This window comes from Lygodium microphyllum, chromosome 14 (genome assembly GCF_053477565.2).
Source record: "Lygodium microphyllum isolate KBCC chromosome 14, Lygodium_microphyllum_v1.1.10, whole genome shotgun sequence".
Lineage (NCBI taxonomy): Eukaryota > Viridiplantae > Streptophyta > Polypodiopsida > Schizaeales > Lygodiaceae > Lygodium > Lygodium microphyllum.
Genome location: NC_141148.1, coordinates 26,063,782 through 26,207,960, shown reverse-complemented (window position 1 = coordinate 26,207,960; position 144,179 = coordinate 26,063,782).

Here is a 144,179-nt window from a genome sequence, read left to right as displayed (position 1 = left end):
CACCACTTTGTGACATAATCCGTACATACGAGGATGTATCGGTTCTGTTTCCTTCTGGTAGGAGGATCGATTGGACCTACGAAGTCAATGCCCCACTTCTCAAACGGCTTCAACGGAAGGATAGGTTGCAATGGCATGGCACTTGTCTTCGTGGGTTTCCCCATTCTTTGACAAGCATCACATCTTTTACAGTAATCATAGGAATCTTTGTGGATGGTAGGCCACCAATATCCCGCTAGCAGAGCCTTCCTGGCTGTAGCTTCTCCTGCAAAGTGACCTCCACATGGCTCATCATGGCAAGCCTTCAGAACAATCCCAACCTCAGCTCCTGCAACACATCGTCTGAGCACTTCATCTTTGCCTTTCTTGTACAGTGCACCGCCTAGCAGGGTGTATGGGGCTGATTCTAACATGAGCTTCTTCCTTTCCCGACTAGAGATACCAGGAGGGTACTGTTGGGTTGCCAACAGATTAGCAATGTCTACATACCAGGGAGTTACAGTTTCCACCAAGAATAGGGAAGCATCAGGGAGGTCTGGATCATCTTGCTCCTCGTCTGCAGTTTGTGGGATACGCGACAGATGATCAGCCAGAACATGGGAACGACCAGGCTTAGTAATCACCTCAAAGTCGAACTCCTGAAATAGAAGGAGCCATCTCATCATTCGTCCTTTCACATCTACTTTGTTCATTAAGAAGGACAGGGCCTCATGATCCACATAAAATTTAAAGTGGGTAGATAGGAGGTAATGGCGAAACTTCTCTAGGGCAAACACCATTGCCAAGCACTCCAGCTCTGTCACTGTATAGTTCCGTTCCCTATCAGTGACTTTTCGGCTTGCATAATAGATTGGTTGATCCAGCTTCGAGGGGCCCTTTTGGCAGAGGACAGCACCTAAGCCTTCAATTGATGCATCAGTGTGTACATGGAACTCTTTCGTCCAATCAGGAGGTTGCAGAATGGGTGCCTCAATCAGACACTGCTTCAGAGTGTGTAAGGCTTTATCACATTCTTTCGTCCAAGTAAACTCTGCATCTTTCCTCAAAAGCTTGTGCAAGGAAGTTGCCTTTGTCGCAAAATGGGCTATGAACCTTCTGTAGTAACCCACATGACCTAAGAATCCCCTCAACTGTTTGAGGTTGGTGGGTGCTGCCAGAGCTGCGATCTTTTCAATCTTTGCAGGGTCTGTTGATATCCCTTGTGCAGAGACAATATGGCCCAACAAGACTCCAGAAGAGACCCCAAAGATGCATTTGTCGGGGTTGAGGGAAATCCCATACTCCCGGCATCGGTCAAAGCATTGCTCCAGGTGCTCCCAATGTTCACGGATCAAACTATAGACACAGAAGTCATCCAAATATACCTCAATGAAGTCGTGCAGATGATTTTGAAAGGCAGCCATCATGACTCGTTGGAAAGTAGCAGGGGCATTGCAGAGCCCAAATGGCATCACTCGGTAAGCGTAAGTCCCCCATTCTGTGGTGAAGGTTGTTTTGGACTGGTCTTCTTCTGCGATTTGGACTTGGTTGTATCCACTGAATCCATCCAGAAGAGAATAAAGCTCATGTCCTGCCACTGTGTCCAACAGTTGGTCTGTGAAAGGGATTGGAAAGTGATCCTTCTTTGTCTTGGAATTAAGTTTTCGGAAATCCACACATATTCGCAATTTGCCATTCTTCTTGGGTACAACCACAATGGGTGAAACCCATTCACTGTTTGCCACTGGATAGATGAACTCAGCTTCTAGAAGCTTCAACAGCTCCGCTTTCACCAATGTGGAATAATTCGGGTTCATTCGCCTCTGTCGTTGCCATACTGGTTTGGCATCAGGCTCCAAGTCAATATGATGTTGACATATTGTGGGATCAATCCCCTTTAGGTCTTTGTAGGACCATGCAAACACGTCCAAATTTTCTTTCAACAAGTTGTACAAGGTTAACAACTCCTCTTCTGGGAGACTACTACCCACCTTCAAGTGGCGTTCAGTGCCTTCTGCATCCACAAAGGTTAACTGCCTTTCACCTTCTACTTCACGGATGAAGGTCCCGCGGACTGCTTCTGGATACAGATCCGACTCCTTCAAGGGAATGGTATCCTCTTCTGATGTCCCACTAGAACCAACTTCTTCTTTTGGTGGAGACTTAGGTTGCTCCTTAAGACGTTGGAATGGGATTAGAGCTGTTTCGGGTTTGGTTTCAAAATTAATTACCTCGTGGCTTGAAGACTCATCTTCTGATGATACATCTAGGAGCGTCACATAGCAGGGACCCTCTAATTTCTATTGGGTTTGTCGGACTGGTGCTTGTTGGCACGGTGCATCATCATCATCTTTCTTCGGCAAGGATAGGTTAGGACGGCATGAGCCACTGCTGAAAGACGGCTTATTCTTCTTAATCCATTTCTTATAAAGGTTTTGCATATGAGAAGATCCATTTACCAGACCAAATGGTATCATTGCCATTCTGTCCCATAGCATGAGCTCATCGGCTTCTGATACTTCTGGAACTTCGTCCCCAATTGTATCCTCTTTAGGTGGGATAGACCCCTCTGGCTTACTTTCATCACCTTCTTTGTCCATATCATATTCATCCTCTTCTGTCTCTGTCTCTGCCTCTGCGTCTACTTCTGCTTCTGTCTCTGTTTCTGTTCCTGCTTCTGCTTCTGCTTCTGTCTCTGTAGGAGCTCTGTAACAGAAGAACAGATTCTCTGGTTCCTCTCCTGCCTCTGTCTCTGCTTCTGCTTCTGCTGTGGCCATGTAACAGGGAGAGCAGTACATCCATGCTTCTATCTCACTGTCAGAAGTGATTTCCGAAGTCATTTCTGGTTCAGGCAAGAAGTATTCACCCATTGATAATGGCTTTGCATCTTTTGGAAGTCGGCTTACAGTATCCACTGTTAAGGAATGTGCCACTATTTTCTTGGGAAGGATCTGTTTGACAGCATCTTCATCTGCTGATGTTCCATCTGTAGCCTCATTAGGGGAGTCAGAAGATAATTCCAAGGAGGTGGATCCATGTCCTTTTTGAGAACCATACAATTTCAGCACCACTTTGTTGGGTCCTCGACCCAAGGTCAAGGTTCCTTTAAACCAATCCGTCCTTGCTCGGGCTTCAAAAAGCCATGGTCCGCCCAGTAACAGAGGATAGGATGTACCATAAGAGTTTGGCTTCACCACCAAATAGGTCAGCCAATAATCTTTTCCAACCACAGTAGTCTTCACATATGGGAGAATGCCCAAATGCTTGATTCTGCTCTGATCCGCCAGTCTGATGAGCCATTGGGTTGGTTGCACACCTTGTAAGCCTAGATCCTTCATCGTCACATCCGTCATAATGTTTATTGATGAACCTCCATCAATCAGTGCATTTGCAATGAAGCAGCCTTCTATCCACACGCTAGTCTCTGGGGTACCCGGATCTAGGAAAGCATTAGCCACATCCACTTCTTTTACAGGCTCTGGAGCCTTGTTGGACTTTGTCACTGTTGCGGGAGCAATCCTTAAACCACGTCTTTTCGTCAGTATACTTTTGAACCTTTTTCGGCAAATGGGAGACAACAACAATAATTGTCGGAATGTGAGGTTTGGTTTAAAGGTATCTAGATCTCTAACTAGATCGTATTCCTTAATAGGATCCACTGGCTTTTCTAATTGATTAGGGAATGGGGCAACACCCATTTTCATTTTCCCTCTTTCTTCCAACAGAGGAATTATAGGAACTTCTTCTGCCACTTCTGGCACTTCCTCCTCTTCTCTATCCTGGACCTCTAGTCCTGTCTCTGTAACTGTCTCTGTAACTCTCTGTGGCACTGTAGTGCTCTGTACGGCACTGTTAGGCTCTGTTCTGTTCTGTTCTTCTGGTGGAAGATTGAACTTCACTGTTCTGGCAGGAGGGTTATTTTCTTTCTGGATAGGTGGTTCCTTCTGCTTTGCACGCGTGATGGCAGCAACTTCCAATTCCACCAAATTGGAGGTAGGCTCTTGAGCCTTGGACGGACTATCAGTAGCACTGTTTTTCACTGGGGCTGGGCTTGGACAGTCTTTTGCAGTGTGGCCTTCTCCTTTGCATCGACTGCATAAGGGCTTGTAATTCACTGACCTTCGAGGATTTGGACAATTTGGTGAGATGTGGCCCTTTTCTCCGCATCTGTAACACTCCACTTCTGATCTCTGACCACCGCCAGACTGTCTTCCTCTGTAACTTTGGGAAGGAAATCTTCTGGGTCCGAAATTAGGACCAAACTCTCTAGGCTTGGGTCCAATATCTTGTGTTGTCATTTTGGATTCCAACAAGTTAAATCTTGCGTCTTCTTCCTTTCTTCTCCTATCATGCATCTCCTTCAGAGAGCAAATGTCCTCTGTATGGTTCTTCCGCAAACAGTAGGAACAGAAGGCTCCAGGGATAGTTGGTTTTCGTGTACATTCAGTGGCTAAATGGCCTGCTTGATGACACTTACCACACCAAGTATTTGACCGCATCACATCTCTTCCTGCTCCTACAACATTGGATATGCTTGCTGTGTTCACTTTCAACATCTGTAGTTGTTCCGTAATCACATCCATCAACTCCTTTTTGATATTTGCAACTGAGTTGGATAAATAATCCTTCAAGCTTTCTCCTCCGGACGTACTAGCAAGAGGGTTTTGAGGAGTTTCTGTAATCACTGCATAAACGGGTTGGGCTGGTACAGAGGGGTCTCTGTTCTGGTTCTGATTCAGAGCTCCTGTTTGAACTGTTGGCTGTTGACTCCAGTTGGTAGGGTTCCACTGTTGCTGCTGATTTGGCATTGAGGAAATTGGTTGGGACCATTGTTGTGGTGGTTGGGCCATCATTTGAGGCATGGATTGTGGCCACTGAGGATTTGGTGCACTATACTGTGATACTGAGGGCATCTGTTGGTAGGAATAGGGAACAGTCCCTGGGACTGCATTTGGTGGGTACATCATTCCTGGCACCAGAGGAGGTAGGACTCCTCTTCCTGTATTCATTGCTAATCGAGCTTCCACTTCATCGTACAGTCTGGCACCTTCTGTTGCAGCTTGCAGGGTGGCTGGTCTTTGCAGCTCCACAAACTTACGGACTTCTGGTTGTAATCCTCTGAGAAACACTCCCTTCTGAATGCCATCATCTAGATTATGGTTAGTCCATCTCTTCAGGATGGATTCCATTTGTGAGACATAGGCTTCCACTCTTTCTCCAGAGGACTGACTTAGGTTCATAAATTCCTCTCTCATCCGCTCTTCAAAACCTTCACGCCTGAATTTAGTGAGGAAGGCCAACTTCAGGTCGTCCCATGTGCCAAAAGTTCCTGCTGCTTGTCTCTCATACCACTGAAACGCCGCGCCCTTGAAAGTGGCGGGGAATATCACTAACCAATGCTCAGGGGTTCTGGCATTGTTAGCCACACACGCTACCATAAACTCTGCTACATGAAGATCGGGGTCTTCATTGTACTCTCCCTTAAAAACTGGCAATGGGACTACATTCGCTGGCCTGTCATCAATATTTCCAGGACGGATCTGGCTTGGAAGTGGACCTCCAGCAGGAGGAGGAAGGGCTTGATGTGCCATTGGGACTTCTGTAAAGAGTTCCGCAAGGGCGTCAAAGGCGGCTTCTGCTGCGAGCTCGTTCTCAACTCTGATTCTTGCTTTCTCTCTTCTCACGTACTTCTGGACTCGTTCTAACGCTTGCCTCTTTATTGCGTCATTCATCAGGGGGTTGACTCCACTATGTTGTTAGTGCTCCACAGAGGATTAACAGAAGGCTTCAGTCTCTGGAGGACTCTCTTGCCAACATTTCTTCTACTTCTTTCCTCTCAACGTCCCTAAATCCTGCTTTCATGCCACTGCACAAAGGAAGGTATTCGGTTCTGAAGGTGTCAAAATGCATACGTCTGAGCATTGTGGTGGTGCCATCATCATAGTAATGCCAGCTTCTAATGGTTTCAATAGTGTATGTTGTGAAAAACACTCTGTCTACCAACTTCCAGTGGGTTGCTAATTGAACAAACAGGAGATTATCCGTACACCAAGCATCCCATGTATCTTGCTATTGAGCATCCACGAACAAATTCCAACTCTTTTCCTTCTTGTCCGTGTGAACCTCTACAGACCAAGACTCCTGAAGCTTCTTCACAATCTCCCACTGGATGTTGTCTGGAAACTTCTCAATGAATGCCAAATCGTCCATGGATGTTCATTCTCTCTGTTTTTGCTCTTCAGTTTGTTCCCAAACAGTTTGCCACGAAGATGCAAGTTTCTGCTGCTTCAATAGGATGAGGAAACTGTCCACCACATAGAGCATGCATCATGATGGTGATGTGTTTCCGCCATTGTGGGATGAACTTCTTGTGAAAAGTGACTTTGATTATGAGAAATTCCAACTCTTCCGTAGAAGAAGGAACTTTACAATCATCCATTGAATTATTCTCTTCTTGGCAATGCCAATTCCTTCATTTTCAGCCTCTTTTGGTGCTTGTTGATGGCAAGTTTCCCCGGCTGCGCACCAAAAACATGGAGCCCCGAGAAGAACACCAAGGAAAAGGGAATTCTCTTGCAAGAAAATCTATCTTGTAACATCAACAAGCTTGTTTATCATGTTTCATATGATCACAATGAAGAAAAGAACACCAGGCACAACAAATCTTCATGCAGCATCATGTAGATCTCCCACGGTTTTTAATAGAATCAATCATATTCTTCAACATCTTCATAAAATCCATCAATAGAACAAAGAAAGCAAAGAAATACACCATCTTTGAATGGAAATACATCACATAGTATTCATCTTCAATATCTTCATAATCTTCTCTCTCAATCTCTCATATACAATCACTCTGTTTCAGTAGAATTGGCTATCTCTGACTCTCTCTCTCACACTCCATCAATAATACATCATATCCTCACTACAATCTCTCAAAATCACTCTCAATAATCACTCTTAGGTCTTGGATACCCCTCCCAAGAGGTATGTCTGATATGAAAGGTCACCAGAGCCACTACAGTGTCTCTTCACAGCTCACTACTGTCACTTCACTCTAGTCTTCTCTTGAGTCTTCAGCAGCTACTTCTTCCACTTCATTCAGCTCTTTTGCACTTGTATTCACCTCTTTCCAAGGCTAGAAAACTTTCCCCAAAGTCACACATACATTCCACAGAACACTTACAGAACAGTCTACAGAACAGTACCAGAACAGTTACAGTACAGTACCAGAACAGTTACAGTACAGTACCAGAACAGAAACAGAAGCTCTACAGAAGACCTACAGAAGGTTACAGAAGGTCATCAAAACCTCATAACTCATTCTCAACTCATTTCAAACTCTCACAAACCATTCACTAAACTTTCACAATATCTCATTCTTCATCAATCAATACTCCATCCCTCCTTACAGAAGACCATCAGAACAAAACAGACCAAAACAGAAGGTATACAGAACCATTCAGATCCTATCAGAACATCACAGAACCATCAACAAACATCATGATCTTCCAAAACACTCTCATTATCATCCAAAACACTCTCAAACCACTTCCAAATCAATCAATCATCCCATAAAATCAACCATTCAGCTCTCAAAAACAACAAAAATCAGCCAAAAAACAAGTCATTTCAACACTCAACAATATGTTTCTATGCAAGAACATTATGGTGACGTTTTGAGACACAACTTTGCATGATCTTTAGAGCTCAATCTCAGACATTCTAAGAGGTTATTTCAATTTTGAATTTTCAAGATAGATTTTTCATGAATGTAAGGACTGCTCCTGAATTGCAAGATAGCCACCTGTATTGTCAGAAATTTCAAGACTGCACTCAGTTTTTATTAGAAATTTGGTGTGTTTATTGTCATTGAATACTTTTGAGGCATTTTGGGCAATGAACTGATGTATATTCTTGCTACTACATACTTGGGGATATTCCTCACATACTACTGAGAGGATTTTGGAGGTTCCATTGCTTGGCATTAGCTGCCATTTACTATCATACAGTTATCTAGCTATGAATCATGGCTAGTAGCAATGAAAATCATCTTATGCATACCAACAAGCTTGAAAGAGCACACAACTTTGTAGTTTGGCAAAAGCAGTGCTATAATATCTTGTTGTAGAATAAGCAAGCAAAGCCGATTAAAGTAAAGGGAACAAAATAAGGTGATGCAGAGTAGGAGGACTGGGATGAGCTGAATGAGCTTGTACGCTCGACCATTGAGCTATTGATTTTTTATGCCTTGTTGTTTAACATTGAAGGGTTGGATTCTGCTTATGACATTTGGAAGCGATTGGAAGAATTGTATGCCTAGAAGAGTGCTGCAAGCAAAGTCTAATGGCTAAAGAAACTCATGGATTTGAATATGAAAGAGGGTACTGCAATGTCTATTCACCTTAGTGATTTTAACTCCATTTTTAGCCAGCTTGCCGCTCTGAAGTTCAATATTGATGATGAGTTCAAAGCTAGGTTCTTGCTTTGCACTTTGTTAGAGAGCTGGGATACCTTTAGAACTGCTATGATCAATTCTAATGCTATGTTTTTATATGTTGATGTAGAGAGTGCTCTACCCATGGAAGAAATGAATGGGAAAAACAATGCATCTAGGAAGTCTTCCAACACTTTGCATACTAGAAGGTTGATCACAACAGAAAGGCAAATCTGATAGAAGGGACACAGTAAATCACGTAACAAGGATGTTGAATGCCATCACTATGGCAAGCGTGGGTCACTTCAAAAGTGACTGCTATAAAAGGAAGAAAGAGAAAGGGAAGGGAAAGAAGATGGATGACACCAAGGAAGAGAAGAAAGAGAGTCTATCTGCTAAGAAGATCAGTGTAAAGATCGAAAAGGTGAATGTAGTTAGCCATGAGAACGACAGTGGGAATGATATACTCTTTGTCTCTTCATGTTTCAGTGCACATGCTTTGATAGCTAATATAGATGATGACATGCACACCTAGATTTTGGATTCACGTGTCTCTTTTCATGTCACCCCTCACCATGCATGGTTTCGAGAATATACGCGAGGTCGACATGGTGTTGTCCATCTTGGGGACAATTATGAATGTGACATTGCATGTATTGGCAGCATCGTACAATTGCAGTTTCAGCATGGATCTGTCTTCACTCTTTAGAATGTAAGGCATATACCTCAATTCAAGAAGAGCTTGGTTAGTACTGGATAGCTAGACGATGATGGATTTCATACCACCTTTGGCAATGGAAAATGGAAGATCTACAGAGGATCTAGGGTTTTTTCCAGAGACTCAAATAGTGATATTTTATATCCTCTCCATGTATCTAGTGTGTGTGACCATGTTTTTGCCATGAGATCGAGTAACCAAGTGTTTCCTTGTGGCATGCTCGATTGGGACACATGAATCAAACAGGAATGAAAGTACTTTCTCGTTTGGGTTACTTGCCTTATCTTTGTTATGCTAATTCTGAGCACTGTGATCATTGTGTTTATGGTAAGCATGCGTAGACATTTTATAAAAATCATTTTTCACTAAGATCCGAGCCTCTGAAGTTAGTACATTCTGATGTATATCATATGCCAAGGTTATCTTTAGGAGAAAAGAAATACTTTGTTACATATGTCGATGATACTACATGGAAGGTATGGGTTTACCCTATTCGTACCGAGGATGAAGTACTTAATAGGTTTAAAAAATTCTTGGCATTGGTAGAGAATTAGAGACTGATAAGACACTTAAGTGTCTTTGCTCCGACAATGATGAGGAGTACGTGTCTAAGGTCTTTCAAGCATTTTGTGATAGTAAGGGGATAAAGAGGGAGCTCACTGCCCCTCATAATCCACCCCAGAATGAAGTTGCAGACTGTATGTATCGGACCATACAGGACAAGGTCTATACGATGAGGTCTCATGCTACATTACCCCATGGCTTTTGGCCAAAGGCTATTATGACATATGTTCATTAGATTAACCGAATAGGTCTTTGGGAGAAGGGGGAGAGTTCTTCAGGAAGAGTGGTCACAAGTCACCTTCTTATGCTCTTATGTCTGGCTACGAGGCTTTTGTGCACATGCGGATAAAAGAACGCAGCAAGCTAGAACCAAAGTCCTATAAATGCATATTCCTAGGATACGGTGACGAGGGTGAGATGGGGTGTAGACTTTGGGATCTGGAGAAAAGAAAGATAATTACTACAACAGAAACGAGGCATAGACGTGCATGCTAGACGCGCAAAGTCGGGCGCATCTATCACAGCGTCTATACGTGCGTCTAACCGTGCGTGTAAATAGACGCAATTTTTGCGTCTATATATCTGTGCAAATAGACGCGCTTATACACACAAAAATAGATGCACACGTCAAAATTCAAATCATACTTAAATCATTTCTTTTCAAACTACGCCTTTCCTTTCCTACTTTTTTGCGGTTTTGAAGCTTGAGTTTAGCCGACATGCAATCTCTTCATGCTTCACCGAGTCTTTTCATGCCTCACCTCCTCATGACTCACCTCTTCTTTCATTTCAAACACACAAGAAGGGAAAAAGGAAAGCCAAGGAGAGGAAGAAAGAGAGAACAAGAGAGAGGAGAACAAGAAGAAGCAGCAAGCAAGGAAGCAAGCATCAAGGGAGGGTAACTTACCAAGAAGAGGAAGAAGGAGAAGGAAGAAGCGCTACCACCTGCCACACCAAACACCCAAGGTGAGTCTCTCTCTCTCTCTCTCTCTCTCTCTCTCTCTCTTTCTTTCTATCTTCCTCTCTCTGCTCTGTCTGTGTATTTAGGATTTGTGATTTCATTATGTATTGCATTTTGTAAATCAATAATGGCGGTCATCTGCTAATATCATCCCACCAAGCACGTCTGATAGCGCGTCTACATCTCAGTGTAGACGCAGATATAGACGCGAAAAACGTTTCTCTGGGGGCGCATCTTTGAGCGTGTGTGCTCTGCAGTGTACACGCGATGATACACGTGCTGACAGACGCTCACAGAGACGCAGGTATAGACGCGCACAGAGACGTAGGTATAGATGCTCTATGTAATATGTTTCATCTACACAGGGTAATATGATTTTTTTTGTGTAGATGTGGAATCCTAGATCCTCCAGCACCCCATTCAACAAGGAGCAATTCATGGGGGAGATGAGCAATTATCTTGGTCGCCCTCCCACTGCAGATGAGGTTTTCAGTGTGATGTCTGGGACACCTATCACATCTTTGCCTACATAGGGATCAGTTGAGGTACATGGATCGGCCAAAGCATGTACATCTAGAGGGGCACGTGTATCGAGTGGGGTAGAGGGTAGTGCACGCCGAGGGAGAGTGGTGCGGGAGGATAAGGAGGTCGAGGGCTTTGTGGGGGTTGCCTAGGTGGTGGCTCTTGATCACCCTCACCAGAAAATGAGAGAGGTGAGCCTCCACAAATGTACTACTCTATCACTGATGTTGGTGGTATCTTGCATGACTTCGAGGGGAGGGAAGTGATAGCCTACTTGAGGAGTGTCGTGCATGCCACATACAAAGATTGCATGATTCCGTTCAAGCACCAAAAAAATGGTTTGTGGCAAGAGGTGCTGCGGGCAGTACATAAAAGGTACCCTAATCCCGAGAATTCACGATTCTCAGATGATTAGGGACGGTCAAAGGTGAGAGATGTGCTTCATAACAAGAGGTCTCACCTTATGACGCGCGCCAAAGAGTCATTGCGGAGACAAGAGTAGGGGCGCCCTGGATATGGCCAACCACCCAATTGCCACCGCAAGGAGTGGAAAGAGGCCAAGAAGAGAGCAATGGAGAAAATGACAAGTTGCCAGCATGCAGAGGCGCGATGTATCCAGATGGCAACCATGGGATCGTCGCATTATGGATCGGGTGGCAGGGAGTCATGGGAGGTTGAGTTTGTAAGTATTATTTGATTTCTTTTTTTAAATTAAATTTTGTAATTTGTTTCACTTCATTATGTAGTGTGTTTTAATACGTTGTATGTTCAAATTGTTTTGTAGTTCCATATCGTTGGTAGGATGCCTACTCCTAGAGAGGTAGGCTACCATCGAGGTTATAACCGGGCGTCCACTTGGCAGCATTTCTACGAGGAGGGACTCATCACGGAGGAGCAATATAATCGCGCCATGAGGATTCCACCACCAGAAGAGGTATGTTTTATTTTTTACATGAAAAGTATAGATCAATATGATTTATTGTTTGTAATGGTATTTATATACTTTAATCCTTTGTGTAGGCGAACCTTGATGCAGTTGAGGATAGCAAAGGGGGGACTAGCAGTAGCGGTGGCAGCAACGGCAGCGGCACAGGCAACTGTGGTGGTAGCAATGATGATGCCTCTTCTGAGGAGATATAGAGAGCCCCATGCATGCATGCCTCCCCTTGGCTTGTAATTTTCATTTTTGATATGTATTACTTTCAGCTAGTCCTTGCGATCATGACGTCACAAGCACTAGAACTCATAATGTAAAAACGTCTCATCTATATATATGAAATTTTGTGTGCTACATACATTGTTTTGTTTTCAGTATCCAATCTTCGAAATAATCTTTCTCTATTTTCCCTAAGTATACAATTTGATGTTGATGGGGGGGAAAAAAGCCAGAGAGCATGTGGCTTGCAAAGCCACATGCTCTTTGGTTTTTTTTTCATACCTCTGTTTTGCGCGTCTATCAACGCGTCTAAATTGCAAGATAAATGCACGTCTATTATCGTAAAAAACTTTCAGAGTAAACGCGGTGTTAGACACGTAGATACACACGTGTATAGACGCACAATATGAATATATCCACTTTTTTTAAAAATATGATTATATATTTACGTAGTGCGTTTATACCTGCGTCTATAGGCGCGTCTAAATACGCGTCTACTTCTGCCTATAAGCGCGCTTTTAGATGCGATTTTGTAGATGCGAAAATAGACGCGTTAATAAATGCACCTGAAATTTTTTTTCACAATTCAAATATTGCATCTACAAGCGCGTCTATGGAGCCTTTTTGTTGTAGTGAATATGTATTAATGATGCCATCTTCCGTGAAGATCGCATGCATAAGTAGTTCGAGAAGATTGAGAAAGTCAAGAGGATTGCTTTCACAGAGGATATACCTATTGGACAACAGTTTATGCCCAACGGAATGCAGAAATGGGGCTAGAAATGACCTGCAAGGTATTGCCCATGATACATCACAGTTTTAGCTTGAAAACATGTAGTTAGGATAGCCTAAATTGTTAGGACAACATGTTGGAATTTCAAGACAACAACCTATACATCCAGAATTACAAGCCTATATTTCAGTAAAGTAACATGTAAATGCAGATTTGCAAGCACATCACCCAGCAAATGCACAACCTTCACTACATATGTCAACCCGACCTTCAAGGCATCCAAACAAGTTTATTTTTGGTGTGTAGTATGTTGGATATTATGTCATGGTTACTGACTATGGTGAGCTATCATGCTTCAAGGAAGCAGTGACTAGATTGGACAGCAAGAAGTGATTCAAGGTCATGTTGTCGAAAATGGAATCACTTGATACTTGGGAGGGGGGGGAGTTCCCCAGAAAGAGTGGTCACAAGTCACCTTCTTATGCTCATGTGTCTAGCTACGAGGCTTTTGTGCACATGCGGAAAGAAGAACGTAGCAAACTAGAACCAAAGTCCTATAAATGCATATTCCTAGGATATGGTGACGAGGGTGAGAAGGGGTAGACTTTGGGATCTCAAGAAAAGAAAGATAGTACACAGCAATGATGTCATCTTTCATGAATATCGCATGCATAAGTAGCCTGAGAAGATTGAGAAGTCAAGAGGATTGTTTTCAAGGAGGATGTACCTATTGGACAACAGTTTATACCCAATGGATAGTAGCATATACCTACTGTAAATACTCTTCAAAATGTAGGAAATGGTGCTGGAAATGACCTACAAGGTATTGCCCATGATACACCACCGTTTTAGCCTAAAAACATGTAGTTAGAATAGCCTAAACTATTAGGACAACATGTTGGAATTTCAAGACAACAACCTATACATGTAGAATTATAGGCTTGTATTTTATGAGTGCAACATGTAAATGCAAATTTGCAGGCCCACCAGCAGCTAGCAAATGCACAACCTTCGTTGCATAGGTCAACCCAACTTTCAAGGCATCCAAACAAGTTTATTCTTGGTGTGCAGTATGTTGCAGATGATGTCATGGTTACCGATTGTGGTGAGCCATCATGCTTCAAGGAAGCAATGACTAGATCATATAGCAAGAAGTGGTTCAATGCCATGTTGTCAAAAATGGAATCACTTGATAAGAATGGTACTTGGGACTTTTTGCAGCTACCTAAAGGGCAGAAAACTCTTCCATATGGAAGTGGCTTTACAAGATGAAGGTCACTTCTAGTTCTTCGCCAAAGTACAAAGCACAATTGGTTGTAAACAGATACAAGCAGGAACATGGAATTGACTTTGATGAGATCTTCTCTCCTGTAGTCAAGATGACTACTCTAAGAACCATTTTGGGCTTGTTTGCAATTGAAGATATGGAGCTCATATAGATGGATGTAAAGACTGCATTTTTATATGGTGATTTGCATGAGGACATATATATGCAGTAGCCTGAGGGTTTTGTTGCTAAAGGCAAAGAAAAGATGGTTTGTCTCAGGGGGGTTCACTATATGTATATTCTCTATATGATGTGCATTCATGGCCTATTTATAAATATCCTAATCTGTGAATTTTTCTTGAATAAAACACAACCCTTTTCTATTCAATCTATAAGCAGCCCCTTTATATGACACCCCTCTATATGTAAAAAATGTATAAAAATGGTGTTTTAAAAATCCCTTATTTTGAACTCACGTTATATATACATATATTCATGAGTGACCCCCCCGAGTGGTTTGTAAGCTCAAACGGAGTTTGTATGGTCTGAAACAAGCACCGAGAAAATGGTATCATAAGTTTGATACTTTCATGCAGTCTCAGGGATTTCAAAGAAGTCAAGTTGATCATTGCTTGTACACCAAGAAGGCAATAGATGGCAGCTTGATTATCTTCATTTTGTATGTTGATGACATGCCAATTGCTGCCAGGGATACTCATGCCTTGGATTCACTAATGCAAAGTCTTTAAGAGAGCTTTGACATGAAGGATCTTGGTGATGCCAATTGCATTCTTGGGATGCAGATACTCAAAGATAGATTGAAGGGGTTACTCTATCTATCTCATCAGGAGTATATATCCAATATTTTGCAGCATTTCAATATGGAAGGGGGGAAAGTAATCACAATTCCATTGCCTTCATATGTGAAACTCAATGCAGTGGACAGGCCTACATCTGATGATGAGAAGGCTGAAATGGCCAAGTTTTGTATGCTTCAACCGTTGGTAGTTTGGTATATGCTATGGTTGCTACATGTCCTAACATTTCCTTTGCAATGGGAGTGGTTAGCATGCATATGGCGAACCTTGGCAAGAAGCATTAGGAAGCATTGAAAGATATCATGAGATACCTCAAGGGCACAAAGGATTTGTGCATCTGCTTTGATAAGTAGAAGACATCTGTCCTTAGCTTTACGGATGCAAACTATGTTGGACATGTGGATTGTAGGAAGACCACTAGAGTGTATGTGTTTAACTTCACAAGGGGATATATCTCTTGGATATCCAGGCTCCAGAAGTGTGTTGCACTTGGACTGTCTACTACGGAGGTAGAGTATGTGGTTGCCCCACAAAGGCATGCAAAGAGGCCTTATGGTTGTCATGTTTCGTTTCTGAGCTTGGGATTATTGAGGTTCCTGTCCTCCACTATGATAGTCAGTGTGCTATCATGTTAGCACAAAACCCTATCTTTAATGCTTGCAAAGACAAAACATATATAGGTGAAGCACCATTTCATGAGAGAGGTACTTGACAGCAAGAGCATTGAGCTAGTCAAGGTGCATAATGATGATAATCTTGCAGACCTTCTCACGAAAGGTCTTCCGGCAAAGAGGTTTGCCTATTTCCGATAGGGGTATTGGATAGGTATAGTATCTTCATCTTTGTACATACTTGGACTTAGTTGATTATTTTCCTCTACCTTTGGGGACATTGCCTTTGGGAGGGAGGAGGTTGTTGGGATAAAGGGAAGTGCTCGTGTCCGCTGTAAAGTTCTAAATCTCCTTCCTCATGTGAACTACCCCTTATAGGAAAGGGGGATAATGATAAGGCAATTTTATTAATTTCTTGACGATAAATGCAAATTTTTTTTCCTTATTCCCCCCCAGTCGACAGTCGTGCTGGAGGGGGAGGAATAGAAACCAGGTGGAAGCTCCTCGGTGGGAGCTCACAAGGTGTTATGGCCATGCCTCGCGACACATTGGAGAGGAAGCATCTTCCTCCCCTCCCCTATATAATTGAGGGGGGGCCGCAAGCTGAAAAGGGAACGGAAGGGCCGACATTGAGAAGATGATGCTGTCGCCTATCACAAAGGAGGAGAGCTTCCATTGACGGTGTTGCCGCTGCTGCCGAAGAGAAGGGAGCAAGGCCACCTCAACACCGTCCTGAGCAGACAGGGGCAGAGATCAGGGAGGAGGAGGTAGAGGGTGCCGCGTGCTTGCCGCGAGAGGAGTGACGGAACACCGCTACAACTAGGCCATTTGCCGTCGTCAATCGCCGCCTAAGTCTTGCCGTGGTCTTCTCCTTCCACGTGGCATGGAAGCTTCCTAGGACAGGAAGCTTCTAAGGGTCCCTTAAGCCCCTTTTCACCCTCCCCCCTCCCCCCCCCTCGGTGTCCTAAAATCCCCCCAAGACCCCCTTCTTATGACTTTTGGAACCATAACTCCCCCCCCCCCTCGGGTTTTAGAATTCCCTTAAGCCCCTTCCTTATGGGCTTTGAAACCCTTTTTATTACCCCCGTACTTTAATGCTAAGTTAGCCCCCTTTTCCATGGATTTGAGATCACCCCCCCTCCATGTTTTTATAAATCCTTAAGCCCTTTTTCGTGGATATTGGAATCACATCCCCCCCCCTCGGAGTTTAAACCTTAAGCCCCTTTTCACCCCTCGTGCTTTAAACCACCTATAAGCCCTTTTTCTTGGGCTTTATAAGTCCCTTTTCCCCCAAAAGTACTAAGGCCTTAAAAGGTATTATTACCCCCCTCCTCGTGGTTAAACCTCGTGGCTGTTCCTTGCCCCTTTTCAAAATACTCTTGGGACTTTGGTTTTTTTTTCCCCACTCGAAAAAGAGAAGAAGTGCAAGGGAGCGATGGTGGAATTCGGAAAAGGAGTGTAAAGCTGCTTCCACGTCCAAAGGACTACAATTGTGATGCCTCCTAAGAAAGTCCAAGGCGTAGCCGCGGGAGGATTGTCTCCCAGCATCCATGTGGATATCTCACCCCAAACCCAGGTTTTCCTTCTTAATTTTTGTTTGATATTGTTGTAATTCAAACATACAAGATTAATTATTAGAAATAGGATATATTTTCGTCCTAGTTGTTCACGATGAAGGAACTTAGTCATCAATACTTTTAAATGAAACATACAAAATTAAGAAAGCATAAACACATTTCTAGTAAATAGCTTATGCATTGAAATGAAATATAAGACTAGATTATTATCCATTAAAATAGTATACTTCGATTAAGCCTAGAAGTACTAATTTCATCTCGTACTATTAATCCATGTCCTCTTTGCAATGAATCAGCATGGAAAGTGCAAGCATGAAATGATTCTTACGATGCATAAACTCTAGGAAAATATCGTTTGTCAACAACATAAATTATCAAGTAAAAGGTTGCTTGTTTAGCATGAATTTTATTCGCAAAGTGTAGGAAGATTATTTGGAATTAACCTAACCTCCAATCGATAAAGTTTAGGATTGAAAATTCAATTTACGCATAGACAACGAATCATGTGGAAGTAATCTCGAAATTATCTTTTAGAGTTAACCAAAGTGACATAAACTTAAAACACCTAAACTGCGAAATACTCGTTGGGTATGAGTTAAAATCCAAGAAACGCCTATACCTTTTTCCCACATTCACCGAATGTAGGGACAGTGAATTGTAATTGTAAAAGGAACTAGGGTTTGTCCCTAAGAAACTTACAAAGATGAAGCTTGGAAACCCTAGGTCTAATGAGGTCAGCTTAAAGAACCTGAAACAAATTGTTTTGTGACTCCATAGTCTCATAGTTCGATGCAGCACTTACGCAATAAGTGCGGAGTCATATGATCTTGTGATTGGATCACAAGGGAATGGCCAAGATTCTCGCAATGAAGTTGGCATGTCCTTACACAAGTTATCTTGCAAGAGAATGAATAATCATCCTAGTTTAGTATCCTTCTTAAGTAAGGAAGATTGTTTGGAAACTAAAGACCAACCGATAAACTTAAGGTTTGACCAAGTCGGGTTAAAAGGGTATTCCCTAACCGAGGATATAGGGGATTGTGCCAAGTTACAAGTTATCCCAGATCGAGTGCTTGATGCATTCAAAAGGAGGGATTCATTCCTTAGCAGTTTGCTAACAACAAAAACGATCAATGGAAATGTTTGTGCTTGCTATAGATTCTAGAGCACTATTTGACTTTGTTTGATCAATGAATTAAAAGATAAATGGATATCTATACTTCAGGTTGAAGTCCTAAAGGGAGAGGCAACTTCAGTTACCCCCGACTGCTTGCTTGACCCTAACCAAGGGGGTTGTTGACCGTGCTGGGAAAGTGGACCAAACCCTCCACGAGAGGTCTCTCCCTTGAGCGCTACTTGGAGCAGGAGGACGCTTGGGTGCCAGGGGGGCTCTGGCCGTAAATCCCTCACCTTTCGGATCCTGCACAAGAGGCTAACATGACTCGAGATTGGATCTCGAGGCCCGCATACTAGTCTACAAGTGGAAACTTGGATTACTGATCCCTGTGGATTCCTGGATAACCTTCAGTGGATTGTGGATAAGCCTAGGGGCTGGACTCTTTGTATTTCAAAGATAAATATGATAACCTGTTAATAAGGAACTTGTCTGATATTGTTTTTCTATGTCAGGTGATAAAATTACGTGAAGGAACCAGTGCCTAAAGGGTTAATTAAAGAAGATGGTTGTTACATGTCCAACTAATGTGTTAGGTAATTAAATAACTAAAACAACCTCAAGAAAGTGCGGAGGATGGGCAATAGGTCCGTCCTACAGATGGGTGGTCTCGGTTGGCCAGGAACTTTTCTCAATTCACGATGGACAAACAGAAAAATAGTCAAAGAACATGAACAACAAAAGCGTTGACCTAGAGTTATGATTGAACCCGATTTACGTTGTTTTAGGGGAATGGAATGGGACTATGCCTTATGGCAGAGAGGTTGAGCTTTGCATCCCTCTCGTTTCCCATTCTCCTTGAACCAAGTACAGCATGAATCCCTCTGCGTAAAGTAGTTCGCTTGGGTCCGATGCTAGTTGCCGTTAGAGAATGACCAATCAGGAAAACCCTAATTTCAGGTCGATCCTAAGTGGGAACGGCTAGAATACTTCCGCTACGTGGCAGATGCGAAAAACCCTAGATCGCAAACCCCGTAACATTCCATGGGAGTGCTGGGCGGAGCTTTTTGGACATCCTTTCCGATGGACTACTAAGACGCGTCCTGAAAATGCAATTGGACATGTTACATCCGCCCATAAGGGCCAGGTTGTACATAGTACATATACCTATCTAAAATCATTATTAAGGTACACTCTTCAATACCACAAGTCGTATGTCTCTATCTCTTCTCTCTCTCAGCCTCTACATCTCTACACAAAAGCTCCATTGCAACTAAATCAACACACCAAAGTAGGGTAGAGTAAAAATCTTAGATTGCTATGAGATTTTGTGTGCAAGAAGAGCATTGTATTTTTTAAACTTGCAAAATTTTGCATAGGTTTTTTGGACATCTGAGGCTATTTCAAGCCCCATTTTAGAGCCGCAAGGTTGTGGACAACAGTTTCAGGGTATATTGTGATTTCAGTTGTATTGCTTGAAAGTGGGTGCACAGGTTACAAATTTTGAATCTCTAATTTTTGAGGTGTTATCCAAGAAGCAAATATAAAGTTTATCTATAAACAAGTTGCATATTACATGTACTATTGAGCAATAAGTAAAAAAGGTTGCTTGTTGCTGTGCACTTGTTGTGAAAGAAGACTAGCTTGTTGTGTTGTATCATTTTTTGTGATAATGATAGAGAACAGTGGAGATCCCATTATTAAGAAGCTCGACAAGAATAAATACTCTTAATGAAAGTTGTGTGTAACAAACTTCCTCATTAGAAAGGGCCTTTATGAGTTTGTTTTAGGTGACGAAAAGGAGCAAGAGCTGAGTATCCCTCTGACTGCATATGAATTAAAGGCATGGAAAGAATGGAATGCAAAAGACAAAAAGGTCATGCATTTGCTATCTGCAAATCAATTGATAATACTATGTTGGGACATATCAGGAATGCAAAAACTTCACTTGTAGCTTGGACAATTTTTGAGAACATATTTTCAGTAAATACAAAGGCACAAAATATTCAACTCAAGCAAGAGTTGAATACCTTAAAGAAAGGGAAAATGTCTGTTAATGAGTATGTTTTGAAGATGAGGAGCATTGCAAATGCTTTAGCAACAATTGATGCAATGCTTGATGATGATGATTTAGTTTCATCCACTTTGAGTGGCCTTAATAATGAGAAGGCATGGAAATCATTTGTCGCTTCTGGATATATGTACAGAAGCCATTTTCATATTTTGATGATCTGGTCTCTCTCATGATTACCGAAGAGATCAATATGTAGGGTGACTTGTCTGAAGGGAATGGTAAATAGGTCCAAGCATTTACTCAAGTTTAGGAAGAGGACGTGGTAGATCCTCTTTGAGAGGCCGTGGTACAGGACGTCCTCGTGATAACCAACAAAATAGGTTTAATCAGCAATTTGGTGAAATATAAGTTTCACAAGGTTGAGAAACTTTAGAGGCAAGGGGAGCTCTAGAGGAGCAGGTGGATGGTAGAACATAGATTCTGGAAATTATGTTATTGTTTGCCATTATTGTGGGAAAATAGGTCATATTGCAACCCATTGTTATGCTAAGAAGGATGATATTCGCAGTGGTAAATTGCACAGCTAGAAAATTATGCATCGTCTTCATGACAGATCGAAGACAAAAATGATCATTTGTTTGTTATGTAGCATATGATGAATGTGATTACAAGAAAGGGGACACATGATGATGTATGGTGCGTCAATTGAGGTGCATCTAATCATATGACCAGTCATGTTGAATGGTTTGGAGAGATATAGGACTTACAAAATCCAGGTTATGTGCAAATGGATGATTATTCATTCCACCCAATTTCACACATTGGAAAGTTACCCTTGTCCTTGCATGATGACCAGACAAAGAGTCTGATAGATGTATTATATGTGCCATCAATCACAAAGAATCTAGTGTCTATTGGCCAAAATGGTAGAGCAAAGGTTACAAGTTCAATTCAATGCAAAAGCTTATTTTGTAGAAGACTTTGATGATAAGTGCAGGATGGTCATTGAAGGAAGTAGAGTTGGCCACATGTTCACTTTAGATGCTGGAATTCCTACAACGGATGTTGCTATGTATGATAAAGGAAAAGGAGTGGTTGCAAATATTCAAATATGTTATAAACATATTGGACATGCAATTTGTGCAATGACTAAAATTAATGCAGTCTAAAGGATTGGTTACAGGGTTGCCTTCTTTTAGAGTTGCAAAATTTCATCAAGTGTGTGAAGCATGCAAGTTTGGTAAGCAAGCAAGAAAACCCTTTTTGCATGATAGAGAAGTGAGTAGAAATATACTTGATGTAGTGCATACAGATGTTTGGGGGCCTACACAGAATATATCTCTTGGTAGCAGCAAATACTTTGTCACATTTATTGATGACTGTTCAAGGAAGCTATAAGTATATTTCATGAAGGAAAAGAGTGATGTATTTGAGCACTTCAAATCTTTCAAGGTAGATATTGAAATAGAAACAGGCATGAAAGTTAAGTGCTTGAGATCAAATGGAGGGAAGAGTACCTCTCTAATGAGTTTAGTGGCTTCTTGATGAGGACTCATGGGATAAAGAGGAAATTTACTTGCAAGTATACCCCATAGCAAAATGGGGTTGCAGAAAGAAAGAATTGGCATATTGCAAAAGTTGCACGAGCATTGAGACTGAAAAGAATATGCCAAAACATTTTTGGTCTGAAGTTGTTCATATATATTACTACCTATATTATTAACAGAACTCCCATAGCTGCAATTCATGGGATGACCCCAAAAGGATGCTTTACAAGTAAGAAGCCCGATATATCACAGTTGAAGGTATTTTGCTGTGTTGCATATATTCATGTGCTAGATGAGCTGTGGAAGAAGCTTGATCCAAAGGCTTAAAAATGTATTTTTATTGGATACTCATTAGAGCAAAGAGGATATCATTGTTATAACCCTGTCCAAGTGAGTTCAAAGTGAGCAAGGATGTTATTTTTTATGAGATAAGCAACTGGTATACACCTGCTAGAGATGTATTAGATGATGATAATGATCATGATAGATATATGCAGAAAGAAAAGCAAGAATCATGGAGTCTTAGTGGACTAGAAACATCATCTAGTACTACACCTATAGTGAGTCCTTGGTTTGGGAGACCAAGGAGTAGCCCCACATCTTTAGGTGAATCTATAAGTGTTGCAAGAAAAGTCAAAGGAAAGAACAAAGTGTTGGATGGTAATGATGCATCTACTAGTCATTTGGGACTTAATGGAGATTCAAGTGGTTTAGAGAGTTTGGATGATGAGCTTGGTATTCCTTCAATCGGGACACTAGGTGTACACAGAGCACATAGTAATGTAAAGTCTCCACTGAGTGATCTAGTGGTACGCAGGTCTAGTAGGGTTAGATACCCTGTTAAAATATTTGGTTTTGAAGGTTATGCAACTCACCATTATGCTTATATGGTAAAGGTAGTTGAGGATGTTGAGCCCACTTGTTTGAGGATGATGTTGGTCATGCTCATTGGGATGCAACAATGGATGAGGAGATGGCTACATTAGAAGCCAATAAGACTTGGGATTTGGTACCCCTACCTAAGGGTAACAAAGCTATTGGCTATAAGTGGATTCACATAGTCAAGAATAATACAAATGGTTCTGTTAGCAGGAATAAGGCTAGGCTAGTTGCAAAAGGCTATGCTCAAACATATGGCATAGATTATGAAGAGACATTGTGTCAGTTGTTAGGATGGAAATTATTAGATGCATGATTGCCTTGGCACTAGCTAGAGGTTGGAGTTTGTAGTAAAGGGTTGTTAAGAATGCCTTCTTGCATGGTCTAACAAGTTCAAAGAGTATATTGTCAAAATTAGATTTTGTATAAGAGACACATGTATAATAAACTAAGAAAAGGAGACACAAAGAATGATCAAGAGAAACTGAGTGAGAGAGAAAGAAAGCTTGTATAAAGTGACCAAATATGAGAAAGCACCTCTAAGAAGACTTATAGAGAGAGTCTAAGAACAGTGTGTGTGAGAGCAAGTACGAGAGAAACTAAATGAAATACTTATTCCATGATAAGTAGATTATCCAACCCTTCTATCCATAAACAATTTCTTGAACTTAAACTGGAGAGAGATAAGTCAATTTTAAAGCAGAGAGTTTCTGTATAACATCATCTCCATCCTATCAATTTTGTAGAAACCATCAATGGTCTCATCATTTCCATCAATCTAGGTCATGAAAGTTTTCCAAATGGCAGGATGGCCTTTAAAGGGCAAACCCAAGGGTATTGAGATGCTCATAGAGGACAATGCAACTAAAAGTCTTGGGTCTATTTCTTGATTTTGGAGCTTTCTCGACTAGCCTTGAGCCTACAGTTGGACTCCAAATTTAGTTGTTGATCTTTAAAAAGTGTTAGAGCCAATCAATGAGACAAGGGAACTGTGCTATTCTGTAATATTTCCGCGTACCGTACCGTAAATATTTACTTTCCGTATACCGTGTAAACCCTGTGCAAAGGGTATCTCTCGCATTTGAATTATTGGCCGCGTAATGTGTGAGCCGCACGAGGGAAAATAGGGTCCTCTGCAAGTGGTAAATCGAACCGAGGGATAAAACCGCTAACCCCGCGCGGAAACACCCTCTTGGGAGGGGAAATTCAATCAATTTAAGGCAATTTTTTTTTATGTAATTATCCCTTTCCCCCAGCCGATGCATGGCTGGAGGGAAGGGAGTATGTGGAGGGGATGGGAAGGTGGGGGTTGCATGGGCAGTTTCCCCCACGTGGGGGGAGACCCATTCCCCACCCCCACAGCCTATATAAACACCCCCTTAGATGGGAGGGGGGTGCTTACACGCTGACAGTCATACACACAGAGGATTGTGTGTGGGAGAGAGGAGAAGAAATCGTCTGTGTGGAGGGAGAGGGAGCCTGCGCCGCCGTGCTGCTGCTCTTCCAGCCGCCTGTCGTGCTGTTGCCGCCTACGACGCCACCAGCCACCAACCCCCTGCTGCCTCTGACCGGCCGCTACCATACGCCAGGCCTCGCCGCCGTGTGCTGCCTCCTGCCGCCGGTTGCTGCCGTCTGCGACGTCCACCGCGCTGACCATTTCCCCCAGGCCGCCAGCCAACGCCTTCGCCACGTCGTCCACAAGCCGCCACGTGCCCACCAGAAGCCTTTTGGAAGCTTCTTTGGAAGCTTCCATAGGGGGCCTCCCTAAAGGTCTTTCCCACGACCCCCAACCTCCTATCCTTTGACACCCTTTAAGGCCATTTTTCCACCTTGGCCCAAAGGACCTTTCCCATGGCGTATTTCCCAACATCCCTTAAAGACCGGGACTCCGAAGAATGAGACGGTGAGGCCGTAAAGACCTCTCAAAGACCGTCAACAAGACTTTGGACGAGATTGTTAAAACCGCAAGCAGTCCAATTACCGCGCCAATTCGAATTCGTGGAGAATCCGAAGCCTTAATCGAAGTTCCATTACGAAGAGGAAACCATCCGCAAACGAGCACAAAGGGAATCGTAAGTCGAAATTACGACTACGATGGCTCCTAAAAGATCCCAAGAGGCAACTGCGGGAGGTTCGTCGCCAAATGTGCAAGTGGACATCACCCCGTCACCACAAGTCCAGGTTCTTTCGTTTTATATTCCGCATAAGAAATGGTTAGGCGCGCTTAGGAAGGCAATTTCAAGTTACGTTTAGATTAAAAGCATATGGAAAAATTGGAAGAGATGCATCTTTTGAACGTTATGAATGAACGAACGGTTAGAAAGTTAGATGCAAGTAGTTGGCACTTTATTAAGGTAAAGAGTCTAAGCAAGGAAACGAAGTTTATATGTGCATTAGTTGCATCTTAGATATGATGAATTAAGCGTATATGCACATTATGATTTCATAGGAAAAGTCTAGCACCATAAGAATTCGTTCGAAAAGAACTAATAGGACACTAAAAACGAACGTATGACTTGAAACATAGTTATAAGATGGAATAGCATATCACTAGTTTTCGTTTGAGTATCATCAGCGACTTAGTGGCTAGGAGAATGTTAGGAAATTACGTAGGCTTCATGAGGAAAGGATCAATCATTAAAGAGGTCGTAACTAGGTGTAATTGCATAAGACGCTAAAGGATCAACTACAAGGTTGTAGATACAATTGTTGATGCAAGACCTAGTAGGCCCTAGGAAAAATTAGAAACCAAACTAACATGCACCAAGGAAAGATTGCATGATTCGTCGATGCCTAAGTTCGAGAACATAATCTATTAAGTGATAGGCTTGATTTATTAGGAAGGTTAGCGTACATATCAGTAGGTAATTTTACCTCACCAAGGGAACGGCAATCTATCGCTTGTTTACGCGAATTTGATTCCGTAGAATTGGATTATCACCCTAGAAGGGTCATCCTTGTCACAAACAGGCATAATTGATTTGACTAAGCAATATGAACCACAAGGAATCGTATAAACATAGGAATCCTAAGAGATAACTAGGATTTAGCGGAAGGATAATTTGCCTTCGCTTTAGACAAAACTGTGAACCTAAGGATCACGGTGGAACTCCGACAGAGTTGCATATTCTAGTATCATGACCCAACCCTAATTGTAATGACCTGAAGGATACCCCAAAATCCAGTTAATCGGCTAGGGTTAAAACCCGCAGTCGGAACACTAAGGACATGGACAAAAGGATTCCATAAGAATAGATGCAATACTTGCACACAAGCCGCAACATTGTATAGTCTCGGAATTTGTTTGCAAAGAGTATTGTCATTTCTCGAAATGAGGTTGACAAGTTAGTGACGGAAGTCAACTTATTAGGGATGAGTAATCATCCTGTTATTCACTTCCCTTGGGAAAAGGTGCCAAGGAAAAAGAAAGTCAAGTAAATTGCCTTGAAGCAGTTGTTCGACAATAATCTAAAGCGACATGGTCGTTGGATCCTGCCACAATAAACCTAATGTAATTGGAAGGGTATGACCCTAACCCAAGGATGATGGGAATCTTGCTAAGTTGCAATTGATTCCGGATCGAATGCGGTTTGCATTCGGAGATAAGGAGTTACTCCTTGACAGCTTGCTAGCCAAACGGCCATTGGAATTTGATTGTGTTTGTAACAGTTTAGAAAGGACTGTTTGCATTGTTTGCTCAATGAACTAAAGGATGAAAATATATTTAAATACTTCAGGTTGGTGCCTGAGAGGCAGTTCAGTTACCCCCGACTACCTGCCTGACCCTAACCAAGGGGGTTGTGAACCGCGCCGGGAACGTGGACCGAACCCGCCGTGAGAGGTCTCTCCGTTGAGTTCTGCTTGGAGCAGGAGGACGCTTGGGTGCCAGGGGGGGCTCTGGCTGTAAATCCCTCGCCTTCCGGGCCCTGCACAAGAGACTAACGTGACTCGGGATTGGATCTCGAGGCCCGCATACTAGTCTACGGGCGGAAACTTGGGATAGTAATCACAGGAAGGATTACTGGATAGCCTTCGGGCGGATTATGAATGAGCCTACGGGCGGGAACTCCTTGTATTTCAAAGATAAAAGGATATAATGATAATAAAGGAGTTGTTTGACATTGTTTTCTTTATGTCCTGTGATAAGATTACGTGAAGGAACCAGTGCTTAACAGGGTTAATCAAGGAAGCTGTTTGTATGTGTCAAACTAATGTGGTAGGTAATTACATAACTAAAACAAACCGAGGAAAGTGCGGAGGATGGACCATGGGTCCGTCCTACGGATGGGTGGTCCCGGTTAGCCGGGAACTTTTCTCAAGATCTTCGATGGACAGAGGATGATCGTCATCACCAAAGCAAGAAAGGAGAACGATGACTTAGGAATACAAATTACCCGATTCAGGCTGTTTTAGGGGAACGGAATGGGACTATGCCTTTTGGCAGAGAGGTGGAGTTTTGCATCCCTCTCGTTTCCCATTCTCCTTGAACCAAGTGCAGCATGAATCCGCTTCAGACCGGGCGATCTGCATAAAGAAGTTTGATCAGGTCTGACGCTAGACGCTGTTAGCAAATGACCAACAATTCCATTCGATCCTAAGTGGGAAGCGCCCAGGACACCTCCGTTACGGGGCAGACGCGGAAAGTCCTAGATTACGAAACCCGCAACATTCCATGGGAGTGCCGGGTGGAGTCTTCTAGACAACCTTTCCGATGGACTGCTAAGACGTGTCGTAGAGGATGTTAGTGGACACGTTACAGTTGGTATCAGAGCCGACTTACAATGGAATTGTTTTCATAAGATTTCATTAGAAGTGAAGTAAAGAATTTGTTCCTGTCCAAACATTTTCTCATCTTCAATACTGTCTTCCAGAATTACGAGGCGTGGAACAAACTTTTGGTGTTCCGGATCATGTTCATGACTGCGATGCATTCTCCGCATTATAGGCAGAGAATTGAGATGATGAACATCTTGGAGCGGATTTATAACCCATCACCTCTATATATAGAGCGAAGATGGACTGGGTCTTTAGGAATCTATTACATAGCTGCCCACCGGTTTGCTTATCTACAAACCAACCTGAAGAGGATCAAGTGGTTGGAAGATTTGAAAGTCGTGAAGCTGTTCATTTTCGTGGAAGCTCACGTGAACTCGATCTTGCATATTGGAGGTCGTAGAGTTGAGTTAAACTCATATGTATATGAAGAAGTAACCCGTGTAATCCCAGCTGATAGAATTAAGGTATTGGGACGCCATGGGAAGTATGGTTTCCAGCGGAAAGGATATCCCGAACTTCCGATGCATTATCGATTCCTAAAGATACATGACCCAAAATCCTACTATTACACAGTTCCTGTAGACAAATCCAATACTATGTTGTTCTCCCCAAACTAGATGTAATGACTGGAGATGTTGTATGAGGCTACGCCATATAAATATAAATAAGGACTTCTTTTTATCACTATCCGATTGTGCATTAAGTTATTGCAAAAAGTTAGTTGCTTCATGAGTTACGAAATAAGTGGAAACAAAGATAAGATAATCATGTAATAACGTTAAGAACTTTTACCCAGGCGCAAGTTCCAAATTCGTCCCCTACGGCAAGTACGACTGTGATCCAGGAGAAGAAGTTCCTCCTCAAACAGATTAAGCCACCCGAGTTTGACGGGAGAGGCAGATTCGTCCAGACAGACGCTGAGATTTGGATTGAATCTATGGAGGACTACTTCGAAGCCGCTGGCACTGCACCTACCAATCAGGCCATGCTCGCCAAATTAAAACTCACCGGTGAAGCCAGACTATGGTGGAAGCAATGGTGCAGGGATCAAGGGATCTCAGAGGGTTCCGTTACCTGGGAGAAGTTAAAGCAAGCCTTACAAGGGAGATATTTGCCACCAGCATATCGTACTCAGAAAATGAATGAGTTTTATGAGTTAAAACAGTTAGGACTCACGCTTGACGCATACTACTCTAAGTTTGTCTCACTCTTGAAGTATGCGCCACGAATGGACACGACACAGCAGGTGTCTAAATTTTGCGCAGGCTTAAATCCACCTGTAAATACCCGTCTCGAATCTATGAGACCATCAGATCTTCAGGATGCACTCATTCGAGCGGCACCCATAATTCAGGATGTGCAAGCTAAACCAAGGAGTATTAAGAATTGGTCTTATAGCGACCCAAGCGGAGAAGCATTCAGACCCCAGGTTAAGAGAGTTCAAGGCCACAATCAGGGACAAAGAAAGAAGGCAAGGACAAATAACGTCAACAACTTTGTTCCTACTCACGGTAATGGCCGAAACATCTGATGTTTCCACTGCAATGAACTCGGTCACTTCAGAAAGCAATGCCCCAAGCTCAGCGAAGGACACCGTCAAGGTATTGGCCATGGTCAGGGAGGGACAGTTGAGATCTAGAACCTTGAGAGAATGCCTCGTCCAGTGGAAAGATTACCCCGAAGAGGATGCTACCTGGATGGATGAAAGCTCTCTCAATCTTCAATATCCCCAATTTATCTCGAGATGAGGACATCTCGATTCTTCTAAGGGGGAGAGAATGTAATATTTCCGCGTACCGTACCGTAAATATTTACTTTCCGTATACCGTGTAAACCCTGTGCAAAGGGTATCTCTCGCATTTGAATTATTGGCCGCGTAATGTGTGAGCCGCACGAGGGAAAATAGGGTCCTCTGCAAGTGGTAAATCGAACCGAGGGATAAAACCGCTAACCCCGCGCGGAAACACCCTCTTGGGAGGGGAAATTCAATCAATTTAAGGCAAATTTTTCCACCTTGGCCCAAAGGACCTTTCCCATGGTGTATTTCCCAACATCCCTTAAAGACCGGGACTCCGAAGAATGAGACGGTGAGGCCGTAAAGACCTCTCAAAGACCGTCAACAAGACTTTGGACGAGATTGTTAAAACCGCAAGCAGTCCAATTACCGCGCCAATTCGAATTCGTGGAGAATCCGAAGCCTTAATCGAAGTTCCATTACGAAGAGGAAACCATCCGCAAACGAGCACAAAGGGAATCGTAAGTCGAAATTACGACTACGATGGCTCCTAAAAGATCCCAAGAGGCAACTGCGGGAGGTTCGTCGCCAAATGTGCAAGTGGACATCACCCCGTCACCACAAGTCCAGGTTCTTTCGTTTTATATTCCGCATAAGAAATGGTTAGGCGCGCTTAGGAAGGCAATTTCAAGTTACGTTTAGATTAAAAGCATATGGAAAAATTGGAAGAGATGCATCTTTTGAACGTTATGAATGAACGAACGGTTAGAAAGTTAGATGCAAGTAGTTGGCACTTTATTAAGGTAAAGAGTCTAAGCAAGGAAACGAAGTTTATATGTGCATTAGTTGCATCTTAGATATGATGAATTAAGTGTATATGCACATTATGATTTCATAGGAAAAGTCTAGCACCATAAGAATTCGTTCGAAAAGAACTAATAGGACACTAAAAACGAACGTATGACTTGAAACATAGTTATAAGATGGAATAGCATATCACTAGTTTTCGTTTGAGTATCATCAGCGACTTAGTGGCTAGGAGAATGTTAGGAAATTACGTAGGCTTCATGAGGAAAGGATAAATCATTAAAGAGGTCGTAACTAGGTGTAATTGCATAAGACGCTAAAGGATCAACTACAAGGTTGTAGATACAATTGTTGATGCAAGACCTAGTAGGCCCTAGGAAAAATTAGAAACCAAACTAACATGCACCAAGGAAAGATTGCATGATACGTCGATGCCTAAGTTCGAGAACATAATCTATTAAGTGATAGGCTTGATTTATTAGGAAGGTTAGCGTACATATCAGTAGGTAATTTTACCTCACCAAGGGAATGGCAATCTATCGCTTGTTTACGCGAATTTGATTCCGTAGAATTGGATTATCACCCTAGAAGGGTCATCCTTGTCACAAACAGGCATAATTGATTTGACTAAGCAATATGAACCACAAGGAATCGTATAAACATAGGAATCCTAAGAGATAACTAGGATTTAGCGGAAGGATAATTTGCCTTTGCTTTAGACAAAACTGTGAACCTAAGGATCACGGTGGAACTCCGACAGAGTTGCATATTCTAGTATCATGACCCAACCCTAATTGTAATGACCTGAAGGATACCCCAAAATCCAGTTAATCGGCTAGGGTTAAAACCCGCAGTCGGAACACTAAGGACATGGACAAAAGGATTCCATAAGAATAGATGCAATACTTGCGCACAAGCCGCAACATTGTATAGTCTCGGAATTTGTTTGCAAAGAGTATTGTCATTTCTCGAAATGAGGTTGACAAGTTAGTGACGGAAGTCAACTTATTAGGGATGAGTAATCATCCTGTTATTCACTTCCCTTGGGAAAAGGTGCCAAGGAAAAAGAAAGTCAAGTAAATTGCCTTGAAGCAGTTGTTCGACAATAATCTAAAGCGACATGGTCGCTGGATCCTGCCACAATAAACCTAATGTAATTGGAAGGGTATGACCCTAACCCAAGGATGATGGGAATCTTGCTAAGTTGCAATTGATTCCGGATCGAATGCGGTTTGCATTCGGAGATAAGGAGTTACTCCTTGACAGCTTGCTAGCCAAACGGCCATTGGAATTTGATTGTGTTTGTAACAGTTTAGAAAGGACTGTTTGCATTGTTTGCTCAATGAACTAAAGGATGAAAATATATTTAAATACTTCAGGTTGGTGCCTGAGAGGTAGTTCAGTTACCCCCGACTACCTGCCTGACCCTAACCAAGGGGGTTGTGAACCGCGCCGGGAACGTGGACCGAACCCGCCGTGAGAGGTCTCTCCGTTGAGTTCTGCTTGGAGCAGGAGGACGCTTGGGTGCCAGGGGGGGCTCTGGCTGTAAATCCCTTGCCTTCCGGGCCCTGCACAAGAGACTAACGTGACTCGGGATTGGATCTCGAGGCCCGCATACTAGTCTACGGGCGGAAACTTGGGATAGTAATCACAGGAAGGATTACTGGATAGCCTTCGGGCGGATTATGAATGAGCCTACGGGCGGGAACTCCTTGTATTTCAAAGATAAAAGGATATAATGATAATAAAGGAGTTGTTTGACATTGTTTTCTTTATGTCCTGTGATAAGATTACGTGAAGGAACCAGTGCTTAACAGGGTTAATCAAGGAAGCTGTTTGTATGTGTCAAACTAATGTGGTAGGTAATTACATAACTAAAACAAACCGAGGAAAGTGCGGAGGATGGACCATGGGTCCGTCCTACGGATGGGTGGTCCCGGTTAGCCGGGAACTTTTCTCAAGATCTTCGATGGACAGAGGATGATCGTCATCACCAAAGCAAGAAAGGAGAACGATGACTTAGGAATACAAATTACCCGATTCAGGCTGTTTTAGGGGAACGGAATGGGACTATGCCTTTTGGCAGAGAGGTCGAGTTTTGCATCCCTCTCGTTTCCCATTCTCCTTGAACCAAGTGCAGCATGAATCCGCTTCAGACCGGGCGATCTGCGTAAAGAAGTTTGATCAGGTCTGACGCTAGACGCTGTTAGCAAATGACCAACAATTCCATTCGATCCTAAGTGGGAAGCGCCCAGGACACCTCCGTTACGGGGCAGACGCGGAAAGTCCTAGATTACGAAACCCGCAACATTCCATGGGAGTGCCGGGTGGAGTCTTCTAGACAACCTTTCCGATGGACTGCTAAGACGTGTCGTAGAGGATGTTAGTGGACACGTTACATATTCCCACTATGTGGCTACAAATTTTATTGGCTTCTTCAAACCTAATTTTAGCTTGAGCTTCTTCCACCCAATTCTTGACCTTACTAATCATTGTTAGTTGATGTTTAGGGTTTGGGTATTCACCTACTTTGGTTGAGGCAACCATTTCAGTATGTAGTGTAGATGTAGCTTGCTTAGCACTTAAAGAGACTACAAGGACTAAGGTTGCTTTATCAGTCTAAAGCATAAGAGCAGCACACTGAGCCTTCTTCTTTCCAATGATAGATCTAATTACCAAAGATTGGCCAAGGATATTGACTCCACCTTGCTTTCTTATGCTCTAGTAATGGAATCGGTTGGAATGGGGGTCACATCCTCAACCTTCAGCATCTCGACCACAAAGAAACTCAAGGCCACAATGGGTATTATGGCTTTGCTAATACTAGCATTCCACTTTGGGCAAGGGATACATGTGGGCAATGCCACATTCAAAGACACATTTATTCAATATCTTTCTCCTTTGATTGTTCTTGTTTCGGAGGGCACTAGGTGGAGATATGACCGATATTGGCCACAAGTCTAATAGGCAAGAGTCTTTTGAGGCTACATCATGCCTTGCCCTTTCGCTCCCCCTAACAACATGATCAATACTTGTCTATTATCCATGATCATTTCATTTCCTTCCTCATTATCATAAGAAATATACAAATTTGTATTATCTTCATCCTTGAGGAGCTCTTCAACATGGTGAACTAGGGTATCACTAGGTGTATGGGTTATGATTGGTGGGTCTGGAGTCCGTGGAATGCCAAATCAGTTGGTGTCAAATCTAGGCGTAGTAGGTCTTTGCTCTAGGGGAGCAACTATATCTATAACTGGTCTTAGACATGTGAATCCTCTATTTGGATATGGTGCAAAGTATCGGAGCCACCTAGGGGCTCTACATGTGGATGCATGTTTGCTTGAATAATTCAATCATTCTCAAAAGCTCTTGTTGTTGTTTCATAATGTCAACCATTAGGTTCTAAGTTTGAAGGTTGACTATCTCAAGTCTTCCTCAACTCGATTGGGATTCAGACTCTAGGCTCAGGCTTCTCTCCTCATGAGGATCCTCCTCTATGCAGATTGCCTTATCTAAGACTCCATTGAGATTTGTATAATCTAGCGTCCCAAGGGGGTTCACTATAGATGTTTTTTTATGGTATCACGTGAGTGTAAGGATGGGGGGTTTTTGGAAGGGGACACTTAAGCGTATACATTAGAGGTAGACCCCTCTTAATTTCCTATATTAAACTTAAATTTAAGGAGGGGATAGAGGGAAAAAAGAAGGGGGGGATTCATTTGATCACCTCTCTCCATAGATTGGTTTCTTCATGGCATACAAGAGACCTTAACAAGTAGGGTTATTTAATTAATCATAGTGTGGGAGGGGGGGAGTTAGTACTCTCCCATGATTTTGGTAGAGAGATTCAACTCCCCTTCTTCCAAAGAGAGCTTGGTGTCCAGTTGGTGTAGTCACTTTAAGTATGAAGGGGTTTGATTCCCCTACTCTCTCTCCTCATGTGGTAAGGGAGCACGCGCACTCAAAAACATTGCAAAACACTTCGATGGTATCCAAGTGCCACTACATAAATCACTTTGTGATATGACCATTTTGATACTTTTAATTGCTTAGGATAATTCCAACTTTTAAAAAGAAAGTTAGTATATGTTCTATGAAGACTTACATTTAAGAAAGGGGATACATAAAAGGTCATGCATGTATATATCTTATAAGCTTAAATAGGGGGATATATTAGTCTTAAAAGCTTCATAAATAGGGGTTTTTTAGAAGTCCTTGCACGCAAGTGACATGTCTTATTTACTATGATTGAACCCCCCGTGTCTAGCACAAAGCTGCTAGTGAGAGCCTCCTAGATCTTTTCATCATGGATTCCCTTGAAAGCCTTCATGACTATTTTGGTGGCTATTTTCTTTGCAAGTGAGGTGTATTTATATAACCTTTGTATTTCAAACACATAATCCCACATCCTTTGAGATTGTCCCCATAGCTAGCCTCTATGAATCTTTTGCTGAAAAGAGTCTTTAAGTTTGTAAAAGAAACCTTCTTAACCACATCAAATCCAATGAACCTTTTCACCCATGCAAAGCCCAAAGGCTTGAGCTTGCTTGGCATCTCTCATAAGGTTATTGGCCTCACAAACTTGCTCAAATTGTTCAATGAAGCTATATGGATCGTCTTCAATGCAATACTTATCGAGTTCTTCTCCCATTAAGGGACTTAAAAATATACTTGCCAAATGAGATAGAGCCAAGTTCCCTTAATGAGCAATATACCTACCCAAGAAGATCAAGCCAAGTGCCCTTAATGGGCAATACATGTGCCCAATGAGATCGAGCCAAGTGCCATTAACCAAGTGCCCATTAAGTGCACTTGGCTTGGTCTCATTACGTAGGTGCATTGCTTGTCCTAGTCAAAAATGTTTGGGCCACGTGAGCTTTTACAACTAAGTGATCAATGAGCTCCTAAAGAGGTGTGGCCTTGAGAATTGAGCTAGTGATGGGAGAATAGTCAAATCTTGATGTTGTAGTGATTTGTGTAGTTCTAGGGCCCCACTTTTTGAAAGGAGAGGGGATTATCTTACCATTTCGCAAGTGCATACAACAAAATCAATCTTAAGTTTTAGCCTAGGCCTTGGAGTTCTATGTGTGTTGAGGGTTCGGGCTATGGGGGGGATGCAATTGAAAGCTTCTTTGGTTGTTTGGGCAATTACAAACTTCATGTTGAGCTTTCAAGTCACTATGTTGTATCTTTTAGTATTTTAACTTCATAGCATACAAGTTCTCATATCACTTGGATACAGTTTGATTTAAAAAACATATAAGAATTCAATGTAAAATTTTTTATCCTTCCTAAAAACAAGGTGCCCATCTACAAACAAAAGCCACAAAGAATTATAAACACCCAAATTTCAATGTGTCAACTTGAACCTTAATCAATGCAAATACCTAATTTCAAAAAGTGGGAAGTCCTAAAGCAAGGATAATGCAAAAGTCCTAGTGTGGAAATGCAAATGTGAAAGCTTAAGTGTGGAAGACCGAGTCTAGAACTGCAACTATGGAATTCTAGTACAAAAGTGAGAGTATGGAAGTGCAAGCATGAAAGTCCTAGTGTGGAAGTACAAGTATACAAGACCTAGTGTGAAAGTGCAACCATGGAAGTCCTAGTGCATAAGTACAAGTGTGAAAGCCCAAGTGTGGAAGTGTAATTGTCAAAGTGCAAGTGTGAAAATGTGAGTGTGGAAATCATAGTATAGAGCTACGAGTGTAGAACTCCTAGCATCATGGAAGTGCAAGGGGGGAAGTACTAATACAGAAGTGTGAGTGTGGAAGTCCTAGTGCCAAAGTGCAAATGTGAAAGTGAGAGTGTAGAAGTGCAAGTGCATAAGTGTGAGTGTGGAAGTCCTAGTGTGAAAGTGTCAGTGTGGAAGTTGTAGTGCAAAAGTCCAAGTGTAGAAATGTGAGTATGGAAGTCTTCGTGAGGTGCCTCCTTCAACAGACCTAGAGGAGTCCTCTTCGTAGTTGATCGAAATTCATATCCATGCACATCACCATCCAATCTCCCCATGGGAAACCTAGGACTTAGTTGAACATGGGAATCTCAATTCTAGTTCACAAGGGAAGTGTGGACAAGTTATCCCTAATAGCGATCTAATGCCCACCTAAGAAAGATCACTTTGTAATTAATCAAACACCATAACAGAAACGAGGCATAAACGGGCATGTTAGATATGCAAAGTCAGGCGCGTCTATCATTGCATCTATATGTGCGTGTAAAAGAGCATGTAAATAGACGCAAATTTTGCGTCTATATATCCGCACAAATAGACGCGAATATAGATGCGTTTTTAGACGTGTAATTATTTAACCACCTGAAATTAGACTTAATATAATTAAAAAAACTAGAGTTAATAATTATTTTTGCATTGCTCTCTAATGAATGGCAGTTCCTCTAGTTGACAAGCCTGATACAAGTAATTAGCGGCAAGCGACACAAACCTTATTATACAATTAGTAGCAATCATTGCATGTATCTCGTAATTTCTCTACTTAAAGATGATAAAAAATACTTCCTTTTTATTATGGAAAATTCAATTTAGCTTTAAACTTGACTATTGATTCTTGAGTATGCACATGTGTGCATGATATTTTCTATAGAATTAAGAATACACATTGAATCATTAAGCGAATTAAGTATGTTACAGTGAATGATCCATCTCATCTTCAATGAGATCAGCCCTTGCTAACCTATCTACTTCTAGGTCTATGTTACCAAGAGGTAACAAAACAAATAAGTCTATCCCACTATCAGATGTGTTGCTATATTGCTCAATAACTTCATCATCATCAACCACATTTTTGTCCTCTTCTGCGTTTCCTTGAACATCCTCGTGAGGTTCATCTTGTACTATATCACACATATCATCCATTATGGTGTCATCATGTACATCATCATTAATTGTTGGATTGTCATCTGCTATCTCTATGTCGGTAATATTACCATATATTGGTTTTGAATGATTAGATATAGGGATGACTTACCACCATCGGTTATTATTTACCATTGGATGATATACAACCTGTATTTGAAAAACAAAAGCAAGAAATTTAAATACTTATTATACTGTGTATAAATTTAGCTTTTACATATATGCATGCTCACATTTTTTAGGTAGTACTAATGTGTCATTCTTGTTTTGGTGAAATTTTGTAGAGTCAATGATTACAAAACCACTTGGATGACGTCTGATTGTGCAATGCTCACCATTTGTTACCACTTCTTTAAACCACTTCACATCCAGTACATATATAAAGAATCGTCTGAAGTTAAGCTTCAGAATATCTTGGATCAAGCCATAATAACCTTCCATGGTACCATTGGAATCCTCGAAGTGAGCAAGGATACCACAATCTTGGGTATTTCTCTTTTCATCTATACGTTGAGTTCGAAGATGTTTACCCTCACACCAAATAGCATTAAATAATGTGCACTAGTAGTAAAAGATTAAGATCAAATATGTCAATTTATTATATAAAATATAACTAGAAACAAATTAATTGAGTATGTCTCACCTTTGATAAGCAACCTCGTGCATATTCCCACTCTTCTTGAGATATATTAATTTCCTTCTCTTTTTCCATTCTCTCCATTTCCTCATGTAACCAATCTATATCAATATGACGTGGGAGAGCATTTAGATGATCTAGAAATGAGACATTATGTCCATATCTGGTGCGAAATGCTCGTCTTTTGCTTTTTCTTCTTGCCCTTGCTTCATTATATAGTATCACCCATTTGCTCATTACATCACTATTGAGCACACAAAAACTATTTAACTCACGAAGTTCTTCTTTTGTTAGCACTTTACTCATTCCTTTTCCTTGAGGTATTATAGAGGTCATCCTCAAGTCTTCATTGTCTTTCCACAGTTATGGTTGAGAGGGGTCCACTTCAGCAAGATATTCAGAGATATAAACAAGGGATGATTGCACTAACCAACCCTCAACCATGCTTCCCTCAGGACGTGCTTTTTGCCTCACAAAATTTTTCAAGGTTTTCATAAAGTGCTCAAGAAAAAACATCCACCTTGCATGAACTGCCCCACAAAGTGCGATCTCATCAATCAAATGTACAAGTAAATGTAATTGAGTAGTCAAAATGGATCGAGGAAAAATTTCCTCCACCAAACAAACCACCTCAACAGATAATACTCGAGCATCTTGCAATGTGTTTGGATCAATTTTCTTCAAGCTCACGTATCTGCCAGGATGTATTTGACAATTGTTTATTTTTATGTAGAAATTCAAAGATATATAATGAAAAAATACAATGTATACACACCTCACAAGCTTTCCCATATTGTAAATGATATCATGTACATCTTTGGATACACAATGGGATATGCTAGTAGAAAGTACGAACTGAATGTAAACAATATTCATAGGTCAAATGATTAGTTGAGGAAAAAGTCATCATACCCCAAAATTTACACATAATTACCCCACTAATTACTATATTCATGGTTAGAGATACCCTTACTTGAATCATTTTGTGCCAATCGTGGGACTTCAAACCAGATAGTTGCTCCACACCTCTTTTCTTTTTCTTTATGAAGGCTCCCTTGAGACATCTCATACATCCTGTGAGTGTTCAAAAGCTACATATTTGTTCCTTCACTATTTTTTCCTCGTTCTTTGACAACATCCAAGGTGCATGGGGTAACTCAATCTTTCCTCTGGGTCCAATGCGTGGCTAAGCTCATCTCATGTGACCAATGTTACGTAAATCCTCCCTTACATTGACTGAATCACAAGCCCCTATCAAGTGATTTCATAATGTAGATACAACATTTTTGAATATGTGCATGGGGTCCAACAGGTGATTGATCTTGAGTTAAGTCCAATACGAAAGACGAAAAAATATAGAGAACCTAACAAACAAACGATATATTATGTAAACAATTCATCATGCTAAATACTTTAAAGTCAATCGAGAGAAATGCACTTCTTACCAACTCATGCCGAGTGGAGGGTGGCTATCGGCATTAATCCATCTCTCCTTCCAATCTCGAATGGTTAGAGATTGTGGAGTCATTCCATTAGTAGGGAGAACATATTTGGGATGGTCAATAGGAAGAAATCGATGATGATTGTCATAGATAACCTTCTTTAAACGTGCCGGCCTAGAGGAAACTAGAGAGGGACCGCAAATAGGAAATGCATGATATCCTGATGTGGTTAAACCTAAACAAACAAGTGAATTAATAATATGAAATTGATTCAAGTCTTGAATTTCAAATATAGAGTTATATACATGTACCTGAACACTCTCCATATCCTGGAAAGTCATGCATGGTCCACAACAACATGGCCTTCAACATGAAATCTCTAGAGGATGCAGATGCGCTTGTATCTTGCACCTCAATACCTTCCCATAACATTTCTAACTCTTCAATCAAAGGCTCTAAGTAAATGTCCATGTTTTTTACCTTGTGCTTTCCAAGAATCAGAAGGGACAACATTACATGTCCCTTTTTAATTGCCATGGATGGAGGAATATTATAGTTCACCAATACCACTAGCCATACACTGTATGATGTGCTTTTGATGCCAAATGGATTGATTCCATCTATACCTAAACCAAATCTCAAATTTCTTGTCTCTTCTTTGAAAATGGGCCACAAATTATCTATATGTTGCCATGCCGGTGTGTCTGCAGGGATCCTCTATTTTCCATCACTTGAACGATGACTAGCATGCCATGACATGAGCTTTCCAATAGACTTACACTTAAACATAAGTTTTATACGTGGAAGAATTGGAAAATGTTGCAAAACCTTACGATGCACATCCATTGACTTCATCTCCACTTTGTATCTTGATTCGCCACAAACAGGACACTCTTGTGCGAACTCATGAATCCCACGAAATAAGACACAATCATTGACACATGCATGGATCTTGAGATAATCGAGGCCTCCCAGAGATGTCAAGTAATGTCCTGCTTGCTCTCTCTTAGTTGGCAATTTGTTTCCTTTTGGAAGCATTTGTGATAATAACCTACATATATTTTTAAAAGTGAGTTAAAAAACCGCCAACATATATTTGTGTCTGATTTCAAAATAGAACAATTAATATTATGATTAATAAGCCAAATTGAATTGATACCTACTTCAATAACACATTCAAACTGACATTACTCCATCCATAAATTGTTTGCAAGTTAAGTATCTCGAGGGATGCACGAAGAACAGAGTACGTATAACCTTCATACAATGGAGTAGATGACGCTACGTATAGTGGGTCATCTAGCTTTGTAGAGTGACCTTCTCCCTAAACCGGTTGCGAAAATAGATTGTGTACCATGTTATCCAAAATCTCATCCTCAACAAATGGATGGGGCATTTCATGAGGGCTACTATCATGGTCGTCAGTCTCCACTCTTCTTGAAGACTCTGCCTCCTCACGTCGACGTTTTGTAGCCTATTGATGCCTGGGGGGAGGGAGCATTTGAGGATGTGGCACCGCATCCTGCTCAACCACAAAAGGGAGTTTCATGTACGTTGATATATATTGAGTAACATAGAATAGCAATCTTAGTGTTAAAAACAATGAATACCGGTGATTTTTCTCAGTCCCATTCTCCATACATGTTGAGGTGTGACATTGCAACTCGACATGCTTGAAAAATACACCCTCGACAATGATCACACATGCATTTAATTTTTCGTCATAGCCATGCATCTCGATTATGAAGACGTAATGTTTCATCCTCACTTGAGGATGTGCTCATTGACTCATCAGCATGCACCACACTAGGTGATGACGATGACATGATTAAACCTAATTCATGACAACATCAAACTTGTTATTCATATGTTTACATAAAAACTTCAAGGCCTATTAATTATTCTAATATCTCAATTTTAAATACACAAAACTTATCATAAATACATAAAAACTTATGATAAGAACTTGCTATCAAAACTTATCTTAAAAACAAAAACTCATGATAAAAGCTAAATGCACGTCTATACATGCGTTTACCTACGCATCTAAATCTCTGTCTATTTGTGCATCTAAATTCGCATCTATAAGCGCATTTACGTAAATGTAGATGCTCATATACACGCGAAAATAGATGCAAAAGTCAAAATTCAAAAGATACTTGAATCATTTCTTTTCAAACTGCGTCTTTTCTTTCTTGCATTTTTTGCGCATTCTAAAGCTCAAGTTCAGCTGACATGTAGTCTACCTCCACTAGTCTCTTCATGCCTCACCTCCTCATGCCTCACCTCGTCTTTCACTTCAAAGAGACAAGAGGGGAAAGAAGAAAGCCAAGGAGAGGAAGAAAGAGAGAACAAAAGAGAGGAGAACAAGAGGAAGAAGAAGCAAAGAGAGGAGACAACAAGGAGCAAGCATCAAGGGAAAGTAACTCACCAAGGAGAGGAAGAAGGAGAAGAAAGCAGTGCCACCACCCGTCCACACCAAAGACCCAAGGTGAGTCCTCTCTCTCTCTCTCTCTCTTTCTCTCTCTCTCTCTCTCTCTCTCTCTCTCTGTGTATTAGGATCTATGATTAAGGAGGATGAGGCTTGTGTGGGGGTTGCCTAGGAGATGGCGAGCGATCACCCTCACCAGAAGATCACGTAGAGGAGCCTGTACACTAGTACTATAGAGTTACAGATACTGGTGGAATCTTCCATGATGATGAAGGAAGGGATGTAATGGTGTACATGTCGAGCGCTGTGCATGCAACATATAAAGATTGTTTTGTTTACTTCAAGAATCAGAAAAGCAGCTTGTGGCAGGAGGTGTTGAGGGCAGCCCATAGGAGGTACCAAATCCTAAGGGTCAGTGATTCTCAGATGATTGGGGATGCATAAAAGTGAGGGATTTTCTTCACAACAAAAGATCCCACCTCATGATACGCACTAGGAAGTCACTGCAGAGACAGGAGGGGCATGATGCCTATAGCCAACCATCTCTGTGCCACCGCATAGAGTGGAAGAAAGCTAAGAAGAAAGCATCAGAGAAAGTGAAGAGTCACCAACATGTAGAGGCATGACGCATCTAAATGGAAACCATGGGATCATCGCATTACGAATCGGGTGGCAGAGAGTCATGGGAGGCAGAGTTTGTAAGTATATTTTGATTTCTAGTTTTTTAACATTTATATTTCTTTCAATCCTTTATATAATTTATTCTAATACATTGTGTCTCATAATTGTTTGTATATATCATAATTGTTTTGCAGACTACTATCGTTGGTAGGATACCTACTCCTAGAGAGGTAGGTTACCATTAAGGCCATAACCGCGCAACCACATGGCTTCACTTCTATGAGGAGGGTCTCATCATTGAGGAGAAATACAACCGGGGTATGAGGATTTGACAGCCAGAGGAGGTATGTTTTTCTTACTTTTCTATTAAAATTATAGCTAATTATAACTTTTTCTTTGCAATTGTACATAAGAAACCTTGATCTTTTGTGTGTGTAGGCGAACGCCGATGTGAAGCATAGCGAGGAGGGGGATAGCAACACTACTTATCCCTCATTTTATGGTAAGATGCAAAAAAAGAAATAACATAAAATAGTAATCCTTTCCTGATTATATCCATTCGGCCATCCATCATGATTATGAGTTATGACCACAATCTCAGTTTATTGTGGAATAACTGGTCCTTCATGTTGAATGGATTTGGGGGTAATTTTTTCTTGTGCTTCAGCTTCGTATTGACTTGCCTCAGCAATGACTACTTCCTCGCGATGGGGAGCTCTCCAAGCATGACCTCCCTCAACATCTCGAGGTCTCTTGGGAGCCATGGAATAAGAATGATAGATTTGAGCAGCAGTTCTTCTTCATGGGTGTAAAATGGTAATCCTTCCATGATTATCTTCGTTTGGACGTCCATCATGATTATGAGTTATGATTGCAACCTTGGTTTGTTTTGGAATAACTGGTCCTTTGAGTTGAATGGATTCGGGGATAACTTCCTCTTGAGCTTCAACTTCGTGTTGAGTTCCCTCAGTAGTTACTACTTTCTCACGACGGGGAGCTCTTTGACCATGACTTTCCTCATCAGCATCTCGACCTCTCTTGGGAGCCATGGAAAAAGATTGATAGATTTGAGCAGCAACGCTTCCGAGTAGGTGTGGAGAGAGAGAGGCTCGACTGATTGCAATAGAGCTTTCTCACGTCAATAACAAAGAGACTTTTGCATGGGTTTTTCTTTGATGTGACACTCTACCCTTGTTTATCTAGTAATCGGAGGGAGGAAAGAGAAAACACTTTCTTTTTAGCATTTTTTATGACATCATCGATGATAAAGAGAGAACACTTGCTTTAAGCGTCTTTCATGATATTATCAATGACGTCAAACAGAGGGCTCCATTTTTTGTAGTGTGAAGATAACAATTTATAAATATATGGGTGAGCATCGTGCATTACATCGCCAGGCGAGCATCACTCCAAGGCTGATGACTAAGGTGGCAACCAAGGCATAGACCTTCGCATACTTAGCAATAGGCTACGAAGGCTTTGTTATTAGCGTCATTGGCTACACACGAGAAGCTTCCACTAGTTGTAGGAAAAGCTTCGTGAGAGATCGCCCATCCCAGTAGTGTTGTCACCCAAGTGCACTTAACTACCAAGCGACTATCCACTAGGCTAGTTCTTTTTGTTGTTCTATACTACAACCATAGTTTTAATAAGCTTGTCTTGGGAGGGTTTCCCAAGCCTTCCCTCTATGAACTTGCATATATTACCTTATCAATCATCTTCAAATGTGCAATCTTTATTATTTTATTTTCAACATAAATCACTTTTCAAAATGTATACGCACATTGTTTATTAAAATAAACTAAGTAATGGGAACATTAAATTCTTCCCTCCTTAGAGAAATCAAGATGTCCTCATCTCGAGAGAAATGGGGGGTATTCTTTATAAGGGTTGCCTCATCGATCCAAGTGGCATCTTTTTAAGATAATCCTTCCATTCTACTATGTGTTCTCTTAGGATTTGACTTCGTAGAGTTTCTCCCTTGTATCTAGAATCTTCGTGGGTTGCAGTTCCGAAATTCCTTGGGCAAGCATGACTATTTGTTCATCATTAAGCACATGATTGGGGTTTGGCATATAAGGTTTCAGTAGACTTACATAAAATACATTTGTAAATCTTGAGATGGGGTGGCAATTTAAGCTAATAGACTTGACTTCCCATTACTTTGATTACTTCATATGGTCCACAATACCTTCGACTAAACTTTTTGTATTTCTCCAAGGATAATGAGCTCTTTTGGGACCTTACCCTTAAAAACACCATATCACCTTCCTTGAATGTTTTTATGGATCTTTCAAGATTTGCATAGGACTTTTGTTGATCTTGAGTAGCTTGAATATCATGTCGGAACAATTGGATTTGTTGGTCCATCTCTTCAAGGATAGCCTTTATAGTTTTTCCCTCCAAGTCTTGAAAGATTATTTCCTCTTCAACACATAGAATCTCGGTTTTGTTCTTCTTGAGCCAATCCATTCCTATAATATAAGTGCAGCATCCTAGTGGTAGGATTCGGAATTCTGCTTCAGTTGTATGGATGTCTAACTCAAATTGAAGTTTCCCTACAGTTTCAGTTGAGGTGATTTCCTTCCCGCTAGCCAAATGTACTATCATTTTCCTTGTCCCCCTAGATTCTAGATGCAATCTTTTAACTATTTTGGGTGCAACAAAGGAATGAGTGCTACCACAATCAATCAAGATTATAAACGGTGTACCCTTGTAAGTAGCTAGAGATTGAAATACTAAACATTGGTGGTCCACTCCTTTCCTTTCCACGGCAGCATGAATGGATCCTCTTTCAATTTCTTCACCTAATATACATTCCTCGGACTCTCCAATCATGGTATTTACCCAAGCACCAACTACTCTTCCACGTCCATGGCCTGGGGTTAGGAAAATTTTCCCTTAGGTGTCCAATCCTTCCGCACTGGTAGTATTGCATGTTGCCTATCCCATTTGGTCCTTGGGTGATTGCATTAGCTCCACCATTCCCTTTGGAATTGGCCATGTTGACACCACAGTTTGGGTAGCCCCTTCCATAGTTGTTTATTGGGCAGTTCCTTTGGCCATTTCGAGTGATTTCCTTGGCCATATGCTTTTCTCACATAAGAGCATCTTCAAGAGTCGTTGGTCTCATTGATTCAAAGTAGGTGTCCAAGGGGGATTTAGTCCTTGGCATAACCTTGCAATCTATTGAGATGTTGTCATTGGGGGTGCATATTTTTGCAAACTCACAAACTTAGAATAATATCCTTCCAAGGTTAGGTTTAATTGTCGTAAGTTCTAAAATTCATTCACCTTGATTTATTCAAAAGTCGGGGTAAGATAACGTCCTTTCACAGCTTCTTTGATTTGCCTCCAAGTTTGGGAAGCTTATGTTACCCCTTTATCTCAATGAAACTATTTTGACCAAAGCTTATCTTGGCCAGTAAGGCGAAGATGAGAAGTCATGGATTGATTTGCAGTAGTAGTTTTGGCGGCTAGGAAATAGTTGTCCATAGCCTCAATCCATGCTTTTGTATCTTGATCCACCTTGGGTCCTTCAAAGCTAAACCTATGCAGTGGTGTCTACTTGAGAAGAAACTTCTTTTCTTGGAATTCCTTGTATATTTCATCAATTTGCACTAGTTGGCAATTCTTATTACCACACAAACTAAATGTTAGATTTGATTTTCTAAGAGTTAAGGTACCTACTCTCTTTTAGTCAACTTTAGAAAATAAGGTAATCTTTATTTATCAAAAGAAGAAATACAATGGAGATCAATCATGACCTCGTGTAATGGTACATTTATAAAGTAATTGGGTTTCTTGTCTATCTCTAAGGCTCTATACACTGAGAGTAAAGGAGGGTATCATCTGATAGAGTAGCCATTTCGGGCATGTCTCCCATGGACTACTATACGGTCAGGAGGTATAATTCGGATGACTTGTTCATACACCCAATAATGTAGGATCATGGTTTCCCCATTAATTGTCACAATATCATTAACCCTCTATACTTCAAATAAGAAACATCGAACTAGTTTTAGTTCTTCAAGTTGTTTCAACAACTTGAGATGGACTTTCACATCTTCATACAAAGTTGAGTCTAAGTAAAAGTAAGGGTCATTCAGACCCCAAGTTGAGCTCCAGTTGTAGCCCCTTCGTAAGCTTAGACAAGTCCATAGACGGGGTCTAAGATAGCCAGTATACTCTCTCTTAATTCCAACATGTTTAACTGGCAAGTAACGGAATACATAATCTCAAAAATCAATCGCATAAAAATGTACTTCATCATTCGCAACTCAACTATCATCATAAGCTCATAACTCGGGCTCTTCAAAAATAATAACAAGACTTTATATTTATGAAAATTAAAAACATCCCATGTCAAAATAAGGTCTGCTTGGCAGTACAACAACTCTCTCATGTGGTACTATTTGTAGCACTTTGCGATATGCCCACAACGTTTCATGTATAGGCTCATTCCCAATATCTAGTAACCATTCAACAAAGGCATTGAAGAAAAGGTATATCTTAACTATCCTTAGTTGTTCAGCCAATCGAAACCTCCATAGCTTGTAATGAAGAAGGATGTTACCCCCACAATATATCCTCATATGTGACCTATTCCTTGGCCAGAAATCTGTCATGTACCATGAGTTAGGATAAGGTTGCAATACAATTGGAGGAATAAAGATCATTTCCATTATCTCAAATATATCCTTGTGGTATGAGAAATTATTCAACCCTAAGGCTACTTGGTACATGATGGGAAAAATATCCCACAAACGTGTATCTTCCTCATCGCTAAGTTCATGTGGGCACAATGTGTATGCAAGATAATCAACAACAGTTTTCTTCAAACAAGTGTGATTATTTTATTAATTTATTTTATACGTTGACTACTTAACCTTACACTAAAAGCTCTTTTGAAACATGGCTCTGATACCACGTGTGAGGTGCGTCCTCCAACAGACCTGAAGGAGTCCTCTTAGTAGTCGAATGAAATTCATATCCATGTACATCACCATCCAATCTCCCCATGGGAAACCTAGGACTTAGTTGAACATGTGAATCTTAGCTCTACTTCACACGGGAAGCGTGGACAAGTCACCCCTAGCAGCAATCTAACACCCACCTAAGAAAGACCACTTTGTAATCAATCAAAGGCAGGAATGAGGTTAGCACCACATTTGGTTCAAAGAGAGTGAGAGATGAGGGAGAGTGTAACTTGATCCCCCTACCCATAGCGTAAAATCTCAGCTCCAGCCTCCTAAAACGGTGTTCAACGTGGTAACTAATCCTATCCATATTGGAAAATTCACGATTTAATCAACTCTATCTAGTGTTGGTTGCGACTTATCGAGTCCAGCCAGCCATAAGCGTCCAATGGTCAAGATCAAAGCCTCTCACTTTCCTTGATTTGGTGTGATTTAGGTTTCTAATTAACAAAGCATACTACCATGCTCTTTCGACATATAAAAATAGCTTCCTTTTATTACTCCGTTAAACTAGATTCATTAAATTCAATCTTTAGCACATAACAAAGAATTCAAAAATCGGATAGTTTATCTTATAATAATAAGTAGAATCATCACTCTACAGAGTGGTACAAATTTCATCTTTCCGCACAAAGACATTATCCAGGACCTTCCAATCCCTCGGGATTAGGTTGTATGTGATCGCATTCCATTCGCAGTCAACAAGGAATTTACTGGCTCAAAGCCCCTCTAAGCTTCCCTAAGCCGCCTCAGGAGCCATCCTACATAACAGGGGCACTTAACACTCAGCCCTTTTGCACTCTCAGGTGCTCGAGTGATCAAAAACCAAAAATACCTACCTCACTCGGAAGCATAGGATCCCCATCTTCAGGTGAGTTTTTCCACACTTTGCAGAGTGTTAGGGAGCTTTGGGATAAGAACCCGAAAGTCTCGAATCACCACAATCCATAACTGGTCCGGCTATGCAAGCACGGAATCATAAGAGACATAATTCATCATTCACAAATCCAAAAGTAGTCATAACCATAAAACATTTTTAACACACTTGTCAATGTATGCGATGCATATGATCTATCCCCCTCATAAATTCATGTGTTCTTTCCTTTAAAAAATCGACCAGTCCTTTGAGTTCAATGGATTCGGGGATAACTTCCACTTGTGCTTCAACTTTGTGTTGAGTTCCCTCAGCAGTGACTACCTCTTCACGATGGGAGCCCTCCGAGCATGACCTCCCTCAATATCTCGACGTCTCTTGGGAGCCATGGAAGAAGCTTAATGGATTTGAGGAGAGCTTCTACATAGTGTTTTCAATAATATCATAAATTATAAAGAGAGAACGCTTGCTTTTAGCATCTTCAATGACATCATTGATGATGTCAGAGAGAGGGCTCCATTTTTTGTAGTGTGAAGATAAAACTTTATGAATATATGGGTGAACACCGCATGTTACGTCGTCCGAGCGGGCATCACTCCAAGGATCATGAATAATGTGGTGACTAAGGCATAGATCTTGGCATATTGGACCTAGCATACTTGGCAACGGGCTACAAAGCTTCATTGGTGTTGTTGGCTACACATTACAAGCTCCCGCTACTTGTAGAAAAAGCTTCTCAAGAGCTCACCTATCCCGACAGCGTCATCACCCAAGTGCACTTAACTCCCAAATGACTATCCACTAGGCTAGTTCTTTTCATTGTTCTATACTATAAACATAGTTTTAATAAGCTTATCTTAGGAGGGTTTTCCAAGCCTTCCTTCCATGAACTAGCATATAATACCTTATCAATTATCTTGAAATGTGCAATCTTTATCATTTTATTTTCAACATAAATCAATTTACAAAATATATACGCACATTGTTTATTAAAATAAACTAAGTGATGTGGCATTACACCTTTTCTTATTCAAATATTGTTGAAAGAATAAATAATAAAGTGATAATGGTGGGTGTCCATCACTTGTAGTGCACAAGTGTGCAAGTATTGTCTATGTAATGAATAAATGAGCAATTTACCTCCAATAACCTCCCACTTAAAGGCAAATATACGCTTAGTGAGGAGAAATTTTACAAAAGTGATAAAGTAGAAATACATATAAAGTACAACAAGAAAAGAAATATACATCATCTCATCTTATGTCCATCATCTTCCTAAGAAAGACATAATATTTTGCTAAAAGACTTTTAATGAGTAGATCTATAGGATTCTCATCAATAGAGATCTTGACAAGCTCAACAAATGTGTCCTCCACCACATCCCTGATGAAGTGATAATGCATCTCAATGTGCTTTTCTTCACATGAAAGGCCAGATTCTTAGCCAATTGAATGACACTCATAGAATCTGAATACAGTGTAGGGACCACATCACTGATATCAAGGTTTGCGACCAGATGGCCTAACCAAAGAGCCTCGTTACAAGCCTTAGTGGTTGCAAGATAATCTACCTCTATAGTAGAGAGGGTTATGCATTTCTACACCTTGGACATCCAAGAAGTAGCACCTCCAACAAAGGTGAACACATAGCCAAAGGTGGAGTTCCTACTGTCTGCATGTCCTACATAATCAGAGTCAGTGTATGTATCCTATGACTCTTGTATACTAGCCACCATAACATATGTACATATCTACATTGCCCTTAAGGTACCTCATGATACTCTTTATGGCATCCCAATGCCACCTTCTTAGTATAGCCATATAGTGTGCCACAACTCCCACTACGAATGCTATATCAAGATGAGTGGTTATCATGGCATACATCAAACTACCCACTGCTAATGCATATTAAGGGATCTTTGCCATCTACACCTTCTACTCATCAGACTATGGACAATTGGCATGCCTAACCTTCCCATGAGAAGGTAAAGGACAGCCAATAGGCTTAAGATCATGCATATGAAACTGCTCAAGGACCTCTTGGATATACTTCTTATGCGACAACTAAAGGAGTCCCTTAGAGTGATCGAATGTGATATGCATCCCAAGAATATGTGAGAAGAGGCATGTCCCATTTCTTCATCTCAAAGCTCTTCTTGAGCTAACATTTCAGAGCATCCAACTCATCATGAGTGCTTCGACCAATTAGCATATCATCCACATAAAGTATCAAAATCATAACGCTGTCATCACAAGCCTTCTTCCTATATAAACATGGATCCATATCACTATGGTTATATCCCTATATATTCATGAAAGCATAAAACTTGTGGTATCATTCCCTAGGTGCCTGCATAAGGCCATAAAGGTTTTTTCTCAAATTGCACACTAGGTGTTTCTTGCCTTTTTTCTCAAAGCCCTTAGACTATTGCATATAAATCTCATCATGCAAGTCCCCATGTAAGAAAGTTGTCTTAGCATCCATCTGAGAGCGATTCTAATCATGTTGTGCAACCAAAGCCAAAACCAAGCATAGAATAGTTATCTTGATGATAGGAGAGAAGACTTCATAGAAGTCAACACCATGCTCCTACTTAAAGCCCTTAACAAGACATCTCGCCTTATAGCCTAGCTTAGGGTATCCAGGGGTACTTTTCAACTTGTACACCTACTTGTATGGCAAAGCACATTTTCTACAAGGTAAAGTAACCAAATCCTACTTATGATTTTTCTACAGCAAGACATACTTTGCTGTATGGCCGAGTAATCAGTGATGCAAGAAGCAATCTTTTGAAGCAAGCTTTTTTTGGCAACCTCAAGTTTTATTCCACATAGTCCACTTGGTCCTCTTTTTCTTTTGGGCATATATCAAGCACCAGTGCTACTCCTCCATTGTTGCCACCACCACCACCACTAGCACCACTACTGCCACCACCACCACCAGCACTAGCACCACCGCCGCCACCACCACCACATCTTACTCTCCCCCCCTCATTAAGGCCACAACCAATTCTCCTCTCTCTCTCCCCATATGTTGGGGGACCAACCACTGACATCTCACTCATCTTCAATAACATTGCCACTACTACTGCCACTACACAACCACATCTTACTCTCCTTCTCCTCATCAAAACCACAATTGATTCTCTCTCTCTCTCTCTCTCTCTTTCTCTCTCTCTCTCTCTCTCTCTCTCTCTCTCTCTCTCTGACCCACAACATGCATCTCCCTCTCCTTCTTCCCCTCAATAACACCCTCTCTCTCTCTAACAACACATTATTAGTTCTCTCTCCTTAATTGATTTATATCACTACATTAAGCTTGTGTGATTATTTTCTATAATATTATCACAATGTTAGTGGTTTACACATACACAAGTGATATCACACTCTATATACATTCACATCTCCCCTCTCTCAATTATTTGTATATGTGTTATAATTACATCATGATGTGTTAGTACTTCTATTGTGCACACATAAGCAAAACCAAATACACAGATATCTCTCTCTCTCTCTCATATCTTGGGAATCCACGACATCCATTTCTCTCTCCTCCTTTCTAAATAAAAACCTCTTTCTCACTCTCTTTGTGTTTTTCACTCCCAACTCTCTCTCTGTCTCTCTCTTTCTCTCTCTCTCTCTCAATAAATTAGTAGTTCTCTCTCAACTTATTTATATCACTGGATTAATCTTATGTGATTATCTTTGATGATATTATCACAATGTTAATAGTTCAATTATGCATGCATGTAAGATATCACACTACATATACATTCATATCCCCCCTCTCGTCTTTGCACATATTTTATAATTACATCTTGATGTATTAGTACTTAGTTATGCATACACGAGCAAACTATAGACACGTTCGTTTATACTTGCACATTGCTCTCTCTCTTTCTATTTTCAATCCTATTTTCAGTATTTTTTTTTCGCTCTATTTTTAGTCCTATTTTCCTCCATCAAAATCAATTTCAAACAAGTATTGGACAAGACAGTGACTAGTGGAGTGTTGCAGACCATTTAAGTTAGTAAGAGGCTACATCTAGAGATCTCCAAGGTCAGATATGGCGGAGGATGCCTCAAGTCATAGGTTGTCATCAAATTTCATACAAAACTGGAGGTAACTAGGGTAAAGGAGAGTTAATCGGGCTTAGTTTAGTGTTAAACTCTGGTTCCTTTGAAAAGAGAGGGATTCTCTTTCCCTTTCTTGGAGCTTCCTGCAATTTTATTCAACTTTCATGGTGGACTTCCTTAAAGATCTTTCTTCTCAGGCATCAAGAGAATCAATCATGGTTCTTTCTTGATTCTCCTTACTTCAAAGGTCACAATGATTACCATTGTTGCTAGAGTTACTGCCACGTGGACAGCAAACTGCTTGCGCATTTTGCACTGATTTTTAGCCCTGGGAACCTTGCTGAGGTGCTGCTCTTCTTCCTCCTGCCCATTCTAATCAATCTTTGGTATGAATCATTTGCTTTTGGAAGATACTTTGGTCTAGGGAGTTGCCTATTCTTCATCCTTTCTCTCTCTTGAAACCCTACATGAACAGTCCATGAAGAAGATGGTATCTCAAGGACATGCCACTTTCTTTCCAAAGGCTCATGAACTCAGGGAAGGTTTTCTTGGATGACCTCCAGTACGTATGAATGCCCAAAGCTAGTACGTACTGAAAATGATCCACACAAAGTCACATCCAAACAAAATGTGGCGATTCTCAATTTTCTACGAGTTGCTGTAATGGACCCACTTATAGATCAACCACTTGGATCCCATGCATATTTTCAAGAACGTGGGTAGTTTACTATAGGACCACATCACTGGAAAGAGAGACACTCTAGGGGAACAAATGGATTTGAAGGAGGTAGGTAAGATGGAGGCGCTTTGGCCGCAATTGAGTGCTAATGGTTGCTTGCAGCTACCTTGCACTCCTTGGGTTTTTTCCACTTAAGAAGAGCGCATTGTGAAGCAAATAGTCAAGCCTATCCGCACTCCGACGGGTATGATGCATTCTCTCGTGTCCGCGTTTTCTAAAGACAACCAATTATCAGGGCTAAAATCCCATAATTGGCATAAGATATGTTAGATTTGTACTATGAATGGATTGTAAGTGGCCTGCGTATTTTGCTATTTGGAGTGTAGTCGTTCATAATACTTCCTCGTTTGTGGCTGTTTGTACTACGGATCACGATTGTAGGATGCCTTACTTCAAAAATACACGGGGCGATTTATAGGTTGTTAACTTTAGTGCAATGGATCTCACTGAAGGAGATTAAGACCTCCTCTATTGAATCCGCAAGGTGGGGAGTAGTGGAGATGGTCTATCTCTTGGAGAAATACCTGCCTGCCAGCATGCTCACAATACAAATCCACCTTCTTGTGTATCTTGTAGATGAAATGGAGATTGCTGGACCTATCCATACATGATGGATGTTATTCTTGGAGCGCTTTATGAAAACCCTAAAAGGCTTTGTGCGATAACGAGCTCAAGTAGAAGGTAGCATGGCTAAAGGTTGGTTGGTGTGTGAGGCTTTAGTGCATATTTCACAATGGCTACAATGGTGGATTCAGACAACAGTATGCTATGGTCGCTAAAGGATGATGATAGACTAATCGGAGATGTGGTGGTTGGAAATGGGATAGAAAAAATAATGGATGCTGCAATGGAGGAGAAGGTGAATCGCTTTTGTATGTTGCACCATGTCTCCATGGAGACGTGGCTCGCTAGGTACGAGCAAGCTAGGAAAGATCGGGAAGAAGAGCGATCTGAATTTCAACATAGTACACGCCATCGACCCATTCAATATCCCGAGGGCATTGAGAAGATGCCCCGGTTTATGTCAATGCGATGGTTGCACGGAGCTTTGACTGCAGCGTCTCGCGAAGGGGCGAAGGTCTTAATCGAGGAGTGAAATTTCTCGAGGGGATGTAGTCCAAAAGTAACGAGGTGTTTAGGATTTGTTGTATCTATATTTTATGTGCAACAACTAATTGAGTGTTTCAATATACAGTACAAAATATATAGTGTGGCATGGTCGCGTCGACAGCATTTTCACGTGGAGCGTATCGACAAAATGCGCTTCACAATAGATTGTGGTATCATGGCAAAGTTTGAGCAAGAGAGTCAACGACAAGAAATGGATCCAAACATGGTTATAGATGAGATGGAGTATTTTGGAAACTTGCAAAGTATTATCACAATGGATTATCGTACCTTCTCCATGATCCTATTCGATGTGCAGTGGTTCAAAGTGATACTTGAAGGAGCTAGAGTAACAATTCAACAAGGTCCATCTGGATTTCTCGAAATAGATTTTGAAAAAAGATGGACGAATTTACGAGACACTTTTATGTTGTCGGCCCATTATGAAACAGGTACATGAACTCATGTTTTTCTTAATTTTATTATGATTGCATGGTACATGTCACAAAAGTTAAATCTCTCTTGTATGTGATTTTGAACAGGTACTTTTCTATCCAAACCCACGACAACCTAAATGGTGGTATGTTATACCTTCAACTCCCCGAAGTGCGAGGGTTTATGATCAAAGTGATATTCCGAGTGTAGATGAGGAGCCTAAATAAGGACAGTATGCAAATAGAGAGGTCAATATTGCAAGGGGTAGAGGCCACCGAAAGCTTGGAGCATCTAAAGTAGCAAGAATTGGGTAACAATGATGAAAATACATGAGTCCAAGAATTCTTTGAGAACGAGATAGACTCATCCTTTTGTGGTGACATTTCTATTGACCTTATAGTGTATGCAGAGTTGTGTCAGGAGATTGACATGGGACCATAGGGTACTTCATACTTGGAGCATCCACCTACTCAATTTGCTTACGAATGAGTCAAGGAATGAGTGACGAGGAGCTACAAGAGATCTTTATGCATATGTCTTTAGATCAAATGGCTCGATTCAGAGATATGGCGGACCAGGAGCTGTCTCAAACACCATCAGGCCGTTCTATTAGATCTACTTTGGTGCGCTCTGATGCTTCAGTTTCCAGTAGATAAGGTCAATGCTCCAGACTTGGGCCGGGCGGAGGGAGTGGTTCTGGGGGATGTTGCGGAGACATGGATGTAGTGAGCCCCTGGTTGGCTCGGGATACAAGTGCTACTCCTCGCTCTCGAGGTGGTTCATGAGAGTGTGGCTCAAGTGGTTGTTGTGGAGATACCGACGCAGTGTCTCTGTCTCGTCGTTCTACTAGAGTTGCATCACCTATGGGATTTGTCACACGTGTGGGGACATCTACTCCAGTCACTCTAGCTTTTGCTCAGCCATTCGCAGGTGGCACCCATATGGGTGCTACTCGGAGAGATGCTACCCTCGTAGCTACACCATATATACAGTGTTCTTCTGGATATGCCTAGAAGGATGGTAGTAGGTGGGAGAGGACACGTCTTAGGCATACCCCAAAGGGGTATGGATACCTTGTAGATGATAGGACGGGTGCCATCATCATGAATGATGAGGGGAGAAGGGTGATGGCTCGTATGAGAGAGTTGTGCCAATAATTGTTTCTGCATAACATCTTCTTAGATCATTGGAAGAAGATTTTGAAGGGGACCAAGGACTACATAGTAGCATCCTTGCATAAGGAGTTTCCGGTACTTGTCGCAGCAGATAAGTTTTCTGCAGGCTGGATGATGGAGTGCATGCATGTGTACATGTCACACAGATGATCGAACGCATGCAAGGTACTTAAGAGTGGGGCCTTAAAGGCCGAGTGGCTAGATGCGGACAACTGGTGACGAATCAAGGAGGAGGCTACAGATTCTCCAAGACGTTTGAGACAACAACACGAGACAGCGAGGGCACGATTGGAGACGTAAGTGGTCCATCATCTTGGGAGTGCCGGCGATAGGATATATCTAGAGGACTTTGTAAGTTTTTCTTTTGTTCTACTTGATTTCTTTTTTGCAATATCCCTTGTACTGACAGTTGTATTTTATTTTCTTTGCAGCACTTCATTACAAACCATGATCCCACCAGCCTAGAGACTCAATATGTAGAGAGACACGGTCTCACTGCATTGACCGATTGTATGGATGTGGCAGCCCTGTAAGTCACTTATCTTTTTTGTCCGTAGTTACTAATTTTAATTAAAATGCATTATTGTATGGTGGACTGATGTGTAGTTGTTTCTTTTTTTGTAGAGTCTGTTCGATGCTCCTTTATGGCAGGACGAGGTTTCGAATGGCGAGAATCTATAGCTCGCCCTTGAATCCGTGGAACTCACACACTCTTCTTTTTTTGTCACATGATTTGTGTAGGCATTTTCTATGTAGTAGTAGTATCTTGCCATCATTGTACCGTCACTTTGATTACACGATCTTGTATTTATTTCATGTATCAGTGTTATGATTCAAGTACACTTTGCCTTTATTTACACGAGCATTGTACACATTACTGAAACTCTTTTGTATGGTCCACAAAAAAAAATCCATGTTATCGTCGCTATTAGCATTGCAAATTTATGCACACATTGCTATTAGAGTCGCAATATGCATTGCAAAGCATCATTATCATCGCTACTATCTGTGTCAGTAAAATGCGACGCTAATAACGATGCTGATAGTGAATGTTCTATGGCGTCGCTAATACCGACGTTTTTTGTGACGACAAGGGCAAATTTCTTTATGAACATTTTCATCACTTTGAACATCGGTATAAGGCCTATATCTTGTAGTACAACAGAGGAGAGGACATATCAGCTTTGTAGTCGAGAGCCAGAGATGGACGAATACTACATATGTAGATTCACAGTCTTTTATGATATACGAGAGAGATACCATAGTCTCTTTCATGATGACTTCGGTCCTCTTTGGCGTGTCATGGAGTACGAGGATCAGAGATGCTTAGGCAATTTTATGAGATAGGAGACCACCCCACCCGAAAGAACCCAGTCAATGGCCAATGATGTGACAGACTTCTTTCCACATATCACATTCCACATGTACCACTAGCTTAGCAGATGTAGCCCCATCTATTCCTCCATATCTACATCAAGTTACAGAGTCACATTAGACCGAACCAGTGCACTTTCACAGCACAATGACCTTGACCACTTGGCCAATGTATAAGAGTCCCATACTATAATCAAATCAAAGCCATTATTGTGAGACATAGGAGACTCACCCCTCCACATATAACGAAAGTAGCCTTGGACCATTTCACGATGGAGATTCTAAGAGATGGACCACTCTAGCTAGATACCATATATCTATATAGATATAGTCATTAGTTTTTAGATTCATTTTGATTTTAGAAGATCTCTTACAATGATTTGAGCTGGTAGCAACAGCGATTAGCGACGGCGAGTATCGGCGTCGCTATTTGCGTCGCTATTTGCATTGCTATTTGCGTCGCTATGCAAATAGCGATGGTCCACAGGGAAAAAAGCGGGCCGAAACTGAGCACTGCTTTATTTTGCATTTTCGCATTTTGTGTTTTGAGAGCGAGAGCGAGGGAGAGAGCGACCGTCGTGAGAGAAGGAGAGGAAGAAGACTTGCCGCTGCCGCCGCCATTATTCGCGAAGGAGAGGAGGAGCCTTCATCAAAGAGAGGAGCCGCCCCACACTCGCCATATCTCATCGGTGAGTCTCCCTCTCTCCTTCTTTTGCTTGTTTAAGGTTTAAGTCACTTTCTCTTTTGCTTGTTTAGGATAGGAAATGAGAGAGAAAGAGAGGGAGAGGGAGAGAGAGGGAGAGAAAGAGAAAGAGAGGGAGAGGGAAAGGAAGGGGGAGGAAATGAGAGAGGGAGAGAAAGAGAAAGAGAGGGAGAGGGAGAGGGAGAGGGAGGGAGAGTGCATTCTTTCTCTCCCTCTCCCTTTTGCTTGTTTAAGGTTTAAATCACTTTCTCTTTTGCTTGTTTAGGAGAGTAAATGAGAGAGAAAGAGAGAAAGAGAGGAGAGGGAGAGGAAGAGAGAGGGAGAGAAAGAGAAAGAGAGGGAGAGGGAGAGGGAGGGAGAGTGCATTCTCTCTCTCCCTCTCCCTTTTGCTTTTGGAGAGTGTTAGGATATATTGTGAGAGGGAGAGGAAATGCGAGAGAAAGAGAGGGATAGGGAGAGAGAGGGAGAGAAAGAGAAAGAGATGCATACTCGAATGGATAGCTTTATGGAGATGTATGTCTACTCAAATGGATAGCTTTTGTCTACTCAAGATGTAGTCCACGTGTGTGTGTGTATATTGGAACGATAACATATCCATGATTATGATAATGGTATGCACTTTGCTTTTTTTATGGGTACCATTACATCGACTCCTTAAGAGGGCTAAAAATTAGTCATACACTTTATTAAGCCTAATTAGGAGATTTAAGATACACGATAATAGACTTATCGATAATGGTATGCAATGTGCTTTGCCATGGGCCACGTACATTGGTGACTCTTTAAGATGGCTTAAAATTGGTCATATCCTTCATAATGTCCAAGTAGGGGATCTAATTGTGATATGCATAATTCATTGTTTTTGTATTAACTTTATAAGCATAATAAATTAGTAATCATGCCAACTAGTCAACCGAAGGACTAAAAGAAAATGATACCATGGCTAATGGTCATTATGGTACTTCATCAAAATGAACCCAAAAGTATTGCTATAGAAGAAGAATCCCTTAAATTGAGCATAGGATATTTTCTTCAAATGTTATGACTATGAGTAGAATTGATTGAAACAAATTTTATTACTATAGTTGATAAATTTCATAGATGGCATTAATTTTTATACATGGACCTAGGACAAAAAAACCACATTTCTAAGATGCTTTTTGTTGAGACCGATTTATTATTACACTAAGAGATCCTCAATGATGCTCATAAATTAATTACTTATACTCAAAGCCCTCTAGTGCAGTTGTATAAATAATCCTAGTAGAGCCCCTCTAAGATACTCAAAGTACATAACCTAGAGACCGTAGCTAGGTATATAAGGTATAATGGTTATACAAAAAGACACCTTAATAATTGACTGATCACCACTAAATCCCAAAGAAGAATCATGTTCCATCCCCTTCAATTCTACATTCACCTCATGAAGAACTTCATTAATCATAGCATCCTTGTCACCAATCTTTTTGTTGCAATGATGAAGTAACATATTCATCACTTTTCCTTTTAGCATCTAAGACATTATCCAATCTTTTAATCAAGTCCAAACATTTAGTCTTCGACTCATGAACCTTATGAACCAATGTTTTTTTTTTTAATAATAATGAATCATTATCTACCGGGACAAACAAATCCTTGAGCATGGTATATGGCCAAGATATAACATCAATAAATCTCTCAACTACTATGTCCAATGCATTCTTTACATCAATCAGTAAAGCATTTCTTATATCTTGAAGTTTAGATTTCAACACCATAGATGCATCAATATCAACCTCAATGTTTTACAAAATTTGCTTCTCAATCTCTTGCAGAGGCTAAAACCTCTCAAGCAAGAGCTTATGGTCAACTTGCAACTTGACATACATCTCCATAACGCTATCCATTTGAGCCTCGTTTGTTGTAATGTAGATAAGATAGAGAATGAAGAAGGTCTTATTGTTCAAGATCACGAGGCGTATCTTAATCAGTGTGTCCCATGTCCTTGCTCTCAATGCAAGTTGGCAATTAGACGAAAACGTCGATTGTCTATAGAACACGTACGACGATTTGGCGAGTTTCAATCTAAGATCATTGATCAAGTGATTACGGATTTTCAGAAAATAGTAATTTGAAGTTAATATTAATCATGCATTGTACTCGCAAGCTAATTGAAAACCATACACAATAAGATTGGGTCTTGTTGGCAAATTTTCTATCCAGGGAGGTGTTGTCTTGTCCCAAGGGGGAGTGCACCCTTTGCGGCCAATTAGAAGAGTTCATGGGCGTGCGATGGATGGAGTGCAGGAGCCAATCCACCACTCGCAAGGCCAATCTATATTGTCAATGCCAGAGGAGACAGACAACCTTCCAGACCTACCTACAATCTTGGAGCCTGAGATGGAGGCAATGATCGATACATTGATTCCCATGGATGTCGAGACATCTGATCCGCTTAGAGAGGAAGCATCCATATCATTATATGATGGGTGCCGAGTATCTCGGTTGAAGACATTGCTTGCACTCTTAAGTGTGCAAGCAAAATACGGGTAGAGTGATACGAGTGTGACCGAGTTATTCAAGTACCTTGCACATAGGCTTCATTGAAATTTTTTTTTGACACTATTATTATAAACATTTGTGTTTTTTCAATGTGTTTTATGATTTTTTTCAGGTTATTGAAATATCATATATTACCACCTGCAAATACCATGCCTCAGTCTCGTGATGATGCACGACATGTTTTACGGAAGCTTGGCATGGACTATAATAACATCCATGCATGTATCAACGATTGCATATTGTTTCGAGAATAATAAGAGACTATGGAGACATGCCCAAAGTATGGTGCTCACAGGTATCGACAGGACTTGCAAGGGCAAACCATCCCTCAAAAAGTTCTCAGGCACTTTCCGCTCATCCCCCGTATAAACCACATGTTTCGTACGTCCGGCATGGCAAGCTTGACAACGTGGCATGTGTAGAATAGGTCCACGGATGGAGTTCAACGAATATCAGCGGATTTGCGCGCATGGAGCCACATTGACTCTACCTTCCTAGGCTTTACGGGAGAGCCAAGGAATCTTCGGCTCAATCTCGCAATGGATGGCATGAACCCATTCGGTCTGCGCTCAACTTCTTATAGTGTGTGGCCTATAGTCCTTGTCAACTACAATATCCCTCCATGGCTTTCTACGAAGAAAGGACATCTCATCCTTAGCTTGCTCGTCCAAGGCCGCTACAAAGTAAAAAATATGGACGTATATCTTCGTCCATTAGTCGATGTGCTTAAGATTTTGTGGGAGAAGGGGGTCACTGTGCAAGATATGAGCAGGCGCGATGGTCGGCAGTCAGCCAACATTCGAGCCATTCTCATGTGGACGATGCATGACTTTCTGGGATTGCGAGAGTGTTCAGGTGAGCAGGCCTCCGTTCTCACTGGTAATATCTATATTTTATCTCATTCAATCAAGTATTCACTAGGTCGTGGTGTCGGAACAGGTCTGGTTACCTCAGGTTATCATACATGTCCATTGTGTGGACCACAGTTAGACTCTTGAAGGTCACGAACCATGAAGAAGATGGTATATCAAGGACACGCCGCTTTCTTGCCACGGAGGATCATGAACTCAGGGAAGGTTTCCTTGGACGACCTCCAACATGTATGAACGCGCAAGCTAGTACGAGCTCAAAATGGTCCATGCGGAATCACATCCAAATGGAATGCGACGGTTCTCAGTTTTCTACGAGTTGCCATATTGGACCCACTTACAGGTTAACCACTTGTTGGATCCCATGCATATTTTCAAGAATGTGCGCAGCTTGCTATGGGACCACATCACACGAAAGAGAGACACTATAGGGGCACGAATGGATTTGAAGGAGGTAGGTAAGATGGAGGCACTTTGGCCGTAGTCGAGTGCTGATGGTCACGTGCAGCTTCCTCATACTCCTTGGGTTTTTTTCACTAAAGAAGAGTGCATTGTGAAGCAAGTAATCAAGTCTATCCGCACTCTGACGGGTATAATGCATTCTCTTAGGTCCTCATTTTCTAAAGACAACCAATTGTCAGGGCTAAAATCCCATGATTGGCATAAGATATGTCAGGTTTGTGCTACGAATGGATTGTAATTAGCGTGGGCATTTTGTAATTTGGAAAGTGGCCATTACTCATAATGCTTTCTCATTTGTGATAGTTTGTCCTACCGATCACGATCGCAAGATGCCTTACTCCAGAAATTTGCGGGGCCATTTATAAGTTGTCGACTTTGGTGCAATGGATCTCATAGAAAGAGATTAAGACGTCCTCTATTGAATCGCGAGGCGGGGAACAGTGGAGACGGTCTGTCTCTTTGAGAAATACCTACCCATTAGCATGCTCACGATACAAATCCACATTCTTGTGCATCTTGTGGACGAAGAGGAGATTGCTGGACCTATCCATACGCGATGGATGTTCTCCCTGGAGCGCTTCATGAAACCCTGAAAGGCTTTATGCAACAACGAGCTCCGCCAGAAGGTAGCATGGCTGAAGGTTGGTTGGTGTCAGAGGCGTTAGTGCATATTTCACAATGGCTACCAGCGGTGGAACCAGACAATGAAATGCTATGGACGCTGAAGGACGATGATAGACTAACTGGAGATGTGGTGGTTGGAAATGGGGTAGAAAAAAGAATGGATGCCTCAATGGAAAACAAGGTGAATCGCTTTTGTATGTTGCACCATGCCTCCATGGAGACGTGGCTCGCCAAGTACTAGATTGCAAGGCAAGATCGAGAGGAAGCGCGAGCTGAATTCTGACGTAGTACGTGTCATCGATCGATTCGATATCCCAAAGGCATGGAGGAGATGCCACGGTTTATGTCAACATGATGGTTGCATGGAGCCTTGACCGCAGCATCCAACAGCGAAGGGACAGAGATCTCAATGGAGGAGTGGGAATTCTCGAGGGGATGTAGTCCAAAGGTGATGAGGGGTTTAGAATCACTTGTATCTAAATTTTATATGCAACATCTAATTTGAGTGTTTCAATGTACAGTACAAAATATATAGTGCAGCGTGGTCGTGCAGACGGCATTTTCGCGTGGAGCGTATTGACAAAATGCACTCCACAATGGACTGTGGTGTCATGGCAAGGATCAAGCAAGAGAGCTGACGACGAGAAATGGATCCAAACACGGTTGTGGATGAGATGGAGTATTTTGGGAACTTGCAAAGTATTATTACAGTGGATTACCGTAGCTTCTCCATGATACTATTCGATGTGCAGTGGTTCAAAGTGGTACTTGGAGGAGCTGGAGCAACAGTTCGACGATATCCATCGGGATTTCTCGAAATAGATTCCGAAAAAAAATGGACGGATTTGTGCGACACATTTGTGTTGCCGGCCCATTGTGAACGGGTGCATGGAGTCATTTGCTTGCTAATGGTAATACGACATGGTCTATGTCACAATGGTTTGAACTCGCTTTGTATGTATTTGTGAACATGTAATCTTCTATCCAAACCCCCGACAACCTCGATGGTGGTATATTATATCTTCAACTCCTCGAAGTGTGAGAGTATATGATCAAAGCAATGTTCCGAGCATAGATAAAGATAATATGCAAATAGAGGGGTCGATATTATAAGGGGTGGAGGCCGTCGAGAGCTTGGACCCAGCATCAGCTCTAACAATGATGGAAATACAAGAGTCCAAGAATTTTTTGAGAATGAGGCAGACTCATTCTTTTGTGGTGACATGTCTATCAACCTTCCAGTGTATGCAGAGTTGTGTCAGGAGATTAACATGGGACCATAGGATACTTCATACTTGGAGCATCCACTTACTCAATTCGTTGACCAATCTCTTATAAAGGTACATAAGACATGCATTTTCAGATATATTTTTTTAAAATGATTTATATTATTGTGCTTTGTATAATTTAAATTGATTATTTTAATACCATTTTTTATCTGTGCAGGTGACATTTTCAGGATGAGTCGAGGGATAAGCGATGAGAAGTTGCAGGACATCTTCGCATGCATGTCTCCAGACTAGCTCGCGAGATTCAGAGAGATGGTAGACCAGGAGCTATCTCGTTCTTCGTCAAGGCGCTCTGCTAGATCTGCTTCAGTGCGATCGGATGCTTCAGCTTCGAGAAGACGATTTTGATGCTCATGACTTGGGCCAGAGGGAGGGACTGCATCGGGATCAGGGGGATGTTGCTGTGGAGACACGGATGTGGTGTCTCCGTCTCGTCGTTCAGCTGGAGCTGCGTCACCTCCAGGATTTATCACACCTGTGGAGACGTCTACTCCAGTTACTCCGTCTTTTGCACAGCCGTCAGTAGGTGACACCCCTTTGGGTGCCACTCCGAGAGAGGTTACCCTCGTCGGTACACCGGATGTAGAGGGGTCTCCTGGATATGCCTAGGAGCATAGATGCAGATGGGAGAGGACCCATCTTAGACAGACTCCTAGGGGTTATGGATATTTGGTCGATAGTAAGTCAGGAGCCATCATCATGAATGATGAGGGGAGGAGGGTGATGGCTCGCATGAGAGAGTTGTGCCAACAAGTTTTTCGGCACAATGTCCTGGATCATTGGAAGAACATACCGGAGGGGAGCAAGGACTATATAGTAGCATCCTTGCACGAGGAGTTTCCGGTGCCAGCCGCAGTAGATAGATTCTCTACGGGCTGGATGACGAATTGCATGTATGCATACATGTCACATAGACGATCCGACGTACACAAGGCAATCAAGAGTGGGGCTGCAAAGCCCGAGTGGTTAGTTGTAGACGATTGGCGCCGACTGAGGGAGGAAACTACAAATTCTCCAGGACGTTGGAGTCAGCAGCACGAGACGGCGAGGGCAGGACTCGAGGCCAGAGTGGTCCATCATCTTAGGAGTAGTAGCCACAGGACATATTTGGAGGACTTTTTAAGTTTTTCTTTTGTTTTTTTGAAATATTCTTTGTACTGACAATCATGTTTCTAACAGTTAGCATTTTGTTTTCTTTGCAACACTCCATTACAAATCGCGATCCGCAAGGCCTTGAGACTCGATATGAAGAGAGGCACGGTCTCAATGCATTGATCGATCGATTGTATAGACGTGGCGGCCCTGTAAGTCACTCATCTTTCTTGTCCGTAGTTACCATGAGATATTTGAATGCATTATTGTATGGTGGATTTATGTGTTGTTTCTTTTTCAGCAGAGCCCATTCGATGCTCCTTTGCGACGGGACGAGCTTTCGGGGGATGAGGATTTGTAGTTTGCCCTTGGATCCTTGGAGCTTGCACACCTTTATTTTTAGTCGCCTGATCTATGTAGACATTTTCTATGTATTAGTGATATCCTGTCATGATTGTACCAATCGCTTTTTATGCGATCATGTATTTATTTCATGTATCAGTTTTATGATTTCAGTATACATTCTTTTTGTTTGCAAGCGCTTTGTATACAGTAGTGCAGAAACTATTTTGTATGGCTCTCATATAGCACACAGTGCTATATGTGGCAGGGCAGCTTGTTGCCTTGCCACAAAAAAAAAATTATCCCTGTTACTGTAGCTATTAGCGTCGCAAATTTACTGCTCGCGTCGCTATTGCCGGCGCTATGCGCGTCGCAAATTTACTGGTTGCATCGCAAATTTTCTATGTAGAAGTAGTATCTTGCCATGATTGTACCGTCGCTTTCATTACGCGGTCTTGTATTTATTTCATGTATTAGTGTTATGATTCAAGTACACTTTGTCTTCATTTACACGAGCATTGTACACATTACTGAAATTCTTTTGTATGGTCCACAAAAAAAAAATCCATGTTACTGTCACTATTAGCATCGCAAATTTATGCATGCATTGCTATTAGCATTGCAATAGGCATCGCAAAGCATCGTTCTCATCGTCGCTATCTATGTTAGTAAAATGTGACGCTAATAACGATGCTGATAGTGAATGTTCTATGGCGTCACTAATACCGACGTTTTTTGTGACGACAGGGGCAAATTTCTTTATGAACATTTTTGTCGCTTTGAACGTTGATATAAGGCCTATATCTTGTAGTACAACAATGGAGAGGCCATGTCAGCTTTGTAGTCGAGAGCCAGAGATGGACGAATACTACATATGTAGATGCACAGTCTTTTATGATATATAAGGGAGATACCATAGTCTTTTCCATGATGACTTCGGTCCTCTTTGGCGTGTCATGGAGTACGAGGATTAGAGATGCTTAGGCGATGTTATGAGATAGGAGACCACCCCACCCAAAAGGACCTAGTCAATGGCCAGTGATGCGACAAACTTCTTTCCACATATCACATTCCACATGTACCACTAGCTTAGCAGATGTAGCCCCATCTATTCTGATCATATCTACATCAAGTTGCAGTGTCACATAGACCGCACCATTGCACTTTCAGAGCACAACGACCTTGACCACTTGGCCAATGTATAAGAGTCCATACTATAATCAAATTAGAGCCATCATTGTGAGACATAGGAGACTCACCCCTCGACATATAAGCAAAGCAGCCTTGGACTATTTCAGGATGGAGATTCTAAGAGATGGACCACTCTAGCTAGATACCATATATCTATATAGATATAGTCATTAGTTTTTAGATTCATTTTTATTTTAGTAGATCTCAGCCTCATATTAGGATACATTTATTTATTTCATATTACTTCACTTCAGCTTTACTATGATGAGATAACATTGGATACATATGTATTGGTTTTTATCTCATAGGCGACATTGGTCTTTTGCAAATGTTTAGATATATATATATATATATATATTCTTCTTATTCTCTCTCTCTCTCTCTCTCTCTCATACATGTATGAAAACACACACACATGGGGTAAATTTTTATTTTTCTACCAACCTAATAGCTAATAATCCACCCTAATGGAGAAATTTCCAAACATTACTAGGGCATGGCATATCTATTACCACTAACTTTTGCCAAGAAATTAAGTTGAATTTGCCAAGAAAAACTTAACATTGGCTACAAGATTTTGTGTTTACGTTGGTAGATATCATTCTAAAACTCATCATTGATCGGACATTTGAAGCTACTATTCGATCCATAAAACATCGATTGTTCTTTTTAGTTTAAAGTTTTCAAGCCATAATATTTATTCCTTCTTGAGTGACCTTTACAGGCATTGCTATGGGAATTCCTTCCTTAAAAGATCGTAAGTCGGCAGATACGTCGGCGTGCAAACGTGTCCGACAACACGCCTGCGATATAACGTGCGACGTTTACAAATAATCCTCGCCAGCTAGACTGAGCGGCAATAATCCTGGTTCTTGGTTAACAATAGCACGACAGCCGAGTAATACCAGCGTCTTGCAAATTAATATAATGGGGAACGTGGTTTATTGCCTTCCGATACTCAGTGCCGATCATGCAGATAACGAGGACGGTTATGATGCTATGTCAGGCGAGGCACCTGGCGGCGGAACAGTTTCGTCAGCAGCTAGTGATGGCAATAGTATTAACACCTGCAGCTGCCATCAGTATAATGTTCGTGACGTGTGGGGATCGGTGACAGGCTCCCGGACCATCCAAGACCCACGTGACTATTTGCTCAAGGCCTTCAACTGCTGTGCCAGTTCTTCTCTTGCTGATAACAATGGAAGCTCGGCGAAGACTCTGACTGCAGAATTTGCGGCCGTGTTATCAATCGAGAGTGAGATGAAGATGGAGGTGGATGAGGAGATCTGCCCTACGTGCCTTGACCCTTTCGATCCTCTCAACAACCCCAAGTTCCAGAGCGCTTGCTGCAACAATGGCTTCCACTTGCCTTGCATCATGCAGTGGGCGGAAACCAGCCCCGCATGCCCCCTCTGTTGCTCCCCAGAGTTTTCCTACTCGGCCTCGGCCGCCACCTAATTGACGTAGATGAGACAACTCACCTTTTCATTATAACTCTCTGCTTTTAGACCATATCTGGTTCAAAAGTCTCCACGAATGAAATCTGTCACTCACTTAGGTTAGCTTATTTGATTTTATTTAATCTGTTACGATGCGATAAGAAATAGTAACTTTATCTATTACATTATGCACCTTAGGATTCAACGTCACGCTTAAGGAATTCTTCATTTTTTAAAAAATATATCTTATACATTATTGTTCTATATTATTCAAAGGTTTTCTGGTGGCTGCTATAAAACTTTTGCCAACCCACCCCCTCCCTCCTCTTAGGTATGAGCTTTGTAGCTATACCATGGCAGAGGAGCTAGAAACACCTACATAGGGAGTAGTAGTGACTCCGAGCTGAGCTTGGTTTCCACTCTACATGTGATTCCCTATACTTAATAGTGAACCCTCACATGTGCAATGTCACAAGGGTGTAATCCTAAGATGTGCCCCAATATTGTATCTTTCAAGATCATGAATACAAATATTCATTGTTGATATATCTTGTGTGCCATTTTGCTATGCACCTTTGTGCCTTATAACAGGTTATAGCTTGAAGTCCCGAGAAGGTCCGTAACACTTGGTATTAGAGCAACTCTAGCACGTAGCATACTAGCTCAAGAGTGGAGCAAGCTTACGAATACAGAGGAGATCCTACCATAACACATCACGCAATGCGATGCAACAACCGTGACATGATATGACACGGCATGACACGGCGCGAGTCCCACACCACAATGCCCTCCCAAGTGAGTTTTCTGCTGAAAATTGAAAGAGAACCTGATGTGCCAATAAAGTTTAGAGGAAGTCGCGGTGTGATAGGGATGTTGAGATGGCAAGCTCAACATGTGCGAACATTGATGATAGGCTGCTTGGCTAGATAGGTCTGCACATCTACACTTAGCACGTTGGTAGTCATTATGATACTCACATGGCCACTTACTTATCACTTATTATATTTAGTTTGTTGCACCTACCTACAGCTAGCAAAGATATAGCGCCAGTCGATTAGTGTAGTTTGTTATGCACTGTTTGACTTAGTAGATTACTTTCCTTTATGTTGAAACTTACCTATACTTTGTGTACATTGTATAGTGTGTGGAAGAAGAAGAAGAAATCAGTAAGAAAACGTTTTGTCCTCCATCTCTCTTCTTATGTTCTTGAGTGAGCTTTCTCTTGTGTATAGAATGTGTGTTTGGTGCAATACCTTAAGCAAGTCCCCCCACCACGTGATTCTTGACATGGTATCAGAGCGGCACCACTAAGAGACGCTGATTTTGAAAGCTAAAGTGAAGGAAAAGAAGCATGATTTGAGCAAGCAAGCAATGGGTAAGAAGCTCTCCCATTCTTCCACTCTTTCTCTTGGATAATGCATGTGGAGGCATCATGTTGGGATAAAGGGCAGTGCTCGTGTCCACTCATAAGGGCCAAAATGTACATAGTACAAATATCTATCTAAAATCATTATTGAGGTACACTCTTCAATACCACAAATCGTGCCTTTATCTCTTCTCTCTCTCAACCTGCATCTCTACACAGAAGCTCTATTGCAACTAACTCAACAAAGTGGTATTAGAGCTTGGTTCAGGGAATCAGGAGCCTGGCATTTCTTCAGGTGCAGGAGCTTGAAGTTGAAGAAGAGTTCAATGTGAAGAGTTTGAAGGCAGGGTAGCAAGGTTTGAAGCTTCCCTCTTCATTTGAGCTTGTTGGCAGTCATCATTGGCCACTTAAGGACTCTCCTCATCATCTCCAACACTTGGACCAATATTCCAATCTCCTCAAGGCTAAAGGCACCATCAGTGTGGGTATTCAAATTTGGTTTTCAACATGCTCACGACCTACAATAGTTGCTCCTCTTCAGTTGGCATCATGGTTGTGCTCCTAACTTTGCATGTAATACTTAGCATTGAGCATTGAAGTGTAGTATTACATTTGGGGCTGATATACATTTAGCTTCAGGTCTGAAATACAAAGTATTCAGATATGTAATAAACGGGGCAGCACCTATTCTGTTGAGATTGATACTCATATGATAGCTATTTGGTTGTATCTTAATGCTGGATGCTTTGGGAACCATGTGGCATTGTCTTAACGCCATTTTGAGCTAATCTTGGCAAGGATTTGGCTCATTTTACAGACATATTTGTGGCTAGAGACAGGGCAGCAACTATTTCTTGAGTGAATAATGCTTATGATTCACTTATGTGATGACTATCTAATGCCCATTTGATGTTACATGACTTGGAGATGTTATATCCATGATTAGAGATCATTTTGGGGTGATTAGAGTCATCATTTTGCTTGGTTTTGACAGAGATTTGGCTGCTGGAATAATAGGGTTGAATAACATTTTGACTACATCTCGGGCATTCTATACCATGTATTCGTGCTTATGGTTGATGTTACATGCTTAGATTTGATTCCAAAATGCATTTGAGTAGTGATTAAAGCTTATTTTTGGATTAGCTTTAACTATAGGTCTATTGTTATACATTCAGGATGGTTTTCTATATATTCAAGACAACATACCTCACTGTCAAGAAATTTGATATGTTTCTATGCAAGAACATTATGGTGACGTTTTGAGGCACAACTTTGCATGATCTTTAGAGCTCAATCTCAGATAGTCTAAGAGGTTATTTCAATTCTGAATTTTCAAGATATATTTTTCGTGAATGTAAGGACTTGCACTCTTGAATTCCAAGATAGCCACCTGTATTGTCAGAAATTTCAAGAGTACAGCACTCAGTTTTTATAAAAAATTTGGCATGTTTACTATCATTGAATACTTTTGAGGCATTTTGGGCAATGAATTGATGTATATTCTTGCTACTACATACTTGGGGATACTCCTTACATACTACTGAGAGGATTTTGGAGCTTCCATTGCTTGGCATTAGTTGTCATTTACTATCATATAGTTATTTGGCTATGAATCATGGCTAGTAGCAGTGACAATCATCTTATGCATATCAAGAAACTTGAAAGAGCACACAACTTTGTAGTTTGGCAAAAGCAGTGCTATAATATCTTGTTGTAGAATAAGCAAGCAAAGCCGATTAAAGTAAAGAGAACAAAACCAAGTGATGCAAAGCAGGAGGACTGGGATGATTTGAATGAGCTTGTACGCTCAACCATTGAGCTATTGATTTTTGATGCCTTGCTATTTAACATTGAAGGGTTGGATTCTGCTTATGACATTTTGAAGTGATTGGAAGAATTGTATGCCTAGAAGAGTGCTGCAAGCAAAGTCTAATGGCTAAAGAAACTCATGGATTTGAATATGAAAGAGGGTACTACAATGTCTATTAACCTTAGTGATTTTAACTCCACTTTTAGCCAGTTTGCCGCTCTAAAGTTCAATATTGATGATGAGTTCAAAGCTAGGTTCTTGCTTTGCACTTTGTCAGAGAGTTGGGATACCTTTAGAATTGTTATGAGCAATCCTAATGCTATGTTTTTATATGCTGATGTAGAGAATGCTCTACTCATGGAAGAAATGAATGGGCAAAACAATGCATCCAGTAAGTCTTCCAATGCTTTGCATACTAGAGGCAGATCACAACAGAAAGGCAAATGTGATAGCAAGGGATGCAGTAAATCACATAATGAGGATGTTGAATGCCATCACTGTGGCAAGCTTGGGTCACTTCAAACATGACTGCTATAAATGGAAGAAAGAGAAAGGGAAGGGCAAGAAGACGGATGAAACCAAGGAAGAGAAGAAAGAGAGTCAGCCTGCTAAGAAGATAAGTATAAAGATCGAAGAGGTGAATGTAGTTAGCCATGAGAACGATAGTGGGAATGATGTACTCTTTGTCTCTTCAAGTTTCAATGCACATGCTTTGATAGCTGATATGGATGATGACATGCACACCTAAATTTTGGATTCACGTGTCTCTTTTCATGTCACCCCTCATCATGAGTGGTTTCGAGACTATACACAAGGTCGACATGGTGTTGTCCATCTTGAGGACAAGTATGAATGTGACATTGCACGTATTGGCAGTGTCGTGCAACTGCAGTTTTAGCATGGATATGTCTTCACTCTTCAGAATGTAAGGCATATATCTCAATTCAAGAAGAGCTTGGTTAGTACTGGATAACTAGACGACGATGGATTTCATACCACCTTTGGCAATGGAAAATGGAAGATCTGCAAAGGATCTAGGGTTTCTGCCAGAGACTCAAATAGTGATACTTTATATCCTCTCCATGTATCTAGTATGCGTGACCATGTTATTGCCATGAGACTGAGTAACCAAGCATTTCCTTGTGGCATGCCCGGTTGGGACCCATGAGTCAAATAGGAATGAAAGTACTTTCTCGTTTGGGTTACTTGCCTTGTCTTCATTATGCTAATTTTGAGCACTGTGATCATTGTGTTTATGGTAAGCATGCGTAGACATTTTATAAAAAGCCTCTTTCATCACTAAAATCCGAGCCTCTAAAGTTACTACATTCTAATGTATATCATATGCCAGGGTTATCTCTAGGAGAAAAGAAATACTTTGTCACATATGTCGATGATGCTACATGGAAGGTTTGGGTTTACCCTATTCGTAGCGAGGATGAAATGCTTAACAAGTTTCAAAAATTCTTGGCATTGGTAGAGAATGAGACTGATAAGACACTTAAGTGTCTTTGCTCTGACAATGATGAGAAGTACGTGTCTAAGGCCTTTCAGGTATTTTATTACAGTAACGGGATAAAGAGGGAGCTCACTGCCCCTCATAATCTACCCCAGAATGGAGTTGTAGAGCGTATGTATCAGACCATAGAGGACAAGGTCTGTACGATGCTGTCTCATGCTACATTAGCCCATGGTTTTTGGCCAAAGGCTATTATGAGAGATGTTCATCTGATTAACCGAATAGGTCTTTGGGGGAGGGGGGATAATTCTTCATGAAGAGTGGTCACAATTCACCTTCTTATGCTCTTATGTCTAGCTACGAGGCTTTTGTGCACATGCGGAAAGAAGAACGCAATAAAGTAGAACCAAAGTCCTATAAATGCATATTCCTAGGATACGGTGACAAGGGTGAGATGGGGTGTAGACTTTGGTATCTCGAGAAAAGAAAGATAGTCTGTAGCAATGATGCCATCTTCCGTGAAGATGGCATGCATAAGTAGCTCAAAAAGATTGTGAAAGTCAAGAGGATTGTTTTCAGGGAGGATATACCTATTGGACAACAGTTATGCCCAATGGACAATAGCATATACTTGTTGTAAGTACTCTTGAAAATGCAGAAATGGAGCTAGAAATGACCTACAAGGTATTGCCCATGATACACCATAGTTTTAGCTTGAAAACATGTAGTTAGGATAGCCTAAATTGTTAGGACAACATGTTGGAATTTCAAGACAACAACCTAAACATCCAGAATTACAAGCTTGTATTTCAGGAAAGCAACATGTAAATGCAGATTTGCAAGCACATCAGCCAGCAAATGCACAATCTTCACTACATATGTCAACCCGACCTTCAAGGCATCCAAACAAGTTTATTTTCAATGTATAGTATGCTGTAGATTATGTCATGGTTACTGGCTATGGTGAGCTCTCATGCTTCAAGGAAGCAGCGACTAGATTGGACAGCAAGAAGTGGTTCAAGGTCATGTTGTTGAAAATGCAATCACTTGATAAGAATGGTACTTGGGAGGGGTGAGAGTTCCCTAGAAAGAGTGGTCACAAGTCACCTTCTTATGCTCATGTGTCTAGCTACGAGGCTTTTGTGCACATGCAGGAAGAAGAACGTAGCAAAATAGAACCAAAGTCCTATAAATGCATATTCCTAGGATATAGTGATGAGGGTGAGATGGGGTGTAGACTTTGGGATCTCGAGAAAAGAAAGATAGTATGCAGCAATGATGCCATCTTCCGTGAAGATCGCATGCATAAGTAGCTCGAGAAGATTGAGAAAGTCAAGAGGATTTTTTTTAGGGAGGATATACCTATTGGACAACAGTTTATGCCCAATGGAAAATAGCATATACTTGCTATAAATACTCTTGAAAATGCAAAAATGGTGCTAGAAATGACTTGCAAGGTATTGCACATGATATACCATCATTTTAGCTTGAAAACATGTAGTAATTAGGATAGCCTAAACTGTTAGGATGACATGTTGGAATTTCAAGAAAACAACCTATACATCCAGAATTACAAGCCTATATTTCAAGAAAGCAATATGTAAATGCAGATTTGCAAGCACATCAGCTAGAAAATGCACAACCTTCGCTACATATGGCAAACCCGACCTTCAGGGTATCCAAACAAGTTTATTTTTTGTGTGTAGTATGCTGCAGATTATGGCATGCTTACTGACTGTGGTGAGCTGTCATGCTTCAAGGAAGCAGTGACTAGATTGGACACCAAAAGTGGTTCAAGGTCATGTTGTCAAAAATGGAATCACTTGATAAGAATGGTACTTGGGAGGGGGGAGAGTTCCCTGGAAAGAGTGGTCACAAGTCACCTTCTTATGCTCATGTGTCTAGCTATGAGGCTATTGTGCACATGTGGAAAGAAGAACGTAGCAAACTAGAACCAAAGTCCTATAAATGCATATTCCTAGGATATGGTGATGAGGGTGAGATGGGGTGTAGACTTTTGGATCTCAAGAAAAGAAAGATAGTATGCAGCAATGATGTCATCTTCCATGAAGATCGCATGCATAAGTAGTCGGAGAAGATTGAGGAAGTCAAGAGGATTGTTTTCAAGGAGGATGTACCTATTGGACAACAGTTTATACCCAATGGACAATAGTGTATACCTACGGTAAATACTCCTCAAAATGTAGGAAATGGTGTTGGAAATGACCTGCAAGGTATTGCCCATGATACACTACAGTTTAAGCCTAAAAACATGTAGTTAGAATAGCCTGAACTATTAGGACAACATGTTGGAATTTCAAGACAACAACCTATACATGCGGAATTACAGGCCTGTATTTTATGACAGCAACATGTAAATGCAAATTTGCAGGCCCATCAGCAGCCAGCAAATGCACAACCTTCGTTGAATAGGTCAACCCAACCTTCAAGGCATCCAAACAACTTTATTCTTGGTGCGCAGTATGTTGGAGATTATGTCATGGTTACTGATTGTGGTGAGCCATCATGCTTCAAGGAAGCAATGACTAGATCATACCGCAAGAACTGGTTCAATGCTATGTTGTCAAAAATGGAATCACTCGGCCCTTTTTCCCTCTCAGGTACTCGAGTGATCAAAAACCAAAAACATCTACCTCCCTCGCGAGCATAGGACCCCCACCCACATGTGATTTTTTCCACACTCCGCAGAGTATTAGGAAGCTTTGGGTTGGGGACCCCAATGTCTCAAACTACCACAATCCACAACTCATCCTAGTTGTGCAAGCATGGAATCATACGAGACATAATTCATCATTCATAAATCCAAAAGCAATCATAACCATAAAACATTTTAACACACTTGTAAATGCATATGATGCATAGAATCTATCCCCCTCATCAAATCCCTTGTTCTTCCCTAAAAGTTAATTGATAATACTAACATGTTTTTGTAAAAATCAATTGATATCACTAGCATGTTTTTGTAAGTTTAAGTACATTCTAACTAATCATAATCTATGAAATACACTTATCCTATGGGCTTTTCTAACATTACTAACTTATCCCTCATTTTATGGTAAGATGCAAAAAAAAGAAATAACATTAAATAGTAATCCTTTCCTAATTATCTCCATTCGGCCATCCATCATGATTATGAGTTATGACCACAATCTCAGTTTGTTGTGGAATAATCGGTCCTTCAGGTTGAATGGATTCGGGGGTAATTTTTGCTTGTGTTTCAGCTTCGTGTTGAGTTGCCTCAGCAGTTACTACTTCCTCGCGATGGGGAGCTCTCCAAGCATGACCTCCCTCAACATCTCAACATCTCTTGGGACCCATAGAAGAAGAATGATAGATTTGAGCAGCAGTGCTTCTACATAGGTGTAAAATGGTAATCCTTTCATCATTAACTCCATCTGGCCATCCATCATGATTATGAGCTATGATCGCAACCTTGGTTTGTTGTGGAATAGTTGGTCCTTCGAGTTGAATGGATTTGAGAATAACTTCCTCTTGAGCTTCAACTTCGTGTTGAGTTCCCTCAGTAGTGACTACTTTCTCACAATGGGGAGCTCTCTGATCGTGACCTTCGCCATCAGCATCTTGACCTCTCTTGGGAGCCATGGAACAAGCTCGATAGATTTGAGCAGCAACGCTTCTGGGTAGGTGTGGAGAGAGAGAGGATCGACTGATTGCAACAGAGCTTCCTCGCGTCAATAACAAAGAGACTTTTGCATGGGTTGTTCTTTGATGTGACACTCTACCCTTGTTTATATAGTAATCGAGGGGGAGGAAAGAGAAAACGCTTGCTTTTTAGCATTTTTTAATGGCATCATCGATGATAAAGAGAGAACGCTTGCTTTAAGCATCTTTGATGATATCATCAATGACGTCAGACAGAGGGCTCCGTTTTTTGTAGAGTGAATATAAAAATTTATGAATATATGGGTGAGCATCGTGCATTACATCGCCACGCGAGCATCACTCCAAGGCTCACGACTGAGGTGGTGACCAAGGCATAGACCTTCACATACTTAGCAATAGGCTACAAAGGCTTCGTTATTAGTGTCACTGGCTACACATGAGAAGCTCCCACTAGTTGTAGGAAAAGCTTCCTAAGAGATCACCCATCCCAGCAGTGTCGTCACCCAAGTACACTTAACTACCAAGTGACTATCCAGTAGGCTAGTTCTTTTTGTTGCTCTATACTACAACCATATTTTTAATAAGCTTGTCTTGGGAGGGTTTCCCAAGCCTTCCCTCTATGAACTGGCATATAATACCTCATCAATTATCTTCAAATGTGCAATCTTTATCATTTTTTTTCAACATAAATCACTTTTTGAAATGTATACGCACATTGTTTGTTAAAATAAACTAAGTAATGGAAACATTACATTCTTCCCTCCTTAGAGAAATCAAGATGCCCTTATCTCGAGAGAAATTGGGGGTATTCTTTTATAAGGGTTGCCTCATCGATCCAAGTGGCATCCTCTTCAGGATAATCCTTCCAATCTACTAGGTGTTCTCTTAGGATTCGGCTTCTTAGAGTTTCTCCCTTATATCTAGAATCTTCGTGGGTTGCATTTCCAGAATTCCTTGGGCAAGCATGACTTTAAGCTTATAGGCTTGCCTTCCCATTACTTTGATTACTTCATATGGTCCATAGTACCTTCAACTAAACTTTCTGTATTTCTCGAAGGATGATGAGCTCTTTTTGGGCCTTACCCTTAGAAACACCATGTCACCTTCCTTGAATGCTTTTATGGATCTTTCAAGATCTGCATAGGACTTTTTTTTATCTTGAGTATTTTGAATATCATATCGGATCAATTGGATTTGTTGGTCCATCTCTTCAAGGATACCCTTAGAAGCCTCTATCTTGAGAGTGGAATCTGAGAAGTTTAGAGGTGTACGACATTCTTGCCCATACAAGGCTTGAAATGGCGACATCTTGATTATTTGTTGAAAGGTAGTGTTATAAGAAAACTCCACCAAATGTAGGTGTTTAATCCACCATCTCGGTTCTTTGACAAAATAAGACCTTAGAATATCTTCAATGCTCTGGTTCACCCTCTCAGTTTGGCCTTCAATTTGAGGATGATAAATAGTACTGAAGCGTAGCTGCATTCCTATTTCTTGGAATAGGCAAGTCCAAAACTTAGAGGTGAACCTAGATTCTCAGTCACTAATTATGCTCTTTGGCAATCCATGTAACCTAAATACTTCTTTGATAAAGACTCGAGAAATGTTAGATGACTTATATGTTGTTTTGATTTGGGTCAAGTGTGCAACTTTTGTTAGTCTATCAACCAATACCATGATGGAATTATATCCACTACCATCAGTAGTAGGTAATCCAACAACAAAGTCCATACTTATTGATTCCCATTTCATTTGTGGAATGTCCAGGGGTTGTAACTATCCAAGCATCTTGATCCTTTTTGCCTTGACTCTTTGACAAGTCAAGCACAGAGTTACATACTTTAATACATCCCTTTTCAATACTGGCCCATGATAGCTCTTACGAACTGTGTTGAGTATCTTGGCATACCCTGTATGTCCTGCAATGGGGCTATCATGTGCTTCCCATAAGATCTTGGCCTTCACTTTTGGTCCTTTTGGGACACAAAGGCGATCATGGTAATATAGAAAACCATTGCTAGTATGATAATCCTTAATCTTATACCTTTCTTTGTCACAGCTTCCTCCTTGAAGTACCTTAGCCATGAGTCCTTCATATTCCTTATCCTGAGAAATAGCTTGGCATACAAGCTCAAGTATAGGGTTATCAAGTATAGATATGGTATTTAAGCTTCAAACTTCGGCAATGCTGTAAAGAAAGGCTTCTTGGCTTAAGGCATCTACAATCGCATTGTCCTTCCTTGGACGATATTTGATTTCAAAATCAAACTCTTACAGTATCTCTATCCATCTTCTTTGTCTCATATTTAGGTCAACTTGCATAAAGATCCACTTTAAACTTTTATGATCTGTCATTAAAGTGCATTTCCTTCCCAATAGCGAGTGTCTCCATAGTTTCAAGGCATGGATTACTGCAAGTAACTCAAGGTCATAAGTGGCATAATTGGACTAGTAGGGCTTTATTTTCTGAAAGTATAGGCCACTTGTCTTTATTCTTGTACTAGCACCCCACCGATGCATCAATGATGATCACCTCAAATGGTTGACTGAAGTCAGGGAGTTTTAGTATCCTTGCAATGGTTATAGCTTTTTTAAGCTTATCAAAGCTTTCTTAACACTCAATGATCCAAATTATTATTGTATTTTTCTTCAAAAGATTTGTCAAGGGTGTAACAATGAGGGAACAATCTTTGATGAAGATTTGGTACCATTCTATCAGTCCCAAAAACCCACGGATTTCTTTTACTGTCTTAAGTATTGGCCATTCTAGGATATCTTTTACTTTGATAGGGTCCACTGAGATTCCATTAGCGGAAACAATGTATCCAAGATATTCAATATCTTGTCACAGTGAAAAATATGTATTTACTCATCTTGGCATAGAGCTGGTGTTATTAGGCCGATATTTAAGTGACCTTCATGTTCCTCTATTGATTTGGAGTACACTAGTATATTGTCAAAGAATACTAGCACAAAATCATCTAGATACGGTCAAAAGATCTCTTCCATTAGGCAGTTGAATGTGGCTGGGGCATTAGTCAATCCACATGGCATGACTGATAATTCATAATGACCATACCTAGTGATTTGGGATATCTTGTTCCTTGATTTAGATATGATAGTAGATCAATCTTGGAAAAAACCTTGGCTCTATGTAGGTGATCTAAAAGTTCATCTATCCTGAATATGGGATACTTGTTCTTGACCGTAACCTAGTTTAGTCCTCTGAAGTCAATGCAAAGTCTAAGTATTCCATCCTTCTTTTTCAAGAAGAGGAGAGGCGCTCCCCAAGGTGAATTACTTGGATACATAAAACCTTGCTCTATCAGTTGCCTCGATTTCTTCTTAAGCTCAATAGCTTCGGGAATAGACATTTTATATGGTCGTTTTGATATTGGTTAGGCTCCAAGAACCAATTTTATTTCATGATCAACCTCACAATTTGGAGGTAGTTGAGTCAACTCTTCTAGAAAGACATCCTCAAAGTCATTAATCTAGGAAGCTAGAGTGCTTTCATTAGTCTTTTCGATCTTATTTAACCAGATCATGTAGATTGGTTGACTTTTCTTCAATCCTTTCTAGAGTCAGCTTGCATTGGCTAGTTGGTGAACTCTTGTTCTTCTAGCTTTCCCATATGTCTTTATAGTTTCTCCTTCCAAGTCTTGAAAGATTATTTCCTCTTCAACACATAGAATCTCAGTTTTGTTCTTCTTGAGCCAATCCATTCCCATAATATAAGCGTAGAATCCTAGTGGTAGGATTCAGAATTCTGCTTCAGTTGTATGGCTATCTAACTCAAATTGAAGTTTCCCTACAGTTTCAGTTGAGGTGATTTCCTTCCCGCTAGCCAAATCTACTATCATTTTCCCTGTCCCCCTAGATTTTAGATGCAATATTTTAACTATTTTGGGTGCAACAAAGGAATGAGTGCTACCACAATCAATCAAGATTATAAACGACGTACCCTTGTAAGTAGCTAGAGATTGAAATACTAAACATTGATGGTCCTCTCCTTTCCTTTCCACGGTAGCATGAATGGATCCTCTTTCAATTTCTTCACCTAATATACATTCCTTGGACTCTCCAATCATGGTATTTACCCGGGCACCAACTACTCTTCCATGTCCATGGCTTGGGTTTAGGAAAATTTTCCCTTAGGTGTCCAGTCCTTCCGCACTGGTAGCATTGCATGTTGCCTATCCCATTTGGTCCTTGGGTGATGGCATTAGCTCCACCATTCCCTCTAGCATTGGACATGTTGACACCACAGTTTGGGTAGCCCCTTCAATAGTTGTTTATTGGGTGGTTCCTTTGGCCATTTCGAGTGATTTCCTTGCAGGCCATGTGCTTTGCTCATGTAAGAGCATCTTCAAGAGTCGTTGGTCTCATTGATTCAAAGTAGGTGTCCAAGGGGGATTTAGTCCTTGGCAGAACCTTGCAATCTATTGAGATGTTGTCATTGGGGGTGCATATTTGTGCAAACTCACAAACTTAGAATAGTATCCTTCCAAGGTTAGGTTTAATTGTCGTAAGTTATAGAATTCATTCACCTTGATTGTTTCAAAAGATGGGGTAAGATAACGTCCTTTCATAGCTTCTTTGATTTGCTCCCAAGTTTGGGAAGCTTATGTTACCCCTTTATCTCGATGAAACTATTTCCACCAAAGCTTATCTTGGACACTAACGCGAAGACGAGAAGTCATGGATTGATTTGTAGCAGTAGTTTTAGCGGCTAGGAAATAGTTGTCCATAGCCTCAATCCAAGCTTTTGTATCTTGATCCACCTTCAGTCCTTCACCGCTAAACCTACGCGGTGGTGTCTGCTTAAGAAGAAACTTCTTCTCTTGGAGTTCCTTGTATATTTCATCAATTTGCACTAGTTGGGGATTCTTATTACCACACAAGATAAATGTTAGATTTGATTTTCTAAGAGTTAAGGTACCTACTCTCTCTTAGTCAACTTTAGAAAATAAGGTAATCTTTATTTATCAAAAGAAGAAATACAATGGAGATCAATCATGACCTCATGTAATGGTACATTTACAAAGTAATTGGGTTTCTTATCTATCTCTAAGGTTCTATACACTAAGGGTAAAGGAGGGTATCCTCTGATAGAGTAGCCATTTCGGGCATGTCTCCCATGGACTACTATACAGTCAGGAGGTATAATTTGGATGACTTGTTCATACACCCAATAATGTAGGGTCATGGTCTCCCCATTAATTGTCACAATATCATTAACCCTCTACCCTTCAAATAAGAAACATCAAACTATTTTTATTTCTTCAAGTTGTTTCAACAACTTTAGATGGATTTTCACATCTTTGTACAGAGTTGAGTCTAAGTAAAAGTAAGGGCCATCCAGTCCCCAAGTTCCAGGACCTTACAATCCCTCGGAATTAGGCTGTATGTGATCGCATTCCATCCACAGTCAGCAAGGAATTTACTGGCTCAAAGCCCCTCTAAGCTTCCCTAAGGCGCCTCAGGAGCCATCCTACATAACAAGGGCACTTAACACTCGGCCCTTTTGCCCTCTCAGGTGCTCGAGTGATCAAAAACCAAAAATACCTACCTCCCTCAGAAGCATAGGATCCCCACCCACAGGTGAGTTTTTCCACACTCCGGAGAGTGTTAGGGAGCTTTGGGTTAAGAACCCAAAAGTCTCGAACCACCACAATCCATAACTGGTTCGGCTATGCAAGCATGGAATCATAAGAGACATAATTCATCATTCACAAATCCAAAAGTAGTCACAACCATAAAACATTTTTAACACACTTGTCAATGTATGCGATGCATATGATCTATCCCCCTCATCAATCCATATGTTCTTTCCTTAAAAAAATCGACCACTCCTTTCAGTTGAATGGATTCGGGAGTAACTTCCGCTTATGCTTCAACTTCATGTTGAGTTCCCTCAGTAGTGACTACTTCTTCACGATGGGAGCCCTCTGAGCATGACCTCCCTCAATATCTTGATGTCTCTTGGGAGCCATGGAAGAAGCCTAATGGATTTGAGGAGAGCTTCTCCGTAGGTGTGGAGAGAGAGAGGCTCGACTGATTGCAGCATAGCTTCGTCACGTCAATAGCAAATAGACTTCTCCATGGGTTATTCTCTGACATGACGCTCTACCCCTGTCTATATAGTAATCGGGGAGGGGGGAGGGAAGAGAGAATAGTTGCTTTTTAGTGTTTTCGATGATATCATCGATTATAAACAGAGAACACTTGCTTTTAGCATCTTCAATGACATCATTGATGATGTCAAAGAGAGGGCTTCATTTTTTGTAGTGTGAAGATAAAACTTTACGAATATATGGGTGAACACCGCATGTTGCATCATCCGAGTGGGCGTCACTCCAAGGCTCATGACTAACGTGGCGACCAAGGCATAGACCTTGGCATTTTGGACCTAGCATACTTGGCAACGGGCTACAAAGGCTTCATTGGTGTCCTTGGCTGCACATGACAAGCTCCCGCTACTTGTAGAAAAAGCTTCTCGAGAGCTCACCTATATTAGCAGCGTTATCACCCAAGTGCACTTAACTCCCAAGTGACTATCCACTAGGCTAGTTCTTTTTGTTGTTCTATACTATAAATATAGTTTTAATAAGCTTATCTTAGGAGGGTTTCCCAAGCCTTCCTTCCATGAACTAGCATATAATACCTCATCAATTATCTTGAAATGTGCAATCTTTATCATTTTATTTTTAACATAAATCAATTTACAAAATGTATACGCACATTGTTTATTAAAATAAACTAAGTAATGGGGACATTACACCCTTCCTTAATCAAATATTCTTGAAAGAATAAAGAATAAAGTGATAATGATGGGTGCCCATCACTTGTAGTGCACAAGTGTGTGAGTATTGTCAGTGTAATATATATTTTTTTTAAATTCCGCCTTCGCGGCGGCGCATCGAGCTGGAGCATCGAGGGGGGATAGAGGGGCCAGCAAGCTCCTCGCTGGAGCTTGCTCGGCACCTTCGCCATGCAGGCGGACACATCAAGGGGGGGAGGATTCCCTCCCCTCCCCTATATAAATAAGGGAGAGTCGTGAGAAGAAGGGGACGGTGCTGGGGGTATCGTGAGAGGACGGGGAAAACGCTGCTGCCACCTGACATCCATCTGACGTGAGAAAGGAGGAAGAAACCATCGCCATTCGTGTTGCCACCGATGGAGGAGGAAGGACCACTGCCGAGCTACCGCTGCCACCCTATCCTCTCTCCCCACGTACGCCATCACCGCCGCCGACAGACTATTTCCTCCTAGTCGTCACCATCAAGATTCTCTTCCCCCCCCACGTGGCTCCTAAACCCCCCACAGAAGCTTCAAGAAGCTTCTTGAAGCTTCTAAGGGGGGCTTCTCTAAGCCCCCCCTTCCTATACCCATATCCCTTCTACTCCTTCATTTGAACACGGGTTTTTAAAACCCTCAACCCCCCCTTCCTATACTCATATTCCTTTTACCCTTCACCCCCCTCATAATCCTTTTTCCCTTCCACCCCCCCATACTCCTTTTAACACACCCCCTAAGCCCTTACCCCTGTGTACCCTTTTTCCTTCACACCTTCTCCTCGTGCTATAATCCCTTGTGTTACCCTTCGAATTTTCCCCCTAGGTTTGAAAACCCCTAAGTCCTTTCACTCCCATGCCCAAAAATCTCTCAAGGTGCGTACGTTGCGAAGCCACACTCATGCACAACTTTTTTTTGCCGTGTATATACCCTGTAGGGCCTTTTTAGGCTTTATAAACCTTTCCCTCTCCGAAGAAGCTAAGAACCTAAAGGTCTTATTATTCCTTCTCGTGATCAACCATTTAAATGCCTCCTTGCCTCAAAAGAGAGACGGTGGAGATCCGGAAGAAAGAGTAAAAGTTGCCTTCACGTTCGAACTGCGATGCCGCCTAAAAAAGTCCAAGGAGTAGCTGTAGGAGGGTCATCTCCCGGTATCCATGTGGATATCTCACCCCAAAACCAGGTTTTTTCTTCTCGGATTTATATAGGTTTTAAGTCAATCATGCAAAGATGAATTGTTAGGGATAAGATATATTTTTCCGAGTTATTTACGATGAAGGAGTTTAGTTTAATTGAACAAATAAAATTGTAAAGAACATAGTTTCCTTCGAATAGCATCATGCATTAAAACGAATTACGAGCAAGATTATCTACTTACTATAATAGTATATTTCGGTTAAATCTTGAAGGGAAAAAAAAGCTGCATCTTGCACCATTAACCCCCTATTCTTTTTTGCAACGAATCATCATAGAAAATGAAATTCATGAAAGGATCCGTACGTTGCTTGAACTCTAGGAAGTTATCATTGCTAACTGCATATCTTAGCAAGGAAAAGATTGTTATTTGGCATGAGTTTCCTTTGCAAGGAAAAAGGAGGATTAATTGAATTTACCTTACCTCAAAGCATTAAAGTTTAGGACTGAAAAATCAATTGTCACAAGGATAACAAATCGTGTCGAGGTGATCTCAATATTACCTCCTAAAAGATAACCAAATTAATGTAAACTTAGAAATACCTATGCTGCGAAATATGCCTTGGGAATGATTTAAAGGCCAAGAAACGTTTTTACCTTAAACACTTGACTATCTTCCCTGATTGTAGGGTCAATAAATCCGTAAAATGTAAAAGGAACTAGGGTTTGTCCCTGAGGTTCTTAAAAAGAAACCCTAGGTCCGACAAACGTCAGCTTAAAGAAACAAATACGGATTATTTCATCGTATATTACGATGCAGGACTTGCGCAGCAAGTACGAAGTCATATAGTCTTGTGATTGATTCACAAGAAGAAAGGTTAATACCCTCAACAAGGATAGCGGATCCTTATGCAAGTTATCTTGAAAAAGGATGTATTCTTTGATATCCTCATAAATAGGAAAGTTAAAAACCGGAATCTAAAGTATCCAATGAACTTTAGGGTTGACCAAGTTGGGTTAATAAGGTACGCCCTAACCCAGAATATAAGGGATCTTGCCAAGTTGCAAGACACCTTGGAACGAGTGCTGATGCATTCGAAAGGAAAGAATTATTCCTTAGCAGTTTGCCAACAACAAGATCGGTTAATGAAAGTGTTTGTACTTGCTAGAGAATTTAGAGCACTGTTTGATTTATGAATTACAAATTAAATGAATATCTACGCTTCAAGTTGAAGGCCTGAAGGAAGAGGCAGTTTCAGTTACCCCCGACTGCCTGCCTGACCCTAACCAAGGGGGTTGTTGACCGCGCCGGGAACGTGGACTGAACCTACCGTGAGAGGTCTCTCCGTTGAGCTCTACTTGGAGCAGGAGGATGCTTGGGTGCCAGGGGGGAGCTCTGGCCGTAAATCCCTCGCCTTCCGGGTCCTGCACAAGAGACTAACGTGACTCGGGATTGGATCTCGAGGCCTGCATACTAGTTTATGGGCGGAAACTTGGGACAATGGTCCCTGTGGATTACTGGATAGCCTTCGGGTGGATTATGGACAAGCCTACGGGCAGAACTCCTTGTATTTCAAAGATAAAAATGATGATATATTAATAAAGAACTTGTTTGATATTGTTTTTCTATGTCACGTGATAAGATTATGTGAATGAACTAGTGCTTAATGGATTAATTAAAGAAGCTGATTGTTTTAAATTAATTTATTAGATAATTACATAACTAAAAAAAACTGAGGAAAGTGTGGAGGATGGGCCATGGGTCCGTCCTACGGTTGGGTGGTCTCGGTTAGCTGGGAACTTTTCTCAAAATCTCAAAGAACAGCGGCATGATCGTCAAAGGAAACGAATAACGAAAGCGATGACCTAGAGTTATGTCTTAACCGATTTACGCTGTTTTAGGGGAACGGAATGGGACTACGCCTTATGGCAGAGAGGTTGAGCTTTGCATCCCTCTTGTTTCCCATTCTCCTTGAACCAAGTGTAGTGTGAATCCACTTCGGACCTGGCATTTCTGCGTAAACTAGTTCGCTTGGGTCCGATGCTAGTTGCTGTTAGGTAATGACCAATCAAGAAAATCCTAATTTCGGTCGATCCTAAGTGGGAACGGCTAGGATAGTTCCGCTACGTGGCAGACGCGGAAAGACCTAGATCGCAAATCCCGTAATATTCCATGGGAGTGCCGGGCGGAGCTTTCTAGACATTCCTTCCGATGGACTGCTAAGACGTGTCCAGAATTATACTAGTAGACAGTCAATGTAATGAATAAATGAGCAAATTAGCTCCAATAACCTTCCACTTAAAGGAAAATATACCCTTATTGAGGAAAAATTTTACAAAAGTGACAAAGTACAAATATATATAAAGTACAACAGGAAAAGAAATAGACATCATCTCATCATAGGTCCATCATCTTCCTAAGAAAGACATAATATTTTGCTAAGAGACTTTTAGTGAGTAGATCTATAGGATTCTCATCAATAGAAATCTTGACAAGCTCAACAAACGTGTCATCCACCACATCCCTGATGAAGTGATAATGCATCTCAATGTGCTTTGTCTTCACATGAAAGGCCAGATTCTTAGCCAATTTAATGGCAATCATAGAATTTGAATGCAGTGTAGGGACCACATCACTAATATTAGGTTTTGCGACAAGATGGCCTAACCAAAGAGCCTTGTTACAAGCCTTAGTAGTTGCAACATACTCTATCTCTATAGTAGAGAGGGTCATGCATTTCTACACCTTGGACATCCAAGAAACAGCACCTCCAACAAAGGGAAACACATAGCCAGAGGTGGAGTTCCTGTTGTTTGCATATCATGCATAATCAGAGTTAGTGTATGTATCCTATGACTCTTGTATACTAGCCACCATAACATATGTACATATCTGCATTGCCCTTAAGGTACCTCGTGATACTCTTTATGTCATCCCAATGCCACCTTCTAAGTATAGCCCTAGAGTGTGCCATAACTCCCACTATGAGTGCTATATCAAGATGAGTGGTTATCATGCCATACATCAAACTACCCACTGCTAATGCATAAGGGATCTTTGCCATATCAACCTTCTACTCATCAGACTATGGACGATTGGCATGCCTAACCTTCCCATGAGAAGGTAGAGGACAGCCAATAGGCTTAACATCATGCATATAAAACTGCTCAAGGACCTCTTGGATATACTCCTTATGCGACAACTAAAGAAGTTCGTTAGAGTAATCGAATGTGATATGCATCCGAAGAATATGTGAGAAGAGGCATGTCTCATATCTTCATCTCAAAGCTCTTCTTGAGCTAACGTTTCTGAGCATCCAGCTCATCATGAGTGCTTCTAGCAACTAGCCTATCATCCACATAAAGTACCAAAATCATAAGGCTGCCATCATAAGCCTTATTCCTATATAAACATGGATCCATATCACTATGGTTATATCCCTATATATTCATGAAAGCATAAAACTTGTGGTATCATTCCCTAGGTGCTTGCATAAGGCCATAAAGGTTGTTTCTCAAATTACACACTAGGTGTTTCTTTCCTTTTTTCTCAAAGCCCTTAGACTATTGCATATAAATCTCATCATGCAAGTCCTCATGTAAGAAATTTGTCTTAGCATCCATCTGAGAGAGATTCTAATCATGTTGTGCAACCAAAGTCAAAACCAAGCATAGGATAGTCATCTTGATGATAGGAGAAAAGATTTGATTGAAGTCAACACCATGCTCCTACTTAAAGCCCTTAACAACCAATCTCGCCTTATAGGCTAGCTTAGAATATCGAGGGGTACTTTTCAACTTGTACACCTACTTGTATGGCAAAGCACATTTTCTACAAGGTAAAGTAACCAAATCCCACTTATGATTTTTCTACAGTAAGACATACTTTGACTGCATGGCCGAGTAATCAGTGATGCGGGAAGCAATCTTTTGGAGCAAGCTTTTTCTGGCAACCTCAAGTTTTATTCCACATAGTCCACTTGGTTCTCTTTTTCTTTTGGGCATATATCAAGCACCAGTGTTGCTCCTCCATTGTTGCCACCACCACCACCACTAGCACCACTACCACTAGCACCACTACTGCCACCACCACCACCAGTACTAGCACTGCCGCCGCCGCCGCCACCACCACCACATCTTACTCTCCCCCTCCTCATTAAAGCCACAACCGATTCTCCTTTCTCTCTCCTCATATGTTGGGGACCAACCACTAACATCTCACTCCTCTTCAATAACATTGCCACTACTACTGCCACTACACTACCACATCTTACTCTCCTCCTCATCAGAACCACAATTGATTCTCTCTCTCTCTCTCTCTCTCTCTCTCTCTCTCTCTCTCTCTCTCTCTCTCTTAGAGACCCACAACATGCATCTCCCTCTCCTCCTCCCCCTCAATAACACCCTCTCTCTCTCTAACAACACATTATGAGTTCTCTCTCCTTAATTGCTTTATATCACTACATTAAGCTTGTGTGATTATTTTCTATAATATTATCACAATGCTAGTGGTTTACACATACACAAGCAATATCACACTCTGTATACATTCACATCTCCCCTCTCTCAATGATTTGTATATATGTTATAATTACATCATGATGTATTAGTACTTCTATTGTGCACACATAAGCAAAACCAAATACACTTACACATTTCTCTCTCTCTCTCTCTCTCTCTCTCTCTCTCTCTCTCTCAATAAATTAGTAGTTCTCTCTCAACTTATTTATATCACTCGATTAATCTTATGTGATTATCTTTGATAATATTATCACAATGTTAATAGTTCAATTACGCATGCATGTAAGATATCACACTACATATACATTCACATCCCCCCTCTCGTCTTTGCATGTATTTTATAATTACATCTTGATGTGTTAGTACTTAGTTATGCATACACGAGCAAACTATAGACACGTCCGTTTATACTTGCACATTGCTCTCTGTCTTCCTCATTTGATTAGGCTTACATATAGATTGAAGTTATGCATTCCTTTACAATAGACCCTTACAAGTAATTGCTTCACAAACTCTGTAAAATATAGCTCTGTATTACTTCATTACTTGTAGTTGTTATTCCTTTCAAGAATTCTTTTTTTTTAACTCCAAACTTCAACAATCAAATATTTTAATATACTAATATATTTCACATTATATTTTATGAACTTACTAAAAAAACTTTTTTTAAAAATTCTAAATTCACAAATGCATTTACAAGTTAGTGAACTACTATATGCAAAGCAAATGAATATCCTTCATTACTTGTAGCAGTTATTCCTTTCAAGAATTCTTCATTTTGAAATCCAAACTTCAACAATCAAATATTTTAATATACTAATATATTTTGCATTATACTACATGAACTTATTACAAAAACTACAAAAAAAAATCTAAATCCAAAAATACATTTGCAAGTTAATGAAACACTATATGCAAAGAAAATGAAAATATTTTTTACAAACATTAAATATCAATATAGCTCCATTGCAGAGAGTGAAATGGGTGTTCTCTAACAAACTCCTAGACTCTCACATGAAAACTTACTAGCTCACTCAAATATGGAAGCATATATTTCAAGAGGATGGTATTCAAGGGATTTTTCTTTGTCAAATAGTGAAGCATTTATTTGAAGAGGATGGTATGCATGGGATTTCTTGAAATGTAAATGGATATGTAAAGGATTTAGGTGGGTTACATTGCATCTTCTTTATGCTATTATTCACAAATAGTATCATTGTAGGACTAAAGTGTGGCCAATCAATATCATCAAAACATTTTAGAAATTGTGGCTTCACTATGACTCCTTACGAAAGAATGAGTTACGAGAACAAATGCATTGCAGGTATCACTTTCCTACGATCAGCCATATTCTCTTTTGAAGAAGACATAAAAGTGTGATAGATTATAAAGAATATATGTGGAATTACTTACCAAGAATCTGGATCCTTATGTCTCTTGCACCTTTTTTCTTCAAGTATTTTTGGATAATGCATTCTCATTGGAGTTAATTTTACCTTTATGTAGTCGAGAAAGATATTACATCTCCAGTACACCTCCTTGTTCCACTACTACTCAATCTTGTAATTCTTATATATGAGCTACACCTCCTTCAAGTGCACCTAATCCTTGTATTTCCTTGGCAAAGTTTGCAACATCCCCTTCTCCAATTGCCTATACATGAACCTACCATTCATAGTTGTATTACATACAGAGAACACATTGACAAGATACCATTGTAAATATACTTCTATAGAAGGGTACCAAGTTATACTTGTAGAGAAGTGTCCATGCTACTAACTTGCATGACTTTTGAGACGACTCAATATCATCATCTGGTTTGAAATTCTCTGTATCTCCTATGTGAACTAGAAGAACAAATCTTTGTCCACTTGAATGTTGCAGTAGTTTTCTCATTGAGAGAGAGACACAGACAGATAGAGACAGAGAGAGATCATGTGACTTTATCATCATCTCTCTAAGGGGACGTGAAATTGTTTTTGCTGAATACGGGCTGCTAGCAACCCTTTCTCGGGGGGGGAGAGAGAGAGAGAGATAGAGAGAGAGAGAGCTTTGAATCACAACTCCCCTACATCATCACTCTAAGGGGACATGAAATTTTTTAATCGCCAGATAGGGGTTGCCGGCAACCCCTTCTCAATGAAAAAGATTTAGAAGTTGCCTCCATCTCTCTAAGGGGACTTATGAAAAAAAATTTGGCTAGGAAGGGTTGTTGATAGCTCCATGTTTAGTGAAAAAAACTTAAGAGGACTTGTGGAAAAAAATTCGCCGAGAAGGGGTTGCCGACAACCCCTTGTTTGGCGGAAAAAATTTACACAAGTCCCCTCAAAGAAATGATAGAGGAGACTTGTGAAAATTTTTTTCATCTCAAAAAGGGATTGCAAGCAATTCTCTTCTAGACAAGTTGCTAGAAACCCCCTTCTTGACCAAAAAAAAAGTCAAAGCAAGTTACACACGCGCACACACACACACACACACACACTCTCTCTCTCTCATTCGTCTTTGTCTCTCTCTTCGCTCTATTTATATTTCTATTTAGTAATTAACTAAAAAATGATTAGTAATTCAGTTATTAACTAAGAAATAAATTGAGTAGTGCATGTGTGTATGTGCGTGTCTCTCTCTATGTGTATGTGTATGTGTTTGTGTATGGTCCTTATCTTCATTTCTCATTATGTGTATCTCTTGCAACTCTCTCTCTCTCTCTCTCTCTCTCTCTCTAGAGTCATTAGGACTCAATAGAGCCGAGAGAGAAGAGTATATATATATATATATATATATATATATATAATTTTTAATGAGAAACAAAAGGAGATGAAATTTTTAAAATAATGTTTGATGAGAGAGAAGAGATAAAAAACAATTACTAGCTAGGAAGATCAAATTATGTGTATATTTATGATATGTTTTAATGTGAGACATAGTAAATTGAGACTTTTTAAACGAACTATATTAAAAAGTTTGGACCTTATGAACAAAAAATAGTCCTCTCTTTTGGAAATTTTTTTTCTCTCAACATAGAAAACTAATAATTAACATAACGGACAATGGCTATTGTCTTTTGCATTGTGTATTTGGAAAAATAAAGACTTTATCAAAGATTTTAAAAAAAGATTTATACTATTGAAATTATAATCAAAATGTGACTTTTTAGTCTAATTGTACTTGTGCTAAAAAAATTAATAGAGAAATTTAATCTAAGTTGGAGAGAGAGAGAGAGAGAGAGAGAGAGAGAGTGTGTGTGTGTGTGTGTGTGTGTGTCTGTGTATGTTTTGATAAAGGTCCAAAGTTATTAATGTAAGAGAAGCCCAAAGGTAGTATTATATTACTATAGGAGAGAGTTGCTATAATTTTTTAGAGAGAGAGAGAGTGTGTGTGTGTGTTTTTATGTGTGCGTATTGATAAAGATCCAAAGTTATTAATGTATAGGAAAGGCCCAAATGTAGTATTGTAAGAGCTGAAAAAAGAATTTTTTGAAGCCACACACACACACACACACATAGAGAGAGAGAGAGAGAGAGAGAGAGTGTGTGTGTGTGTGTGTTTTAATAAAGATCCAAAGCTATTAATATAGGAGAAGTTCAAAGGTAGTATTGTGTGTAAGAAGCTGGGAATAAGGATTTAGTGTAAAAATAATATTGATGTTATGCCATGTCACACTTACATTGGTATAAAAGGAGAGGACATGTAATTTTTGTATATCTTTTGACCCATTAATACAATTACTGTCCTCTCCCATCTTGCTCACAGTTTCTATGGCTTCTTTCTCTTTCCTATCTTTCTCTCTCCTCGTCACTCTCTTTCTCTCTCTTCTTGCAATCTTTCTCTCTCTTTTGTAGCCTTATCTCTCCTCTTTCTCTCTCTCTAGTTCTCTCTCTGACAAGTGGTATCACAGCATTGGTCTTTGATCCATTTTTTTCCTTCTATTTTCAGTCCTATTTCCCTCCATCAAAATCAATTTCGGACAAGTATTGGACAAGACAGTGACTAGTGGAGTGTTGCAGACCATCTAAGTTAGTAAGCGGCTACATCTAGAGATCTCCAAGGTCAGATATGGTGGAGGATGGCTCAAGTTGCAGGTCGTCATAAAATTTCATGCAAAACTAGAGGTAACTAGGGTCGTCATAAAATTTCATGCAAAACTAGAGTTAACCGGGCTTAGTTTAGGGTTAAATTGTGGTTACTTTGAAAAGATAGGGATTCTCTTTTCCTTTCTTGGAGCTTCCTGCAAGTTTATTCAGCTTTCATGGTGGAATTCCTTCAAGATCTTTCTTCTCGGGCATCAAGAGCATCAATCATGGTTCTTTCTTGATTCCCCTTACTTCAGAGGTCACAATGATTACCATTGTTGCTGGAGATTACTGCCACGTGGACAGCAAACTGTTGGCGCATTTTGCGCTGATTTTCAACCTTGGGAAACCTTGCTGAGGTGCTGCTCTTCTTCCTCATGCCCATTCTAATCAATCTCTGGTATAAATCACTTGCTTTTGGAGGATACTTTGGTCTAGGGAGTTGCCTATTCTTCATCCTTTCTCTCTCTTGAAACCCTACATGAACAATCCATGAAGAAGATTGGTATCTCAAGGACACGCCGCTTTCTTTCCAGAGGGTCATGAACTCAGGGAAGGTTTTCTTGGATGACCTCCAATACGTATGAATGCCCAAAGTTGATACGAGCTGAAAATGGTCCACACGAAGTCACATCCAAATAGAATGTGATGATTCTCAATTTTCTATGAGTTGCTATATTGGACCAACCACTTGGATCCCACTTACAGATCAACCACTTGGATCCCATGCATATTTTCGAGAACGTGGGCAGTTTACTATGGGACCACATCACTGGAAAGAGAGACACTGTAGAGGCATGAATGGATTTGAAGGAGGTAGGTAAAATGGAGGCGCTTTGGCTACAATTGAGTGCTGATGGTTTCTTGCAACTAGCTCACGCTCCTTGGGTTCTTTCCACTAAAGAATAGCGCATTGTGAAGCAAATAGTCAAGCCTATCCACACTCCGACAAGTATGATGCATTCTCTCGGGTCTAGTTTTCTAAAGACAACCAATTATCAGGGCTAAAATCCTATAATTGGCATAAGATATGTTAGATTTGTACTACGAATGGATTGTAAGTGTCCTACGTATTTTGCTATTTGGAGTGTAGTCATTGTTCATAATGCTTTCTTGTTTGTGGCAGTTTGTACTACCGATCGCGATCGTAGGATGCCTTACTCTAGAAATACACGGGGTGATTTACAAGTTGTTAACTTTAGTGCAATGGATCTCACTGAAGGAGATTAAGACGTCCTCTATTGAATCCGCAAGGTGGGGAGCAGTGGAGACGGTCTGTCTCTTTGAGAAATACGTGCCTACCAGCATGCTTGCGATACAAATCCACCTTCTTGTGCATCTTATAGATGAAGTGGAGATTGCTAGACCTATCCATACATGATGGATGTTATTCTTGGAGCGCTTTATGAAAACCCTAAAAGGCTTTGTGCGATAACGAGCTCATCCAGAAGGTAGCATGGCTAAAGGCTGGTTGGTGTTTGAGGCGTTAGTGCATATTTCACAATGGCTACAATGGTGGATTCAGACAACAGTATGCTATGGTCGCTAAAGGACGATGTTAAACTGACCAGAGATATGGTGGTTGGAAATGGGATAGAAAAAAGAATGGATGCTTCAATGGAGGAGAAAGTGAATCGCTTTTGTATGCTGCACCATGCCTCCATGGAGACGTGGCTCGCTAGGTATGAGCAAGCTAGGAAAGATCGAAAAGAAGCGCGATCTAAATTTCAACATAGTACACGCCATTGACCCATTCGATATCCCGAGGGCATGGAGGAGATAGCGCGGTTTATGTCAACGCGATGGTTACACGGAGTTTTGACCATAGCGTCTCGTGAAGAGACGGAGGTCTCAACCGAGGAGTGAAATTTCTCGAGGGGATGTAGTCCAAAAGTGACGAGGTGTTTAGGATTTGTCGTATCTATATTTTATATGCAACAACTAATTGAGTGTTTCAATGTACAGTACAAAATATATAGTGTGACATGGTCACGCGGACGGTATTTTCACATGGAGCATATCGACAAAATACACTCCACAAGAGATTGTGGTATCATGGCAAAGTTTGAACAAGAGAGTCAACGACGAGCAATGGATCCAAACACGGTTATAGATGAGATGGAGTATTTTGGGAACTTGCAAAGTATTATCATGATGGATTACCGCATCTTCTCCATGATCCTATTGGACGTGCAGTGGTTCAAAGTAGTACTTGAAGGAGTTGGAGCAACAGTTCGACGAGGTCTATCTAGATTTCTCGAAATAGATTTCAAAAAAAGATGGACGAATTTGCACAACACGTTTATGTTATCAGCCCATTGTGAAACATGTACATGAACTCATGTTTTTTTTAATTTTATTACGACATGGTACATGTCACAAAAGTTAAATCTCTCTTGTATGTGATTTTGAACAAGTAATTTTCTATCCAAACCCCTGACAACCTCAATGGTGGTATGTTATACCTTCAGTGTCAAGATTGTGAGAGAGAAGGAAGGAGTCTCACTTGTAGCTTTCTCACTTACACAATGGGGGAATACACACAAAGGTGGAGGCTGAAAACAATTTTCCTCTTCTTAGTTGTGTAAGCCAAAAAGAACTCTAGTACAAAGAAATAGAAGAACCCTATATATGGATCTCAAACCAAACTCAACTAACTAAGATGGCATACTAACTGAGCCACGAACTAGAGTAGATAAGGATAGCTATCATCTAGCTATTATTCATGGGCGGTGTACCAACTGCATCTGCAACTAACAAGTCGGTGACATAAATGCACAACGGTCACCTTGGCATATCACGAGTGGAGCTCGATATCTCAGCACTCCCCCTCAAGCTCAGCCCCAATTCCTGCACACCAAGCAGGTCTCTAAACTTGCGTAGCTTCTCTACCCCCAATGCCTTCGTGAATATATCAGCTACTTGATCCTCTGTGCTGACATAAACTAGATCAATAAGACCTAGTAAAACCCTCTTCTGCACATAGTGATAATGCACCTCAATGTGCTTTGTTCTAGCATGATAGACTAGGTTATTTGCCAAGTGTATACTGCTCATGTTGTTACAATAAATGACAACTGTCCCATCTGTAGACTGATACATATCATAAAGTAGCTTATGCAACCAAGCTACCTCACATGCAGCCATTGTTGCACCCCTGTATTCAGCCTCTGTGCTCAATAAGGCAACTGTAGGCATTAGGCATATTCACTGGTAGATCCTCTATCAGAAATACTACCAGTCCAATCAGCATCAGTGTATCCATGCAACTGTATCTAAACCCCAGTCTCATAAAATAGTCCATACTGCAATGTGGACTTCACATACCTGAGTATGCGTCTAGCCGCATCCAAATGCAGTTTCCTTGGAGCCTGCATAAACTGACTTACCAATCCAACAACATAGCTCAAATCTTGCTTGGTAATAGTCATATAAATCAAACTTCCTACTATGCGTCTGTACATAGTAGGGTCTTCAAGAAGCTCACCTGCATCTACACTCAGCTTTACATTCTGCTCCAAAGGAACTGAAATAGACTTACAGCTTGTCATCCCATATTTGGACAGCATGTCCAATCCACAGAACCATCTGCATTGTGCTTCACCTTATAAACCCACTTACAACCAATTGCATTCTTATCTTTAGGCAAAGGTACCAACTCCCATGTAGCATTTGCTTCCAAGGCATCCATTTCTTCATCCATGGCTTTCTCCCATTTTTCTTTTCTCATGGCTTGCTCAAAAGAAGTGGGTTCTGGTTCTTGTATCACTTTGACCATATAGGCATAGTGAATGGCTGTAAATCCATCATATTTCAGCCTCTCCACAGGATACCTAGCTCTGATAGACATGTGTAAAGTAGGTTCACTCTCAGGTGCTCTCAAAACATCCCTGGTTTTCCTTACTCCAGGTGTAACAATAGAAGGAATACCCAACTCATCATCAATGCTCTGTTTTGAACCACTGGATTCACCATCCACATAAGAGTGACCTGCATTCACATCAAACATGGGCTGATCCACCTTCTATTTTCCTTTTCGTAAAACCTGCATACCACTATCTGCATTGTTTTAAGGAGATTCTCCTGATCTCAATCTGCCTGTCCATGGCAAAGAATGTGAACCACTGCTAGAGGACACTCCAGGTCCACTAATATTTTGTGACTGCTGCTGTGAATTCTGTGCAGCATTACCATTTTGTGCATCTACATCATCAATCACATTTATTGGTTTATATCAGCTACTCATCTCATAAAAAAGAACATCTCTGCTCACTGTAAACTTACAATTAGAAGGGCTATAACATCTATACCCTTTCTGCTCTGCAGAGAGTAACCAATAAAGATGCACTTCTCAACTTTTGGATCCAACTTGGATCTCAACTCATTTGGCACATGAACATAGGCAATGCAATCAAAAATCTTCAAATGAGAAATATTTGGTTTCCTACCAGTATACCTCTCCTCTGGAGTCATCCCATGCATTGCTGCAGTGGGAGTCCTGTTCATTATGTAGACTGCTATAGCAACTGCTTCAGCCCAGTAAAAATCTGGCAAGTCTTTTTCGTTGAGCATGACACAAGATACCTCTCCAATATGCCTGTTTTTCCTTTCTACAATTCCATTTTGTTGTGGGGTATGACTACATGAATATTGCTACTTTATGCCATGCTCCTGCAGGAACCTTGCAAACTCATTTGATAGGTACTCTCCCCCTCCATTTGACCTTAGGCATTTTATTTGCAGGCCTGTTTCTTTTTCAACCATACTTTTAAGAGTTTTGAAATGCCCAAACACTTCACTTTTCTTTCTCATAAAATACACCCAAACTTTTCTGCTATAGTCATCAATAAAAGTGACAAAATAATGACAGCCTCCAATAGATGCAGCTTTAGTAGTCCACATATTAGAGTGGATTAATTCCAATGGCTTCTTACTCTCTTGAACATGTCTAGGAAACAGTTTACTTGCATATTTTCCAAATTGACAGGCTTCACATACCTTATGCATTTCTACAACCTTGAATTTAGGCAATCCTGCAACAATATTTTGGGCTTGCATTGATTTAAGTTGATGTACATTAACATGACCAATGCGTTTATGCCAGATATCAATATCTGCAACTACACCAATCCCATGTGCAAACATTGCTGCACTCAATTCAGGCATGTATGCATACATCCAACATAAACATTCTGCCCTTCTTCTTTCCTTTTGCTATCAAGCGACCTTTATTTTTCATATCCTCAACAAAGCACCCATGAGAATTAAATCTGACCTGCAAGCCCTACTCAACCATTTAACCAACAGAAACCAGATTCTTTGTGATATTCGGGACATGAAATACATCCGACATGTATTTCTTTTTCCCATCCTGCATAGACAAAGGAAATTTTCCAATCTGCACAATAGGATGTGCAGTATCATCACAGTCTCCACAAATCCTGGTTTTTCCATTTTCCTTGCATCCTGCATCCATTCTGTATGACCTGTCATGTGGTTTGATGCACTTGAGTCAACATACCACACATCGTTGCTTTCTTCTGCACTTGTCATAGAATTGGTCATGTGTTGCACCATAAATAAATGCTCATTTCTGTCATCACCCTGTCTACTAGAAGATGCATAATTCCCTTGTTGCAAATTTTCATTCATGATGTCATTCTACTTTTTATAGCAGTCTTTAGCCATATGACCCATTCTACCACAGTAGTAGCATTCAACATTACTGTTTGCATTTTGGCCACTTTGCCATTCACCATGACCTCTTTGGCTCCCCCTACCTCTAGAGTTACCACGTCCTCCTCCATAGGACTGGTTTTCTTAAGTTTGCTGCATATTCTGATTTCTACCACGACCTCCAGATCGGCCTCCTCTACCTCTGCCTCTGCCTTTATCCAGCATTTGAGTAGAAGACACCTTCTTTTGAAGTTCCTCCTGAAGAAGATGCACCACCATTTCTCTGCTCCTCAGAAATTAGAAGAGCAATCAACTCCTCAAAATCAAGAAATCTTTCACGGATGGAAATCGATGTTCAGAACTGTGCATAATCCTTTCCTAGACCATTCAAGGTCACAGAATCTAAATCATCATCTTCCACTGGCGACCCAATGGAAGCAAGTGCATCTGCAATCTTCTTCACCTTCATGTGGTAGTCATTGATGCTCATACTTTCTCTTTGCACATTGTGCAACTCTTGCTTGAGCTGCATTTTCCTGGCTTGTGTATTTGTGCTATACATTTTTGACAACGTATCCCATGCCTCCTTTGGCATACTTGCATCCTGAATATGCACAATCATAGAGTCTGAAATACTAATAGACAGCCAGTACATAACTTTTCTGGCTCTCTCATCCCATCCTTTAAATGCCTGCATTTACTGTTGATTGGGAACATCAGGAAGAACTAGTTCTTCTTCATTTCCTGCAAGAAATTCCCAATATCCTTTTCCCATAAGGAAATTCGTCATTCTAAACTTCCATGCTTGGAAGTTGTTCTTGTCAAGCTTTTCAGTGATAATCTGTGAAAGAGAATCAGACGCCATTATAGAACACTGCAAAAAATTATGTCACTACAAAAAACACAGCTTCAGCCTCACAAGGGCAAATCTGCAAAATTGACGAAAGTAGTGTTTGACCACACAGTCACTTCCCAGTGACGATTTTGCATCAACAGGCAACAAGGATGATTCTTAACTCCCAATGTCTTTGCACACATGCATACAATGCAATTTCTACGGTAACTTTTCACCAATTTGTAGAACAGTGGTCGCACAGTAAAAACTAGGGCCTTTTCTTGAGTGTATGTGGAAAATTTCCGCCTCCAAAATAGACCGCGAAATGGCCTCGAATCAAAAAAACAAGGCAACCAAGGGCTAAAGCCATCTCCTGCAGCATATACTACCCTCTTGCTACACCATGAAGGGCATCTCAATCTGAGACAATGCACTCTTGCACTTTGCGGCTGTGCTACCTGTAGAGACTTGCTCCCAAACTCGAAAAATGAAAGAAATAGTGGCTCTCTTACCAGAACACTGCGAACTTGGTTTGATTTCTTGAGTTCCTTACTACGAACTACGCTCTGATACCATGTCAAGATTGTGGGAGAGAAGGAAGGAATCTCACTTGTAGCTTTCTCACTTACACAATGGGGGAATACACACAAAGGTGGAGGCTGAAAATAGTTTTCCTCTTCTTAGTTGTGTAAGCCAAAAAGAACTCTAGTACAGAGAAATAGAAGAACCCTATATATGGGTCTCAAAACAAACTCAACTAACTAAGGTGGCATACTACCTGAGCCACGAACTAGAGTAGATAAGGATAGCTATCATCCAGCTATTATTCATGGGCGATGTACCAACTGCATCTGCAGCTAACAAGTCGGTGACATAAATGCACAACGGTCACCCTGGCGTATCACGAGTGGAGCTCGATATCTCAACATTCAGCTCCCTGAAGTGCGAGAGTATATGATCAAAGTGATATTTCGACCGTAGATAAGGAGCCTAGATAAGGATAGCATGCAAATAGACGGGTCAATACTGTAAGGGGTAGAGACCACCGAAAGCTTGGAGCATGTAAAGGAGCCAGAATCAGGTAATAATGATGAAAATACATGAGTCCAAGAATTCTTTGAGAACGAGGTGGACTCATCCTTTTGTGGTGACATTTCTATCGACTTTCTAGTATATGCAGAGTTGTGTCAGGAGATTGACATGGGACCATAGGGTACTTTATACTTGGACCATCCACCTACTCAATTTGTTGACGAATGAGTCGAGGAATGAGCAACGAGGAGCTACAAGAGATCTTCACGTGTATGTCTTCAGATCACATGGCTCGATTCAGAGATATGGCGGACCAGGAGCTATCTCAAAAACCATCAGACCGTTCTATTAGATCTACTTCGGTGCGCTCTGATGCTTTAGTTTCCAGTAGATAAGGTCGATACTCCACGCTTGGGCCGGGCGGAGGAAGTGGTTCTGGGGAATGTTGTGAAGACATGGATGCAGTGAGCCCCCGGTTGGCTCGGGATACAGTTGCTACTCCTCACTCTCGTGGTGGTTCACGAGAGCGTCGCTCAAATGGTTGTTGTGGAGGTACCGACGTAGTGTCTCTATCTCATCGTTTTGCTAGAGTTGCATCACCTATGGGATTTGTCATACGTGTGGGAACATCTACTCCAGTCACTCTAGCTTTTGCTCATCAGCCATCCGCAGGTGGCATCCCTATGGGTGCTACTCTGAGAGATACTACCCTCGTAGCTACACCAAATGTACAGGGGTCTTCTGGATATGCCCATGAGCATGGTCGTAGGTGGGAGAGGACACATTTTAGGCATACCCCAGAGGGGTATGGATACCTTGTAGATGATAGGACAGGAGCCATCATCATGAATGATAAGGGAAGAAGGATGATGGCTTGTATGAGAGAGTTGTGCCGATAATTTTTTCGGCAAAATGTCTTCTTGGATCATTGGAAGAAGATTCTGAAGGGAAGCAAGGACTACATAGTAGCATCCTTGCATGAGGAGTTTCTGGTACTTTCCGTAGCATATAGGTTTTCTATAGGCTGGATGATGGAGTGCATGCGTATGTACATGTCACACAGACAATCGGATGCATGCAAGGCACTTAAAAGTGTGGCCTTAAAGGCCGAGTGGCTAGATGTGGACAACTGGCGACGACTCAAGGAGGAGGCTACAGATTCTCCAAGACGTTTGAGATAGCAACGCAAGGCAGCGAGGGCACGATTAGAGACATGAGTGGTGCATCATCTTGGGAGTGGCAGCCATAGGACATATCTGGAGGACTTTGTAAGTTTTTCTTTTGTTCTGCTTGCTTTTTTTTGTAATATCCCTTGTACTGACAGTTGTATTTTGTTTTCTTTGTAGCACTCCATTACAAACCGTGATCCCACTGGCCTAGAGACTCGATATGTAGAATACACGGTCTTACTACATTGATCGACCGATTGTATGGACGTGGTGGCCCTATAAGTCACTCATCTTTTTTGTCCGTAGTTACTATTTTTAATTAAAATGCATTATTGTATGGTGGATTGATGTGTAGTTGTTTTTTTTTTTGCAAAGTCCATTCGATGCTCCTTTGTGGTAGGACGAGGTTTCGGATGGCGAGGATCTATAGCTCGCCCTTGGATCCGTGGAACTCACACGCTCTTCTTTTCTTGTCACATGATTTGTGTAGGCATTTTCTATGTAGTAGTAGTATCTTGCCATGATTGTACCATCGCTTTCATTACGCGGTCTTGTATTTATTTCATGTATTAGTGTTATGATTCAAGTACACTTTGTCTTCATTTACACGAGCATTGTACACATTATTGAAATTCTTTTGTATGGTCCACAAAAAAAAAATCCATGTTACCGTCACTATTAGCATCACAAATTTATGTATGCATTGCTATTAGCATTGCAATATGCATCGCAAAGCATCATTATCATCGTCGCTATCTATGTTAGTAAAATGTGACGCTAATAACGATGCTGATAGTGAATGTTCTATGGCGTCACTAATACCGACGTTTTTTGTGACGACAGGGGCAAATTTCTTTATGAACATTTTTGTCGCTTTGAACGTTGATATAAGGCCTATATCTTGTAGTACAACAATGGAGAGGCCATGTCAGCTTTGTAATCGAGAGCCAGAGATGGACGAATACTACATATGTAGATGCACAGTCTTTTATGATATATATAAGGGAGATACCATAGTCTTTTCCATGATGACTTCGGTCCTCTTTGGCGTGTCATGGAGTACGAGGATTAGAGATGCTTAGGCGATGTTATGAGATACGAGACCACCCCACCCAAAAGGACCTAGTCAATGGCCAGTGATGCGACAAACTTCTTTCCACATATCACATTCCACATGTACCACTAGCTTAGCAGATGTAGCCCCATCTATTCTGGCCATATCTACATCAAGTTGCAGTGTCACATAGACCGGACTATTGCACTTTCAGAGCACAAGGACCTTGACCACTTGGCCAGTGTATAAGAGTCCATACTATAATCAAATTAGAGCCATCATTGTGAGACATAGGAGACTCACCCCTCGATATATAAGCAAAGCAGCCTTGGACTATTTCAGGATGGAGATTCGAAGAGATGGACCACTCTAGCTAGATACCATAAATCTATATAGATATAGTCATTAGTTTTTAGATTCATTTTTATTTTAGTAGATCTCAACCTCATATTAGGATACATTTTTATTTCATATTACTTCACTTCAGCTTTACTATGATGAGATAACATTGGATACATATGTATTGGTTTTTATCTCATAGGCAACATTGGCCTTTTGCAAATGATTATATATATATATATATATATATATATATATATATATATATATATATATATATATATATATATATTCATCTTCTTATTCTCTCTCTCTCTCTCTCTCTCTCTCTCATACATGTATGAAAACACACACACGTGGGGTAAATTTTTATATTTCTACCAAACTATTAGCTAATAATCCACCCTAATGGAGAAATTTCCAAACATTACTAGGGCATGGCATATCTATTACCACTAACTTTTGCCAAGAAATTAAGTTGAATTTGCCAAGAAAAACTTAACATTGGCTACAAGATTTTGTGTTTACGTTGGTAGATATCATTCTAAAACTCATCATTGATCGGACATTTGAAGCTACTATTCGATCCATAAAACATCGATTGTTCTTTTTAGTTTAAAGTTTTCAAGCCATAATATTTATTCCTTCTTGAGTGACCTTTACAGGCATTGCTATGGGAATTCCTTCCTTAAAAGATCGTAAGTCGGCAGATGCGTCGGCGTGCAAACGTGTCCGACAACATGCCTGCGATATAACGTGCGACGTTTACAAATAATCCTCGCCAGCTAGACTGAGCGGCAATATGTTGCGACCACCGGTTATAACAATCCTGGTTGACAATAGCACGACAGCCGAGTAATACCAGCGTCTTGCAAATTAATATAATGGGGAACGTGGTTTGTTGCCTCCCGATACTCAGTGCCGATCATGCAGATAACGAGGACGGTTATGATGCTATGTCAGGCGAGGCACATGGCGGCGGAACAGCTAGTGATGGCAATAGTATTAACACCTGCAGCTGCCATCAGTATAATGTTCGTGACGTGTGGGGATCGGTGACAGGCTCCCGGACCATCCAAGACCCACGTGACTATTTGCTCAAGGCCTTCAACTGCTGTGCCAGTTCTTCTCTTGCTGATAACAATGGAAGCTCGGCGAAGACTCTCACTGCAGAATTTGCGGCCGTATTATCAATCGAGAGTGAGATGAAGATGGAGGTGGATGAGGAGATCTGCCCTACGTGCCTTGACCCCTTCGATCCTCTCAACAACCCCAAGTCCCAGAGCGCTTGCTGCAACAATGGCTTCCACTTGCCTTGCATCATGCAGTGGGCGGAAACCTAATTGACGTAGGTAAGACAACACACCTTTTCATTATAACTCTCTGCTTTTAGACCATATCTGGTTCAAAAGTCTCCACGAATGAAATCTGTCACTCACTTTGGTTAGTTCATTTGATTTTGTTTAATCTGTTACGATGCGATAACAAATAGTAACTTTATCTATTACATTATGACCTTAGGATTCAGCATCACGCTTAAGGAATTCTTCATTTTTAAAAAAATATATTCTAAACATTATTGTTCTATATTATTCAAAGGTTTCCGGTGGCTGCTATAAAACTTCTGCCAACCCAACCCCTCCCCCCGCTCATACTTCTGCCAACCCATCCCCTCCCCCCTCTCAGGTATGAGCTTTGTAGCTATTCCATGGCATAGGAGCTAGAAACACCTACATAGGGAGTAGTAGTGACTCCGAGCTGAGCTTTGTTTCCACTCTACATGTGATTCCTTGTACTTAATAGTGAACCCTCACATGTGCGGTGTCATGAGGGTGTAATCTTGAGATGTGCCTCAATATTGTATCTTTCGACATCATGAATACAAATATTCCTTGTTGATATATCTTGTGTGCCATTCTGTTGTGCACTTTTGTGCCTTATAACAGGTTATAGCTTGAAGTCCTGAGAAGGTTCGTAACACTTGGTATTAGAGCAACTCTAGCACGGAGGAGCATACTAGCTCAAGAGGGGAGCAGGCTCACGAACACAGAGGAGATCCTACCATAACACATCGCGCAATGTGATGCAACGACCATGACATGATACGACGCGACATGACACGGCGCGAGTCCCACGCCGCGACGCCCTCTCGAGTGAGTTTTCTGCTGAAAATTGAAAGAGAACCTGATGTGCCATTAAAGTTGAGAGGAAGTCGTGGTGTGATAGGAATGCTGAGATGGCAAGCTCAACATGTGCGAACATTGATGATAGGTTGCTTGGCTAGATGGGTCTACACATCTACACTTAGCACGTTGGTAGTCATTATGATACTCATATGGCCACTAACTTATCACTTATTATATTTAGTTTGTTGCACCTACCTACAGCTGGCAAAGATATAGCGCCAGTCGATTAGTGTTGTTTGTTATGCACTGTTTGACTTAGTAGGCTACTTTCCTTTATGTTGAATCTTATCTATACTTTGTTTACATTGTATCGTGTGTGGAAGAAGAAGAAGAAATCAGCAAGAAAACGTTTTGGCCTCCATCTCTCTTCTTGTGTTCTTGAGTGAGCTTCCTCTTGTGTATACAATGTGTGTTTAGTGCAGCAGCTCAAGCAAGTCCCCCCACCACGCAATTCTTGACATAGTATCAGAGCGGCACCACTGAGAGACGCTAATTTTCAAGGCTAAAGTGAAAGAAAAGAAGCAAGGTTTGAGCAAGCAAGCAATGGGTAAGAAGCTCTCCCATTCTTCCACTCTTTCTCTTGGATAACGCATGTGGAGGCATCATGTTGGGATAAAGGGCAGTGCCCGTGTCCACTCATAAGGGCCAAGTTGTACATAGTACAAATATCTATCTAAAATCATTATTGAGGTACACTCTTTAATATCACAAATCGTGTCTTTGTCTCTTCTCTCTCTCAACCTGCATCTCTACACAGAAGCTCTATTGCAACTAACTCAACAAAGTGGTATTAGAGCTTGGTTCAGGGAATCAGGAGCTTGGCATTTCTTCAGGTGCAGAAGCTTGAAGTTGAAGAAGAGTTCAATGTGAAGAGGTTGAAGGCAGGGTAGCAAGGTTTGAATCTTCCCTCTCCATTTGAGCTTGTTGGCAGCCATCATTGGCCACTTGAGGAACCTCCCCATCATCTCCAACACTTGGACCAGCATTCCAATCTCCTCAAGGCTAAAGGCACCATTAGTGTGGGTATTCAAATTCGGTTTTCAACATGCTCACGACCTACAACAGTTGCTCCTCTTCATTTGGCATCATAGTTGTGCTCCTGACTTTGCATCTAATACTTAGCATTGAGCATTGAAGTGTAGTATTACATTTGGGGCTAATATACATTCAACTTCAGGTCTGAAATACAAAGGATTCATATATGTAATAAATAGGGTAGCACCTGTTCTCTTGAGATTGATGCTCATATGATAGCTATTGGGTTGTATCTTGATGTTGGATGCTTTGGGAACCATGTGGCATTGTCTTAAGGCCATTTTGAGCTAAACTTGGCAAGGATTTGGCTCATTTTACAGACATATTTGTGGCTAGAGACAGGGCAGTAACTATTTCTTGAGTGAATAATGCTTATGATTCACTTATATGATGACTATCTAATGCCCATTTGATGCTACATGACTTGGAGATGTTATATCCATGATTAGAGATCATTTTGGGCTGATTAGAGTCACCATTTTTCTTGGTTTTGACAGAGATTTGGCTGCTAGAATAATAGGGCTAAATAACATTTTGACTACGTGTGCATTATGTCTTACTTCTAGACTTGGTCTCAGGCATTCTATACCATGTATTCGTGCTTAGGGAGGGAGGAGGTTGTTGGGATAAAGGGAAGTGCTCGTGTCCGCCCGTAAGGGCCATGTTGTGCATAGTATATATACCTATCTAAAATCATTATTAAGTTACAGTCTTCAATACCACAAATCGTGTGTCTCTATCTCTTCTCTCTCTCAACCTCTACATCTCTACACAAAAGTTCCATTGCAACTAACTCAACAAACCAAAGTAGGGTAGAGTAAAAATCTTAGATTGCTATGAGATTTGATGTGCGAGCAGAGCATTGTATTTTTCGTAAATTAGGTCTTGCAGAATTTTCCATAGGTTTTTTCGACATCTGAGGCCATTTTAAGCCCCATTTTAGAGCCGCAAGGTTGTGGACAACAATTTCAGGGTATATTGTGATTTCGGCTGTATTGACCGAAAGTGGATGCACATGTTACAGATTTTGAATCTCTAATTTTTTAGATGTTATCCAAGAAGCAAATATAAAGTTTATCTATAAACAAGTCGCAGATTACATGTACTATTGAGCAATAAGTGAAAAAGGTTGCTTGTTGTTGTGCACTTGTTGTGAAAGGTTGCAGAAGACTAGCTTGTTGTGTTGTATCATTTTTTGTGATAATTGTAGAGAATAGTGGAGATCCCATTATTAAGAGCTCGACAAGAATAAATAATCTTAATGAAAGTTGTGTATAACAAACTTCCTCATTAGAAAGGGCCTTTATGAGTTTGTTTTAGGTGACAAAAAGAAGCAAGAGCTGAGTATCCCTTTGACTGCAGATGAATTAAAGGCATGGAAAGAATGGAATGCAAAAGACAAAAAGGTGATGCATTTGCTAACTGTAGCCAATTGATAATACTATGTTGGGACATATCAGGAATGCAAAAACTTCACATGTAGCTTGGACAATTTTTAAGAACATATTTTCAATAAATACAAATGCACAAAATATTCAACTCAAGCAAGAGTTGAATACCTTGAAAAAAGAAAAAATGCTATTAATGAGTATGTTTGGAAGGTGAGGAGCATTGCAGATGCTTTAGCAGCCATTGATGCAATGCTTGATGATGATGATTTAGTTTCATCCACTTTGAGTGGCCTTAATAATGAGAAGGCATGGAAATCATTTGTCACTTCTGGATATATGTATAGAAGCCATTTTTAGATTTTGATGATCTGTTGTCTCTCATGATTACCGAGAGATCAATATGTAGGGTGACTCGTCTGAAAGAAATAGTGAATAGGTCCAAGCATTTACTCAAGTTTAGGAAGGGGACGTGGTAGATCCTCTTTGAGAGGCCGTGGTACAGGATGTACTGGTGATAACCAACAAAACAAGTTTAATCAGCAATTTAGTGAAATATAAGTTTCAGGAGGCCAAGAAACTTTAGAGGCAAGGGGAGCTCTAGAGGAACAGGTGGATGGTAGAATAGAGGTTCTGGAAATTTTGTTATTTTTTGCCATTATTATAGCAAAGTAGGTCATATTGCAATCCATTGTTATACTAAGAAGGATGATATTTGCAGTGGTAAATTTCACAAGAAGAAAATTATGCATCATCTTCATGACAGATCGAAGAAAAAAATGAGCATTTGTATGCAGCATATGATGAATGTGATTACAAGAAAGGGGACACATGATGATGTATGGTGTGTCAATTGAGGTGCATCTAATCATATGACCAATCATGTTGAATGGTTTGGAGAGATGCAGGACTTACAAAATCTAGGTTATGTGGAGATTATTCATGCCACCCAATTTCACACATTGGAAAGGTTTTCTTGTCCTTGCATGATGACTAGACAAAGATTCTGACAGATGTATTACATGTGCCATTAAACACAAAGAATCTAGTGTCTATTGGCCAAATGGTAGAGCAAAGGTTGCAAGTTCAATTCAATGCAAAAGATTGTTTCGTTAGAAGACTTTAATGATAAGTGCAGGTTGGTCACAGAAGGAAGTAGAGTTGGCCGCATGTTCACTTTAGATGCTGGAATTCCTGCATCGGATACTGCTATGTATGCTAAAAGAAAAGGACTCGTTGCAAATGTTGAAATATGGCACAAACATATTGGACATGCAAATTGTGCAAGGATTGAAATTAATGCAGTCTAAAGGATTGGTTACAAGGTTGCCTTTTTTTAGAGTTGCAAAATTTCATCAAGTATGTGAAGCATGCAAGTTTGGTAAGCAAGCGAGACAACCCTTTTCGCATGATAGAGAAGTGAGCAGAAATATACTTAATGTAGTGCATATAGATGTTTGGGGGTCTACACAGAATATATATCTCTTAGTAGTAGCAAATACTTTGTCACATTTATTGATGACTATTCAAGGAAGCTATAGGTAAATTTCATGAAGGAAAAGAGTGATGTATTTGAGCACTTCAAATCTTTCAAGGTAAATATTGAAATAGAAACAGGCATGAAAGTTAAGTTCTTGAGATCAGATGGAGGGAAAGAGTACCTCTCTAATGAGTTTAGTGGCTTCTTGAGGACTCATGGGATAAAGAGGAAATTTACTTGCAAGTATATCCCATAGCAAAATGGGGTTGCAAAAAGAAAGAATAGGCATATTGCAAAAGTTGCACGAGCATTGAGACTGAAAAGAATATGCCAAAATATTTTTGGTCTGAAGTTGTTCATATATATTACTACCTATATTATTAAGAGAACTCCCATAGCTGCAATTCATGGGATGACCCCAAAAGGATGCTTTACAAGTAAGAAGCCCGATGTATGACAGTTGAAGGTATTTTGCTGTGTTGCATATATTCATATGCTAGATGAGCTGTGGAAGAAGCTTGATCCAAAGGCTAAAAAATGTATTTTTATTGGATACTCATTAGAGCAGAAAGGATATCATTGTTATGACCCTGTCTAGGTGAGTTCAAAGTGAGCAAGGATGTTATTTTTTATGAGATGAGCAGTTGGTATACACCTGTTAAAGATGTATTAGATGATGATAATGATCATGATAGCTATATGCAGAAAGAAAAGAAAGAATCATGGAGTCTTAGTGGACCAGAAACATCATCTGGTACTACACCTATAGTGAGCCCTTGGTTTGGGAGACTAAGGAGTAGTCCCACATCTTCAGGTGGATTTGTAAGTATTGCAAGCAAATTCAAAGGAAAGAACAAAGTGTTGGATGGTAATGATGCATCTATTAGTCATTGGGGACTTGATGGAGATTCTAGTCGTTTAGAGAGTTTGGATGATGAGCTTGGTATTCCTTCAATGAGGACACTAGGTGTACACAGAGCACATAGTAATGTAAAGGCTCTACTGGTTATCTAGTGGTACGCAGTTCTAGTAGGGTTAGATACCCTCTTTAAATATTTGGTTTTGAAGGTTATGCAACTCACCATTATGCTTATATGGTAAAGGTAGTTGAGGATGTTGAGCCCACTTATTTGAGGATGATGTTGGTCATGCTCATTCGGATGCAGCAATGGATGAGGAGATGGCTGCATTAGAAGCCAATAAGACTTGGGATTTGGTACCCCTACCTAAGGGTAAGAAAGCTATTGGCTATAAGTGGGTTTACAAAGTCAAGCATAATACAAATGGTTCTGTTAGCAGGTATAAGGCTATGCTCAAACATATGGCATAGATTATGAAGAGACATTCTGTCCAATTTTTAGGATGAAAATTATTAGATGCCTGATTGCCTTGGCACTAGCCAGAGGTTGGAGTTTGCAGTAAAGGGTTGTTAAGAATGCCTTCTTGCATGGTCTAACAAGTTCAAAGAGTATCTTGTCAATATTAGATTTTGTATAAGAAACACATGTATAATAAACTAAGAAAAGGAGACACAAAGAATGATCAAGAGAAACTGAGTGAGAGAGAAAGAAAGCTTGTATAAAGTGACCAAATATGAGAAAGCACCTCTAAGAAGACTTATAGAGAGAGTCTAAAAAGAGTGTGTGTGCAAGCAAGTACGAGAGAAACTAAATGAAATACTTATTCCATGATAAGTAGATTATCCCACCCTTCTATCCATAAACAATTTCTTGAACTTAAACTGGAGAGAGATAAGTCAAATTTAAAGCATAGAGTTTCTATATAACATCATCTCCATCCTATCAATTTTGTAGAAACCATCAATGGTCTCATCATTTCCATCAATCTAGGTCATGAAAGTTTTCCAAATGGCAAGATGGCCTTTAAAGGGCATACCCAAGGATATTGATATACTCATAGAGGACAATGCAACTAAATTTCTTGGGTCTATTTCTTGATATTGGAGCTTTCTCGACTAGCCTTGAGCCTACAATTGGACTCCAAATTTAGTTGTTGATCTTTAAAAAGTGTTAGAGCCAATCAGTGAGACAAGGAAACTGTGTTTTTCCCACTATGTGGCTACAAATTTTATTGGCTTCTTCAAACCTAATTTTAGCTTGAGCTTCTTCCACGCAATTCTTGACCTTACTAATCATTGTTAGTTGATGTTTAGGGTTTGGGTATTCACCTAATTTGGTTGAGGCAACCATTTCAGTATGTAGTGTAGATGTAGCTTGCATAGCACTTAAAGAGACTACAAGGACCAAGGTTGCTCTATCAGTCTAAAGCATGAGAGCAGTACACTGAGTCTTCTTCTTTCCAATGATATATCTAATTACCAAAGATTGGCCAAGGATATTGACTCCACCTTGCTTTCTTATGCTCTAGTAATGGAATGGGTTGGAATGGGGGTCACATCCTCAACCTTTAGCATCTCAACCACAAAGAGACTCAAGGGCACAATGGGTACTATGGCTTTGCTAATACTAGCTTTCCACTTTGGGCAAGGGATACATGTGGGAAATGCCACATTCAAAGACACATTTATTCAACATCGTTCCCCTTTGATTGTTCTTGTTTCTGAGGGCATTAGGTGGAGATATGACCGATATTGGCCACAAGTCTAATAGGCAAGAGTCTTTTGAGGGTACATCATGTCTTGCCCTTTCGCTCCCCCTAACAACATGATCAATACTCATCTATTGTCCATGAGCATTGCATTTCCTTCCTCATTATCATAATAAATTTACAATTTTGTATTATCATCATCCTCGAGGAGCTCTTCAACATGGTGAACTAGGGTATCACTAGGTGTATGGGTTATGATTGGTGGGCTTGGAGTCCGTGGAATGCCAAATGAGTTTGTGTCAACACTAGGCATAGTAGGTCTTTGCTCTAGGGGAGCAAGTATATCTATAACTGGTCTTAGACATGTGAAGCATCTATTTGGATATGGTGCAAAGTATCGGAGCCACCTAGGGGCTCTACATGTGGATACATGTTTGCTTGAATAATTCAATCATTCTCAAAAGCTCTTCTTGTTGTTTCATAATGTCAACCATTAGGTTCTAAGTTTGAAGGTTGACTATCTCAATTTTTCCTCAACTCGATTGGGATTCAGACTCGGCTCTCCTCATGAAGATCCTCTATGCAGATTGCCTCATCTAAGTCTCCATTGAGATTTGTGTAATCTAGCACCCTAGGGGGGTTCACTATAGACGTTTTTTAATGGTATCACGTGAGTGTAAGGAAGGGGGGTTTTTGGAAGGGAACACTTAAGTGTATACATTAGAGGTATACCCCTCTTAATTTCCTATATTGAACTTAAATTTAAGGAGGGGATAGAGGGAAAAAAGAAGGGGGGGATGCATTTGATCACCTCTCTCCATAGATTGGTTTCTCCATGGCATACAAGAGACCTTAACAAGTAGGGTTATTGAATTAATCATAGTGTGGGAGGGGGCGAGTTAGCACTCTCCCATGGTTTTGGTAGAGAGATTCAACTCCCCTTCTTGCAAAGAGAGCTTGGTGTCCGCTTGGTGTAGTCACTTTAAGTATAAAGGGGTTTGATTCCCCTACTCTATCTCCTCATGTGGTAAGGGAGCATGGGCACTCAAAAACATTGCAAAACACTTTGATGGTATCCAAGTGCCACTACATAAATCACTTTGTGATATGACCATTTTGATACTTTTAATTGCTTAGGATAATTCCAACTTTTAAAAAGAAAGTTAGTATATGTTCTATGAAGACTTACATTTAAGAAAGGGGATACATAAAAAGTCATACATGTATATATCTTATAAGCTTAAATAGGGGGATATATTAGTCTTACAAGCTTCATAAATAGGGGGTTTTTTTAGAAGTCCTTACACATAAGTGACATGTCTTCTTTACTATGAGTGAACCCCCCGTGTCTAGCACAAAACTGCTAGTGAGAGCCTCCTAGATATTTTCATCATGGATTCCCTTGAAAGCCTTTATGACTATTTTGGTGTCTAGTTTCTCTCCAAGTGAGGTGTATTTATATATATGTACCCTTGTAGTTCAAACACATAATCCCACATACTTTCTTTTTCCTATTGTTTCATATCCATTGAGACTGGATAATGAGATTGTCCCTATAGCTAGCCTTTGTGAATCTTTTGATGAAAAGAGTCGTCAAGTTTGCAAAAGAATCCTTCTTAGCCACATCAAATCCAATGAACCTTTTCACCCATTTAAAGCCCAAAGGCTTGAGCCTTCTTGGCATCTCCTGTAAGGCTATTGGCCTCAAAAACTTGCTCAAATTTCTCAATGAAGCTAGATGGATCATCTTCAATGCAATACTTATTGAGTTCTTTTCCCATTAAGGGACTTAAAAGTTTACTTTTCAAATGAGATCGATCCAAGTTCCCTTAATGAGTCATACACCTGCCCAACAAGATCAAGCCAAGTGCCCTTAATGGGCAATACATGTGCCCAATGAGATCGAGCCAAGTACCATTAACCAAGTGCCCAAGTGCCCATTAAGGGCACTTGGCTTGGTCTCATTGGGTAGGTGTATTGCCCATCCTAGTCAAAAATGTTTGGGCCATGTGAGCTCCTACAACTAAGTGATCAATGAGCTCCTTAAGAGGTGTGGCCTTGAGAATTGAGCTAGTTATGGGAGAATAGTCAAATGTTGATGTAGCAGTGATTCCTGCACTTCTAGGGCGCCACTTTTTGAAAGGAGAGGGGATCATCTTACCATTTCACAAGTGCATACAGCAAAATCAATCTTGAGTTTTAGCCTAGGCCTTGGAGTTCTATGTGTATTGAGGGTTTGGGCTATGGGGGGGGGGATGCAATTGAAAGCTTCTTTGGTTGTTTGGGCAGTTACAAACTTCATGTTGAGCTTTCAAGTTATTATGTTGTATCTTTTAGTATTTTAACTTCACAGCATACAAGTTCTCATATCACTTGGATAAAGTTTGATTTAAAAAGCAAATAAGAGTTCTATCTAAAATTAAGCTTACATCCTTCCTAAAAACAAGGTACCCATGTGCAAACAAAAGCCACAAAGAATTATAGACACCCAAATTTCAATGTGTCCACTTGAACCTTAATCAATGCAAAGAACTAATTTCAAAAAGTGGAAAATCTAGAAGCAAGGATAATGCAAAAGTCCTAGTGTGGAAGTGCAAATGTGTAAGTGTAAGTGTGGAAGACCGAGTCTAGAAGTGCAAGTATGGAATTCTAGTACAAAAGTGAGAGTATGGAAGTGCAAGCATGAAAGTCCTAATGTGGAAGTACAAGTATAGAAGACCTAGTGTGAAAGTGCAACCATGGAAGTCCTAGTGCATAAGTACAAGTGTGAAAGCCCAAGTGTAGACGTGCAATTGTCAAAATGCAAGTGTGAAAATGTGAGTGTGGAAATCATAGTACAGAGCTGTGAGTGTAGAACTCCTAGCATCATGGAAGTGCAAGGGGGGAAGTCCGAGTGTAGAAGTGTGAGTGTGGAAGTCCTAGTGCCAAAGTGCAAGTGTGAAAGTGAGAGTGTAGAAGTGCAAGTGCAAAGGTGTGAGTGTGGAAGTCCTAGTGTGAAAGTGTCAGTATGGAAGCCCTAGTGTGAAAGTCCAAGTGTAGAAGTGTGAGTATGGAAGCCTTCTGTGAGGTGCCTCCTCCAACAGACCTAGAGAAGTCCTCTTAGTAGTCGACCGAAATTCATATCCATGCACATCACCATCCAGTCTCCCCATGGGAAACATAGGACTTAGTTGAACATAAAATCTTAGCTCCAGCCCCCATAGGAACCTAGGACCCAGAGTGAGAGATGAGGGAGAGTGTAACTTGATCCCCCTATCCATAACGTAAAGTCTCAGCTCCGGCCCCCTAAAATGGTGTTAAACCTGGTAACTAATCCTATCGAGATCCTACCCATATTGGGAGATTCACGATTTAATCATCTCTATCTAGTGTTGATTGGAAAGTTACTCGGCTTATCGGGTCCACCCAACCATAAGCGTTCGATGGTCAGGATCGAAGCCTCTCACTTTCCTAAACCACCACAATGGAATCATAAGAGACATAATTCATCGTTCATAAATCCAAAAGCAATCATAACTATAAAACATTTTTAACACACTTCTCAATGTATGCTGCATATAGGATCTATCCCCCTCATCAATTCACGTGTTCTTTCCTAAAAAGCAATCGATAATACTAACGTATTTTTGTAAAAAGTAATTGATAATACTAACATGTTTTTGTAAGTTTAAGTATATTCTAACTAATCGTAATCTATGTAATACACTTATCCTATGGGCTTTTCTAACATTACTAACTTATCCCTCATTTTATTGTAAGATCCAAAAAAAGCAATAACATAAAATAGTAATCCTTTCTTCAGTATCTCCATTTGGCCATCCATCGTAATTATGAGTTATGATCACAATCTCGGTTTATTGTGGAATAACCGGTCCTCCGGATTGAATGGATTCAGGGGTAATTTCTACTTGTGCTTCAGTTTTGTGTTGAGTTCCCTCACAACAGTGATACTTCCTCGAGATGGGGAGCTCTCCAAGCATGACCTCCCTTAGTATCTCGATGTCTCTTAGGAGCCATGGAAGAAGCATGATAACTATAAAACATTTTTAATACACTTCTCATTCTATGCGATGCATAGGATCTATCCCCCTCATCAATTCCTGTGTTCTTCTCTAAAAAGCAATTGATAATACTAACATGTTTTTGTAAGTTTAAGTTTATTCTAACTAATGTAATCTATGTAACACACTTATCCTATGGGCTTTTCTAACATTACTAACTTATCCCTCATTTTATCGTAAGATGCAAAAAAAGCAATAACAAAAAAATAATAATCCTTTCTTGATTATCTCCATTTGGCCATCCATCGTGATTATGAGTTATGATCACAATCTCAGTTTGTTGTGGAATAACCGATCCTTTGGGTTGAATGGATTTGGGGGTAATTTTTGCTTATGCTTCAGTTTTGTGTTGAGTTCCCTCAGCAGCAGTGATACTTCCTCACGATGGGGAGCTCTCCAAGCATGACCTCCATCAGCATCTCGACGTCTCTTGGGAGCCATGGAAGAAGCATGTGTGTAGGTGTAAAATGGTAATCATTTCCTGATTATCTCCGTTTGGCCATCCATCGTGATTATGAGTTATGATCGCAACCTTGGTTTGTTGTGGAATAACCGGTCCTTCGAGTTGAATGGATTCAGGGATAACTTCCATTTGCGCTTCAACTTCATGTTGAGTTCCCTCAGTAGTGACTACTTCCTCGCGATAGGGAGCTCTTTGACCATGACCTTCATCATCAGCATCTTGGCCTCTATTGGGAGCCATGGAAGAAGCTTGATAGATTTAAGCAGCAACGCTTCCGTGTAGGTGTGGAGAGAGAGAGGCTCGACTGATTGCAACAGAGCTTCCTCACATCAATAACAGAGAGACTTCTGCATGGGTTATTCTTTGATGTGACACTCTACCCTTGTTTATATAGTAATCGGCGGGAGGAAAGAGAAAACACTTGCTTTTTAGCCTTTTTTATGACATCATCAATGATAAAGAGAGAACGTTCACTTTTAGTGTCTTCGATGATATCATCAATGACATCAGAGAGAGGGCTCCATTTTTTGTATCGTGAGGATAAAAATTTACGAATATATGGGTGAGCACCGTGCATTGCGTCATCGAGTGGGTGTCACTATAATACTTCCATGTAATAAAAGTTAGTCAGTTCGTTCGAAAGTTAGTTAGTCAGTTAATAAGTTAGTAAATTTACTAAGAAATGACTAACTAAGGTAAAAACTAACTAACGTTAATAGCTAATAATTTTTATTTAATTAAAAATATTTTATTTGAAAAAATCGAGTCATAAATCTAATATTTTTCTCGGATTGACAAGGATCGTAGCCACCCTTCACGAAAGTTACAATGTGATCGAGACTTATGAGCCTTATTAATCACTAGTATTAAGGTGTATAGTTTGGATTGTCCAAAGATATTAGATTTTTTAGACAAAAAAACTAGTATATTTTAGATATTATCCTAAAAAGATAGAACTAAAAGTCATTTAAAGGAAAAGATAAGTTATGTTTTAGTTAGTTTTGGAGATTTTATAAAAAGAAAAATAAAGAAAAGTGACTAGCAAAATCGGGCGCACCGCGATCGCAGTCTTCAGGGCAGTAGACAACACTTCGAACAAAGAAAAGGAGTGAACTGAGAGCTTTCTAACCAAGTGTCTTAGGGTTTTACCCCCTATTTGGAGCCAATGCAACCATCAGATTTATGATCTGAGCATCAGATCACAGAGTCTTCCAAGAGCCCTTCCACTCTTATTCTCAGCCTTATCCCCTCCTCTCTAATTCATTATAAATATGAGGCATGGGGAGGCACAAGAGAGCGTAAGGAGACCTCAAAAGGCTGTGAGAGAGAGGTAGAGACGGTCCTAAGTGCGAACGGCTGGATCACTTCCGCTACGTGGCAGACTTGAAAAGTCCTAGATCGCAAACCCCGTGGCATTCCATGGGAGTGCCAAGTGGAGCTTTCTAGACATCCTGTTCGATGGATTGCTAAAATGTGTCCTGAAGATAACAGGTGGATTCGTTACACTTGGTTAGGGTTAGGTTGACAGTCGAGGGTAACTGATGCTGCCTCTCCCTCCACGCCTTCAACCTAAAGCATTAATTATTTTTCCATCTTTAGTTCTTTGAGCAAAGCAATACAAAAACAGTTCTCCTAAACTATACAAACATAGTCAAACCAATGGTCGTTTATTTGGGGCCAACTGCTAAGGATTGAATCCTTCTCTCCGAATGCGTCCAACATCTGATCGGGGATCAATTGCGATTTGGTAAGATCCCCAAGGGTTTCGTTGCTTATTTATCCTTTTATCCATGGGTTAGGGTTATACCCTATTAACCCAAATTAACCAACACCTTAGGTTTCTTAAAATAAGATAGTAAATCTTAGCGACCTTGTCGCTCTAACTTGATTTGTCAATTACTTGCTAGGCAATTCATAGTTACCCTATCTTGGAAAATCAGCCCAAGAAGGGTGATGTAGCAGGATGACTACTCATCCTCTTGCAAGTTAGGCTTGCGCTAGAACCTGCCAACCTTATTCCAAGGAGTGGAAAATCTATCTTGTGAACACAAAGGCATGCGACGTTGCTACTTGTTGCACAAGTGTCGCACTTAACTTGTGGGGTTGTTTCTCCCATCAAATGGTGTTTCTTGGTCAAGAAATATATTTGGCTAAGATATAGGGTTGGGAGTCCTCTTGACCTAACCCAATCCATAATCTTACTAGGCCAATAACGTTTGGCCCCAAGGTTTCTAAACTTAATAGAAAGTTTAGAATTAGGTCGATCGATCCTTAGGGTAAAACCCTAGATCATTATTGTTGGGTGTCCAATTAACCAAATCATTCCGTGAATGTGGTTAGGACCTTTGGGTTTGAAAGTCTCGACTTGGCGTCCCAAGTGCGATACTATGCAAAATTTTTAACGTGCTAGCTCCTATCTAGCACTTTGAAGTGTTCATCATAGCAACTAGTTATGCTTTTACAAATCCCTTGAGGCTTATACCCTTACAAGTGATCTAGCCAAATCGGTCTACTTGTCTTGCGACACGAAGCGATCTTTTCTTAAAGATGCTAAACTTGTTCTAATGGTGCAAATAGTTGCAAGACATCATATTACGTGTAAATATGTGATTCATTACTTCTGTGCAACTATAAGGTTTGCAATTTCCATTTCTTTTCCCTGCTAAGACCATGATGATTGACAACTTGGGAAATAACTTTCATGAAACCTACATAAATTTACATCAAGGAGCTATGCCTACAACCTTTTGTTTAATGCAATTGAATTTCAGGCTTTAATATGACGTGCAACCTTTTTTAGGTACAACTTCGACGAATGAAGTTCATGCATGACGAATGTCATAAGACCAATGTTGACTTATTCCATTCTATGGCACTTAATCTGTCTTAAAAATGCAAGCACCTTTGCATGTAGCAGGGAAGTTCATGGTTTCCTTTTCATACCATGCAAGTCCTTGGATAACATTCTAACGGATGTTTAATGAATATCTTTTATGAATAATATCTAGGAAATCATGGCCTAGATGCATTATGCGCTTGTTTTTTCATGCAAGGAAGACAAGGGTGAATTTAAACAAATTTTTCATCCTTTTAACCTATGCAATATGCGTTTAGGCTTGTCACTTTCGAAATGCACGAAAATTGCAACATGCAACTAAGCTTGTAAGATGAATAAGTAATTTATATTCATAAATTTTCCATGAATTTTAAGTGTGCCCAATGTGGAATTAAACTTCTAAACACATGGTTATGAGGACTTGTAGCGATGTCCACGTGTAATCTTGGGTTCGAGGCTTCCTCGGGTGCGCCTTGCGTCTTTGGCTTTGGGCCATCGATGCTGTAGTGGATGTGAACTCTGCGATTTCTCCCTGCCCTTATTCACAATCACCGATCTACCTATTAGGCCGATACTTCTTTCCTGGAGGAGGAGTTGGGGCTTATGATTCCGGTTTCTGAAACCGGGGAGGCATGTGAAAACGAGGCTGATGGAAGTCCAACTTTACAAGCTTCTAAAGAAGCTTCTGCTTCTCCATAGGATTATGTGGAGGGGGGTAATGATTGGAGGAGAGAATTATGACGATGATGACGGTGGGATGGGCGGAGGCAGTAGGCGGCAACTTGGCAGTCTTTACAGCGACGACGACGGCGGGCTGCGTGGTGTTGTAAGGCGGCAACAATGGCTGCAACATAGCCTCCTCTTCTCTCCCTTCGTGCCTCTCCCTCAAGCTCCAGGGGGGAGGTTTTATAGTGTGTAAGGGGGGGGGGGAGATCCACACACGTGGAGGGCTTTCATGCCTTTCCTCCCTCATGCATCCCCACACCGCACTCCCCCTCTCTCGACTTAGCTCCACTCCCTCTCCCCTGCTATGCATCGGCTGAGGGGAGGGGGTAAATAATAAAAAAAATTACACTAATTTAACCATTTATCCATTTTCCTTTACACAAGGGGTGTTTCTCATGCAGCTTGCAGTCTTCCAGCCCTGGCCTCATTTGCACGACACGGAGCCAGAATTTAACGTGGTGCACGGAGGGAACACTTAGCCACCAACATTAATCGACGCGGGAGATGACTTTGCACAGCTTTTGAGCGAGCGTGCGGTGATCAAAGTTCTTTAATATTTTGAGCAGAAATATTAGAGATTAGTAATCCCTGAGTATTGCTGGAATTGCGTTCGGATGAATTATGGATTGCCTTCGGGTGGATTATGGAATAGTCTACGGGATGGATTATTATGATGTATTCCAAAGGCTGATAAATAAGATCAAATGTTGAAAAGGAACTTGCTTGACATTGTTTTTCTATGTCGGTGCTTAAGTTACGTGAAGGTACCAGTGACGAATTGGCTAATTAAGGAAGCTATTTTTGCGTGTCAAACTAAATGTGGTAGGTAATTAGAGAACTAAAGCAACCCTAAGGAAAGTGCAGTGGATGTGGCCATGGGTCCGTCCTACGGAAGGGTGGTCCCGGTTGGCTGGGAAATTTTCTCGAAGGAAATTGATAGCAAGAAACGTGACCTAGAATCTAGAGTATTAGAGTCTCGATTTATACTGTTTTAGGGAAACCGAATGGGACTATGCCTTATGGGCAGAGAGGTTGAGCTTGCATCCCTCTCATTTCCCATTCTCCTTGAACCAAGTGCAGCATGAATCTGCTTCGACCCTGACGTTTCTGCATAAATTAGTTTGCTTGGGGTTTGACCCTAGCTACCGTTCTAGGAAATTGACCATTAGAAAAACCCTGATTCAGGTCGGTCCTAAGTGGGAACGGCCGGAATGCTTCCGCTTCATGGCAGAATTGGGAAGACCTAGATCGCAAACCCCGTAACATTCAGTGGGAGTGCTGGGCGGCGCTTTTTGGACTCTCTTTCCGATGGGCTGCTAAGACGTGTCCTACAAGTGAACAGGTGGACACGTTACAGTTGGTATCACAAACAACCGACGAGGAACTAATATTTACAAGAAAACTTAATGAAAAGAAGTAGAGCAAATGTTGCTATTAAGAACATTTCCTTACTTACTTATCGATGCTGACTTGCAGAGTCGTGAAGCATGGAACAGATTCTTGGTGTTCCAGGTTATGTTTATGACCGCGATGCGTGCTTCGGATTCCCGACGGAGGCTAGGTATGATGAATATCCTAGACCGCATCTACAATCCTTTGCCCCTATACATGGAACAGAGATGGACCGGTGATTCAGGAATTTATTGCATAGCTTCTCATCGATTTGTGTACCTTCAAACCAACTTAAGGAGAATCAAGTGGTTGGAGGACCTATAGATTGTGAAGCTATTCATCTTTGTTGAGGCTCACGCAAACACAACCCTACATGTCGGCGGTCGAAAGTTCAAGCAGAACAAGTATGTGTACGAGGAAGTGACTCAAGTAATCCCTGCTGACAAAATCAAGGTATTGGGATGTTATGAGAAGAACAAGTATCAAAGGAAAGGATACCCTAATCTTCCAATGACCTATCGATTCCTGAAAATCCATGACCCCAATCCATACTATTACTCAGTTCCCGTAGCTCAATGTAACACAATCTTATACTCCCCAAGTTAATGTATTAGCTTGCTCTACCATTCCAAGAATAATTATACTCAAAAGGGCTATGCCCACATGAATGGAATAGGCTTTTTTATCAATGTCTGTCATGATTGCGAGTATTGATAAAGAAGTTAAGTGATTAGGTCACTTGGCTAAAAGCTAAACTGGGCATGTAAAGTAATGTGAGAAACGTTAGCAAGTTTATAATGTAAAGAATTTCAATGCCTAGTCACAACCTCAAGTGCAGATTCCTAGTCCGACCCTTACACCAAGTATGGCCATGATTTAGGAGAAGAAGTTTCTTCTCAAGAAGATCAAGCCACCAGAATTCTATGGTAAGAGAAGGACCGTCCAAACTGATGCCGAGATCTAGATCGAATCCATGGAGGATTATTTCGAAGCAGCAGGTATTGCACCTGCCAACCAAGCAATGCTCGCTAAGCTGAAGCTTACTGGTGAAGCAAGACTTTGGTGGAAGCAATGGTGCATAGACTAAGGGATCTTGTAAGGATCTGTTACTTGGGAGAAACTTAAGAGAGCAGTGCAAGGAAGATATCTACCACTTGCCTATCGCACGTAGAAGATGAACAAGTTCTATGAGCTGAAAGAGCTTGGTTTATCTCTTGATGCATACTATTCAAAATTTGTCTCTCTTTTTGAAGTATGTGCCGCAAATGAATATGACACAACAGGTGTCAAAGTTTAGTGTTGGATTAAACCCATCTATAAACACTCGCCTCGAGTCAATGCGGCCAACAGACCTTCAGGACGCACTCATTGAAGCTGCGCCCATAATACAGGAGGTGCAAACCAGGCCAAGAAATAACAAGACTTGGTCTTACAAGGATCAAAACAAAGGAGTGTATAGGTCCTAGCCGAAGAGAGCGCAAGGCCAAAATCAGGGACAAAGGAAGAAAGCTAGGACCAACAATGTCAATAATTTTGTTCCTACCCAAGGAAATGGCCGCAATCTCCGTTGCTTCCATTGCAATGAACCTGTCATTTTAAAAGGCAGTGTCCCAAGCTTGGCAGAGGACAATGTCAAGAACCATTCCAAGGAACCGTTCGTGGCCAAGGAGCCGCCGTCAAGACCAGAGGAAGAACTACCAGCGCTACCAACATGGAGATGTGCGATGAAGAAGACCCGACCATGGAAGCAGACTTTGAGAGGGCAACAGTCCATGCCACTTTTCACAAGAAAGGCCCGAATCGATTATCAAGGTAAAAGCTTCAAAACCTTGATTGATTCTGGTAGTACACATTCCTTTATTTCACCAGTTTATGCAAAAAGATTAGGAATAGCCACAAAAGATGCACTTACCTTGCTTGTGGAATTAGCAAATGGTCGTGAGGTCACTTGTACCAGGCAAACTGCTAAGGTGGAATTCCTGCTGGGAGGAAAGTTGACTTCGGTCAGATTCAGGGTTATGAACCTAGGTATCCACGAGTTTTTGCTTGGAATGCCCACATTCACTATGGAAAGGGCTAAGTTTCCTTTCGAAACTCTGAAGGGGAATTGGTCACAACTCAAGGAGAGGCTGGGAAGCCAAAAATTCAACTGGCCAAAGCATCTCGGATAATAAAAGGAGTTAGAAAGGGGCTACCTGTCTATTTGATTAAGCTTAATAAGCTGGATCAGAATCAGGAGTCTAGTGAAGAACCTTTATGGCTAAAGGAGTACGCAGATGTATTTCCTGAAGAGCTAATAAAGCTTTCGTCTCAAAGGGAAGTTGATCATGAAATTAAGCTAGTCCCAGGAGCTACACCAATTGCAAAGAGACCATACTGAATGTCCATTCCGGAAGCAATTGAGCTGAAGGAGCAACTCAAGCAACTGTTAGACCAAGGCTACATCCATCCTAGCAGTTCGCCATGGGGAGCTCTAGTGCTGTTCCAGAAGAAGAAGGATGGAATGCTTTGGCTATGTATTGATTACAGAGGGTTGAATCAATCAACCATTAGGAACAAATATCCCATTCCAAGAATAGATGAACTTCTTGACTGTCTTCAAGGTGCAAAGATATTATCCAAAATTGATCTCAGGTCTGGATATTATCAGATAAGGATCAAGGAAGAGGATATCCCAAAGATGGCATTCAGCACAAGATATGGGCACTTTGAGTTCCTAGTCATGTCATTCGGACGGAAAAATGCACCTGCTACCTTCAACAAGCTAATGTAGGATATCTTTAGGTCATATCTTGATGACTTCATACTCGTCTTCTTCGAAGATACCTTAATCTACTCGAAACAGGAAGAAGATCATGAACCCCAGCTTCGCATCGTCCTTGAAACAATGAGGGCGCACAAGCTTTATGCCAAAAAGAAGAAGTGTGCATTCTTCAAGCGACAGATTGAACATCTGGGATTCATTGTGTCAACAGAAGGAATTTCGGTAGATCTAGCCAAGGTTAGAGACGTTTTGGAGTGGGCAACACCAATGACTGTCAAAGAAATACGTAGGTTTCTTGGATTGACAGGATGGTACAGGGTCTTTATCAAAAACTATGCCCTGATTGCAGCGCCTCTAATGGATCTAGTGAAGAAGCAAACATCAATTTTATGGTCAACTATTGAATAATCTAGCTTTGATAAACTAAAGCAAAGCTTGGTATCAGCACCTATCCTGAAACTTCCAGACCTTAGTAAGGAGTTTGAAGTGATAACTGATGCTAGCACACTTGCCTTAGGATGTGTGCTCATGCAAAAAGGTCATCTTGTAGCATACTCTTCAAGGAAATTGAAGAGCAATGAGAGGTACTATGCTACCCACGATCTCAAGTTGTCAGCTGTATCCATGCTCTCAAGCTTTGGAGACACTACTTGGTGGGTAACAAGTTTACCCTAGTAATGGATCATAAAAGTCTCAAATGGATTTTTACCCAGAATGAGCTCAACATGAGGCAACGTTGATGGATTGAAGTGCTGGAGGAATATGATTTCAAAATCAAATACCAACCTGGAAAGGAGAATGTAGTTGCCGATGCACTCAGTCACAAGGCATTTTTGAATTTTTTGATTTTACAAGATCCATCAACAGCTAGATCCCTAGCTATTAACATATCCATGCCAAACAACCCAATTCTTGAGCTAGCTAAAGAAGAGGCATGCCATGATCCAACCTATCAGAAATTGCTAAGGGAGATCCCTATCAAGGATCAAGACCCGAAGCTACAGGCAAAGTATCTAGAATTCTCTATCAATACTGGACTTATCTACTATAGAATGAGATTATGTATACTGGCAAGCCAGTCACTCAAGCAGAAGATACTTTGGGAAGCTCATGACTCCCCTTTTTTTAGGACATCCTAGCTATGCCAAGACCCTCAATGCAGTCAGAAAGAGCTATTATTGGGAGAGGCTTAAAGGTGACGTTCTCAAATATGAATGTTTGTCTTTTCAACGTATTAAGGCCGAACATGTCAAAATGCCAAGGAAATTGCAACCACTTGACATTCCCCAAATGAAATGGGAATTCATCAGTATGGATTTTGTTGTTGACCTGCCCTAAGTTTAGGGAGGTTACAACTCCATTATGGTTGTGGTTGATATGCTCACCAAGGTTGCACATCTTATCCCTGTTAAGACAAACTATAAAGCCTCAGACATCGCAATGTTATTTATCAAGGAGATATTCAAACTGCATGGGTTACCCAGAAGAATCATCAGTGATCGTGACTCTCTTTTCACATCACACTTTTGGAGGGCTATCTTCGAAGCCATTGGGACTCAACTCTTTTTTAATATAGCTTACCATCCCCAAACTGATGGTCAAACGGAGCAAGTCAACCAAGTTATTGAGGATATGCTAAGGGCACACTGCTACCGTGAACCCAAAAAGTGGATTCAATATTTTCCACTGGTAGTGTTTGCCTACAATGCTTCTTACCAACAAAGCATTCAGATGACCTCTTTTCAAGCATTGTATGGGCATGCTTGTCGAAGTCCTTTAAACTTCTTGGATCCAACCTTGAGGGTTGAAGCTTCAATCAGATGCTGGAAGATATGGATGACAAAATCAAGTCAATAAGATAGGACATCCAAGCCGCCAAGGATAGACAAAAGGCTTACGCGGACCTAAAATGTCAAGACAGATCCTTCGCTAAAGGAGATATGGTCTTCATTCGCGTACGTCCAAAGAAGAGTTCCCTATCCTTGGGTGAATGCAAAAAGCTAAGTCCAAGGTATTGTGGACCTTACAAGATCATCAAGTGCCTAGGGCCTAATGCTTATAGACTACAACTCCCTGAAAACCTAAAAGTTCATAATGTATTCCATATCAGTCTACTGAAGAAGTATGTACCTAACCCTAGTCATGTGCTTAATGATCAACAAGTTGTAATGCCTAGCCAAGGAGTCCTTGAGCTACAGCCTGACAGGATCTTAGATATAAGGGAGAGGCATTGGAGATCTAGAACCTTGAGAGAATACCTCGTCCAGTGGGAAGATTATCCCGAAGAGGATGCAACTTGGATGGATGAAAGTACTCTCAATCAACAATACCCCCAGTTCTTCTCAAGATGAGGACATCTCGATTCCTCTAAGGGGGAGAGAATGTAATATTTTCGCACGAAATATCAAAGAATTTTGACCACTCCACGCCCCGTGCAGAAGCAGTGCTAAGTCATCTCCCGCAATGGAATAATGTTGGTGGCTAAGTCCTTACCTCGCGCTTGCGATAATAAACCCCAATCGTGTTGTGCAAATAAGGCCGAGGCTAAAACCCGCAAGCCACACGAGAACACCCTTTTTGGAAAAGATAAATGGATAATAGTCAATTTTTTTGCAAATTTTTTTATTATTAACCCCCTCTCGCCAGTCGATGCATGGCGGGGAGAGGGAGTATGGAGGAAACCTTGTGTTATGTGGAGAGCATGGGGGAGAGAGGAAGCATGTAAGCCACCCACGTGGGAGGCTATCTCTCCCCCCCCCTTAGCCTATATGACCCCCCTGGAGCTTGTGAGGGGAGAGAGAAGGGAGGGATGATTGCTGCTGCTACCCGTGCCGTGCTGCCCAGGCCGTCGCCATCCGCCACGCCACTGCCGCTTGCTGCTGCGTGTTGTAGCGCTACTGTCGCCTACCCCACCCGCACCCCCATTTCCATCATCATCATTATTATCATCACCTTCATCCTTATCCTCATCATCATCTTACTTTCTCTCTCCACATCACGTTGCTATCTCAAAAGACAGAAGCTTCTAAACCAAGGCCTCCATAAGCCTTGTTCATCTACACCATCTCGAGTTCTTTAAGAACCGTGATTATAAGACCGTGTCCTACGCGAAGGAGAAGACATTGGGCAGAAAGGGACTCGTAGCACGTAAAGAGCCAAAGAGGAGTTGCTGAACTAGAATTCAACTCGTCAATGGCTCCCAAGGAAATGGTGAGAGGCGCGCACGGAGGAGTTTCTACCCCAAGCACACGTATGGACAATACCTCGAACCCCAATGCCCAGGCTCTTAGAAGTTTAATTCCGCATAAAAGAGAATGCATTAGGCACGATTAACTTTCATGGGGAAGTTATGAATGTAGTTATTTATTCATCTTAGAAGATTTAGTTGCATGTTGCACATTGCTTGCACGTCCAAGTCGCAATCCTGAAAGCATATTGCTTAAGTAAAAGGTGGATTTGCCTAGATACATCCTTGATTGCCTTGCGAAAGAAAACAATGCATAATGCATTTAGGCAATAACTTCCTTGTTGTGATTCACATGAGATAATCATTAACATCCGTTAGAATATTGTCCAAAGAATTGCATTGCATGAAAAGGAAACCATGAACTTACCTGTTGCATGTGAGGATGCTTGCATTTTTAAGTCGGATTAAGTGCCGCTAAATGGATTAAGTCAACAATAGTCTTATGACATTTATCATGCATGAACTTCTTTATTGAAGTTGTTTTAGAAAAAGATGCATTTCATATTAAATCATGAATTCAATGCATTGGACAAAAGGTTTATAGGTATAGTTCTTGTTAAAACTCAACGTAGGTTTCTATACAAGTTAGTCCTAAACTGTCATTCATTAAAGCTTGGTTCCATTGCATCATTATAGTTTTAGCGCAAGGGAAAAGAAATGATCATTGAAATCTTTTAGCTGCATAGAAGGAAAAGTCTATGAATCATATATTTATATGGGATGTTATGTTTTGCAATTATTTACATCTCTTAGGAAAAGGATTTGCATCTCTTCTAAGGAAAGATCACCTCTAGTCGCAAGACCATTAGATCGATTAGGTAATTTGCTTGCAATAGTGTAACTCAAACGATGGTTACCTTAATGCCTTAGGTAGAGTTTAGTACACAAAAAATTCTGCCTAGTATCGCACTTGGGACGCCAAGTCAAGACTTTCGAACCCAAGGGTCCTACCCACATTCACAGAATGTTAGGGTTAGTTAGACGCCCATACAATAACGATCAAGGGTTTTTACCCTAGGGCGAATTGGCCTAATACTAGACTTCCAATTGAATTTAGAAACCCTAGGGCCAAACGTTGTCGGCCCTAGGGCGAATTGGCCTAATACTAGACTTCCAATTGAGTTTAGAAACCCTAGGGCCAAACATTGTCGGCCTAGTATGGTTAGGGTTGGGTTGGGTCAAGAGGACTCCCAAACCATACATCTTGACAAAACGTACTTCTTGACCAAGGAACATCGTTTGATGGGAGAAACGATCCCACAAGTTAGATGCGACACTTGTCCCATGCAACAAGTTGCAACGTCGCATGGCTTTGTGCTTAAATCACAAGATGGATTTGTCACTCCTTGGAGCAAGGTTGGCAGGTTCTAGTGCAAGTCTAATTTGCAAGAGGATGAGTAGACATCCTACTACATCACCCTTCTTTGGACCGATTTGCCAAGTTAGGGTAACTATGAATTGCCTAGCAAGCAATTGACAAATCAAGATAGGGCGACAAGGTTGCGCACAATTTACTGTCTTAGTTTAAGGAACCTAAGGTGTATGTTAATTTGGGTTAATAGGGTATAAACCCTAACCCAAGGATAAAAGGGTAAACAAACAAAAAAATACTTGGGGATCTTGCCAAGTCGCAATTGATCCCGGATCGAATGCTGGATGTATTCAGAGAGAAGGATTCACACCTTAGTAGTTGGCCAAACAAATGACCACTGGATTGATTGTGTTTGTATAGTTAGGAGCACTATTTGTATTACTTTGCTCAAGGAACTAAAGATGGAAAAATAATTAATGCTTCAGGTTGAAGGCCTGGAGGGAGAGGCAGCATCAGTTACCCCCAACTGTCTGCCTGACCCTAACCAAGGGGATTGTTAGCCAAGCTGGGTACATTGACCAAACCCGCCGCGAGAGGTCTCTCCATGGGTGCTACTTGGAGCAGGAGGATGCTTGGGTGCCAGGGGGGCTCTGGCCGTAAATCCCTTGTCTCTAGGTCATGCACAAGAGGCCGACGTGACTCGGGATTGGATCTCAAGGCCTGCATACTAGTCTACGGGCATAAACTTGGATTAGTAATCCATGAGGATTGCCGGAATTGCCTTCGGGCAGATTATGGATTGCCTTCGGGTGGATTATGGAATAGCCTATGGGCCGGATTATTATGATGTATTCCAAAGACTGATAAATAATATCAAATGTTGAAAAGGAACTTTCTTGACATTGTTTTTCTATGTCAGTGCTTAAGTTACATGAAGGTACCAGTGACTAATTGGCTAATTAAGGATACTGTTTTTGCATGTCAAACTAAATGTGGTAGGTAATTAGATAACTAAAGCAATCCCAAGGAAAGTACGGTGGATGTGGCCATGGGTCCGTCCTATAGAAGGGTAGTCCCGATTGGCTGAGAACTTTTCTCGAAGGAAATTGACAGCAAGGGGTAGGACATATAGGGTATGCCAAGACACTCAATGCAGCTCGTAAGAGCTATTACGGGCCATTATTGAAAAGTGATGTATTAAAGTATGTAACTCTGTGCTTGACTTGTCAAAGAGTCAAGGCAAAAAAGATCAAGATGCTTGGAGAGTTACAACCCTTGGACATTCCGTAAATGAAATGGGAATCAATAAGTATGGACTTTGTTGTTAGATTACCTACTACTGGTGGTAGTGGATATAATTCCATAATGGTAGTGGTTGATAGATTACAAAAGTTGCACACTTGATCCCGATCAAAACAACTTATAAGTCATCTGACATTGCTCGAGTATTTATCAAAGAAGTATTTAGGTTACATGGATTGTCAAAGAGCAAAATTAGTGACCGAGAATCTAGGTTCACCTCTAATTTTTGGACTTGCCTATTCCAAGAAATTGGAACGCAGCTATGCTTCAATACTATTTATCATCCTCAAATTGAAGGCCATACTGAGAGGGTGAACCAGACCATTGAAGATATTCTAAGGTCTTATTCTGGCAAAGAACCAAGACAGTGGATTAAACACCTACCTTTGGTGGAGTTTTCTTATAACATTACCTTTCAACAAATAATCAAGATGTCACCATTTCAAGACTTGTATGGGCAAGAATGTTGTACACCTCTAAACTTCTGAGATCCCACTCTCAAGGTAGAGGCTTACAAGGCAATGCTTGAAGAGATGGACCAATAAATCCAATTGATCCGACATGACATTCAAGCTGCTGAAGATCAACAAAAGTCCTATGCAGATATTGAAAGATCGATAAGAACATTCAAGGAAGGTGATATGGTGTTTTTAAGGGTAAGGCCCAAAAAGAGCTCATTATCCTTGGAGAAATACAAAAAGTTTAGTCCAAGGTATTGTGGACTATATGAAGTAATCAAAGTAATGGGAAGGTAAGCCTACAAGCTTAAATTGACACTCCATCTCAAGATTTACAAATGTATTTCATATAAGTTTACTAAAAGCTTGTGTACCAAACCCCGATCATGTGCTTAATGATGAACAATAGTCATGCTTGCCCAAGGAATTCTAGAAATGCAACCCACAAAGATTCTAGATACAAGGGCGAAACCTCTAAGAATCCGAATCCTAGGAGAACACCTAGTACAATGGAAGGATTATCCTGACGAGGATGCCACTTGGATCGATGAGGCAACCCTTATAAAATAATACCCCCAAATTTTCTCGAGATGAGGACATCTTGATTTCCCTAAGGAGGGAAGAATGTAATGTTTCCATTACTTATTTTATTTTAATAAACAATGTGCATATACATTTTGAAAAGTGATTTATGTTAAAAACAAAATGATAAAGATTGCACATTTAAAGATATTTGATGAGGTATTATATGCCAGTTCATCGAGGGAAGGCTTGGGAAACCCTCCCAAGACAAGATTATTAAAACTATGTTTATAGTATAGAACAACAAAAAGAACTTGCCTAGTTGATAGTCACTTGGTAGTTAAGTGCACTTGGGTGACGACACTGCTAGGATGGGTGATCTCTCGGGAAGCTTTTCCTACAACTAGAGGGAGCTTCTCATGCATAGCCAATGATGCTAATAACGAAGCCTTCATAGCCTATTGGTAAGTATGCCGAGGCCAAGATGTCAATGTCCAAGCTTTGGTTGCCACCTTAGTCGTGAGCATTGGAGTGATTGTAACGTGCCTGCCTACCGGCTGTCCAAGCACGTTTTAGTGGTCCATCGAGAAACGGCTCTAGGCATGCCCAGCACTCCCATGGAGTGTTTTGGGGTTTATCACCTAGGATTTTTCAAGTCTGCCTCGCAACGGAATATTCACGGCCAACCCACTAGGATCGACTCAATTTGGGTTCCTAGGGTCAAGGTCTCCTGGCAGCAGTCTAGCATCAGGTTTTGGACATCCTACTTTACGCAAAGATACCCAGTTCGAAGCAGATCCATACCGTACTTGGTCCAAAGAGAATGGGAAATGAGAGGGATGTACCACTCAACCTCTCTGCCCGTAGGGCATAGTCCCATTCCGGTCCCCTAAAACGGCATGAATTGGGTTCTAACTTAACAATACCTAAAGTCACCCGGTGATAAATCCTTGTGAGAAGCCTTCTAGTTCTCTAGGATCACCCAGCCGTAGGATGGACCCGTCGATGATTCTCTCCACCTGTTTTCCTTAATAGCTTTAGTTTTCTAATTACGTCCTACCACATTTATGTACAACATTTAAAATCAGCTTCATTAATTAAGCCTTTTAGGGCACAGAGTTCGTTTGCGTAATTTACAATACATACACAAAAACAAAACACTTGTCTTCAAGTTAATCTTTGTCTCCTACCCATACAGGAGAATTATGTATCCCTTCTGTCCAACATAAGTACTTGGTCCAAATCTCATGGCACGAAAATTTCCATCCTTTATCTAGAATACGATTTTCCAATGCCTTCAGACGTTGGGCTCACAGGAGTCTACAACTTTGTTTCGGACTCGGAAAGGGGTATCGAGAGCTCCAGTGACCCCAAGCAACCTAGGAGTGAGACATACTTTTCGTGATTGGCCTTTTCACCACTCGACCTTCGGTCCGTGAATCGAGAAGTACCCTATTTGGGTAATCTATGGTGCAATCTTGGAGATGATCCACCTTGCAAATATCCTCCCTTAATTAATCAATTAAGAATCAAGCATAATCAAGGCAATCAGCCCTAATATCATCTTCTATGAAAAGATCGGTTTATTTCCATGGCAACTTGTCATTACAGACCCATGCCATGCATTTTTCCATCATCATAAGTCTTGGAATATTTATCCAAATCACAATGCAACAATCAATTAATTGGAAGAAAAACATTTAGGGTGTTGTTCAATCAACCAACAAAACTAATTGTACTTTTTCCAAACAATACACGAATAGATGCGATAATAATTCTATCGCATATTGACTCTCCCCTTTGGGATCAAAGAGTGATTCTACGCAAAATTTACATAATAATTGCATTCACAATTTTTAATATCATGATTATGCCATTTGTAACCCTTGACCGATTCCTCCTTGTAATTGCTCTATCAACAAATAAGCCATACACAACTAAGTGTAATTAACTTCCCTTGATACATGCATTTTGCAAATTCCATCTTTCAAATATATGAGAAGAAACCTACCTCTTCCCATGACCTGTTCTCATCCATCATAGTATGGAGCATAATGTGTCTCATGCAAGAATCAAAACAAACATCTATCAATTTGAAAATACATTACTTACGACCAGGACCGCAATTGGATTGACATTGATGCCTTCACCCGAAACTTCATTATTGGTTGAAGGATTGCCATCCACACATGAAATTCTTTGCTTGGAGGCCATCGTCCCCAAGTAGACTCAAGAGATTAAGAAAGCAGAATAGATTCGAGATGGGAGAGGGTAAGAGAAGATGGTTAAGTCGAGGATTGAGATAGAGGGAATTTGGGCAGCCTCTTGGGGTAACTCTTCTCTCTCTCTCTTTCTCTCTCTCTCACAATACCTTGGAGGGGTTATCCTCATTAGGGTTTTCCATATTGGTCATTTCCTAACGGCAACTAGCGTTGAACCCCAGTGAACTACTTTATGTAGAAACGCCAAGTTTGAAGTGGATTCATGCTGCACCTGGTTCAAGGAGAATGGGAAACGAGAGGGATGCGAAGCTCAACCTCTCTGCCATAAGGCATAGTCCCATTCCGTTCCCCTAAAACAGCGTAAATCGGGATCATCTGTATCTTAAACTCTAGGTCAACCGTACTTAAGAATCTTTTCATGCCTTGCTATTTCGTATGGATTATTAGCACTTTCCTTAATGACTCATTGCAAAGAAGATATGTCCTAATAATGTGGCATGCAGTTTATACTCCCATGCCTAAACAAAGTGCACTATCTTAATTCCGTTTTGTAAATATGGACATTAATCTAAGTTCAATTCATTGCAATGCATAAAACTACTTGCTAGAAATGCATATCAATTTTCTGCTCACTTTATTTTGTTCGTTTTATTGAAAATACTAATGATCGAACTTTTCTATCTCGCGAGCTAATTCTTTCAAAGTTAACCTAAGTATTTAAGACAAAAAATGCATCCTATCTCCAACAATTATCCTCGCACGATTGAATTATAACAATACCGAATAAAAATTAGGAAGGAAAACCTGGACTTGTGGTGAGATGTCCAAGTGGATGCTAGGAGACGATCCTCCTACGGTTGCGCCTTGGGCTTTCTTAGGAGCCATCACGAATGTAGCCTTTTCGCCTTGGGTGCGTAGTTACGATCTTGTCTGTCTCCTTCGTACACGAACACCGGAAAGGGATTTATGTGAAATTCACGTGAAATTGGATGGAAGAATCCCAAAGAGGAGGGAAAAACAAAGGGTATGAAAGGGGCACACACAGGGCTTTGGATTCCCGGGGCAGGGGGTGTTTTAGTAAGCCCACATAACCAGGGCTAGGAGGAAGGCCGAAAGAAGAATTCAGCGGGGGGGGATTTAAAGTCTTTCGATGGTAAGGCTTCTTTAAATCCATGGAAAGAAGCTTTTTAGGAATCCCGAGGGGGGGGGGGGAACAAAAGGTATGAAAGGGCCTTAGGAGGAATTATTGTATGGGGGAAAAAGAAAGGCTTAAGGACCACATGAAGGCCCTTCAAGGGGAAAATTTGGGGGAAAATAGGGGCTTTAAGGAGTCCATATGAGGGCCCTTCAAGGCAAATGTTGGGGGAAAGAGGGGGCTTAAAGGGAGTCTATTCTTTTTGTGTGGGGGGAAAACAAAGGTATGAAAGGGCTAAATAAGGGATTTTTGCATGGGGGGAAAAGGGGCTTTAAAAGTCCATATGAGGGGGGGCTTCTTAGGAGCTATAGAAGCCTCCTAAGAAACTTCCAGGGAGTCTATTCTTTTTTTGTGGGGGGGAAACAAAGGTATGAAAGGGCTAAATAAGGGATTTTTGCATGGGGGGAAAAGGGGCTTTAAAAGTCCATATGAGGGGGGGCTTCTTAGGAGCTATAGAAGCTTCCTAAGAAGCTTCCAAAGCCTCTGGGAGTTTAGAGGAGACCACGTGGAGGGAAAAAGAGCGTCTTTTGGTGGTGAGCTAGCAGCAGAGAATGGTGTAGCGGCGACTTTCTTCCTCCCTCTCGACCAACAAAGTGTTGAGTGTTGAAATGACTTGTTTTTTGGCTAATTTTTGTTGTTTTTGAGAGCTGAATGGTTGATTTTATGAGATGATTGGTTGGTTTGGAAGTGGTTTAAGAGTGTTTTCGATGATATTGATTGTGTTTTCAAAGCTCATGATGTATATTAGTAAAGATGTGAGGTTCTGTGATGTTCTGATAAGTTCTGATTGGTTCTGTATACCTTTTGTATAGCTTCTGTTTTGTTCTATTTTGTTCTGATTGTCTTCTGTAAGGAGGGATGGAGTATTGATTGATGAAGATTGAGATCTTGTGAAAGCTTATTGAATAGTTTATGAGATTTTGGAATGGTTTGAGTATGAGTTATGAGGTTTTGATGACCTTCTGTAGGTCTTCTGTAGAGCTTATGTCTCTGTTCTGTTCTGTACTGTAGCTGTTTTGGTACTGTACTGTGCCTGTTCTGTATGTGTTTTGTTGGATGAAAGAGTAGCTTGGGAAAGTTTTATAGCCTTGGAAAGAGGTGAATACAAGTGCAAAAGAGCTGAAAGAAGTGAAAGAAGTAGCTGCTGAAGACTCAAGTGAAGACTGAAGTGAAGTGACAGTAGTGAGCTATGAAAAGACACTGTAGTGGCTCTGGTGACCCTTCATATCAAACATACCTCTTGGGAGGGGTATCCACGACCTAAGAAGGATTATTGTGAGTTATTATAAGAGATTTGTAGTGAGGATATGATGTATTATTGATAGAGAGAGAGAGAGAGAGAGAGAGAGAGTCAAAGATAGCCAATTGTACTGAAACAGAGTGATTGTATATGAGAGATTGGGAGAGAAGACTATGAAGATATTGAATATGAATACTATGTGATGTATTTCCATTCAAAGATGGTGTATTCCTTCGCTTTCTTTGTTATATTGATGGATTTTGTGAAGATATTGAAGAATATGGTTGATTCTATCAAATCCGTGGGAGATCTACATGATGCTGCATAAAGATTTGTTGTGCATGGTGTTCTTTTCTTCATTGTGATCATATAAAACCTAATAAACAAGCTTGTTGGTGTTACGAGATAGATTTTCTTGCAAGATAATTCCCTTTTCCTTGGTGTTTCTCTTGGGGCTCCATGTTTTGGTGCGCACCCGGGGAAGCTTGCCATCATCAAGCACCAGAAGAGGATGAAAATGAAGGAAATGGCATTGCCAAGAAGAGAAGAATTCAATGGATGTTTGTAAAGTTCCTTCTTCCACTGAAGAGTTGGAATTTCTCATAATCAAAGCCACTTTCCACAAGAAGTTCATCCCACAATGGCGGAAACACATCACCATCATGATGCATGCTCTATGTAGTGGACAGTTTCCTCTTCCTGTTGAAGCAACAGAAACTTGCATCTTGGTGGCAAACCGTTTGGGGACAAACTGAAGAGCAGAAATAGAAAGAATGACCATACATGGAAGATTTGGCATTCATTGAGAAGTTTCCAAACATCATCAAGTAGGAGATTGTGAAGAAGCTTCAGGAGTCTTGGTCTGTGGGGAGGTTCACAGAGACAAGAAGGAAAAGAGTTGGAATTTGTTCGTGGATGCTCAACAGCAAGATACGTGGGATGCTTGGTGCACTGATAATCTTCTGTTTGTTCAATTAGCAACCCACTGGAAGTTGGTAGACAGAGTGTTTTTCACAACATACACTATTGAAACCATCAGAAGCTGGCATTACTATGATGATGGCACCACCACAATGCTTAGACGTATGCATTTTGACACCTTCAGGACCGAATACCTTCCTTTGTGCAGTGGCATGAAAGCAGAATTTAGAGATGTTGAAAAGGAAGAAGTAGAAGAAATGTTGGCAAGACAGTCCTCCAGAGACTGAAGCCTTCTGTTAACCCTCTATGGAGCACAAACAACATAGTGGATCCAACCCCCTGATGAATGATGCAATAAAGAGGCAAGCGTTAGAACGAGTCCAGAGGTACGTGAGAAGAGAGAAAGCAAAAATCAGAGCCGAGAACGAGCTCGTAGCAGAAGCTGCCTTTGACGCCCTTGCGGAACTCTTTGCAGAAGTCCCAATGGCACATCAAGCCCTTCCTCCTCCTGCTGGAGGTCCACTTCCAAGCTAGATCCATCCTGGAAATATTGATGACAGGCCAGCAAATGTAGTTCCATTGCCAGTTTTTAAGGGAGAGTACAATGAAGACCCCGATCTTCATGTAGCAGAGTTTATGGTAGCATGTGTGGCTAACAATGCCAGAACCCATGAGCATTGCTTAGCAATATTCCCCACCACTTTCAAGGGCGCGGCGTTTCAGTGGTATGAGAGACAAGCAGCAGGAACTTTTGGCACATGGGAAGACCTGAAGTTGGCCTTTCTCACTAAATTCAGGTGTGAAGGTTTTGAAGAGCAGATGCGAGAGGAATTTATGAACCTAAGTCAGTCCTCTAGAGAAAGAGTAGAAGCTTATGTCTCACGAATGGAATCCATCCTGAAGAGATGGACTAACCATAATCTAGATGATGGCATTCAGAAGGGGGTATTTCTCAGAGGATTACAACCAGAAGTCTGTAAGTTTGTGGAGCTGCAAAGACCAGCCACACTGCAAGCTGCAACAGAAGGTGCAAGACTGTATGATGAAGTGGAAGCTAGATTGGCGATGAACCCAGGAAGAGGAGTCCTACGGTCTCCTCTGATGCCAAGAATGATGTACCCACCAAATGCAATCCCAGGGACAGTCCCCTATCCCTATCAACAGATGCCCCCAGTATCACAGTACAGTGCACCAAATGCTCAGTGGCCACAATCAATGCCTCAAATGATGGTTCAACCACAACAACATTGGTCCTAACCAATTTTCCCAATGCCAAATCAGTAGCAACAGTGGAACCCTACTAACTGGAGCCAATAGCCAACAGTTCAAACAGGAGCTCTGAATCAGAACCAGAATAGAGACCCCTCTGCACTAGCCCAACCTATTTATGCAGTGATTACAGAGACTCCTCAAAACCCTACTGCTAGTACCTCCAGAGGAGAAAGCTTGAAGGATTACTTATCCAACTCAGTTGCAAATATCGAAAAGGAGTTGATGGATGTGATTATAGAGCAGCTAAAGACGCTGAAATTGAACACTGCTAGCATATCTAATGTGGCTGGAGCAGGAAGAGATGTGATGCGGTCAAATACTTGGTGTGGTAAGTGTCATCAAGCAGGCCATTTAGCCACTGAATGTACACGAAAACCAACCATCCCTGGAGCTTTCTGTTCCTACTATTTGCGGAAGAACCATACAGAGGACATTTGCTCTCTGAAGGAGATGCATGATAGGAGAAGGAAGGAAGAAGACGCAAGATTCAACTTGCTGGAATCCAAAATGACAACACAGGATATTGGACCCAAGCCTAGAGAGTTTGGTCCTAATTTCGGTCCAAGAAGGTTTCCATCCCAAAGTTACAGAGGAAGACAGTCTGGCGGTGGTCAGAGATCAGAAGTGGAGTGTTACAGATGCAGAGAAAAGAGACACATTTCACCAAATTGTCCAAATCCCAGAAGGTCAGTGGATTACAAGCCCTTATGCAGTCATTGCAAAGGAGAAGGCCACACTGCAAAAGACTATCCAAGCCCAGCCCCAATGAAAAACAGTGCTACTGATAGTCCGGCCAAGGCCCAAGAGCCTACCTCCAACTTAGTGGAATTGGAAGTTGCTGCCATCACGCATGCAAAGAAGAAGGAATCATCTATCCAGAAAGAAAACAATCCTCCTGCCAGAATAGTGAAGTTCAATCTTCCACCAAAAGAACAGAACAGAACAGAGCCTGACAGTGCCATACAGAGCACTATAGTGCCACAGAGAGTTACAGAGACAATTCCAGAGACAGGACCAGAGGTCCAGGAGATAGAAGAGGAGGAAGTGCCACAAGTGGCAGAAGAAGTTCCCATGATGCCTCTATTGGAAGAAAGAGGGAAAATGAAAATGGGTGTTGCCCCATTCCCTAACCGATTAGAGAAGCCAGTGGATCCTATTAAGGAATACGATCTGGTCAGAGATCTAGATACCTTTAAACCAAACCTTACATTCCAACAATTATTGATGTTGTCTCCCAGTTGCCGAGAAAGGTTCAAAAGTATATTGATAAGAAGATGTGGCTTAAGGATTGCTCCCTCAACAGCAACAAAGTCCTCAGCGTCTGTAAAAGACGTGGATGTGGCTAACACCTTCCTAGATCAGAGTACCCCAAAGACTAGCATGTGGATAGAAGGCTGCTTCATTGATGGTGGTTCATCAGTAAACATTATGACGGATGCGAGAATGAAGGATCTAGGCGTGCAAGGTGTGCAACCAACCCAATGGCTCATCAGACTGGCGGATCAGAGTAGAATCAAGCCTTTGGGCCTTCTCCCATATGTGAAGACTACAGTGGCTGGAAAAGATTATTGGCTAACCTATCTGGTGGTGAAGCCAAACTCTTATGGTACATCCTATCCCCTATTACTGGGCAGACCATGGCTTTTTGAAGCCAGGGCAAGGACGGATTGGTTCAAAGGAACCTTGACCTTGGATAGAGGACCCAATAAAGTGGTGCCGAAGCTATATGGTGCTCAAAAAGGGCATGGATCCACCTCCTTGGAATTATCTTCTGACTCCCCTAATGAGGCTACAGATGGAACATAAGCAGCAGACGAAGATGCTGTCAAACAAATCCTTCCCAAGAAAACAGTGGCACGTTCCTTAACAGTGGATACTGTAAGCCAACTCCCAAAAGATGCAAAGCCATTATCAATGGGAGAATACTTCATGCCTGAACCAGGAACGATTTCCGAAATCACTTCTGATAGTGAGATAGAAGCATGGATGTACTGCTCTCCCTGTTACATGGCCAAAGCAGAGCCAGAGACAGAGGCAGAAGATGAAACAGAGAACCTGTTCTTCTCTTACATAGCCCCCACACAGACAAAGAAAGAGACAGAGATAGAGACAGAGATAGAGACATAGACAGAGACAGAGACAGAAGAGGAAGGAGATGATATGGACGAAGAAGGTTATGAAAGTGAGCTAGAAGAATCTATGCCACCTGTGCAGAGGATACATTTGAAGAAGAAGGTCTAGAAGCATCAGAAGCAGACGAGTTCATGCTATGGGACAAATGGCGATGGTACCATTTGGTCTGGTAAACGGATCTTCTCATATGCAAAATCTTTTTAAGAAATGGATTAAGAAGAATAAGCCGTCTTTCAACAGTGGCTCATGCTGTCCTCACCCATCCTTGCCAAAGAAAGATGATGATAATGCACTGTGCCAACAAGCACCAATCCTACAAACCCAACAGGCATCAGAGGGTCCCTGTTATGTGATGTTCCTGGACATGTCATCAGAAGATGAGGCTTCAAGCCAAGAGGTAACTAATCTTGAAAACAAACGTGAAACGGCTCTAATCCCATTCCAACATCTCAAGGAGCAAATTAAGTCTCCACCAAAAGAGGAAGTTGGGTCTAGTGGGACATCAGAAGAGGATATCACTCCCTTGAAGGAGTCGGATCTGTATCCAGAAGCAGTCCGTGGGACCTTCATCCATGAAGTAGAAGGTGAAAGGCAGTTAACCTTTGTGGATGCAAATGGCACTGAACGCCATTTGAAGGTGGGTAGCAGCCTCCCAGAAGAGGAGTTGTCAACTTTGTACAACTTGTTGAAAGAGAATTTGGACGTGTTTGCGTGGTCCTACAAAGACCTAAAGGGGATTGATCCCATAATATGTCAACATCATATTGACTTGGAGCCTGATGCCAAGCCAGTACGGCAACGACAGAGGCCAATGAATCCGAATTATTCCACATTGGTAAAAGCAGAGCTGCTGAAGCTTCTGGAAGTCGAGTTCATCTATCATGTGGCAAATAGTGAATGGGTTTCACCCATCGTGGTGGTACCCATGAAGAATGGCAAGCTTCGAATATGTGTGGACTTCCGAAAGCTCAATTCCAAGACGAAGAAGGATCACTTTCCTATCCCTTTCACAGACCAACTGTTGGACACAGTGGGAGGACATGAGCTTTATTCCCTTCTGGATGGATTCAGTGGATATAACCAAGTCCAAATCGCAAAAGAAGACCAATCCAAAACAACCTTCACCACAGAATGGGGGACCTACGCTTACCGAGTGATGCTGTTTGGGCTCTGCAATGCTCCTGCTACTTTCTAGCGAGTCATGATAGTCGCATTCCAAAATCATCTGCACGACTTTACTGAGGTATATTTGGATGACTTCTATGTCTATAGTTTGATCCGTGAACACTGGGGACATTTGGAACAATGCTTTGACCGATGCCGGGAGTATGGGATTTCCCTCAACCCCAACAAATGCATCTTTGGGGTCTCTTATGGAGTTCTATTGGGCCACATTGTCTCTGTACAAGGGATATCAACAGACCCTGTAAAGATCGAAAAGATCACAGCTCTAACAGCACCCACCAACCTCAAACAGCTGAGGGGATTCCTAGGCCATGTGGGTTACTACAGAAGGTTCATAGCCCATTTTGCAACAAAGGCAACCTCCTTGCACAAGCTTCTGAGGAAAGATGCAGAGTTTGTTTGGACAGAAGAATGTGACAAAGCCTTCACCACTCTGAAGCAGTGTTTGATTGAGGCACCCATTCTGCAACCTCCTGATTGGACGAAAGAGTTCCATGTAAACACTCATGCATCCATTGAAAGCTTAGGCGTTGTCCTATGCCAAAAGGGCTCCTCGAAGCTGGATCAACCGATCTATTATGCAAGCCGAAAAGTCACTGATAGAGAACGGAACTATACAGTGAAAGAGCTGGAGTGCTTGGCAATGGTGTTTGCCCTAGAGAAGTTTCGCCATTACCTCCTATCTACCCACTTTAAATTTTATATGGATCATGAGGCCCTGTCCTTCCTAATGATCAAAGCAGACGTGAAAGGACGAATGATGAGATGGCTCCTTCTATTTCAGGAGTTCAACCTTGAGGTAATTACCAAACCTGGTCGTTCATATGTTCTGGCTGATCATCTGTCGCGTATCCCACAGACTACAGACTAGGAGCAGGATGATCCAGACCTCCCTGATGCTTCCCTCTTCCTGGTAGAAACTGTAACCCCCTGGTATGCAGACATTGCCAATCTGTTGGCAACCCAACAATATCCTCCTGGAATTTCTAGTCGAGAGAGGAAGAAGCTTATGTTAGAATCAGCCCCCTACACCCTGCTAGACGGTGCACTGTACAAGAAAGGCAAAGATGAAGTGCTCAGAAGATGTGTTGCAGGAGATGAGATTGGGATTGTTTTGAAGGCTTGCCATGACGAGCCATGTGGAGGCCACTTTGCAGGAGAAGCTACAGCCAGGAAGGCTTTGCTAGTAGGATAGTGGTGGCCTACCCTTCATAAGGATGCCTATGATTACTGTAAAATATGTGATGCCTGTCAGAGGATGGGGAAACCCATGAAGACAAGTGCCATGCCACTGCAACCTATCCTTCCCCTAAAGCCTTTTGAGAAGTGGGGCATCAACTTCATAGGCCCAATCGATCCTCCCACCAGAAGGAAGCAGAATCGATACATCCTCGTATGTACGGATTATGTCACAAAGTGGTGTGAAGCTAAAGCCCTAAAGCGAGACGATGGTAATAGCGTGGCCCTGTTCATGTACGAGAATATCATCACCCGTTTTGGCAGTCCCTTAGAGCTGGTAAGTGACAGAGGCACTCATTTCATTAATAAAGTCATGGAAGAGTTGACAGAGCTGTATAAGATCCACCATCGCAAGTCCACTCCTTATTACCCCAGAGCTAACGGCCAAGTCGAAGTCACGAATCGCATCCTCTGCTCGATTCTGATAAGAACGATTGCCACACATCGTCGTGATTGGGACGATCGACTTACAGAGGCCCTCTGGGCATACAGAATCTCCCATAAAGCGGCAACAGGACAGACACCCTTCCAACTCGTGTATGGTACAGAAACTGTTTTCCCTGTTGAACTGGAATTACCCTCTTTGAGAGTGGCTATCAAGGAGCGTTTAGGGGACGATGATTCACTGCAACGCCATCTCCTGCACCTGGAATGTTTGGACAAAACTCGCAAGATGGCTCTACAGTGCATGGAAGCCATGCAAGCTCGACGCAAGGCTTACCATGACAGCTTCATCAAGCACAAGGAGTTCAAAGAATGTGATTTGGTCCTAGCCTATGATTCACGATTTGGCAAGTTTCCTGGCAAGCTTCAACAGCGGTGGATGGGCCCATATAAGGTACTTGCCGTCAACCCTAATGGCTCTGTCCAAGTGCAGACCGTTGATGCCTCTGATGATCCCTTTTTTATCAATGGATATTGCTTGAAGAAGTACTTTCCTCCTTGGGGATCTTGACAATCACGGTCACCTGATCCTTTACCTCGTTGGCGTGGCACTGTACTTCTTATGATGCTACTTCTGATAGCCGTTCTTCAGCTACTCCTGATGAGGTGGACGCAACCCTCTGTCCCCTCAACCCTACCTTCCAGCCTTGATCTCTTATCCTCTATTTTCCACCAGCGCGACAGTGGCGAGGTTGGTTCTGAAAAAAAAACAAATCTGTTATGGGAGAAAAGGAAGCAATTCCCTGTCATAGCAAGCCTCGCTCTAAGAAAGGGTGGCACACACCCTTGGGCGAGAAGCTAGCTGTGGAGAAGGTGGCAACACCCAGTAGTCCAGAAAGTGGATTCATTAATTGATATCCCCAGGATCCAGTTCCGAAGCTGCCTCCCTTGGTACACTATGTCCTGGGTCTCTTTACAGAGCGTCTAACTGTTCTCTAGCAGACGACATGTTCCTATCCAACTCAACGTTTGATTTGATGGCTAACCTCCCTGGGTACGCCTCTTCAACAACTGATGACGTGATCTTCATCGACAAACCCCTTGAGTGACGTGAGCTTTCATCCTAACCGGATGGGAAAGTGAGTATGGTTGCCCTCTGTAACTATCAACAACAAGTGAGACAGAGGGTGGGCCGAGAGACGAGTCTTTTTCCTTCAAGTCAAATGAGAGGTGAGAAGTGTGAATGAAGTGTTGCACACACGGGATGGGCCTCTCAATGCACAAAGCACAATTTGTTTCTATGCACTGCACCATAAGGCTCCCTAGCCTTCCTTCTCGCACTGTATGCCGGCACAGGGCGGGATGCACAGTTGCACCATCCAATGCGCACAAGGTATACAACCTTTGCACAAGTGATAGTGAGGATTACATCAATGGGTTTCAGGACATGGCTGCCCTCTTATATCTATCAGCAGAGCATGAGACATAGGGTGGGCTGAGTGTGATTGGAGTTTCTTCAATCAATTACCGAGAGGTGAGATTGAGGGACGTTACGACACTTGGAGTCAGGTATGTTTCCGTTTCCCTATGCACCCACGGAATGGGTCTCTGCCGTCATCACAGGACACGTCACCCTGTTCTGTACACTGCACTGTAAGGCTCCCTTGCCTTTCTCTTTGCACTTATGCCAGATGGGTTCAACGCACTAATGCACCATCAACTGTGCACCCTGGCATACTTCTTCTGCACCATTCCCCCTTGTCGATTCCTAAACCGGGTATGCGATATGGGTTTCAATCCTTATTCCTCGAGTGATATTAGTCATGGGGCGAGTGACAGTTCTTTCTTTCCATTTGAGTGACTGTGAGTTGAGTGCAACATTCCTTATCATCGACGAATTTCCTGCGATTCCTTCAACCAGCTACCTCCCTGAGTGCTGCCGGGTGGTCCCTGCCATGAAGGGCGTGTGTCGAGAAGATGCCTTGGCACCTCCAGTAGCTGACAACAACACAGGAAGTGCCATCGACAATCAACCATGATCCTCAACAAAATGGACCAAGTTCTTCTAACCCTACATCTTGTTTCTCAGTGACATTCATGTTTTAAGTATGGGGACATTAGTGGATGGTCTGTGGCATGGTCCTAGGTCCCTGTTGCTCAGTTAACTCTACCCATTCATGTTTTAAGTGTGGGGACGCGTTCCTGCGCG